The sequence below is a fragment of the Nyctereutes procyonoides genome, unplaced genomic scaffold, assembly GCF_905146905.1.
Source record: "Nyctereutes procyonoides isolate TBG_1078 unplaced genomic scaffold, NYPRO_anot_genome, whole genome shotgun sequence".
Lineage (NCBI taxonomy): Eukaryota > Metazoa > Chordata > Mammalia > Carnivora > Canidae > Nyctereutes > Nyctereutes procyonoides.
The window spans coordinates 24,756,414-24,888,545 of NW_026575048.1; the positions used below are offsets into that span (position 1 = coordinate 24,756,414).

General features: G+C 44.1%; 1 protein-coding gene across 1 annotated transcript; it reads right to left on the reverse strand.

The window, feature by feature from the left end:
- Positions 1 to 13,512: 13,512 nt before the first annotated feature.
- XDH (xanthine dehydrogenase) lies at positions 13,513 to 73,817 on the reverse strand. The gene is made up of 36 exons (XM_055327107.1): positions 73,702 to 73,817; positions 67,275 to 67,332; positions 64,236 to 64,332; positions 62,997 to 63,105; positions 59,490 to 59,616; positions 58,490 to 58,551; positions 54,762 to 54,830; positions 54,352 to 54,441; positions 53,161 to 53,302; positions 50,679 to 50,771; positions 49,917 to 50,068; positions 48,869 to 48,962; positions 47,218 to 47,327; positions 44,896 to 45,080; positions 43,333 to 43,507; positions 41,732 to 41,815; positions 39,909 to 40,078; positions 37,777 to 37,900; positions 35,765 to 35,884; positions 35,211 to 35,307; positions 34,572 to 34,696; positions 33,662 to 33,795; positions 33,156 to 33,243; positions 31,918 to 32,004; positions 27,819 to 28,010; positions 27,479 to 27,624; positions 26,632 to 26,713; positions 25,991 to 26,086; positions 24,643 to 24,771; positions 23,910 to 23,984; positions 22,383 to 22,435; positions 20,574 to 20,688; positions 19,725 to 19,790; positions 17,895 to 18,083; positions 16,434 to 16,607; positions 13,513 to 14,816 (listed from the first exon to the last, which is right to left on the reverse strand). Exons 1-36 carry the CDS (start codon positions 73,741 to 73,743, stop codon positions 14,766 to 14,768), a joined length of 4,002 nt encoding a protein of 1,333 aa, XP_055183082.1. The 5' UTR covers positions 73,744 to 73,817; the 3' UTR covers positions 13,513 to 14,765.
- Positions 73,818 to 132,132: the final 58,315 nt, after the last annotated feature.

The window sequence follows — 132,132 nt, forward strand, 5'->3', positions numbered from 1 at the left end:
GCTGTGCAGTGTGTGGTTTCAGAGGGTCATGCATTCTTTTCGGCAGAGGGGACTAGACCCTATTCCCTGGGTCTCCAGAGCTGGGCAGTGCTAGCTGGAAATAATGATTGTGTTTTATTGTTTATATGTCACTCTTCCTTCTCCAGGCTGCCATGGAACTATTAAATGGTCTGAGTCAGAATTAGGCCTGAGCCTTCCAGGAAGCTTTGCTTACTCAGCCCCTGCCCGCAGCAACTTACTTCACCTTTTGTCCAGCAGGGTCATCAGGTCATTCGTGCACCCTTCTGGCCTGCCCCTGTACCTCTTCTCATCAACAAACATTAAGGAGAAGCGAGAGCTGCTCTGCCCTTGTTCTTGAAGCAAGCCCTTTTGCTTAGGAAGCAAAGCCCTTTGGAAAGCTGGTGTTTCTGCCAATGATGTTTACAAAGCAGGTGAGTGGAGGAGGCTTCTGGCTGAGAGCCTGGGGTAGGTACTGCTCTAGCAATGTCAGCTGAGCGTCCTCAGGCTTGTCACCTCTAATATGAGGGTGTTTTACCTGATGAACTCTTTGATATTTTCTAGATCCTATTTTAAATGCTTTTCCAAGTACCTCAGCACTATCCAATAGAAGTTTCTGCAATGGTGGGAAAGCTCACTAAAGCTTTGCTGTCTGATAGTGGCAGCCAGTGGCCCCACGTGGCCACTGGGCATGTGAAATGTGCCTAGGGCAGGCAAGCCACATTATTTCATTTATTTTAATGAATTAAACTTTATTATTAAAAACTATTAAAATTATTATTGTTATAATTATTTTTATTAATTTAAATGTAAGCAGCCACATAGCTTTCTAAGCTACCATATTAGAAAACACAGATCTAGGAAGCCAGATTCTACCTTTAAAACCATGGGTTGGGTCAAATTCTGTCTGAAAATTATACCACAAATCCACTCAGTTCTCTCATTTCCATTTTCTACCTTAAGCTGAACCACTAACATTGCTTTGTCCTTGGTTTCTTTTCTCTCACTTTCACCCCCTATAATACTTTTGCCCCAACCCAGAGAAAACTTCTTAAGACATAAAGAATAGGTAAATAAAATATTTTTTTAAAAAAAGACATAAAATTGGCCAAGGTATTCCTCTTCTCAAAAACCTCAACATCCCCATTGCAGTAAACCTGAAAATCCACCTGAGGCCTGCAGGTGCTCGTACTCTGAATGCCACTCCCTTCTGGCCTCACCTGGCTCTTCATTGTACCTAACACTTTAGGTTTCTGGAAGCTGCCAAACCCTTATTGAGCTCAGGTGCTTTGCATAAACTTTCCCTTGGTTATAGAGCTGTGCAGTTCAATACAATGACCACTGGATACACGTGGCTCTCTGCTTATCTATATTTAAGTTAATAAAAATTAAATAGAAATTCAGTTCCCTGGTCACACTAGACACTTTTAAAGTGCTCCATAGGGATCCCTGGGTGGCGCAGCGGTTTGGCGCCTGCCTTTGGCCCAGGGCGCGATCCTGGAGACCCGGGATAGAATCCCACGTCGGGCTCCCGGTGCATGGAGCCTGCTTCTCCCTCTGCCTATGTCTCTGCCTCTCTCTCTCTGTGTGTGACTATCATTAATAAATTTTAAAAAATTAAAAAAAAAGTGCTCCATAGTCACAGGTGGCTTGAGGCTACATGTTGGATTGCACAAATATGAAATATTTCCATGCTCATAGAAAGTTCCTTTGGATAGTGCAGTTCTAGAACATTCGTCCCCACACTCCAGCTAGACTAATTCCTACCCATCTTTCAAGTCTCAGCTCAAATATCACATTCTCACAGAGGCCTTTTCTAGTCCTTCAGTCTAAATGAAGAGAACTCCTGCTGTCTTTCTTATAAAGCTTGCAATTTTCCTTTCACATTCTTACAACGAAAAAGAATGCAAAGTCACAATTATGCACATGGTTGCCTATTGTGTGTATTTTCTATCAAAGTCTCAGAAAAGGACACCGGGGTTGCTCAGCGGCTGAGTGTCCGCCTTCGGCTCAGGGCATGATTCCAGGTCCAGGGATCAAGTCCCACATCGAGCTCCCTGTGAGGAGCCTACTTCTTCCTCTGCCTGTGTCTCTGCCTCTCTCTCTCTCTCTCTCTCATGAATAAATAAATAAAATCTTTTTTAAAAAAAGTCTCAGAAAACATCCTTTTTGTTTATCAGTCCCCTACCCTTATCTCAGCTCTTCACACTTAGTAGAAGCTCATTCATGCTGGGTGAATGAATGAAATACTGAATAAATGCTGAATAGAGTGGTTGCCTATCATTACTTGCCTGACAAAGCACTAGGTAAGGAGCAAAAGGTCAGGAACTATATGAACCTGGGATGAAATCCTGACTCCATATGTATTTTGGCCAATTGGTTAATCTTTCCAAGCACCATCTCCCCACTGGTAAAAGGGTATGCTAGTGCCCAGCTCACAGCACAGAAGTGAGCAGTGAATGAGGTAGGTAACTGATGCCATGTATTTCTTTTCCTGTACTACTTCCTCTATGTCTTTCCAGCCTTTTCCATGGTCCTCTCCCCCTCTCACTGCCTCTCTGGCCTTGACTTCTAAGTCTCTTGTCCCTCAGCCCCACCCTTACCAGGAGGCCTTTAATTCTCTCCAAGCTGCCGCCACTCATTGATCACAACATTCCTCCCACAGAGGGAGCCTACTTTGTTTGGGTCCTTCCTCACTGCCTTCCCCACCTTTGGCTATATGAACCACCCAGAATTCTTGAAAGCACCCACCCATCCTGGAGACACTCTCAGAATATCAGGTGCATACAGCACCTGGCCCACAGTGATACCACAATCTTTTCTGGGGCATTTGCAATAAATTCCTATTTTTGGACCACCTACATCAGCATCCCTTTTTAATTTTAAACAAATTAAACAAGTGTTTGTTTAAAATGAAGATCCGTAGGTCCCAATCCTGACTCATCTGATCTCTGCAAGGGGGGCCCTGGAAGCTGCATTTTCATTAACTATCTCAGGCAACTCTATTGCTCAAGGCCAAGGCTTGGCAGTGTAGAATATTTAGTCCCCTGGAGTGCTGGGAGGGTTCTTCTACATCACTCAAAGGTCCTCCCTTTAATCTGTATAAAATTTCATTTTACATCAGAAGATTACTTAGCAAATACCTACCTGGTAAAGTTATTACTGAATTACTAGTATTTGGGACTTGTTAACTCATGTTAAAATTTATTAAGGTTTACAGTGGACCCCAACTCACTGTTCTCCCAAGGAAGAAGGCAGCCATGCAGTATGAGGTCATCCTGTGGACTGCGTGAGGCACAGGCCCAAAAAAGTCACCACAAGTCCCCAGTGAGTCTAGAATGACTTACTGCAACCAGAGGACTATCTTGAGCTGGTCATGATTTTAAATTACTGCTCTTCTTGGTCTTTGATAATAACTTACAGTTAGCTCCTCTTTGTTTATTAACTTATTATGGGTTGCATGGGGAGCCCTCTAGTTTGTAGGGGTGCAGATTGATAATCGACGCAAGCGTGGCCTACACATACATTCTCAGGAGCTAGACGTTAAGACATGCAACCTGCTGTTCAAATATAAGTAATCTTAAAGCTAAAGCAGATGTGTATTTATATAATCTCTCCAAAATTTACTTTAGATTAATATTTTATTGTTGTAACCAGGTTCATTTTGCACGCAGCAGTATAAAGGGTAGGGCTGGCTGGCTGCAGGCAGAGTCACATGACCAGCACTCTGCTGCACACAGCTACATGGCTCCTTTTTATCTGCTTTGCACGCCAGGCCACCTCCTCTTGTCAGAACCGCCAGGTCCCTGGGCCTCTCCCTCACCCCCCTGCAGTCCACTTTCCCCAGTACCCACCCCCAGAAAAGTACAGCGTGGCAATCCTAGGTGGGAGTTTCTCTGGCTCTCAGAAATAGCAGTTAGAAGCATTTACCCCAGGCCCTATCTTCTTTCCCCTCTTCATGGAGGGGGGCCCCTTGACTTCTTCCCCACCCTGCAGAGGAATTACAGAGCACAACAGCAGCCTGATATCCCTGGAAAAGTTTCAGGAATGACTCCCACATGTTGACCCTCTGTCCTTTGTCAGACACCACGCTGGGCTGTTATATACAGGTTCTGAAACCCTTACCACAGCAGCAGCCTGCAAGGCGGGGCTATGTCTCCTTCATGCAGATGAGGGCTGAGGGTCAGAGCCCACTAAACTGAACTTCTCACCGGAGATCCCCTGGCTCAGATCCTGAGGAGATCAGCCCCTGACAGCGCCCCCCCCCCCCCCGCCCCCACCCCCCATGCCTTCCTTCCTGTTTCTACTCTACCTTATCTCATTTATGTTAACCTGCACAAAAATAGCAAGATCCTGCTGGTTTGCAAATGTCAAACACTTAAAATTTTTGTTAAATACTGAGGCTCATTTATATACAGTGAATGCATAGCTGATTTGCAACACTCCCTGAGTTTTGATAGATGCATAACGCATACCCCATTTAACATACAGAGTGTCTCCTCACCCCAGAAGGATCCCTGTGCTCTCTCCCAGTCAATCCCTACTCCCCCACCCAGAGGAACTCATTTAGTTTTCAGATCTTCCATTTTGTTCAGGCAGCTGGAAGCAAGGGAAGAGAAAACAGAGTAGCAGGAGCTGGACAAAGCCAGGGAAGCACAAATATTGTCACCGTCCTAGCTACAGCCCGCAGCAATGGTATGTCCATCCACCTTCAGCCTAGTGAAACAACATACTTTTGCTGTGTACTTTCCTTTTCTTCCAAAGGAAACAACTGCCAAGAGACATCCTGGGAAGCTCAGGCACGTCTCCCTTGGTCTTCTGCTCACCAGGGCTCAGAGCCAGCCACACCCTTGGGGCTCTTCCATGGTCCTCCCTAGCCCTTAGCTGCTGCCCTGAAGCCCCTCCTCATGCCACAGCTCCAGGGTCCCCAGCAGAGCCCTCTCCGGTGTAGCTGGAGCAAGTTAACAACAAACAGCACTCCTGGGGACAGGCGAGAGGCAGGGATGAAGAAACTGCCCATGCACCCTAACAGCTGGGACTGCACCCAGGCCCCCCTCTGCATTCCTGCTGAGGGTCTGATGACATCCTGTTCAGCATGTCTGTACAAACAAGCCTTGTGTTCATCTCAGAGTTGTTTATGTTAATAGAACAACTTGGGACCCAGCCAAATGTCAACATCGGGGACTCGTTAAATAAACCACGGTGCCACCCATACAATAGAAAACCACCTAGCCATTCAAGATGACATCGAGGGAGACTATGAACAGACCTGGAAAGCTGGGTGCATATATTGCTAACTTTTAAAGGCATCTCACAAAACAACATAGCATTAACAGTTCTGTTTGAGTGCTCTGGTGACTGGTGCTTATCACATTCTCTTCTGATTTGCCCGCGCTTTGTGCAATGGATAGGTAATAATACATAAAAGTTACTTACTGAAGGTACCTGGCTTTTATGCTGTTAAATCGTGAGGACCAAAACATATGCAGGAAGCCTAGAAATGCCTAGACAGCAATTTCAGCCGCAGGGCTGAGGGGATGGCCCTGCACTCCCCATGCCCTTGGGGCAGGAGCCTGTGGCTGCCGGGCTCCCATTCAGAAGATCTTACTCTTGCACACACATTTCTCATCATTTGGAAGAAACTGGCCCGTTTACGCCCAAGGAAAGCCAGCTGTTCTCACTGCTCCTTGCACGTGAGCTCCTGCCTCCACGGTTTGTCCTTGCCATTCTCTGGGCCTGAGGAGCCCTCTGGCATGGCCCCAACGTAGGTAAACTCTACCCATCGGTGCTAGGTGGGTAACGGCTCTCCCCAGATATCCACCCCCTAACCCCTAGACCCTGTAAGTACGTGACCTCTTTTGGCAAAAGGGAGTCTGCAGATGCAGTGCAGGTTACAGACCTGGAAATCGAGAGACTAGACTGGTTGCTCCAGGTGGACTCAATATAATCACAGGTGCCCTGAAAAGCAGAGAACTTGCTCCAGCTGGGATCAGAAGAGATGTGGCAAAGGAAGTCAGAAAAATCCAAAGCATCAGAGGGACTCACCTCCCACTGCTGGATGAGGCCACACATAAAGCATAAAGGGGAGTGTGGTGGCCTCTAGGAGGAAAGACAGGCCCCCGTCTGATGGCCAGAAGGGAAAAGGGACCTTGGTCCTGTCACCACAAGGAACGAAACAATTCGAACAAGCTTGGAGGCAGATTCATCTCCAGAGCTTCCAGAAAGAAATGCAGCCCTGCCAACACCCTGATTTTGACCTTGTGAAACCAAGCAAAGGATCTAGTAGAGCCACACTGTACTCACACCCCAGGCCTATAGAACTGTGGGACACTAACTCTCAGCAGCTTTCAAATAGGCGATAAGGTATTACTGACTCTAGTCCCATGCTGTACCTTGCAAGGTGTCATTTTAATGTATGAAACTTGTGGTAATTTGTTAGGGCCACATTGGAAAGCTAACACACCATCCTTCAGCACCAGTACAAATGCCACCTTCTCTGATTTCTCCATCCAAGCATTCTGCTCCTAAGTTTCTTCAGCCTTGATTATGGTCCACCTGTATCAGGGGTATTTTTCTCCTGCCAGACTGTGCTATGCAGGGCAGTATCTGAGGCCTCCTCACCTTTATTTTCCTTCCAGGGCAGAGCACATTCCTCATATGTAGTCAGTGTTAAGTTTTTGCCGGAAGGATGTCTCATGACCTATATGGGTGGTTATTGTTTAGTAAAATGAATTGCTGTGGCAATGGGCCCTAGAAATATTTGCAAATATACAAAGGAGTAGCTGATTGATGATGGCAAGTGACAGCATTAAGAAAAACCAGAATGTGCAGAAGTACGCTATGCTAATTTTTGGATGCTTGGAATCTGAGCGCTCTGGCAGTTGGCTCTAAGATGCAAATCTGTACACAAAATAAACAGGATTGAAAGTTAGGATCAAAAATGTTTCAGTATATAACCTCTTAAAACATTCGACTTCTGGCAACATGAGGCTTTAATTAAATGAATGTTCTTCTGCTTCAAATGGATACAAATGTTGTAAAAAAAAAAAAAAAAGTAAAATAATGTAACACCCAGCTGAGCTCAAAGGAAAGAAAGGGAAACCCCCACTTTCCAGAAAAGAAGAGGGCACTCAAAGTCAGGATGTCAAGAACAAGAGCTCCCAGAAGAGCTCTCATCCCCACTGATGCAACTACTACCGGTGAGGGAGCCTCTGTTACCCTTGGTCTCTGACCCCCACCAACATCCTTTGATGCCAGCGTAGGAATGAAAAAGTGAGTGAATCTCCAATATCATGTATTAAAAGTTTCTCCATACCTACGCAATGGAATACCTTGAAATAAAATATCTTAACAGCAGAAGGGAAGCCAGGGAGACAGAAGATACCCTACCTGCAAGGGAATGGCTGTTGGGCTGTCACCAGAAAGCGATGGTCCTAGGACTGGGAGAAACAGCCGCCACCTACACTTCGATACCCAGAGGAGCCATCACTGGAGGAAGAAGGTAAAATAAAGATGTTTTGAAAAAAGACTAATTGACCATTCACAAACTCTGAGTGGAATACTGCTAATAGGGGGTGTTTCTGAAAGAAGGACATTGAACCCAGAAGGAAGAAGTGGGTTATAAAGGCAGGGAAGAGAAAAACAAAGGTAAACATATGAGCATTACTAAATGCTCAACTGCACAAGAATCACACTGCTAATGACTCACACGAGTGTTAAAACCAGGTGAAATGTTGGTGCTCAGTGATAGAAGCATGGTGGAAGAGAGATTGGAATGAATGCATTCCGAGGTTCTTCCACTGTGGTGACAGCACGTAAATATTAAATAAATGCAGGCTTTGCTAAATACAGTGGGCAGGTGAAAAATGTACCAATTACCTTTAAAAGAGTAGAAATAAAATGCAGAACTGCCAAACTAGCAGAGAGAAGAGGGAAGGAAGGGAAGAAAATGCTTGAAGCCAATGGAAGACAGTGAGAAAAAAAGAACATGGTCAGGAGAGAAACACCAAATGGTGTTGTTTGTAATCATGAAAGCTTGGAAATAGCATGAACATCCCTCAGCAGAGGGATGAAAAAATACATTTTGACAAGTACATTTAAGAAAACATAATGTAACCCATAAATGACTGAACCAGATCAAATGGGCCAAGATGGTTACATACCCAAAGGGTAATGTTGAGGGGCACCTGGGTGGCTCAGTGAGCTAAGCCAGCCAACTCTCGATTTCAGCTCAGGCCATAATCTCAGGGTCCTGAGATCGAGCCCCGTGTGGGGTTCTGCAGTGGGTGCGGAGTCTGCTTGGGATTCTCTCTCTCTGTGTGTCTTGCTCTGCCCCTCCTCCCACCCACATGTGCATGCACACACGCACTCTCTCTCTCTCTGGAAAAAGTGGGGGAAGGTAATGTAATGTTGAATGGAAACTCGAGCTGAGGGACTCCTGGGTGGCTCAGCGGTTGAGCATCTGCCTTTGGTTCAGGGCGTGATCCCAGTTCAGGGATCGAGTCCTACATCGGGCTCCCCGTGAGGAGTCTGCTTCTCCTTCTGTCTGTGTCTCTGCCTCTCTCTGTGTGTCTCATGAATAAATAAATAAAATCTTTGAAAAAAAAAAGAAACTCGAGCTGGGAAAGGTTATCCCCATATGATATCACGGACATAGTTTTTTTCAAAGGAAACTTTTTATTGAAGAAAAATATACATATATAAAAGTGTACAAATCATAATGAACAGTTCGATGAGTTCTCAAAAAGTGGCAGGCCCTTGTAATCAGCACCCAGATTAAGAACTAGCACATTACCAGGCAGCCCAGAAAGACCTCCTCACTCTCCTCCAGGTACTATGCCTCTCCAGAGATAACTACTACTGCAACCCCAAACCCCATAGGTTAGTTTTGCCTAGTTTTGAACTTACATACATGGGATCCTACACACAAAAAATGTGTACTCACTTTGTGCCTGGCCTCTTTCATTCCGTGTTGTGTGTGTGAGCTGCATGGTTACTGAAGCATGGAGCTACAGCTTACTCACTCTGGCCTGTGCCCAGGTTCCATCGCATGAATATGCCACAATTAATTTACATCTCTATTAGTGATCTACCCCTGGAGTTTTTCAGTTTGGGTCTTAACAAGCAGTGCTGCCATGATGAATCTTGGACTTTTCTTTGGGTGCATATGCACACACACTTCTCTTGGGTATGTGCTCAGCAATCGCTGGGCCAGAGAGTATATGCATGCCTTCCGCTTTAGCAAAGACTCCCAAATAGTTCTCCAAAGTGGTTTTACCAATTTACTTCCCTAACATTATATGAGAGTTCCAGTTACTCTGCATCTTATTTATACTTGAGTTTTTAGTGTTTTAAATGTGAGCTATTCTGGTGACTTATGGGTATGAATTTTAAAACGCACTCGTGCACGAGTACATACATTGCTTGTGGATATATGAATATATATATATATATATATATATATATATATATATATATATACAGTAAAAATATAAAAACATGAATGGGGAGAATAGACACAAACCTTAGGACACAGATTACCTCAAGGCAGAGAGGAAAGCCGGAGGGTGGGAGATACACTGGAGGGTTTCAACTCTACTTGTAACATTAATATTTAAACATGGGAAACAAATGTGGGCAAGCAAACATTTTTAGAATTGGGTGGGAAGTATATATTTGTCTTTGATTTTTCTCTGTATTACTTATGTTTGAGATGCACTATAATTAATTTTTTTATTTAAGAAAGAAATTCCTTAAAAATAGACCATAGGAAAGGAAACAAATTCACAGTGTATCTGGTTATAAAATACAACACTTGAAACTCAACTAATAGATCAGACATTGCCTTTCTGGATATACATGTATAGGTTATATGATATAGATATAAATATGACAGATATGTATGATACAGATATCTATATTTTGCAGGGTGGGCAATCCCTCACAGAGTGGATACGTCCATTTAGAAATAAGAACTTCTTGGTATGTTCTTGCACTAGGAGGTTTCTGTTCACCATGCCTCCATTCCATTCGTTCCATTTCACACACTTGCTACACAGAACTGAAGCTATAATGTAGAGAGTCAGCAAGGTCAGTAGAAAGAACAAGTTGGGCTTTAATTTCACCACTGCCACGTCCAGAGTCCCCAGTCACTTCTCCGATATACAGATGGTTGGATAGACCAGGGTTTCTCATCTCTAGCAATGTTGACTTATGGGGCTAAATAATTCTTTGCTTCAGGGGGCTGCCCTGTACCTTGCAGGATGTTAGTGGCATCCTTGGACTCTACCCACCAGGTGCCAGGAGTCACCACCCCTTCCCTAGCTGTGACAACCAAAGAGGTTCCCCAGACATTGCCAAATGTCCCCTTGAGGGAAAAACCACTCCCATGTGAGGACCACTGAGCTAGGTCCTTTGGAGTTGTCCCTTCTGGCTCTCAGATGTTTTTGCTTTAGGTATACCATCAGAGCAATGCGTGCCACTTTCTCAGAGCCCAGGTAAATGTTAACATGTAAGGAATCAACAATGGCAAGTCACACAGCCTCCCACACACAGTCACTTTTGTGTGGGACTCATTTGCTAGCTTGGGAAAAGAGGAGGATTCAATGGAACAGTAGAGGAAATTGATGATCCTTTGACCAGAGGACATTTTTATGATAATGGGGCAAGTGGCCCTGGATAATGATTGAGGCTCGAGGTACAGTTAAGATCAACCAAGCAACTGTTATGGTTTGGGTCTTTGAGTGGTCTTCTTGAAACCCCCCTCCAATGGCCTGACTGGGGAGAATTCCCACCCCACTCCCACCCCACTCCCGCCCCCACCCCCATAATACAATCTGTCTCCCTTTCTCTCTCTCTCCCTTGCTCTCTCTCTTTGGCAGGGAGGGTATATAGCTTGCTATATTCAAAGAAGTCCTCACTCTCCAATTTCTCAAACTCCATTTCAACCCTTTATTTTCTTGAGGTAGATGATGAGCTAAAGATGGCAGTTTCCAGCCACACCCTCTACAAATCTCGCATAGATGACTTAGCATCTCACTCTGGAATGAGGGGATGTTTTCCACTTACTGTTTTGTTGCAATTGGTGGAGCTTAAGAAAGAATCCCGTTTTATGATCCTGCTCCAGAAGCTGAGTCATATGCTACCCCCTTGCCACAGTGTTTGCCTTGGGCCCAGAGACCTCCATATCTCCTTCTCAACCAGTATAACTAAATGTCTATCAGAGCCCCCAGCAACCTGACTCAATTGCATAAGAGCAGGCCCATGTGGCCAGCAGAGGTCTGATTTAGAGTCTGCACCAGGAGTTGGGCACCCCTGTCTTAAGCCTGTCCATCTCACTGAAGGGCTATGGGACCCTGAACAAGTCAGTGACCCTCTCTGGGCTTAGGTTTCTCAGCTCTCAAACAAAGAGCTTGAGCTCGATGGTCCCCATGCTCTAGAATGCTGAGTTGGTCTGGGGGAATGTGCAAGGCCAGGGCTGGGCCAGTGCAAGGGCAAAGCCGGACATTTCCACTCCCATCCGTGGGCTGCTTTGTTCGGGTGACAAGATTGTCACAAGATTTGTCTCCTGCCTTAGGGACATGAACTCCTGCCGTTCAGGATAAAGATGAAACAAAAGGGCAGGCCCCTGGGCCTAGGGGGCCCCAGAGTGATGTCAAGCCTCAGCCAAGGAAGCTACAGGTTCCAAATAGCCTTATCCCAGGATCTAAAATAGGCAGCAAATGGCTTCCAAGCTCTCCCTCAACTAAAGATAAAAATATCATGGGCTCAGGGATGTTCCCAGTCATAAATCAATAAGCAAAAACTATTTCTGTCCTCATTCTTTGCCTTGGGTTTCTCCTACGCCCTCCATCCATCCTGCCCTCCCCATCCTGGCCTTGCAGTCACCTCAGCTCTGGAGTAGGGTGATGTTCCTCAGCTGCCTTCAGAACATTTGAGCAGCTTGGCCACGCCAACACTAGAACCCAACACCGCCTACAGGTGAATAGCTAAGCATCCAGGGTGCCTCCCACAACCTCTGGAAGCCTGCTTAGCCTGAGCCCACTTTGTCAGGCTGATCAGCTCCTTGTCTACACCAGGCTTCCTGGCTGCGAGGCCTGGGTGGTTCTCGGGGAGTAAACACCCCCAGCTGACAAAATCCTCTGTGAGCTACAGGTAGGGCTTCTCCTTCATGGAGCTGCAGAGATTAAATCTATACCTCATAGGGCCACTGGGAGGATTAAATGAGACCCTGTAGGTAAAGATCTCCGTGTGGCACCTGGCAAGTTACAGACACTCAGAAAAGAAGACTTGCCTTCCCTCTCCCCCCCACTAGCCATTGATCAAGAGCTCAGGCTGGGGATCCCTGGGTGGCGCAGCGGTTTGGCGCCTGCCTTTGGCCCAGGGCGCGATCCTGGAGACCCGGGATCAAATCCCACGTCGGTCTCCTGGTGCATGGAGCCTGCTTCTCCCTCTGCCTGTGTCTCTGCTTCTCTCTCTCTCTCTGTGTGTGACTATCATAAATAAATTTAAAAAAAAAAAAGAGCTCAGGCTGCCATGGCTGATCCACACCCACATCATCTGAGGGTTCTTTCTAGATTTTGTCATTCTGAAACCCTAAGTCAGCTTTAAGTCCAGCTTGTGAAAATACTCTGTCTACACTGAGATCCTCCGTCAGCTCCCTGGTAACTAACCCCGGATGGATGCAGTGCTCTGGGCGGGCTGGGTTTGGTCTCATGTCCAGTCTTCCACCGCCCTCTGCAGGTTGCAGTGGGATACTGCAGGCAGGGTTGGCCGCATGGGTCTGCAGGGCTCGGAAGACCAAGCACCCTCCCATCAGACACTCCAGTTTACGGATTAACAGGGCAGGGCAAGGCCAGGTGCCTGAGAGAAGGAGACCTCAGCACCACACAGTGGTTTATGGCTCACAAAGCACTTGCTTGTTGGATTTTCATAACCATTCTGCATTTTCTCTGTTCCTAAGCTCAGAAGAGAATTCATGGTCATTCAGCCCTTGCAAGCTTGCAGATGACAGTGGACAGATCTCAGTCTTAGGCTATTGTCCTAATGTCCTAGAACATTCCAGAAAGTCAGTGAAATGGACGTGCAAGGATCTCCATGTAAATATCATTTCAATTTCTAATGTCCTTTACTCTTAATGTGCTGTAAAACAGCTGCCGTATCTAGAATACTGTAAGGAAGGGAATTTTGTAAGAAAGTGTGGGGGGGCCCCTGGTGGCTCAGTTGGTTAAGCATCAACTCTTGATTTGGGCTCAGGTCATGATCTCAGGGTTGTGAGATCAAGCCCCATTTAGGGCTCTGTGCTGGGTGTGGAGCCTGCTTACCATCTTTCTCCCTCTCCCTCTGTCCCTCCCCCACCAAAAGAGTGTGTGTGTGTGTGTGTGTGTGTGTGTGTGTGTGTGTGTGTGTGTGTGTTTGGTATATGTGTTCTCTAGAAATGAAGGCTGGCTAAGACATGGCAGATATTAGCATTTGGGGAGATTATGATGATTAATAAGCATTTCTCATAGGCCAACAAGCTGACCATTTAATTTATTAGTGGCATCAAGCACCAGGCTCAAGTGCATAGCTTCCACCATTCTCCTTCCACGGTCAGAACCATGGCCCCATCTGGCAGAAAGCTGGGTGTTTGAAGCAGTGAAGGCACATGACTGACACATCACCCACACCACACCACACAGCGATGAAGTCACCGGTTGGAGCAGCTAGAGGGATGTTTGCTCCTCTCCTGTTCTCTTTACCAACCTCAGGAACTTGGGAGAATCTAAGCAGGATTCACTAAGCCCAGATATCACATCACAGTAAGGGAGCCAAGTCTCTGATAGCTGCAGATCCCTTATATAACTGGAGTTTTCAGGTCATATATTTATAGACTTTTAGAGCTGGAGAAGGCCTTAGAGATTATTCCAGTCCAATCCTTTCATCCTGCAGTAAAATAAAGCACAGAAAAGAGAAGTGACAGACCAAGGTCACGCAGATAGAGACACAGCTGAGATGAGAACCCAGGCTCCTTGACTATGATTCCCCTGGCTCATCTTGATTTTTGTAGCATGATTTCTAAATGGAAATTATTGTGGCTTCAAATGAAGATTTTTCAACCTGATTTTTTTTTTAATGTACAAAGGGGAAGAGAAAGAAACCGAGCACGTTGTAGGTGCTCAATAATTGGGTTGGTTGGCTTTTGATGATGTGGAATAATTTACTTTCTGCCACTTAACATGATCAGATTCAATTAACCTTGAATTTGTTTCATTGTTTATTTTCCTCAATGACCCAGTGGTGGGTAGAGGTCTGAATCTCACCCCACTGTCCCGCTGCAAATTTGAGTATGGATTTGAGGTTATATTATGACAATCATTGGTTTGAAGGAAAAGCTTTCTGAAAAAGGCACACGGATTTAGAATTTAAGCTTCCGGAGGTTTGTGGGCATCCTCTTAGAACCTGAGGTTCTACAGCCTGTCCTGTGAGTTGGGACATAGCACAAGAACTTCTTAAACCTATTTCAAAAACATGATTAAAACGACATAAAAAGATTCTAATTGCCTATTAGCCACATGGGCCTGACAGTTCTGAATTTCCTTATCGTTAAGTTTGCAAATCATATTTGTGATCAAAATCTTCCAATGCATTCAGTGTTCTTCCAAACACCAATCTGATGAATCAAGCATCATCATCCCACAACTTGTATAGACTCATGCTCTGCAGGGTGGGTTCCATGCTCCATGGAAGCTCCGATGTAGCATAAGAAGACTCTGCTGGGGGCTTTCTCTTCAGACCCTCACCGACCAGGGCTTACAGTTTTCTGGTATGCCAGTGACACACTAGGAAGGAACAGCAAAAACTCAACGCCAGGGTCTTCCCGCAGCACAGGACATGTTGCCCCCTCTGATGCACATGCCACCTCCCACCAACTGCCAACCACCATTCCAAGATCAAACACTCCTCTGTAGTCTCGGCTGTTGGGAGCTCCCCCCAGGGCAGGACCCTTTAATTTCATAGTCATTCATTTATTATTGATCAGCACTTTCCATGTGGTAGACACTCTAGTGGGCTCTGAAGATACAGGGATGGTACTCAGTCCTTAAAAGCATGATTGGTTCATAGAATCAGCTACTTACACAAACCAACTTCAGGGATTTTAAATCACTGGTGTGTTGTAACAGAGCAAAAGGGCTTGGATGAGAATCTGTGCTTTAGGTCTAGAGACCAAGAAGGTCTCTTTAAATCAATGAGTTCTGCATTGGACCATTTGCAAGGAGCTAATTTGCAACCTCTGTAAGTTTATGGGGAGCCATGTAGCACCTCACCTCCCAGGGAATGGAGTTTGGGGAACTGTCAGCATCGTGGCCACGTTGGAAGGTTCTGGGCTGTGGGAAAGCTGCTGCAGATCTCGAGCATCCTCACTGCCTGGAAGCTCCACGCATAGTCTGGTGGTTCTTACCCCATAGATAAAGCTATTGGCAGATGAGGGTGGCCAACTCCTAAGTTGACCCATCGGCCTCCCTCAACCTCAGTGCTGAGGCCTGGGATGGCAAATATGCCTGCTCTAGAGGCTCTCCTGTACCCTCCCCGTACATGGGTCCATGAGTACCCTTTTCACCTCTAAACCCAAACCCCCAAAGGCCTATCAAATCTCCTATCAAATACCTAAGAGGAGATCCAACTTGAGTTATCAGGAAGAACCCAGTTCTTCTAACTCAACAGAGGCTGCTGCTATTGCAAAGACAGCGGGAGAGTCTATGTGCGCAGTGCCCAGTTCAGCTCAACTCAGAGGCAACAGTGGAGGAAACTGTCCTTCCATGGTCTTCTTTTGCCAGGCGTTGTCCACTACAAGCATCTTATAGGGACTTCCCACAATGAAACCAAGGACCACGGAATCCCTGCTACCTTCTGCTACGTACACTGAGGTAGTAACCAGTTATCCTATAATACGATCATCTGGTTTCCTGAAAGACTTCCAAGTCTTCATGGGACCCACGTGTGCCAGGATCAGCATGGCACATAGTAATCACAGAACAAATGTGGTTCATCTAATTGATTAATTAACTCTCTTTCGGTTTCTGTCTCCATAGTACTCACACTGTGACTTTCACAAAGACGAGACTCAAACCTGCCAGTGATGGACACTAAAGATAAAATTCTTGGGGGCTTCTATCCATCATCCTCATCTTCATGGAAAACAATGAAATCTGGGATAATAGCTATGCACCAAAGAGCCAGCTTCCCTCTAAGAAGACCCAGCTATAAGCTGCAGCTTGAAGGGGATTTCTTGCTGTTTTCTAGCAAGTTGGAGGGAGTGCCTCAATGGCAGGAGGAAGGCAGCATGGACCCAAGGCTGCACAGTGGAGAGAGCCTGGTATTTCCCTGCCCTCTCTGCCATGCTCAGACCTCTGCCTCGGCCTCCCCCAGACGGAGAGGGTGCTCGAGGAGTCTCATACCAGTGTGGTGAACTCGTCCACGCAGGCATTGCGGATCTTTTCTGGGGTGGCAGGGCTGTCTAGCCGGAAAAGCTTCGTTTTACAATCTGAGTTCCTAGCACGAGCTGCACGGATGGCGTCCTTGATGGCAAAGAAGACAGAGGCTGCCAGGAAGAGGGGCGGCTCCCCGACGGCCTGGGTGGACAGAGCACAGGACAGGGAATCAGGCAAAGGGATCCCAGCCCCCACACCTGCAGGGCTGGTGCTGCTGGGAACCCCAGCCGCCACCAGTGGGCTGTACCCAGTAAGGCTGGGAGGGTGCTCAAAGTTCTTCAGGGACTGAGAACATCAACCTACTAAATGGTCGAACCTCATTGGCATATTTCTTTTAACTCTCACTCCGTGATTTTCTGTGATGACACCATGCAAATAAAATGCACCATTACCAGTTGTATTAAATAATTATATTTAATGGACAAAAATGTCTGACATGAATTTTTACCCTTTCCTCACAGTTACGAGGCTAGAGGAGTCATCTTGCTGCCACTCTGACAACAACATTTACGGGTACCATAATAATATTTACAGGCACCATAATTACACTTACAGCATTGTCTAGAATATAGGCATCATGACAAGCAGGAATCAAACATTTTCTAGCAGAGGTGGTTTTGTCCCCCAGAGCACAGATCAGAAACTGCCTGTATCAAAATCACTAGGGACACTTGTTTAAAAAAATGTGTATTTTATTCCAGACCTACTGGATCCAAATTTCTAGGGATGGGCCCCCCAGAACTGCATTTTTATCATGAGTCCGCGGTGATCCCGAGGCACGCTAAAGCATGAGAGTTGATGGCAGGGATCACAGAGTGTCTAGACCCAACCACAGTAAAGTAAACCATGAGATGAGTAAATGGGTATGTTTCACTGGTCACAAGTGGTCGCCTGTCTTCCTTCTTAGATCTAGGACTATATCAGTCAGCTTACTTGATATTCACCATTTTTTCATACTTGTTGGGGACAGCGAGGAAATAGAGGATGGCTATAATGCTTCAGGCATACAGATCAAGTTTAAGGTCAGATATCAGCCCCTGAAGGAGGCAAAGGGTTTACCCCGAGATGTTGTCTCATGTGCCATGAATGGGGGCTATTCTCATGGGAACTCAGGGAGGAGGTTGTATCCACGGGATTATCTTTAGGATCAAGCATCAAGATGCCCACCTGAGACCCCGATGTAGGTCAGGATTGGATTAAGGAATTCCTCTGAGTGCCCCCAAGGGGATAGCTTTGACCACACACAGGTGGTGTCATCCCAGTTTTCTTGTTCTCAGGCGGGGGCTGCCTACCCCTCCGCCATCCTCACCAAAACCAGTGTCAAGCAAGCTCTCTTGTCCTTCCAGACGAACCCCATGCAGACCCATGGCGGCGGGTGGCTGGAGCCACTCCTTAGCACTCCCACAGTGCAGACCCGGGCAGCGGTACCTTGGACGCATAGATGGCCTTCTTGTTGGGGCAGTCGCGGAGCAGGGACACTCTGAACTCAGTGGGGATGTTGCCAAATGCAGGGATCTTATAGGTGCTGGGGCCACGGGTCTGCAGGCTCCCCTCTGGGGAGTAGTGCAGCTCCTCCAGGGTGAAGAGGCCAAGGCCCTGCACAAATGCTCCTTCCACCTGTGGGGCAGACAGAGACCGTGGTCACTCTGCTTTCCCCCTCCCCAAGGACAGACACTGCTTCCCACATCGGGCACTAGGCCTCACCTGGTGTGGACCTGGAAAGAAGCTGAAAACAGCCCTCCCCAGCCTACCTGGCTCCTGCCCAGCCTGGGATCATCTATCTGGGCCTTCACCAGGCGTTGGTATAGGCAGAGCAAAGGCATTAACACTGAAGGTTAGATTTAGAACTCGTCAGCAATTCCAGAAGGGTCACACCATGGTAGGCATAATTTTTCATTAAAAGCTGCTGCAGGGCAGCCCGGGTGGCTCAGAGGTTTAGTGCTGTCTTTGGCCCAGGGTGTGATCCTGGAGACCCAGGGTCGAGTCCCACATCGGGATCCCCTCATGGAGCCTGCTTCTCCCTCTGCCTGTGTTTCTGCCTCTCTCTCTCTCTCTCTCTCTCTCTCTCTCTCTCTCATGAATAAATAAATAAAATCTAAAAAAAAAAAAAAAAGCAGCTGCAGCAGGTGGAGATGTTCGCTCCATGTTGCCACTAGGGAAACGGCAGCTCCGAGCTGAGAAGCAAGCTCCCAGGCTAACGGTGGCTGAGGGTCCCTCGGGGGCCCACGCACCTCCTGTGTGCTAAGTGGGACCACGCACTCGCAGGCAGCCACATGAGATGGGAGGGATTTCTTGGATAGCAGATTCAGGTTTTTAGAACTCCCAGCCCTGCCTGCCCCCTGGGAGTAGGAGCACCCCCCACACAGGGCACCTGCCACGCTCCACCGGCCCACGCTCCACCGGCCCACGCTCCACTGCCATTCCCCAGCCTCCCTGCTCACCATGGACCCCGGGTGCCCCACTGCCCAACAAGTGTGTTCTCAGGACCAGGTGCCATCATCTCTGTCTGGGGCGCCCGGCGCAGTGCTTGTCTCTAGGCGGCGCTCCTCCAATGGTTGTTCAGTGAATTGATAATGCACACAGTGACTAAGGACTACGTTTCCGCATACTCACTAATTGTCCATTTTTGAGAAATACACCTGCTGTTTTCTACCAGAGCTCAGTACTTCAGTTCTTGGTGCCCACCTCTGTCTCCTGTTCCACCAATCCTACCCAACACTCCTATATTTTCCAAAAGTGATTTTCTTCAAGCCACCCCTGTATTCCTCTTGCTTGAACCCATGTCTTTTGCCCTAGTGACCCCAGCATTCCATGCTTGACAAGGTTTACTTCCTAGAGGACAAAATGCGTCCTGGTGGAAGAAGAAGGAAGAGGGAGAAAGTCCTTTAGCCTCAGATGCCACTGCCTACACACCAATCCCAAACTCAATCTCCATTCCACAGGGTGCCCCTTCTCAATCTGTATGCGCTTTTGGGTGTGTGGGTGTGTGTGTACACCCAGTGTCTTCACCATTCATCATCTTGTTCTCTGAGGTCATGAGTGTCCTTTCCAGAATCTACGTTAATGTGTCTTCTGCCTTGAGAGTTGGGGATGCTCCCCTCTATCTAACTCCTGCTGAGGGAGACTCACATGGTACCAGGTTGTTCAGACCTGCTTTAAGATGACATTAGATAAAATGCATTGGCTGGTGACCCTAGGAAAGAAAGGGACATACTTGTGGCCAAGTCCATCACTACCCTAGTCACCCATGAGCCTTACCTGTCCAATATCAATGGCAGGGTTCAGACTGGAACCAACATCCATGACAATGTCGGTACGGAGGTTCTACAGTAGGTGGGGACAATAAAAAGCAGTGTGAGAAGAAAGGAATGTGTGGGATGATAGATGGGTGTCGGTGACCCTTATATTATTGTGTCAACGCAAATAGCACTTTCAGAAGCAGAGTGCCCCAGGCATGCTCCAGCAGGGTGTTGAAAGCACTGCCAGCTGGCACTGGCATCGTCAATGCTGAGGCGTGAGGTTGGGGCAGCTAGGCAGGGGATGGCAGAGGCTAGGCCTTCCCGATTATCAGAGGTAACTGTGCACACATCCACGGATGATTGGGAAGGTTGGTTCCCAGGTCCCTGGACTCTGAGCCTGTGTCTGGGTAGATCATGTAAGAAAGGAGGTAACAAGCTATGTTCCAAGGGCTGATTCCAGCCTGAGCCCCGTTTTTGTAGGACCTATGTGCTAATGATGGTGTTTGCATTTTGAAATGACTGACAAAAATAAAAGGAATGTGGTGTGACACATGAAAATTATATGAAATTTACAGTCAGTGTGCACAAACCACATCGTAGGGAAACACAGCCGTGCCCATTTATTTGCATACGTCTGTGGCTGTTTTCCTGCTACAGTGATAGGGGCAGAGTAGTTGAGACAGAGTCTTTGGGGCCCTGAAAGCCTCAAATATTTGCTTACTAGTCCTTTATAGGAAGTTTTCCAGCAATGATGTCAGACATTATTTTCCCAGCCAGAAAGTGTCTCTATCGGTTCTTGGCGTTTGCAATTCACTTGTTTCTCCTCTCTTTCCCCTAACTTGGTATGAAGGCTTCGCAAACTTCTTACTTTGTGATCCCCGGTTAAGCAATCGATCTCCACTTCAGAGCAAGCCACCCCATAGGAGAAGTAGTGGAAGGGATTCCCCGAGTTAGTCTCAAAGCTGTAGCCAAGGTTGGGTGTCCTGGGGGAGAGAAAAGAAAACACAGCGGATGTATTAAGATGAGCACCCTCCCCATTCCCAATCTCTCCCTCTCTCTCCCCCCCCTTCTCTCTCATGTGTGCACATGCAGCTTGACCCACAAAATCCTAAGACTCCAAGGGGGTTTATTTTTTCATTCAGCTGTTCTTTATAAAGTCCAGGTGTTTTTTAATATTTTGAACCTGTTAATGAAATCCAGGTGTTCTAGAGCATTCTGCTTCACGTCTGCTCAATTTTTCCCATGGACCTTATGTGCGTCATTCTATGCAGCCGAGCGGCATATAGTATCAGTGTGCTGGCCTTGACATGGTAAAAACAGGGGACACGTTTGCCCAAGCTCACAAAGGACACGAAGGACACATTCCAAAGGATCTGCGGAACTAGAATTCAGGGTCTCAGAACCAGAGATCCTGCCCATGTTGCCTCCTGGGCTGCTCACCTTTCTCCAGGTGAGAGCTGAGGTCAGCATCCCATGCCAGCCTGGGTGCATCTCTAACCACTGGCCTACATTACTCCTTGGCTAGTGGCCCCTTCCCAGTCTCAAGATATGATCTGACAAAAGTGTTATCGATAACTGCTCTCTTATACTTTGTTCTTCTTCAATCCTGAGTATCTTCTACAATTCCAACTTCACATGAGTCATACGTGTGTGCGTGTGCATATTCTAGCACCTGGAACTTGTAGTCCTCCACACCTATGTTTTTCTATGCATGACACAGAAATAACATGAGCTGATGGGATCAGAATCTGCATAAACACAAAACCAGCACAGAGCTGAGGGAAAAGTCTCCTCCCGCGAGAACCCGCCACCTTCTTGGATCTCTGATTTTACCATCTTCGCTTGGGTGTTCTTTTATATTACCCAGTTTTATCAACTCTGAAAGTGAAACAAGAACATCTGAGAAAATCTGTACTTGTGTGTGTTGGTGCAGGTTGAGTATCACATAATCCGGGAAGCATTGGCAAAACATTATTTGGCCTAAAATACATATTGAACTATTTCTCCAAACCTATTGATCTGTGAAATAAAAGATCCTAGTTGAACTTCCCAGAGAAAGCTAGAACATTATGGGTGATCGTAAATATAATCACGTTCTTTTTACAGCCTCTGAATCACATGGGCAAGGTCCCTAGTTCTTCGCGCTGCTACTGAATTTCTAAGCAGCAGAAGGGACATCTCACTTTAAGCTCCCCTGAATTCTGCATTTTGTAACAAGACCACGTGCTCTAAATCCTCCTGTCCTCCTTTCAAGGGAAAGCCTCCATGAAGAAATCCAGTAACACACATGGTAACTCTGCACACCAGACACCCCTGGTTCTAGGAGAATCCCAAGGGGGGGGGGCTGGTGATGATCCCACTATGTTATTAATGAGGAAATAGGCCCAGAGAGAATCCCTGATTTCTCCCAAGTAGAATAGTACACTTCAAGACCAGAACTAGAACACAGGTCTTCTGATATGGTGGCTCATGTTTTTGCTTCCTTGGCACACAGACGGTGATGCTGGGTATTTTAGGGCATCTTTAAAGTGAAATTAGCAGAAGTCCATTGAAGAGATAAGAGTTTTGATGGAACTTCTCTCTCCTGACCAAAGGCTGAGAGCATTCGGTGCTGAGGGGACTTCAGAGGTTGGGATGACAACACATGGTGAGGTGGTGAGACCAGCACTGTACTTACCTATAAAACCCAGTCGCAGACAAGCTCACTGTGTTCTCGTAGGCGTCTATGACCTGAAGAGAGGAGACAGACAACAGGAAGGGCTTGGCATGGTTTCCAGAATCCCTGATGCAGCACTAAAATTTCATGAATTCACCTTCCTCATCTGGAAGCTGACTGTTTGTACCAGTGGCTCGGCTCCCACTTCCACAGCTTGCCTCACACGATCATTGCATGAGATGACCGCACTCTACTCTCACCTGGGCTAGGTCCCCACACTGAAAGCCTGGGTCCTAGGGCAGCCTCTTAACTGGTCTTCACCCTTCTATTAGCCTCCCCACCCCACCGGGGAGCCCAGCCCACCACAAAGAGCGTCCTAACGTGCCATACTGCCCACATCACTCCCCTACTCTAGAGCTTTTGATGACTCCCCATCGTCTCCAGAGCACATGCCTGACATTCAGGATCCCAGTGTTCTCTCCAGCTTCAAGCTGCACACAATCATGGCCATGCCAGCCAAACTCAGCTGTCAACTCCGTCCCAGCCCTTCCATGTCCCCACACCTCTACACTGTCATTCATGCAGTTCCTCCACTGCATCTGCCCAAATCCTTTTCTACCCTCAACGATCAGCTCAAGCTTGCCTCTCTGTGTCCCCATGCTGAAATATAAACTACCAAAATCAACCTAGATTCGTGTGGTATTTACATGTGCAGTATCTGCAAGCGTGGGAAGGAAAGGTCAGTCACATGAGGCACAGTAAGTGAGGAGGTCTGAGAGAACTGGCTTATTTTCTTTAAGTCTATTGAGGGAAACTTATACTCTCCAACTGGGTCACATGTGGGCTCACTCTGTATGTCACCACTGTGCCCACATTTCCTACCCTAACTCTGGGAGATGGTAAAACTAGGCTGCCACAGAGATATCTGCTTGTACAAAGAGATGCAGCCTCCCACCAGAGAGAGACAACCTTGTGGCTTCCCTCCAAGGGTTCCTGACACACCGGCCTCCAAACCAGAAACCAGAGAACTGGAATCATTCTTGTTACGAGTGCTTGCTTGTCACTTCTAAAACCACAGGAATGATACAAACTCTGGGTAACGTCTTTCTCTACACTTCTTCACAGATGGAGCCTCAATGGACCCAGACTCCAGGGCTAGAGGGGAAAGTGCTGTTAGGGGCAGCCTTCTGACACCAGGAGGTTTGAAGAAAACCAGGCTCATCAAGATTGAGGACAAGTGGAGTGAGGAACCAGGCCAGAGGCAGCCCACCTTTTGAAGTTCAGGACAGCCAATTCCCCATTTCCCACAAGGCGGTTAAGATCCTGTATCAAAATTTTCTCTCAAGGGTCTTCCCTCAACTATGAAAACCACAGAGAAGGGAGCCCAGCAAGGTAGAGAATTTCCTTGGCCTGTGAAACCATACAGACCCCCACAGCTTCTCTGCCTATGTGACTAGATCATGACCCTATTCCTGCTGCAGTAGGGACAGAGAGCCTGCCTTCAAGGTCTCTCATTTCCGAAAGCAACTTGAATCACCTCAGACTTACCCAATCTTCCCAGGAGCCACTAGGATTCTTTTTCTTGAAGGGCTCCAGTCTTTTCAGGATGGTCTTACAAGCTTCCTAAAAACACATCCACCACATAGTGGACATATTAGTCTTCTGCATTTCTTGGCCCAGGTGAAACCCCAAGGGCCTTGGCAAGGCTACCTCCAAGTAATGCTATGCCCAAGGTGCCACTCTTAGAGCCTTGCCACCCTCTCTGGAATGATGGAGAGCCAGGGTGGAAGCCACAGGACCCTGCCAAAGGAACCAGCATTGGCCCTTGCTGGGAGAGCACCCAATTCTCTGAAATATTTGAGTGATCCCAAAGGAGGTGACTTTTCCCAGCAAACTCCTTTGTTAATTACATCCCCCCACTTCAAAAGAGAAACAAGCAGGTCTGACCTGGCCACCTCCCAAGTCGAATTCCAACCTCAGTCCATAGTCTTGTGACCAGTTCTAACACTGAGGAGGATGTCTTTCCAGAATGTCTCTTGTAACCCTCCAAATTTCCTCCCCCTCCTACACTCATCCTTCTTGGCTTCGATGGAAGCCATTATGGCTCTTAGGCCTCTCTTTCAGCTTGGTGTCAGGAGGAACAGCATTCTCCTGGGTAAGAGAGCCAAAGGCATGGTCACAAATAGCCTACAAGGACCCTTCCAGCTCCTGTCCCAGAAGGCCATCTGGGCCCAAAGCCCTGGGCTGGCCATCAGCTCTGCTGGCTGCCCAGTCTCCTTACATAGACAGCCTGTCCATTGATGTCAGCGCTGACGGAGGCGGCCGTGGGAGAGGTGTTGGGCACAGTGTTCGTGCTTGTCTCACTGATGTAAATCTTAGAGGTAGGGATTTTCAGAGCTCTGCTGGCCACCTGGGAAAAGAGACAACATCACCCTCTCAGGGAGGGGTTAGCATGGGACTTGGCTGCCTTCTACCCCCAGGACACATTCAGGGCTACTGTTAAAGGCAACAAAATAATTTTATGAACTATAATCCTTTTGAGACTGAGATGTTCTCATACCTGTCTCAATCTGAAGCAGAACTTCATGGAGTGATTTTGTCAGATAAAACAAAAATTCATAAACCTAAGGGTGACTAACAGTACTTTTTAAAGGTAACCTTGGCTTTTTGGCCAGTCCGTGAGCCAAGCAGGGACTCTAATCCAGTTCCAGTACCTTAGCTCCACTGAGTGGGGAAAGCTGACTACCTTTACAGACACAACATACCCACTTATACACTGTTGGGGAAGGTCATCTAAAGATGTGACCACCAGCTGACCCGTGAGCTGGACTTGAGGATCAGAGGCTCACCACTTCCCTGTCCTTGAAATGTGGGTTCTGCTTGCTTTTCCTGCTCCCAAAGGCTGCTCCAAGGACACGGCCTCCAAGGATGATGATGTAGGGTTGAGAACACCTGTACAGTACCTTGACTAAACCCAATTAAGGCCTCTCTCTATGTATGCTTTTAAGACTCAGTGGGCAAGGGCAGGGATCCATCCATCTTGTCAGCACTCAAGGCCAGCCTCTTATGTAAGTTCCATTTGCTTATTAAAACTGTGACCTACGGGACACCTGGGTGGCTCAGCAGTTGAATATCTGTCTTTGGCTCAGGTCATGATCCCGGATTCTGGGATCGAATCCTGCATCAGGCTCCCTCTGCCTGTGTCTCTGCCTCTCTGTCCCTCATGAGTAAATAAATAAAATCTTTAAAAAAAAAAATGTGGCCCACCAATCCAGGCTTCTTTTTTCTGTCTCCCCACTGCCCTCTGAGTACAGAGGCCAGTTTCAGATCATACCTGGGAGGCTCCCCAGGAGCTTGCAAACCAACACAATCACAGAGCCCTAGAATGTTGGTAACGGAAGTGACCTCAGTGGCCACCCAGCCAACGCCTTTGCACAGATTAGGAAATAGAGACCAAGAGGAAAGAAGATTTGCCAAAGGCCACATGTAAATGGGCAGCAGAGCCAGGACCAGAGCTGAGGCCAGCTTCTGCTTTTGCTTCTTCTCTGTGCTCCTGCTCGGTTTCTCACATCATCCCTGACCCAGACGCCTCGGTCCCAGAGAGGGCTCCCAGCCTCCAGGTTGCTCACCTGGACCATCTTGGTGTGTAGGCCTTGGCCCATCTCAGTGCCCCCATGGGTCAGCAGCACAGAGCCATCTGTGTACACATGAATCAGGGCTCCTGCCTAAGGGAAGAGAAGGATACACAAAATTCAGTAAATCCTAACTCATCTTGAAGCTTGGGACCAACAGTGCCAGAGCCCAGGAGAAAGAGAACCAGCAGCACTGTTCTGGATAGAAATCTTACACTACAACTAAAGCAGTGTAAATGTCATGATGTAATGATGCAGCCCCTCAACAGCTGGAGAAATTTTTCCTATTTCTCTTGGTGTGCCTCCCATCCTCAGAGGGAAGGAGGTCAAATGTCTTTGTGTCCACTCTATGGATGAAGCAATAGGATCAGAAAGGCAGAGTAGCATTTGTAGCCCTGTAACCCAGAAGGGTAAGAAGTAGAAGTTGATCCCAGACCTCTGAGTCCCATGCTGCCCTTACTGACCTGTGCCATTCTGGACAAACAGGGATATGCAAGTTCAACTTCATTTAAACAGCCGAGAGCCCCTCCACACAGCTCTGCTACCAGTGACAGTGGCCCTTCCCTTGCAATGCTGCACACAGAGGGGAAATGGGGCCCCAGCCCAGTGGAGAGGGCAAAATTACACAAGGCATTTACCTGATTCAGAAAAGAAAGAGTGAAGCTTATTCCAAACTTGGTAGGAATTATACACAATCCTCTCTTCTTCCAATAATTCTCCCTGGAGAAAAAAGGAAGCTTCTCATAGAACCTTCTCCATCACGTTTGTGTCAGCCCACACAGTTTCAGACAACATCTTTGCAAAATTGGAACAAGGCATCCTTGGAGCTGCCCACACAGTACTTATCATACCTCAAGTTGGGTAAGCCAAATGAGAAAGGTGGGATTTGGGTTCTGAGTCCTTCTGCACAGTTGAAGCAGGGCCCACTCCTGGACTTGAAAGTATCATCACTTCCCCCAGTGTGGAGTTTAGATGGGGTCAGGGTTCCCTGGTGATCTTGGACTCTAACTGTCCCAGGGACAAACTGTGGCTCAGTGATGATCATGGTAACACCTTCTCTGCGCTTTCTATTTGGTTTCCTGGGTAACTCAGTGAGGAAACAGAGCGAGTGTAACTATCCTCACTTTGAAACTGAGGCCCAAGTTGATGGAGTGATGGCAAGATCACATTTAGAGACTCATGTTAGAGGCAGATGTATACCTGTGGGGTTCTGAGTCCTGGACCCATGTGCCCCTAAGGTGGATGGATGTGTAAACACAAACCATACTGATGATGCTGAGGGCAGGCTGTAAGCCCATCTGCCCCCAGGCTCAACACCATTTCAGTATCTTAAAGAGATGCTTACGAAAGGGGGAAAAAACTCAGCATCTTCATGAGGTACCCGTTAAATTATTAGCCTGGTATTCTGAGTTCAGCAAAGAGGCTATAGAATAGGAGACCCGAGAGAGCACCAGGACATCGTACTCCTCCCCTCCCGGTGCTTACTCATTGAACTTGTCAACCTCACTCTTCCGGGCGTGATACTGAGAGCTTGCTAGGCATTCCTCCCAGCACCTGGACAAGGTGAACCCCTCAAGCTTCTGGTTGAAGTGTGTCAGGTCCCCTTCCTTATACATGTTTTTCCTCCGCACCTTTGCAAGGAGAGAAACACTGAAGACTTGCTGGTGACATGGACAAGGGGGCACAGCCCCAAGTTTAGCTTCCGACCCCCTCAACAGCACCTGCCTCTCCTCTGCCCCCATGGGAGATGTCCAAGACACAAAGCCACGATCCCCTCAAGGTAGGTTAACCCACTCTGACCCGTGCCACCAGACTCCCGGCTTACTTCCTCTGCAGGCAGCCCACAGGTCATCGCGACTTCACTCATCCAATACTCAGCAATGAGCATCCCCTGGGGCCCCCCAAAGCCCCGGAAGGCCGTGTTGGAGGGCAGGTTGGTCTTGCAGAGCCGCCCAGTGCCCCGGATATTGGGTATTTTATAGCAGTTGTCCATGTGGAATAGGGCTCGTTCCATTATCTGGAGCAGAAGAAATCAAAATGGGAGACAAAACTGGCAGAGTTCATTGGCGACAAAGGGATTTCAAGGGCTGTACCCTCTGTGTCTTTCCCAGCCCTGTTGGGCCCATGTTACTTCTTCCCAGGTGCTGCAGCACAGGACTCCTTACTGGGCTCCCTGCCTCTGTGTCTCTCCACCCTCCAACCTATGCCTCAAACAAAAATATAAGGTCATTTCAGGCCAACCACTTGCTTAAAAACGGCACTTAACTCTCTTTGGAGTAAAGTCCATATATCTTTCAGCATAGAATTCAAGACTCCTTAGGACCTTCCCCCCATAAGTTTCTTTATCCTCTTTTTTGACTATATGTTCCTCTTACCTGATATGCCCCTCCTCAGCTTACCCACCTACTAACTACCATCTTCATTCAGCTCCTCCCTGGGGAAACCCTTGCCTCTTAAAAAAATAATAATAATAGGTGATTTTATGGATTAATTTTAAAGTACTTTGTATTCTCATTAGAGTTTTATAGTAAACAGTTTCAAGAGTCAAATACTTCTGAAAGGTTGTGTTGTGCAAAATAGCAACTCCCACTTTCCTTCCTTCTACTCCACTTAGAGTTCCCATAGCTCATTCTTTATCAGTGCTTTATATTAACTTTCATATCTCTAAATAAGGTCTTACACTGAAACTTCTCGATGTTTTTAGTTATAGACTCTTATATTGTTTTCTTGTTACAAAAAAGGGGATTTCATTCCCACCTAACCCCCTTTCCCCCAAAACACATCAACTTCCTGTCCCCCATCCTCCCTGTATAATTATATTTTAATCTGATCAGCAGTCAGTTTGATATCATCCTGTAAACATACTGACAGCTAAACCACATAGTTATACTTGATTGCTTCTCTTTTTTTTAAGATTTTATTTATTTATTTATTTATTTATTTATTTATTTATTTATTTATTTGAGACAGAGCATGAGCAGGGGGGAGAGGTAGAGGGAGAGGGAGAAGCAGACTCTTCTCTGAGTAGGGAGCCCAATGTGGGGGTTGATCCCAGGACCCTGGAGGATCATGACTTGAGCTGAAGACAGATGTTTAACTGATTGAGCCACCCAGGCACCCCAACTTCTCTCTTTCTTGATAATATCCCCCCACCACCACTGGAGCTAATAATTATCTTTACTTTTTCATTTTCTTAGTTTTCTATGCAATTATTACTAAGTCAACTTAAGTTTTCCCTAGTGCTAGAAATCTGCTCTCAATATGTTTGAACACTTTAGACTTTCTAGCAGCCTCATCTTTTGAAGAAATTGTTTCTACAGCCTTCTGGACTACTCCAATTTCAACTGGCAGTTCAGCTGTCACCTGGGGATCTTCCCCTCACATTATCCCAGATTCTCTGCCTCTCTACATTGAATCTCCCCTTCCTGAAACCCATGTCTTCCCATTTCCTACTCTCATTTTCTTGGAGTACATCCTCGAATATCTTCTCAACAAAAAAGAAAAGAGTATATAGAAAGAATATTTTTGAGACTTGCATGCCCGAAAAGTCTTTCTTGAACTCTCATCCTTGATTAATAATTCAGCTGTATATAGGATTTTAGGTTGGAAATAGGTTTTCCAGTTTCCCTCAGCAAAATCCCTGAAGGCATTTTACTGGCACATCCTAGCTCTCCAGTATTGACAAATCTAATCAATGTCTCTCCAGTTCTTGGAAATAGTTCTGTTTTTCTCCTTCCCGAATATTGTAAAATCTTCTTTATCCCCACATTTCTCAAGTTTGTGGTGATGTAACTTAGCATAGATCTATATTCTTTGTTGTGCTGGTTATTGGATGGGTGGGCTCTTTTAATCTCGAAATGTATGCCCATCCATTTGAGGGGATTTCCTGAGTCATTTCTTGAGAGTTTCCTCCTCTCTCTTGTTTCCATTCTTTCTCTCTGAAACCTTGAGTATTTGGATCTCCTGGACAAGTCCTTGAATTTTGTTGTATTTTCTCTACTATTTTTCTATATTTTTTTTTCTTTACTTGGGGAGATTTGCTCAAGTTTCTTCCAACTTTCCTGCTTTCAGAGTTTTAATTCACCAGAGTTCATTGTTATTCTCCTACTGTTCCATTTTTATGGCATCCTCTTCCTTCTTGAAGGTATAATAACTCATCTCTCTGATGAGATCAGTAGCAGCTTTTATTTGTTTGTTTGCTTTTGGGTTTGGTTTACTTCACTGTGTAGTCTCTCTCTCCCACAGGTTGCTTTTTGTCTTTGATTATTTCAGTCTTAGCCTAGATGCTTTTAGTATGTCTCAATTAATTCCATTTTCGCTTTCCCTTAGCACTCTATCAACTTGTACTTCTATTTCATTTTGTCTTTTATTATCTGTCTCCCCCCACCACACCATGAACTTCCTGAGGGCAGAAACAATGCCATATATTCTTTATGTTGCCATCCAAGGCACTCAATAAATGGTTGCTGGATTGAATTTAAAAGCTTCTAAGATCTTTGGGGACAAGCACTGCGTCTTTTTCAACCTGATTTTTCCTACAACACCAAGAGGCATGTGTTGCAAATGCTGAGAATGCTAAATGTGTTTCTGTTTTTGAGAGATCTAAAGTGTGAAGTTTTCTTTCTTTCTTTTTTATTTAAATACTACAAGTTGACTAATTGAATTTGAAGTGTGAAGTTTTCTAATTGAGCCAGTTAACCCTTAGCAAAGAGGAGTGGCTGGCTTGGTGGGGGGAGGAGAGGAGGTGAGGATATGATTCATAGGGACTTCTGTTTTCCCTGAAATGTTTGACTTATTTTTACAGGAAGAATCTATGTGTGTGTAACTAGTATGGTCATAGAATTTAGATTTTAAAAAATTATAGAAAGCAGTACCACAAAGGTAACTGTTAATTCTTAAAATTAACAAAAATTCATGTCTACATAAGACTCATAGGAGAATGTTCACAGTAGCATTATCCATAAAAGCTAAACACTGAAAACAACTCAGATTTCCATTAGATTTCCATCGAGTGGTGAGTGGAAAACAAAATATGGTCTATCCATATGATGAAATATTCTCAAAAGAAAAGAATGAAGGACTAATGCATACCATAACATGGATGAACCTAAAAACATTATTCTGAGGAAAAAAATGCCAGACACAAAAGATTACATAGTATATGAGTCTATTTATATGAATCAACTACAAGAGAAGATCTATAAACACAGAAAATAGACTGGTGGGTGTCTGGGCCTGGAGAGGGTATGTAAGAACAGGAGCTGCTATAAGAGATCTCTTTAGGATGATGGAAATGTTTGAAAAATAGATCATGATAATAGTTGCAGGACTCTAAATTTACTAAAAATGATTAAATTATATGCTTCAAATGGGTGAATTTCATGGTGTGTAAACTATACTTCAATGAAACTGTTAACTAAAAAAAGAAGAAATTCAATTCCTTACTTAGAATTCAAACATCACAAAAATGTGTTATATAGCAAATGACGGTGAGTGTGCCCCTTTGTCCTAACCAATCACTGTTTGGTGTATGTTTTTTTGGAATTTTCATATATATATATATATATATATATATATATATATATACACACACACACACACACACATACATATGTATATATTACAGAGGTATATGTTAATTTTACATACACATACACGCACTGTCACCATACTATGCATAAAGTTTTATAACTAATTTGCTTGCCTGACAAAGTATCTTGAAAAAGCAGGAAGAGTTTCCAATCAAGAAAGTAATTTGATTATCTTTGTGCTTTAGAAGTAAGCCAAGAGTGGAGAACCTAAAAGTGAGGATCAATAGGGAGGCTACCACAATGGTAACAGGCAGGAATAGAGGGTGGCCTGGGCCAGGCTGGCCTCCCAGTTACTCCACCCGCCCCTGGGAGGCAGAGGCACATCCTACTTACACTCTGGGAGAGATCCAGGGTATTCCCAGCATTGCTGTAGTGCTCCACCTCCAGAGCCACCACCTTCCCAGTCTTCATGAAGCCAACCTGATGAGAAGGGGAGGGGTTTCTCAACAGTGCCCTTCCTCTGGAAACCCTTAGTCATCCCTGCCCACTTGTGCTACTTCGAGAAAGCAGAAAGAACCAGACATCACAGCATGAAAGCAAGGTCATTGGGGTTTAACAGGTGAAGCAGAGAGGAGCTAACATCTCTCCAGTGATGTTCCATGGCTCCTCAATCTTGGACACACCTTCTCCCCACACTCCTCCTTCCCTCTACCTACTCCTGGTTTCTGGTTCTGTGAGAGGGAGTGAGGAAGCAGAGAGGGGAGGGCAGGCAGAGAAACTGAGAAAGATACTGGGGACCCTCACGGCTTTGGGCCGGCAGACAAATTACACCCCACACAAGCATGAACGTGCTTTCACATTTTTCACATCCCTGACCCTATGCAGCCATCAGTACAAACCTTTAAAGGCCAGGCCATCCCATAAGTGAGGAACTGGGACTCAGGAGACCTAGTTACTTTCTGTGGACACTCAAGAATTTCAGAATAAGGAAAATATGATCCCTTTGGGAGCGTACAATCATGAAACAAAATCAGACAATGTCAAAGGGGAGATGTTAAAGGCCAGCCCATGGAGAGATGGGCTCCCAGACTGGGATCTAGCAGGTTACACTGTGTTTAGAGGGACAGGGACCCAAAAAGGGACCATCCCACGGAGGAACTGGCAGTGACCAGCCATCCGTGGTCTGGCGGAGCAGGTACCCACACTACAGGCCCTGGGCAGTTTTATTTCTCATTGAAAATCACTTAATCACTAAGCAGTCATTCTGATTTTTACATCAGGCAGTGTATACATTCACATTAGGCCATTCTGTAGGGATTTACCCAGGGCTGCTGAAAAGTCACACATCTCTCACAGTTGGATAAAGACCAAGGATGGACCAGAGCAAATTCTCAAAAGGCATAAATGCCACACTGGGACATCCCTTGGGAGGTGGCCGGCCAGCATCACCCCTCTATGTTGCTGTTGGCTGATTTGAATTTTTCTCATTACTATTTCTTTTTTGAACTTCTACGGGTAGTCACGAAAAATGTTGAGAATACATCCCAGGATCCTTAGATCTTCATCCCCAGCTTTCTTGATGAGATGGCACTGTCCCTCCCATCCCCAACATAGTTCCCAACATCTAGAACCTTGTATTTGGCTAAGAAGGGATGTCTGCCACCAGTTATCAGCATGTCCTCATCACGATCCAGCATGCAGCGCACAGGGCGGCCAGTCCTGAGGGAGGCATCAGAGGGTTAGAACACTGGGAGCCTCTGCAACAGCCCAGTCCTGTCAGTCTCAGGGATGAAAACAGCACTGGAGACTTCTCTTTCCACCTGGCACTGGAGCGGGTCTGCTCCACCTCCAGCTGTCTAGGAACCGTGCTGGACAAGCCAGGGACTATAAGGCTATGAGATGCATCCTTGCCCTCAGGGCCCTCACAGCCAGATAAGGGAAACAAGACAGGATCCATGCATGGAACACAAAGAGACAGGTGGTGTTACCCTCAACCCAATGGCTAAGAGTTCTAAAAACAGAAGGCTGTGAAAATGCAAAGCAGGGGGAATCTACCTCTAAAAGGGGGAAATCTGGAAAGCCTTCCTAGTAGCAGCAGCCTTATTCTCCTTCCCCGGAGCTGGCAGGGAGGACTCACTTGTATGCAGCCAGGGCTACTACCGTGGACACCAGGGTGCTCCGGGTCTCTTTCCCTCCAAAGCCTCCTCCCATTCTCTTCACTCGGACCAAAATCCGGTTTATTGGAACCCCCAACATGTTTGCCACGAAGGTCTGTGGACAAAAGAAAAATTACTTGCCCTGAATGCATCACTGGGACTTACTTCAGGCCTGAGCTGTCCCGCCGGACATCTATGAACCTAATTACTGCTGTGAATATTGAGATTGTCCTTGATTTCAGAAGTGCCCCCACCACCTCCCCAGGCAGCCCTTGAGCTGAGGGTCCTGGGAGCCAGCACTCATTAGTCACCGCAGACTGAATTCACTTGTCTTTAACCAGTGGGGGGAGTGGCTGGCCACAGCATACTCTCAGAGCCAAAGTTCATTCCATCTAGCCAGGAACCGTTGAGTTGTGAGGGGAGGATCAGTCACCCAAAACGCTGCCCTCCACTGTTGCATTACCAGAAGTACAGAAACAGGAAATATTTGAGCTGCCACAAATAATGTAGTGGTCTCTATGGCTACCACTTAAGCCCATACCCTTGTTTTACAGAGGAGGAGCCAGAGATTCGATATGACTTGACCAAGGCCATATATCACTGGAATGATAAAAGCCAACACTTACCAGGCCCAATGCAAGTAGTAACACCTAATCAGTACACCCTACCAGGCCCATCTTGCAGATGAGGAAAACCAAGGAAGGCAAGGTAATAACTCAGTGACACCAGCTTGTTGGTTGACAGGGTCTGGTTCCAGGTCCACGACCCTCAAATCCCCTCCTCCCCAGTCCAGATCACCCTCTTCCCATACCCCACACTGCCACACGTGCTCTGCCAGACACTCCCCAAGTGCCCTCCCCCGGCCCTGTAGCTGACCCACGGGACACCTACCTGGGTCTTCATGGTGTTCTGTGTAGACGCAAAGAGCTCCAACTCCCCTTCCTCACCTTTCGGGACGGCGATGGTGCAGTGAGTCTCCAGGTAGAAGTGCTCTTGCCCACCTATGTACACTTCGCCTGGGGAGGCAATAAGATGCCCACATTGATCCCAAGTTTGCTTAAGGAGAGCACACCCACCATGTACCAGGGACCATGTAGGAAATAATTCCAAAAGGGGTCTAGTTGGCAGCCCTGCACCACATGGGAGCTGTGGGCCTAACTCCACTGTGTGGAGGTGGGGGGAGGAAGGGTGGTGGGGGAGAGTCCTGGCTGCAGATGGGTGAGGACAGCCTACAGGCCTACAGGGGGCAGCCAGGATCTGTGGCCACTACCTTCTCTGATAGTCTTCCAAATTCTACATACTACCAGCTCCTGAGAATCGCTTAGGTCTATCTAGCCTAGAGGCAGGAGGGCAGAGATGAAAATGGCAGATGGTCTTTCCCTGCCGTCTACTGTTTTGTTACAAACATCAGAAGGACGCTTCTTCCAGTAAATATTCACTCCCCTGCTCCAGGACCCAAGGTCCAGCCCTTGAATTTAATTTGTAACCCAGGGCCAGTCCATATCTGGGACTGCACGGTGCTGGCTATACCTGAAACAACGTTGTCTGCTTCTGAAAACCCCTTCATGAGTTCTCCCTTCTCGATCTTCAGCTCAGACCCATAAAAGGAATTGTTTTTTATAGCATCCTGAGGACCAGAAAGAAGCTTCAGTGACTGGACTTTCAGAGGAGAAGGAAGGTTGTTTCCAAACCGGGAAGAGAAACTGCTGGAACTCCCTCTCTCTTCTCACACAGATATCGCTACTAATGCCTTATAGACTTAAAGTAAGCTTGTGTGTGACCCCAGGGGTTGCATTCCTCCACGTCCTCAGAGATAGGTGGACAGCTTTGGATCTTGAGGAAAAGTAGAGTCCCTCAAGGAACCAATGGGAGCTGGCACTGGGAAGGAGGAACCCAGTTTGGCCACTAATGAACAGACTCTGATATCATGATGAGGACATACAGTTTCAGAAGACTACCCAAACCTGGGGCTGGAAGAGATGTAAAATTTCATCTATTGCTGGAATCCTCCCTAAAGGATCCCAGTAAAGGTGCCTCCAGGGACGAGTGGCTCACCCCTCTTCATGCAGCTCTTTCTCAGTTACCTCAATTGTAATAATGGCTGGAAGTTCTTCATAGGTGATTTTCACCCCCTGAGCAGCTCTCTGTGCATGTTCTGGAGTGTCGGTGACCACAGCACCAATGATGTGCCCAATACAAGTCACCTGGGAACAGACCCAGACAGTTAATGAACATAACATTCTCTTCACAAAACAAATTATTTTGGATTGTTCAAAAGGCAAAGGAAGTCCAGGCCCCCATAGTTTTCTTAAGGTACATTTCAGGAATGCCCTGGGGTCTTTTCATGTCTTTGTACTACTATTTGGGATTATGTGCTTCTTCATGTGTTTAGAATCAGTGGAACTGGAATAGGACTTGGAGATTACTAGTATCAGAACGGCAAACTCACTTCATCTCAGAGACCAATTCTGCTGATTCACTACTGGCAGATTGTGGAGAAGTCGCCCAGGGTGGAATGTGGTGATTGACATGTTAGCCATGTCTGCCGTGAGCAACAGAATGAGAGGCATGGCAGCATGAAGTCTATCTATTGATTCTGATCAACTCCAACACCCTTGTTCTTCAGGTGAAGAGATGTAGACCCAGAAGGTAAGATCACAATCTAGCCTTGGTGTATTGCTAGACCACGACTAAATCTTAGCCCCCACTTCCAGCTTCATTTCCTTCTACCACTCCCTTTTGCCTTCTGTCTCCAGATTTACACCAAAAGCTTCTTGAAGGCAGCAATCATGTCTTATACTCCATTTAGATGCCCAGGAGCAGTAGTTCTCAAAGCCTGGTTCTTAGTCTTGATGACCCATACACCAGTTTTTTGTTGGATTTATAGAATAGAGATTGTCATTATCTCATTATTTAATGATTCAGGTCCTTCACAGGTCATTTTCTTCCAACATCCCCCAAAACATAAACAAAAAAAATTGTCCAATTCATCATGTTGGAATACAAGGTTTCGGGCAGCCCAGGTGGCTCAGCAGTTTAGCGCCACCTTCAGCCCAGGGCATGATCCTGGAGACCCAGGATCGAGTCCCACATCGGGCTCCCTGCATGGAAGCCTGTTTCTCCCTCTGCCTGTGTCTGTTCCTCTGTGTGTGTGTGTGTGTGTGTGTGTGTGTCTCATGAATAAATAAATAAAATCTTTAAAAAATAATTTTAAAAAAGGAATACAAGGTTTCTGAAAAGAAAACTCCACACAGTCTCTGATGGTTATCTCTTGAGGATGCTGTCAAGTTGTTGACTTAATTGAGTAGTGCTGTGGTGATTACACCTGCTAGCAGCAGTCTTAGAGGCTCTTGAAGTTTTTAAATGCAATTTGTTCTTCTGTCAAATAGAGTTCTTGTATCTCCATGGTTATAGCTTTGGATTCTCTCCTTCACTTATACATTAATAATAAAGTGAATCTGCCCTTCAGCAACCCTAGTCTTCTCCAATTTGCATTTGATTTGTATTGGAATTGTAAAATGACTGCCTGAGGACTATCCTATAAGTGTATGGATTTTTGTAGCCACCATCTTGAGTGTTTGGAAAGTTTTGTGTGTGTGTATGCAGGAGATTTCCATACATGGTTGAAATCGATAGATGAACTTTTGTATAAGTGAATTATCAATACACATAGTGATGATATTGTGATTTCTATTCTAGTTAGTTTGTTTGCCATATTTTTATTTTCTTTAAAAAGGATCTTGAAAAAAAATAAAAAATAAAAAGGATCTTGATATTATACCCTTAAGAACCTAATTGGTAGTTCAAAAACAATCACCTGTTTTGTTTTAATGCCACTCTGGCCAGGCATCATCCTACTATGTGCAATTAGCAACCGTCAGTTAAATAGACAAGTAAACACTAAGTGAAAGTTTAAAGTGCCACCAGACAGACTTTGTCCCTTTACAGATTGTCCTTCACCCTGGCCAATCAGATGATGACCACAGTATGTGCAAATGTGGAATCCTTTCAAGATTAGGATTTAGACGCATGAGCACAAATTAAAACTTGACTGCTCATTCCACTAACTTCATATCTTAAAAAAGCCAAGACGTACCTCATCCTCTGCAAAGATTGTTTCATCCCCAAAAATTCCAGTTTTATTACTCCCAGGAACATCATTAAAAGAGAGAAAGCAAACGAACCCTGGCACCTTCTCAGCTTCTGAAGTATCTATGGACCTGCAAGAATGAGCACAGTGAGGGGTCCAGGCAGGAAACCAAAGCAGAAGACCCATCACCCCACTGGATACCTGTCCTCAATTGAATTCCTCCCTTCTCCACCTTCTATTATATTCTATCCTATCCCATATCCTATATTCTATCCTATTCTATCCTGTTCTGCAAACGCTAGTTAAATGCTTACCCTGTGAAGGTCACCATGCTGAGTGCTGCGGGGAGGATGGAAGATGAACAGGACAGCCCCCCTCCCCCCCATGGAGCCTCTACTAGGGAACCAAATCACAGTGAGTAGCATTTACTCTTGAAAGCTTCTGCTCACCACTGATCAAATGACCCTGAATATCGTCACACAGCCAAATTCTTCTCCCCACCTTCGTGTAGCTATCCCAGGGCAGCAGGGCACCCCAGCCATCAGCAGGCCTGGGAGGAAGAACACCTGGAGCCTGTGTCACTGTACTTCTAACTGGCCCAGGCCCCCATGGGGAAATTAGCACAGAGGCACCTCAGAGAATAGTATAGAAACTACTCTGCACACCAACCAACTTCCAAACAGGCAATCCGAATCAGAGCTCCAGAGAGTCATTGTCATTGTTCTCAGTTTACATTTGGGAAACTCAGCTAGAGAAAATTGAGTGGCTTTTCCAAAGTCACCTAGCCAGAGAGCAGCATAGCTGGGGTTAGGCCCGAAGCGAGGTTAGCAAAAGCCCAAGCCAGGTGCACGTCTGCTGTATCTCATTCCCTTCCAAGTGCATGCAGCCAGAAAAGCCCGGATCATTGCATTTACTACAAACCCCCATACCCATCCTCCTACACCCATTCATATATCCCTCAGATGGAGCAAAGTTTTCTGAATGTAGACAATGGGTATCATGGTCAGCGTGCTCAGTATGGGTTCAAGACAAGGACAAAGACAAATGAATTTACCCTATAGCTGGCAACTGTATTCTCTTAAACTTTTTTCCCCCACAGAACTGGAAGAGTTTACTTATCTGTTAGGTTTTGTCTCTGTCCATGTTACCATTCCCAGAGCCTGTATCCAGGTGGCTAAGAGCAGCAGAGGAAACACCAATGAAGAGGAGACTGGATTCCCTAATGCATGCAGCCCAAGGGAGAGTTTCTCTGCTCAGCAGGCCATGTGTCTAACGCCCACCAGCAAATCACATTCAGCCTCTGACCTGAACATCCAGAGGCAGTACAGCCCAGGGCTAATGCTGCCTGGCTTCAAACCCCGGCTTTGCTGCAAACTCTGGCTTTGCCAACTCTGTGACCTGGAGCAAGTAACTGACCATGCTTCTGCCTATTTCCTCATCTGGAACATGGAGATAACAGGACCCGCCTATAGGGTTGCTGAGAGGAGTAAATGTGCCAATATATGTAAAATGCTTTAAACCAGGCTGCTGCAAATATTAAGTGCCATATGAGTGTTGATTATTATTATTATTATTATTATTATTATTATTATTGAGGTGGCAATTCTTGTCATTTGGTTTCTCCAAGTTCAACAAACAAGTATGAGCCACTCTTCTCTCCTAGGTCCTTTGTAGACTCTATCACTGATCCTTATGCAAACATCCTATTATGAACAAGGGAACTGAGAGCTTACATATGCAGGCCAAGGTCCCAGTTGCAAAGCACAGAGGCAGGGACACAATCTCAGGTCCATCAGACTCTCCTCCCCTTCGTACTGACTCAAGTTCTCCTGAAATTTTGCACCAAAGTTTAGCCCAATTATCAAAGTTCAGATCTAACCCACTCCTGTTAAAAGCTCCTCCCTGCTTTTCAGACCAAGCATAATCTCCTGGTTCAGCACTCCAAGGCTTTCCTTATCTGGCCCCTATCTATACCTCCAACGTCACCCCCTCACCATCCCAGGAATCACTGAGCCCCTAACATCCCAGGGTCCTCTCCCATGTGATTTTAAGACAAGTCCTCGTGTTTCTCTCTAGACCAGAAGGCCCCAGAGGAGCCTCCCAGAGCCCTCCTTCCTGAGTATATTTACGACACTCACTTGATCTTGGCATGGGCCCGGGTACTGGTGACCAGTCGGAGGGACAGCTCATTCTCGTAGCGAGGGATGTCGTCACAGTACACAGCCTCCCCGGAGGCCTGCATGGCCGCAGCCAGGTGGGGCAGGGGCCGGCCCACCATGTCCTCTTCAGACTGACCCTCAGGCACCTCCTGAAACAATGTGGTCACCAGTCAAGCTGAGCTGCAGAGGACACTTTTTCCCTACAGGCCCAAGGAAAGTGCAAGAGCTTCAGGCCGAAGCAAACCTGAGGAAGGATGGGGGGGGGGGCAGGGGGCCAGGAGGGACACAGGGCAAAGTTACAGAAAGGCAGATAAGAAGTCTTTGAGAAGGGTGCCATAGTATCATTATACAGAGGAACAAAAAATAAATTACTACAGAGGAACCTCTATGTCCATTCACTGGGGGTTGAGTAAAAACATTATGCTCTATGCGTACAATGCAATAGCACACAACTGTTAAGACATCCTTTAGAAGAATTTTAATGAAAAGGAAAGAATACTCGTGTTAAATATAGAAACAGGACATAAAACATTGTGTGTGTCTATGAGCATTTGAATTCTGTAGGGAAAACATACATTTTATAAACGTAGTATATACATGTCCATATATGCATAGGAAAAACTGGAAAGAAATAAAGAAGAATATGATTTTTCTCTTGGAGGTGGAATCTTTTTGTTTTCTTCTTCATGTCTTTCTGTACTTTCCAAATGTTGTAAAAAGTTTTTTTTTTTATGATAGTCACACAGAGAGAGAGAGAGAGAGAGAGGCAGAGACACAGGCAGAGGGAGAAGCAGGCTCCATGCCCCGGGAGCCCGACGTGGGATTCGATCCTGGGTCTCCAGGATCACGCCCTGGGCCAAAGGCAGGCTCTAAACCACTGCGCCACCCAGGGATCCCCCTAAAAAGTATTTATAATAAAACTCTGTTTAAGAGTTGTTCCAAGTAATAATAATAATGGCCAATATTGTATTGAATGTTTAATATATGCCAGGAGCTATCTAGCTATTTACTTGTACGAACACATTTAGTCCTCAGAGCCATCCTATGAAACAGGTGCCATCATTATGCACACTGGCAGATGGGCATAATTAACTTGTCCAAAAGGCACAGAGAGGAAGTGACCTGTCCAAGGTTATAGTTATGACACAGCAGAGATTGGATTCCAATCCTGGAGGTCAGACCCCAGAGTTCATACTTGGGACCACCATACTCTAGCCAGGGGCCACAGATAATGGCCTGTGGGTCAAACGTGGCCCACTGGCTGCTTTTATAAATAAAGTTTTATTGGTACACACATTCATTTATGTATTGCCTCTAGCTGTTTTCATGCTACCATGACATAGTTGAGGAGTTGCAACAGAGACTGTATGGCCTACAAAACCCAAAATGTTTATGGGAGAAGCTGAGCCTTGACCTAGTGCTTCCCAAAAAGTTGCCATTGATAGAAAGTTGTTGTTTTGTTTGTTTTGTTTTGTTTACATGGTCAAGAGAACTCCTGGCTTTTCACAACAGCCCCAAGAGGCACCAGAAAAGACAAAATGGAAAAAAAAAATTTTTCTTTTTCTTTAAGGAGCAGATGAAGATGAGAGTAATCCCAAGAGAGAAATTTGAGTAAAGAAGAGAGAAAATAGCTTCATTGACATTAATATGATTCCCACTTTCTTCACTGGATATTTATGCAGAGCACTAAGGAGCTTTGAGCACCTATACAGAACTCAAGTTGGTCACTCACCAAAAGGTCAGCATCATCTGATATGACCTACAGGGGCTGGTGATATTAGCCATACATTCTGTATACTCACTTGGAAGAGCTGGACGTTGGCTGGAGGGTCTTTGTGAAAGAGTAAGGTGGCACTGGCATAGGTGGGGTCCAGCTTCCCACACTTCTGTGGAGGCAAGAGAACCATGGTGATCGTGACTATTTCTACCACTGATCCCACCCTTGATTGTCCCCAAAGGGTAGAAGTTACAACTATTCCCCATCTCCCCATTTTACATTCCTTTGAGTTCTGGCTGGCTCTATCTTAACATCAGCATGCAGGCTTGGGAGCTCAGTAGTTAATAACAGCCTCAGCAACTCCCCCAACCCTGCAGCCTGCATGGTGAATGGTTTGTACTTCCTCCAACACACCAAATGGTTTCCCTCCCTCCTGCATTTATGCACACTGCTCTTTCTCCCCCAGCCTTGCTGAAAAAGTCTTCTTCCTCCTCATTTCTGTGGGAAATATGGTATGGGAAACATGCACAATATAATCTCAACAGAATGAAGGGGGACATAAAACACAGCATAAACACAGCATGACCTCGAATCTGTTTAGAATGTGATATGTTCCAGATCAAAAGCTAGGAGGATGACAGGTCTGTAGATAGGTGGATGGAAGGACAGACAGAGAGAGAGAAAACAGAATGACAGACAGATGGACAGATAAATGTAGGGAAAAGGTCAGAGAAATAAGCAAAAATAGTAGCAGTAGTTTTCTGGGGGATCTGAGAGAAGAGTACATTTAATTTCAAAAAAGTTAATTTAAAAAGTTTTTAATTTCTCCATTCAAAAATGTTTCATTTTTTTTTTATTTTCAATTTTAATTTTTATCACATTTCCGGGGTTTTTAAGTTTTCCACAGTAAGTTTATTGCTTTTGTAACCAGAAGAAAATAAGTATTATGAATGTTTTTCAAAGAGGGATTTCAGTCAGCTGTCCCCACATCTGTGGAGCCTTCCCCTCTTTGCGCTACCCATATCATCTTCTCAGTTGTCACTCTAGCCTGGCCTTTATTGACGAGGTTCCCTGCCACACAAGGCTTCCCCTTAGTGCCTGGCGCAGTGTTCTGTATAAAGGTACAAAATAAACACTTGGCGAACCAATGTGGGGAGATGGATTCCCGCTCAGCCATACCCCCTCCAGAACATGCACCCTCACAGTGACCACTGGGCCCCCGGCTGTAGCAGCCCCACCTCCCAATGTCGTTTCACATTCTACCTTCCCTTCTCACTCCACATTCCCATTCTAACTACAAAACCACAGTTGCCTCAGCCAGCCTCTGGAAGGGTCATCTGGTCTACCCATGCCTTGTGCAGATTTTTCCAGCCAAGAGTTCAAGACAGTTGTGACCTTTTCGAGTTCTTAGGTAAAATAATGACTGCCAGGACCAGAATCTATGTCACTGATGCCCAGCCCAGTGCTCTGCCTCGTAGCCACCCTGTTGGCTCCCATTTCCATTTGGCTCCCTGGGCCATGAGTCCTTGGTCCTCTCTTCTCTACCATCAGATGTTGTAAGGGAGGAGCAAATTGATCACCTGGTCCACAGGTGAGTCCTCCTCACTCAGACTGGTTCCTTAAATCCCCAAACAAGAGTCCTGCACAGAGTCTGTATTTTGCCACCATCCCCACCCCCATACTCACATCTTCTAAGTTCCCTCTCTCCAATTTCTGAAGCACTGTCAGGTAGAATTTGAAGAAGAAGCTGAGGGTGAGGGTCCGCCGAAAGTCTACCATGCCGCCAGGGGCATCGGGGGACAGCTTCAGCTCCTCTGCCAGGCCTGCACACACATTCTGCAGCAGATCCTCATTCCAGAAACTGCCAGAGAACAAGTGAGAGAGTGTTCCTATCTGGACCTCAGAATCATTTGTGTGGGCTGCTATGTACAAGGTGACAGTTGTCTGAACCTTGGTTCCAGATTTGGCTCAGATACTTAGAGTTTTGTAATTTTGGGCCAGTTACTTGCCTGAGCCTCAAGCATCCTCATTTTAAAAAAGAGATTCAATAATTTTTTTAAAATACCACCAAAATAATAGTAAAATCTATTGAGTCCTTATCATATATACTGGGCAAAATCCTAAGTGCTTTATATGAAACATTACTTTTCATTTCAATTTAAGTGTACCGGAAAATTTTTAGACACATTTTACCAATGAGAAAACTGAGGCATGAGAAGGTTAAGTAACTTGACTCATATAACCCAGTAGGTAAGTGTTGGAGCCAGGAATCGGAACCAAGGAACCAAACTCCAAAGGTAAGCTTTATTTATCCATATGGTCATCGTAAGGATTACAGAGGATAGTGCCAGTGAAGTGGGTGGTAAAACTGCTGCCCTATCCTAACAGTAGTAATAGTAGCCATAGTAGCCATAGTAGCCACATAGCAGTAGTAGTGGCAGGAGTAGCAACAGCAATAGTAGTAGAGGTAATACTAGCAGCAGCAGGAACAGTAGTAGTGGTAGTAGTAGAAGCAACAGTAATAGTAGTAGCAAATGCAGAAATAATAGAAGTAGTAAAAAAAAAAAGAAGTAGTAGTAGAACAAGGAGAAGTAGCAGTAGTAGTAGCAACAGCACCAGTAATATGTTTCATGGTAGAAGTAGTGGCAGCAGCAGTGATACTATTAGTTTAGCAATAGTAATAGCAATAGTGGCAACCGTAGTAATAGCAATAGTAATAGCATTAACAGTAGCAGCAACAGTAATGCTATTAGTAGTAATATTAGGAGTAGCACCAGTAAAAGTAGTAGCAGTAATAATAGTATTAGTAGTACAAGAGACTGCAGTAATAGTACCAATAGTGATAGTAGGGTTAGCCACAGTGGTAATATTAGAGTAGTGATGGTAGTAGGAAAAGCAGGAGTGATGGCATCAGGAATGGTAGTAAGAGTACTGGCAGTAACAATAGGAGTAGCGCTAGCTGTACTAATTGTAGTGGAAGCAGCAGCACTAATAGGAATAGTAACCGTAGTTATGGCTGTTGTAGTAGCGGTAACAGCAGTAGTGATAGTAGCAACAGTAGTAGCAATGGTAACGCCAGTGCAGCAACAGTGATGCTATTAGTAGTAACCATGCTACTAGGAGCAGTAGTAAATGGAGCAGGGGTGGTAACAGTGGTCACAGCAATAGGCATCGCAGTAGTAGCAGCAACAGTAGGACAACTAGGAGTCATAGCAGCTGTGGCGGTTTTATTTTGCTGGTGGCTCTTACTTTTCCACCTGCTTCCGTGTGGTCTTGAGAGCTGAGATGGTTCTGTCATCCATTCCGCCATAGCAAAGGGCCAGCTCCTTTACCTGTGTGGTTCCTGGATGGAACAGGACTCTCATGCCGCTGGTCACCTTGGCTATGTCATCTTCCCTCCGAGAGGCCTGCTTGAATGCTGAGAAAAACTCACCCTAAAAAATAATCAAGGGGTTCTTGTTTCCCATCTTGTTTGGCAAGGACTGCAGATGGCAACACTGCAGCATTGGGGACACAAGGAGAGATAAAGGGACAAGGCCATCGCAAACCCGGAAGGGGCTGGAGGGAGGAATCAAAGATCCAAGCAGAACCAAGACATTCTCAGGAGGAGTTCCACATAACATTCCCAGAAGCTGGGAAGGGTTGGGATTTCTCCCTGGTAGTCAGGAAAATTGAAAGTCTAGGACAAAGGAGAACGGGGTGCTCTCAACCAACAGGTAGGAAAAGGAAAGACGTTTTCTCAAAGGCTCCTCAGAGACCCCCAGCCTCCCCATCTTCCCATCCCAATGCCCAGCCTCTGAACCACACAGCATCTGAGCCACCCAGCCTCTGTGGGGCTGTGCCAAAACCTCCGCTTTTGGCACAGCCCCAAAGCGGCCTGACTGCCTCTCACGCAGCCAGAGGGTGTCTGAAGCACACCTTCAGCTGGCCACCTGCACACATGCTCTCTCTAACTTATCCCTCCCACTGGCCTATTGGCTACAGTTAGAAACCTTGCTTCCTGAAAGAATGAGTCACCCTAGGAAACAATAGCTATGTTGGTGCTTTGCACATCCATTCCCCCTGGGTTTAAGCCAGGCCCTCTCAATAGGAGGGGAGCATGAGTTGCTTTCCAGGTGAGAACCATCTGATAGCAAGCCCATTCTGTGCCAAGTTCTGCTCGAGGTCTGAACTCACCACAAATTCTAATTAACATCAAAGGCAGAAGTTTAAGGGAAAATTTACTGGAGAAAGCACAATGAGGCCCATTGTGGAAGTCCAGCATGGCCACAGGCTTCTGTTCCAAGAAGCCACAGAGACTTTTCTCAACCATAAAGCTACTCTAGATCCCTGATGTCAAACAGGTCCTAGGACAGTGAGTCCAGAGTTTGAACTTGGTTCTGGAACAGAGGTTCCAGCTGCTCACTTCCAGGACCGTGCCAGTCCACGGTGACATTTCTGTTGGGGTACCGTGAAATGTCAGTGTCAGATTGGCAGCTGTTCTTTTTCAAGAAATCCTTCCTAATTCTGGGTATAAAAATCTCCTTTCTTTTATGAAGTGTTTTTGTGAATGTCTCTATCTGGCAAAATAAAAACTGGACGGTGCTATCTGTTTTCTCATCCTTCCCCAACTCATAATTAAATAAAAGAAAAAGATACTGATCCGTGAAATACAAAAACTCTGGGAATCACTGCTCAAAATGGTCTATAAGGACAAGCTAGGAAGTCATGAAGAAACCACCTTGGGGACATAATGGCCTTACTTTCATTAGCATTCTCATTAAGGAGGCCAAAATTAGCAAGGGCAAACATGCCTTGTAACACTCACTCGAGCACTAGCTAGGGTGAGACCCATAATACTCTCTATTCAGGCTGGTTTCACGGCCTTGCACAGATCACTTTTCTATGAGGTCCATTACAGAATGTGTGGCTGCCGAGGGAGGAGAGAATCACACAGATGAAGACACCACAGTCCCCAAGGAACAACAGCAAGGCAGCCAGAAGTGCCCAGACCTGCCTCAACAGGGCAGAAAAACTGCCCATGAAGCAGAAATTCAACTAAGCCAACCCAGAGCAAGGTCAGTAAATAAACACCTCATCAGCATGAGAGGTCCTGAATCAGCTTCTTCACTCAGCAGTCAAACCCCTGTCTCCTCTGACCTGGGGCAGGAGTGCTCCACAGCTGGACGTGTTTCTGAAATCGTGTTCTAGCTGCCAGCTGGAGCTCCCCACTGGCTCCTAGACATCTCCTGGGAATCTGATGAATTCTCGATTTCGATCTTCACAATAACCTCCACAGTGGGTCACATTGTGCCCATTTTATAGAAGAGGAAATTGAGGTTCAGAAAGTGGAACCGACATGCCCAAGATCGCATGTCTAGCTGTCGGTTTCACAGTCCAAGCCATGCCCTATGCCCCCCTACCCTGAAACTCCTCACTGTCCAAAGAGAAATATGGTTGGTTAAAGGCAATGTTCAGAGACAATGTTAAAGTTGAGAGATGCTTTAAAGGTTGGTCGCCAGGGCAGACTGGTCTCTTTGTCTGGTGCCTAGCCCCGGTAAGAGTGATTCGGGATACAACTGAACATCTCACCTCCCTGCTGTAGGGGATCTCGATGGAAAGCAGGATCTCCTCCGGGGCTAGTAGGGTCTTCCTGTAGCCAGGGAAGAAGGTGTGGTCCATCCGAACTGTTCTCTTGATGCCTTACAAAGCCAGATGCAGAGAGGCCAGTGTGAGAAGGCAGAGAACAATCTACTAGTGAATTCCCCACCCTGGTCTCTGGTGCCCACAGAGGGAGTTGCTGGCACATTGGGGCCAAGGTCTTCTATCCAAAGTCCTTACTCAGTGGTGTGCTGGTACATGTTTAACAACTGATTATGTGTGGGCAGGGGGAAGCCCTGAGCTGTGGTATTTGCTAGCTTCTACAGTACCAACACTCTTGCTATAGCCGATTTCAAGCTACCAGGTGACATCAGTGAACATGAAGTTGGAAAGAAGGTAGCAAAGAGTTGACACAGCAGGCCTACCATCTCCTGAAAAACCTGCTTATCAGTTGGCTGTGGGCTGTCCTCCGAGAATGTGGATTTCAGCAGAGTTCCCACCATTCTCCAGTAGGAATGACTCACTGTGTCTAAACTGTTCATATAAACGCAGGTTTATGCTGAACACTTGCCTTCCTTTTGAATGTCTGGGCTTTTGGCTCGTGCCAGGCAGAGCTATGTGACCACCCCCAATAAAGCCCTAAGTGCTCAGTCTCTAAAGAGTTTCCCTGGAAGACTGTACTTCACATGCCTGATTATGATGTAACTTGTTTTTGAGGGAATTAAGGGTGTCCTGTGTGACTCCATCGGAAAAAGGCTCTGGAAGCTTATGCCTGGCTTCCTTCAGCCTATGCCCTATGTCCCTCTTCACTTGGCTGATTTTGCTTTGTATCCTCCCACTTATAAGTCATAGCCATGAGTACAATGATATGTTGAGTCCTCTGAGTCCTCCCTGACCTCCCATGAGTCATCAAACCTGGGGGTGGTCTCGGGGACCCTCAGACAAGGAAGATGCACAGCAACATACTGTGATATAGCATTTCCACTCTATAGCTATAATGGATGGGAATAACCTTAAGAGCATGGGCAATAGTAAAATAGACTAAAATAATAGACAAAGTGATGAATTTTTACTATTTATTACCTTTCTTTTTAATGTCATTTATTCTACTGTAATTTTATATAATTCAATTGTTAATTATGGCCATGTTTAACAAACAATCAGACTCCCTAAAAATCCAGGCTGTGGCGAGCCTGTGCATTCCAGCTCTAGCACACCAGTGGGTAAGGCATCTGCACAACAGAGGCTGTTGTGAATTCTTTTTTGTTTGTTTGTTTGTTTGTTTGTTTATTCATGAGACACGCAGAGAGAGGCAGAGACCCAGGCAGAGAGAGAAGCAGGCTCCAGGCAGGGAGCCTGATGTGGGACTCAATCCTGGGACCCAGGATCACACCCTGGGCCAAAGGCAGGAGCTTAACTGCTAAGCCACCTAGGCATCCCTTGTTGTGAATTCTTAATAAAGACATGGTCCAACTCTCCTGGCCTCCAACCTGGGTATATCTCCCTTGCAGTTTCCAGGGATCCAAACCTTAGGACAGCCAGGTTATTGAACTTTGGGTTCTGTCTCTCCAGAAAGTGACCTATCTTATGATACTTCCCCACACAGTCCTCCTTCTCGACTTCTGCATGATGTAGCTCTCACCTCTGGACACGATGGTCAGCTTGGCCTCACTGGCCATGAACACAGGATTGAGGTCAGAGATGGGGCTGGCGTTGATGATGTTCCCTCCAATGGACTAGAACAAACAGAAAGTGTGTGAGAGCCCAGCCCACCCAGGAAAACCTTGCTCTCACAGCTGGCTCCTGACCATGGGCATGTGGGTGACATCTGCTGAAGGCACAAGACTAGCACCACTCAGGCATCCACGACAATGTTTGAGACCCAAACACTTGGGATTGGATTTCAGCTCTGAAATGTACCAGTTGATGACCTGGGTCAGCTCCTTTAAATTTATTCAATTTCGCCCCAACTTTTTCTAAAAGAGTTGAGGTGGTTTTTTCTGCGATGCACGCAAGTGTTTCCTGGAAGTAGATTCCAGCCAAGCTGGGGAACTCAGTGGAGCTTTCTGAGCTTCTGTCTCCTTGTCCACAATCAGAGGTGATAGGGGCTTAGGCTAGGGTGAAGGAATGGGATTGGGCTTTTAGCTTTGGGTTTTGTTCTTATGGAAAACAACAACAAAATAGAAGAGAAGGGGTGGCTTTCCACTCAACGCCATCAGCTGCCTTGAGCCTCCAATGGCCCCCGGTGTGAGAACATCGTTAGCAAACAGGGAGCCTGGGAACTAGTCTGAAGTTTGGTTGTGAACAGTCAATGGCTGGACCCCTCTTTCCTCTCGGACAGGGGCAGTCTCCCTCTGGTTCTCCTCTCAACCCTGAAAGGCAGTCCCCCCTCCCGATTTGGCTTCTCCCTAACTAAAATCTCATCCACTTGCTGATAGCCAGCCAGAGTGACCCACAGGCCACCTTCATCAGAAGCACCTTCGGGGCTCCAGCCCAGCCCTACTGAGTCAGAATCTCTGAGAGTGGGGCCCAAGAATCAGCATTTTCACAAGCACCCCAGGCAGTTCTAAGCACCAAAGTTCAAGGCCCGCTGGGTCTTCGTCAGAGACCAGACCAGCCCCCACCCCACCCCCACCTTGTGACAAAGGCCTCATATCTTGAGCTTTGGGGACCCCTGAACAGGGACTCACCGCCACAGACTTGACCTGTTTCCCAGCAAACCAGCGCAACTGCTCCAGGACACCTTTGAACACCTCTGTTTTGTAGGCAGGAAGTTTGTTAACGGCATCGTGCAGTGTCTTTTCCACAGCGCTCAAGGGGCAAGCAGCTCCAAAGGAGATACCTGGAAACACAAGCTCAGAATAACAGTGGATCCCTTCCCAGCTCAGAAGACACTTTCATACACAGCTCCTAGGACACTCTACTGGTCTCTGCGTGAGGCTGAACCAGATTTCACGTCTTTACATGGATGAGGAAATGAAGGCCCAGAGAGGTTAAATGACTTGCCCAATGCCACAAGGCTAATTATAAGAGCCAAGACTCAACCACAGGTCTCTTGATGCTACAACCAGAATGCATTTCTCTCTAAACCAGTGGTTCTCAACTCAATAAAATCAGATATCTGAGGGTGAAGTCCTGGCTTTTTTTAAGAAGCACCCAAGACCTCTGAGCACTGACCCCCGCCCCATGAGTGATTCTAATGTGTAGCCAGGACTGAGAATGACCACTGAAAATCTCACAGCCCCCCCTGCCCACTGGCACCCTACCATGGATGCTCAGGGGAGGAAGGCAATGAAGGGTGCCCCTTCTCTCCATACAGGGTGACTCCAGAAGAAGCAGGGAGCAGTGAGAGTCAAAGGAGTGGCTTTCCTGGCACCTCCTATGCCCCCATATGACACATTCCTGGCATCCCAGCCCCTCCCTCCCTGGGCTCAAGGCAAACGTCTCCTTACCCTCCAGTCCGTGCTCCACTGCATTCAGCTCAGGGATCCAGGCTGGGCAGACAATCATAGGAAACAGCCTGTTCTTGAACTTCATCTCAATGCCTCAAGAGAAACGAGAAACCTGAAGTCAGAGGCTCCTACCAGAACAGGCCTCAGCACTCTTCCCACCACTCACACAGGATGTAGGACATATTCGCAATGGCATCATGCTCTGTGAGGGTCTCGGCATTGGCAGGTGCAGGAGACAAGATGTGGGGGTTCAGTACGGTTTGCACACTATTGGCCTGAAAACTGTGTCTTCCTCTCCCTCCTGAGAAAAAAACCCTATGGGAATTCAAATGAGATAAACTTTTTTTTTTTTTTTGCTCACAAAAGCTTCATTTTCTTCATCTAGCTTCCTAACTCTGTGTTTGTGCTCTGACACCTTTACTACAATTGCTGCGCTTCAATAAGCAAAGCACACTTGATTGTGTCAAAAACACACTCAGTGCACGTGGAATCACATTAGGCTCCACTAATGTGTTTTTTTTTCGTTTCAAATGAGATGAACCTGAATTAACATGTGTGTGTGGGGAGGGGGCGGGCGTGGAGGGGATCACATATGAAGGCACAGCATACTAAAATATGTCAGGAACCCATCTAAATACTTTACATATTTTAACTTATTCTAGCCTTACAATAGCCTTGTGAGATACTGTGACTTTCCATTGCTACATGAAGAAGCTAAGGCTTAGGAAGATTAGGTTCTTGCCCAAATTACACAGTTAAGAATAGGCATGTTTCAGTTCATGAGCAATTCTTAGAGTCGGAATATAATAGTAATAAAACAGGAAAGTCCAACACTCAGACAAAAAGGAAAATTGTCTAAGGAAGAAATCATCAAACCTGCCTCCTCGGTCCCCAACATCTGCCTGAGGCCTTCAAGAGCGTGGCTTGCGGGACCACACATCTGTACCTGATTTCTATTCTGAGCCAGTCAAGTTAGAAAGCTCTGCGAACAGACTCACCTCTGTTCCTCAGACCCAGTTAGCTCTGCACCCTCCGAACCCTTCCCACAGAGCTCCAGATGGGAAGGTTCAAAAAGAAAAGTCTGTGCCTCCTCTCCACCCTCTTGTGTGCTGACTAGAGTCTCTGACGGGTGGTCCAGGTTTTGAGGAGTCTGGCCTGTTTGAATATTGGCTCCCAGGACAAAGAATGCAGGTAGAAGGCATATGGGGCCCATCTTGACAAGTCTCTCTACGTCTAGCTTCCCGCCAACCCCCTGCCCTGGCAGTCAGTGGTTATCCTGTTGGGTGTACTTGTATAAGGAAGAAGGGGTGAGGCAGATGCAGTGGTCTCAAGGAATTATTTCTAACTTGAAGCTTATACATTTGTTGTGGATTCCCTTCTATTAGAATCTGATTGGGTCCAGGATGTTAGGCGACCCCATGGCAAGGAACATGTCTTAGGTCAAAGGAGCTCGAAAATTCTTCCAGCCAGTCATTGTCTGCTTTAACTCATGCTTCCCTGGACCCTAGGGCCATAACTACACAGGCCGTCAGGGTCACATCACTTGAGGCACATCTCATAGGCCACCCTGCCAGCCCCTCTGTGTCACATTACTACCGTTGGGGTCTCTGTCCTGCATCTGTGTTCACAAGGGCAGGGCCTACTCTGTACTTCTGCCAGCTTGAAGCCAAGGCAGGGCCTCTCCTCTGTGTCTACAGATCCAATACGAATTCAGGGCCCAGAGGGTTCCTTCCAGAACCAGAGCCAGGAGACTCCCACAGGACTGCTGTGGCTGCTTAAAAGCATGTCCAGCCCCCTCACCCCCAAACCAGAGGTCTTCTAAGGCAGACCTTGGCTATGCCGTGATTCTTTCCTCAGAGCCTCCCTGGGCTTAGGACCCAGCAAAGTGGAAATGGGACAGGCCAGCTCCAGAAGTGGATGGAGATTAGCAGGGACCCAAGCACCTCTGCTTCTGTCCCTCTAAGGAGTGGGGTGGAGAGCTACACAACCTGAGTTACCCTGACCTATTTGCATATTGTGAGCCTCATGTCCCAGGAGGTGGCACCAACAGGGAGGTGGCCACAGTTATGGGCAACGCAGACACAATCACATTTGGACACCTCTCCTTGGCCTTTACCATGTCACCCCAGAAAAAGGGAGGGGGAAGAGAATGATATTTGTGGAACCCCTAACATCTGTCAGGCATCAGCCTAACATGTGACCCACATCACTCCATCTTCACTCAGACTGAGAGATGCTCAGGGGAAGGAACAGTGACAATTGATCCCATAGTCCCTGGCACATCGCTGGCCCTCTATGTGTTTATGCAGAGCAGTCAGCAAGGATGTCATCCAGTCCTGAGAACGACCCTTTAAGGAGGTATTATCACCCCCATATAGGAAATGGGGAAGGAGAAGCAAGTATTTTGAGGACATGGGGCCAAGGAGGGGTTGCTCCAGGCAGACTGGCCCCAGGCAGGCGGCACGGCTACCCTGGCTCTTACCAATCTCCGTGTTCCCCACCACCAGCTTGGCCTCGGGGTGCTGGGCTTTGAGGTCCAGCAGCTCCTTCAGGGTGGAAGCCTGGATCCAGGTCACTCGCTCGCCTTTAAAACACAGCTGCTTCTGAGGAACATCTTTCAGCCTCTGGAAAATATAGTTTCTTACCGCACTGTCCCCTTCTCACTGCCATTCCCTGATATATTTAAGCCTGCAGTGGGATCAACTCTTCTACCGATTTGTTTGATACTGAATTAAGAATGATGATATAGGTCCAGGGAGAAGGAAGGGGAATGTCCTGTATTGAGGCAGGGAGTGTGTTGCAGCTCTTACATAGGTTATCTCACTTTGTCTTTAGGGGACCAGGAGATTATGGGAGCTTCACCTGCCACAAGGCGACCAGAACCATCCTGACCAAAAGCCCGGGTTCTGTGCAGTGTCCCTCACTATCTCCCGGAGGTGTAGTGGATGGGGTGTGGGAGGAGGCCGAGGTGTGACAAAGGGGTATCAGGAGGGATTACAACAGAGGGCCGGTTCTAGTGTGTGAGGGGTGCTGTGGGGCTGGGAGAAAAAAAAAAACAGATCAAACTGATAGTTTTTGCAAGGTGCACAATCCAGAGAAAGATATGCCGGTGGCCAGCTGCAAAGCCCTTCTTTCTGGCCCATTGGACTCACTAGGTGTCTTCGTGTGCACAACACCCCCTGGCATCTGCCCTTGAGAACCCGCAGAGGGGCTCGATTCTTTCCTTGCCACAAATGTTGGAGCAAAGAAGCAGAATCGCCACAGTGAGAGGGTGAGTGTGAGAGTGTTCCTAAAACAGACCAGCAAGCCATGGATTGAACCCTTTGAGTACAGCTTTCTTCGTTTGTTAAATAAGTGGACTGCTTGCAGAGAAGAGAATGGGTTGCTTGGGAATTTATGCATTCAATTTAGCCAAGAGGTCGGCAGATGTTTCTGGAGCACCTGTTACTCTACGAGATGTGCCGGACGCTCTCTGTGCTCAGGGCACCATGTGTGGGAGAAGTGTAAGTCTCTTTGGGAGTGTGTGACAGAGGGACCTTTCCTCTGGGTGTCAGAGAAAGGAAGGAAGACCTAACAGACCAGGACACAAAGGTCCCCATTGGTATGAAATAAAGTGGGTCTCCAGAGGCTCATGGCGCAGACTTCGTTGGGCCTCTCTCTGGGCACCACCTACCAGCAGCTCTGGAGGGAAGATGGGCTCCTGGGTGGGGTCCAGTGGCATGAACTCTTCTGGGTTGAACAAAGATGGCGAGAGAATGACCCGCTGGAAAAGGGAACATGAGGGTGATATCCTATCTCCTCCTTTAAAATGTCCTGTGGGACCTACCCAGCCCCTTGTCCAAGCAAGCTTGTTTGCAGCCCTCAGCCACTTGGTGGAGGGCCCAGAAGTTCCTGGAAAGGCAGGAACACAGAGTTCTTGCCAGAAGACCCAGGGCTAATGTGCATATTCACCGCCCCGCCCCCCAATTCCGGGCATAACTATTTCCTCTTCCAGCCACACTGTTCAGAGTTTGAAGAGAATCCATCGCCTCCTTTGATCTGTGACCAGCCCCCAGGCTTCCAGGGAGAGGAGGGCCCACTTACTGAGCAGTCTTTCTTCTGGTTCAGGCAGCAGTTGGGGTTGTCCCTGCTCCCTCCACAGCACCCACCATCCTAGAGAGATGACAAATATTCACACAAAAAATACTTGAAAAGAGTTTTCACAGAAGCTAAAAAGAACCTGGATCACTAATATCCAATGGCATCTGGCTCTGCTACTATCTCGGCATCAAAAGGAACAGCAGATGGCTGCTCCCCATCCCACCCACCTCTGCAGGGACGGAAGTCCTCCCTCTGCTTTAACCACTTTCCCTTTCTTGGTTCATGGAAACTAAGCAACTCATGAATAAACAGATAGGATCTCTCCTGGAAGTAGCAGGAAAATTTAATTTGACAAAATTTCTCTCTAGGGGCATCTAGGTGACTTAGTTGGTTAAGCCATGGACTCTTGGTTCCAGCTCAGGTCAGGATCTAAGGTTCTGGACTGTGCACTGGATGTGGAGCCTGCTTAGGATTCTCTCTCTCTCTACCCCTCCCAACCCCATTCATGCTCTCTCTCTCTCTCTCTAAAAAAAAAGAAAATCTCTCTATAAAGCTAAGTCCTATTTTATCAAAACATATCTTAATGGCCATTTTCCCCCTTTAAGGCTTCCTCCTTAGGAATACTCTGTGAGACAAATCCCCATTGGTGTTTTTGGCCCTCTGCTCCTGCATCATCAAGTTCTATGCAGCCTGGCTGGGCGCCTTCGAGGCTCTGGTCTGTGTGCGGCTCCTTCCAAGCAGGTCCAAACCAGTGCTAGCTTCAGAGATGTGTCCAGGCAGCGTGCCAGATAACCCCACCATTAGGCATTAGGCCCTTCCTGCCAAAAAGCTAAACGCTCCTCCCTCCTCACTGTGACCCTGTCTGTGCTAAAGGTACAGGTCCAATGACCCATCATCCCTGGGGAATGAACTTGCTCAGGACCCCTCAGGGTGCCCGGGGGCACAGTATGGAGTGGAGTTCAGATGGCCGCCTCCCAGAACCGACGTATTGAGGGTGGGAATGGGATGTGTTCACCTAAGTGATCTGTCCAAAGAAGGCAGGAGTCCCAGCTGAGCAGCTGGAAGACATTCCAGAATCGTGGAGTGATGCTGAGAGGCAAAGGTGGGAGAAACTCCCAGGCACAGCTCCAAGCACAAGTCCAAGCAGCCTGTTCCTACAAAAGCAGGTCTGGGGCAGTCCCTCCGCACATGAATCACAGGAGACACATTTCCCAAAGGATGAGTCACACCTCGACTAGGGTGCCCAGGAAAGCCTTCGAAGGGCCTGGAGGCTGAATGTGCGGCCTTTGAGAATCTGAAAGCACCGTCAGCTGTGTCACCAGGAGAGAAGCCTCCCCGCCTCAGCCCCCTGCACGCGCTGTCCTGTGTGCAGACCCCAGGCCCTCCTGCGCTCACAGCCTTGCCACTGGCTCTCAGAGCTCTCCCTTTTGGACCTTCCCACCACTTCTCCTCTGTATTTAGACAAAAAGGGAGAAAGAAATAAAGTTCTTCTAGTGTCTCTTATCTTTCTTCCTGGAGACGGGTGATGCAATGCGGGAGGAATCACCAGACCCCACCTGAAATGAGGGAACCTGTGTACAGCAAGCCATCAGCCTCACTCACCCAGTCCTTGTGGGGAGGGACATATTTCACAGATGTACATTTTCCAGATAAAGTGTCAGCACAGTCTTCCTTAGGTCTTTTTTCTTGAGAATTCATGGACATGGCCATGACATAAATTACTGTGATGTACAATAATGTGGTACTGCCCTCAGTGTCTAGTGAGGTTGAATAAGGCTGGTGTTTTCCAAGGACAGATTTCTCCTTTCCTCAGTGGGCTGGACTTGTGATAACTTTTTTAAAATATTTTATTTATTAATTTGACAAAAAGAGCGTGCACACAAGCAGGAGAGAGAGAGAGGGAGGGAGAGGCAGGCTCCCCACGGAGCCTCCCCATGGAGACCAACGTGAGGCTCGATCCCAGGACCCTGAGATCATGACCTGAGCAGAAGGCAGATGCTAAACTGACTGAGCCACCAGATGAACCTGCTTGTGCTAATTTTTACAGTACCTCCATGTCTTTTTTGCTGCTAGATGGACATCATCATTTCTTGCTGTGAACAGTGTGCCTCCTTCTAGCAAACCGTCCTCACTTTCCTAATGTGTGTTCTGGGCATGCGAATGAACTAAGCAGGTTCGTTAAAATTGTGTGCAAAGTCAGAGTTCAGAGGCTCTAAAAAAGGCCTTGGTGGGGAGGGGTCTCCAATGAGTGATGTGCATGAGCTTATAAACACACTCTGTGTGCCAGTCATTTTGGAAGCTCTGCTCTGCTCACACTGCCTGGCAGCTGGATCAAGGGAATCAGGACCATTTCAATGATGATAAAACTTCAACCCTGGGAAGGAACACACCATGGACTACACTCGAAAGCCCTTCTCTTTCCAGAAAAAAAGTAAGGCCGGTAAAACTGTATCTCTTTGAGAAGCCTCTTCAGAAATAAATTCATGGACAAGATTAATCCTTGGTTCTTGGGGAAGCCTGAGCAATTTATGAAGATCAAATAGTGAGTAATGGAAGAAACATACCAGCATCATAATTTATAGTTGCCATGTATTTAGTATTTAAGACATGCCAGACATTGTTCTAAGGGCTTTTACAAGAAGTACTTTCCACAAATGCTGTAAGAATTATTATAGGTATTATTATAATTTTATGATATTATTATAATAACATGTTTTCTTATAATTATATATGTACTATTATAACATTATAATATTGTAGGTATTCTAATAATCCCCATTTTAGAAACAAGGAAATCTGCCCAAGGTCATGCATCAGCTAAGTGAAAAGATGGGATTTGAACCCAGGTCTGCAGACTCCAAGTCGGTGCTTTCAGTCATTTTCACTGAAATCCACACTTCATTCCTCATCCTTTGTCATCAAACCACATTCAGCAGAGTGTGCTGCTTTCCCTCCCTGGAGACCCCACCCCCTTCTTTACCCTCTGTGCCATTGGGATACAATACCCCTTTTCATAATATAGCGACCCTAAAGGTCAGTGAAAGGCACAGGGTCTGTGACTCCCCCACTCAACCCAGCATCAAACTGCAAAGAGACGGTTTGATTGAAGTCAGGAGCAGCTTGACCCAGCTGGGGAAATCAGGTAAAATCTGAGGAGATAAGCCAAGAAGGGAGAGGCCAGCACTCTGTCCTCCCTGCCAGTTGGCAGGTGTGTGTCTGGGGTTCTGGAATCAGTGCCCGCACAGCCCGACTATGGCTTCTCCCTCAGAGGTATACAAACACTGCCAGGATGCACAAACTGTCTGGACATCTAATTAGCAGTTTCATGAGCCCTACAGAGCACCAACTGCAGACAGCAGCTGGGAGAGGACAGGAGGAGAGGCTCAGGTGCTGGGGGACTAGGTTGTTCTTTAATACCAGGCTCAGCACCTGGGCCCGAGGAGCGCTGTCAGACCTGAGTGCCCTCGAGGAAGTGAGCTGTTGGACAGCATGCTTCTTCCTGGAGCCAGCCTTCTGGAAGGAGAGTCCTGGGGCTATTGATGAGAACCTTCTGAATGAGAATGGCAGAGTGCCGTGCCCGTGCCAGGTATCCACAGCGGGACGAGCTGCCAGCTGGCCACCCTGTCTTTTTCCTCTCTCTTCCAGAAGCCCTTGGCATCCCTCTCAACTGTGATTCCTGAGTGTTGCTGCTTTAGGAGCAAGTCCGCTGCTGTCCCCGGGCCCCCTCTTACCTTGGCGAAGGTCCGGAAGCCCTGGAGGATGGGTCTGTAGCCCGTGCAGCGGCACAGGTTTCCTGTGGGCCAAGGGGGGGGAAAGCTGCATTATGAGTGCAAGTCCCAGGGCGGGGGGGGGGGGGGGGGCGGTGTGTGACTTAGCTCCCGGCTCAGTGAGATGCTCAGTTTACTTAATCTGTTTCCTCTGCCTGGAACACCCTGTCCTCTTCCTTGTATTCCTGACCTCAAACCATCAATCACTTCTCCCAGAAGGCCTTCCTAGACGGCCCAGACTGAACCAGGTGCCTTTTCTGAGCACCCACATGGTGCCTAGTCATTGCCTTATCAGTAACCTTATCAAACTACATTATTAACTCTCTTCCCAGAGTGCAAACTCCTTGGGGGTAGAGACTGTCTTTCATCCCCTGGGGCATCCCTGTGTCCCCTGTACCTTGTATAGCACTTCACATCACTTCACATGATAGGACTCGATACACTGATTGAATAAATGATGAATTGAAATGGTGAATGGATGGGGAGTCTTCTCTGTTCAATTCAGAGGAACAGACACCTTGTCCAGGCTCCCAGGCCCACTCACAGAAGGCAAAGTGGGAAGCCAGTTCCTGCCCAAGGTTCAGAATCATGATGTGGCCTTTGCAGAATCCTGCTCTAGTACAAGCTGAGAAGAAAGGGAGCCAAAAGACTACCCTCTGTGGATTTCCCAAATGATCTCCTCCTGTACCAGCCACCCAGTGCCACCCCATCCCAGCGCAGGAGGACACCCTCAGGAAGAAAAACACTACTGCAGGAGACCCCAGAAGGTCTCCAAACCACGCAAATGTTCTTCAGACCCAGAGAGTGCTCAACTCCAGCAGACCTGAGCCAGCACGTTGGGGCCTGAGCCTTTCCTCCAAAGGACAATTCCTCAACCTCCTAACCCATCCTTGGCTTCCACTCTGGCCCTCCCCTAACCTCCACAAAGCCCATTTGCTATTCCCCATCCTAGGCTGTGGCCTACCTTGGAAGGCATTCTCGATCTCCTCAATGGTGGGCTCAGGCTGGTTCCGGAGTAGCGTGTACATGCTCATGACGATGCCAGGGGTACAGAACCCACACTGGGAGCCATGGCTTTTGGCAATTCTCTCCTAAAAGAGACAGACAACACAGAGGTACATGTTGGTAGAGCCTCTCTCAGGCTCCCTAGATGACCCAGCAGAAGCCGGTCCATGTCAACAGATCGTATGGGGGAGCAGTCGGTGCACAAAATCAGTCCTAGTCCCAGCTGTGGCCTTGGCCAGGTCACCAAGCTTCTCCAGAGCCAGAGGTTCCTCACCTGTGTGATGACGACCACTCTAGCTAGCACTTATCTCTGGAGCTGTGGTGAGGATTTAATAAGATAATTTACATAAAACTCTTAACATTATTACACCCAGCACATAGTAGATGATCAACCAATGTTAGTTATTCATAGGATAGTCTCTTCAAAGAATAGTGACCTTTAGGGGGATCCCTGGGTGGCGCAGCGGTTTGGTGCCTGCCTTTGGCCCAGGGCGCGATCCTGGAGACCCGGGATCGAATCCCACGTCAGGCTCCCGGTGCATGGAGCCTGCTTCTCCCTCTGCCTATGTCTTTGCCTCTCTCTCTCTCTGTCTCTCTGTGTGACTATCATAAATAAATAAAAATTAAAAAAAAAAAAAAAAAAGAATAGTGACCTTTAGAACCAGAAGGGCTTCTCACTCTCCATTCTCTGCACTGAAAACAGGAGGAAGCAGGCCCAGAGATTTGAGAGATTTAGCCAAGAACACACATGGTGAATGCAAGAGCCGTGTCATGTTCTTTTAATACACTAGCCTGTAATCCAGCTCAACTAGCATTTACAAAGAACCAAATGAATGCATTTTTTTCCAAACTAGAACATTGCTACATACTTAAGGGAAGGAAAAGCATGGAGTCCATAAGAGTTTGGAAATGTGCCATATAGAATTTTCTATATGCATTGAATGTCACAGAATTTTCACTCGAACTCTGCAAGATTTTTAGTGTAAGGAGATTCTTCGTGTCCGTATTATTATTATGTCTCTTGGGAGTTTCTCCTGGTACTTAAGTAAAATTGCTAAAGTACTGTATTTCCAGTGCCTAGCATATACATTCATCCATTTATATATATTTACTGAGAACTTGTTATGTGCCAAGCATAGTAAGGGCACTGTAGATAGAGCGATGAAGAAGAGAGACGAGGCCCCCAGTCTTGTGAAGTTGTAGGGAAAATCCTGACAAAAGAAACAGGTAAAGGTCAATGCTATGTAGAGATTTAATACAGGCTGGCAGTGGCTGAGTGACCAGGGGCTACTTGCAGTGCTCAGAAACAGCCACTCTGAAGAAGTGACTTTTAGGTTGAATTTAATAACATGACTTAGATCAGGGAAGAGTGTATATGACCTCATTACATTTGTTAAGAATCACTCTGGGGGCACCTGGGTCGCATCTGATTCTTGATTTCTACTCAGGTCGTGATCTCAGGGTCATGGGATTGAGCCCTGCACTGGGCTCTGTGCTGAGCATTGAGCCTGCCTAAGATTCTCTCTCTCTCTCTCCATCTACCTCTGCTTCCTCTGCTCCTGTCCTGCTCTCTCTCTCTCTCTCACTCTCTTTGTCCCTGATTTTCTCTCTCCCTCTCTATCTCTGCCTCTGTCCTGTTCTTTCCCTGTCTCTCTAAAAAAGGAAAGAAAAGAAAACAATTACTCTAGCTGTGGGCAGGGAATGAATAGGTTACAGGGGACACAAGTAGAAACAGGGACCAGGACACAGTGGTCCTGGCCAGACAGCATGGTGGCTCAGACCAAACAGTAACAGGGGAAGGAGAATGAAAACTTTATAGGGTTTGGAAGTAAAGTGGATGCCACTTCTGGATGGATTGGGTGTGGGGCAGGATCCATCAAGAATCAAAGGTGACCCCTGGGTTTTTATCTTGAGCAATTGGGTGGATGCTTTTACCATTGACTCAGATGGAAGAAGACTGGGGAAGAAAGGGCAAAAATAGGGTCTGTGAAGTTTGAGATTATACATCTATACAGGGATGTCAAGTAGGCAATTGGAAATATGAATATAACCTCTAAGGAGAGGTCAAAGCTGAGGATACAAAGAGGAGTGCCGTTGGCCCTAGATAGTACTGAACTTGCCTGGGTAGAGGGTGCAGATGGAGCGGGGAAGAAGCCAGGCCCGAGCCTGCAGGGCACTGCAGCAATTAGGCAAGCCTAAAGCCAGCAGCCGGCACCAGCTTGTAGGTGGGAGGAACATGAGCAAAGCCTAGTGTCATAGGAACCACAAGAAAACAACAACAACAACAACAATGCACAAGGAGAAGTGGAATCTGGTTCCACAACTCACCTGGAGCCAAAATAAGTTCATGGGAAATGAGAATCTGTACCATTGGAAAGGGAGAGTTTTAGTGAGTTATTCACATATGATCCCTGTGCTTAAACTGTTCTTTCATCTGCTTGTTTCAAAGAAAATTACAAGCCCGAATTAACCCTCTCACATTCCCGGCAGGTTGGGCAAGTTTAGCAATTTCCCCTTTTGCTGCCTAAAAGAAGCCCTAGGGGTGAAGCATCAAGCGCTCTGACGTCACGAGGCTCGCTGAAGCCGCCCCTCCACCCCCAGGAGTACAACCAGCTTGCTCAGCCCAAGGCGCCGCCCGCATCCACATAAGGTGCCCCAGGAAGGCATGATCTGAGCAAGAGGTCTCCTCGTGTGGCCAACGGGCCGGCCTCTGGCACCTTCTGTGACTGTAACGTCCGGAAGAAGGCGTCCTGCCTCAATTTCCCCATACGAAGAGCATTGGAAACCATGGCCCTTCCTTCCCACAGTACTCTGATCCTGTTTGCTGCCATGCTCCTAAGCATCCTGAGCATCCTGATGCTCTCCACAAAACCTCCCAGACTACTGTAAACTCCGTTCCTATACCGTCAGAATAAAAGCTTTGGTCAGACCCTCCTACCCCTCTCTATTCTCTTGTTAAGCCCTCGGGGTTAATGAGGTTAGAGACCTAGCTGCCCTCACCTGTGTCACCTGCAGGTGGCGCCAGAGAAGAGCAATGGAATTACCATTGGAGGGAGCAGGGAGTAGGGGGGCTTTTTAATCCAGAGCACAGAGGATCTGGAATCTTGAATCTGCCACCGCGGAGGTTTCCAAGGCACACACGGGGTGTGTGGGGTGGGGGTGCTGGGTGAGGCGGCCCCTGGCCCCCCTCCTTCCAGGTCCAGCAGAGCCGGACTGCCCTGGCCACCAGAGCTGGAGGCCTCCTGGCTCCCCGCAGGATCGTGCCTTGTCTCACCCACCCCGGCCGCAGGAGGGAGCTTCAAGCTTGGGGCCTCGTCTTTCTGCCCCACAGTCCCCAGAGGAGAGGAGGAGGAGGTGAGGGACATGGCTGGGCCACACTGCGTCCTGCCCAGACAGTACACTCAGTCTCACAGCCCAAAAAAGTAAGTCTGCCGCCCTGACATGAGCCTCCCTTGCCTCCAATTACCTGCACAGGATGCAGCCTGGATTTGGTGCTTCCTATTCCTTCCACGGTCGTCACGGCAACATGATGCAAAGAGCAGATGGGGGCCAGGCAGGCATTGGCAGAAAAGTGGCTGGAGCCCTGGATTAAGGTCATTCCATTGTCCACTCAGGCCCTCGGAGACTTTGAGATGCATTGTGTTACATTCTGGTCTCTTCCATGGGTGTCCTCTCCTCTCTACCCAGGACTCTGGGCTAGTCACAAAGGAAACTCCCCCACCCCCACCCCATTGAGGCACAAGCCCCTACAGAGTCTCTGAGCTGGAACACGAGGACCAAGGTCACCACCAGCCGCCTCATACTCAGCCCAATCCTGGAGGCTGAGTCAAGAGGAAATTTCTGGCAGGTTCCAGGCCCAGTTCTTGCTCATCTCTCTGCAGGGCCCTTCCTTAGCCTCTTCAGTTTCAGAACCTCCAGTCACTTTTGTTTCTCTGCTCTCACCTCCTTGCCTTCCATCCTCTGTGGGGGAAAGAGGAGGGAATATGAGACATCAGCCCCCTTAAACAGAGCTTCCTGATGTCCATTTGTCCATTCACCATTCATCCATTTATACAAGCAACATCAGTTCCTGAGGGCCAATCATATGCCAGGCACTCTGCTAAGGGCTGAGGAAATAAAGGTAAGATGTTCTTCAATAGCCCATGATCAACCCAGGAAAATGTGTGAAGCAAGGGCGAAGATGTGACTTAAACCGCTTATGGTGTTTCAGGAGGGCTGAGGACTGGTACTCTGGGACCAGCACAGATGAGGAGTACCTCATCCATTCTTGGGAGGTCAAGGAAGGCTTCCCGGAGGAGGTGATATTTTGTGCAGTCCTAAAAGGCTATCACAAGTTAGCCTGGTAGAGAATTCCTAGAAGAAAGGACATTCAAGACTTGGGCAACAGCTTATACGAGACCAGGAAATGAGTAAGCAGAGAGTGTCAGTAGTTCATAATTGTTCCTGCAAGGATGGAGTGCTGAGTCCATGGAGAGAGACAACTGGAGAGGAAAGATGAGCCATACCTTGAAGGGCCCCAAGCACTAAGCACTTTAACCCACAGGCAGTGGAGATTAATTGAAGGATTTCATGGGATTGGAAATGAGTCTAGATCTTAGAAAGTTCACATGTGCATGTACACACACACACACACACACACACACTCACAACCTGACCCCTGCATCACAGTCCTTGCATGGACAATCAGCCAGTAGGCAAAGGATACACGATCTTGTTCTGGAAACGATCATACTTGGAAAGCATCACGGTACAAGCCCCACAGCCCCCTTCTCCACAGCCCAGCTTGGTCCCACTCAGCCGCACTGGATGGTCGAGAGTTAAGGAATATGAATTCACAGAAGAGTCTTTGCTGGGCTGCTGGGAAGTATGTGAGCAGAGCTCTAAGTATAGAGACATCTATTTTTTTAAAAGATTTTATTTATTCACAAGAGACATAGGCAGAGGGAGAAGCAGACTCCCTGTGGGGAGCCTGATGTGGGACTCGATCCCAGGACCCCAGGACCATGCCCTGAGCTGAAAGCAGACGCTCAACCACTGAGCCACCCAGGCATCCCTATAGAGCTATCTATGGCCAGTCACAGGCTCAAGCCCCTCAACCTGGGGAGGCAACAGACCCACACGGCCCCCTCATCGAGAAAGTCTGCACTGTACCCCTGAAGGCAAAGAATGGAACCATCTTCCCTGCACAGTTGAGGAAAGGCATCAGGGTCCCATCAGACAGCACCCAAGTATTCCCCAGGACTGGAGCCCTATTGCTCTCCAATCCTGGAGATTTTTCTTAGCATCAAGGTCTTCTTGGCAGGGTCTTATAGGCTCCCCACCCTGTGGTCACACTGGGCAGGTGAACCAGGCATCTCAAAGGCTGAGCATGTGGGGCAGCCCTCACCTCAACCCGGCTGGGTGTGCAATGAAGCCACTTAGGCCAGACAGAGACATTGATCCATTCTGGGACTACTGAGTCCTGACTTGTCACCTTGGACCTTTTGGATTGATGATGCCCAGGAACCAAAATCAGGGTTGGACCATGAGCTTCTGAACATCCACCCATAGGATATGTGAACAAAAATTAAAATGAAGATAATCTTGAAGGTCGGGGACAAGTATTGGAGCCATCGCTTACATATACTTGCAGAAACAGTCTGATAACTTTAAGTCTGTGAATGTGCCTATCAGTAATAGGCTTATTCTAGAGAACAGCCCTGACGGTGGTCCCTTTCCATGAGATACATGTTCTCCCTCGCTGCGTTTCCCACAGGCTGCAGGCCTCTGAGCCATCTAGCTATCTACCAAAGTTGGAGGTCATTATCACTAGTCACTTCCCTCATCTGCAAAATGAAATTAAAATTCATCACAAATTATTCTAGGTAGCCATTAATGGTTTGATTATTCAGTCATTTGAGAAATGTTTATGTTTTACCTTTAATACGCTGGAATTAGCCTCTTTAAACAATGATATAGCATCTTATACTTGAAAAATACTTATACCCATGTGCCCATTTGATCTTCACAATAATTTCATGAGCAGGTGTGGCAGGAGCTCCGATTTCCCCTACAGATTAAAACAAAACAAAGCAAACTGAGGCCCAGGGGTTAACATGAGCCCTGCAAGGCAACAGTCACTCAGGTCACCTTGTGTTAGGGCCCAAGCACAGTCATCTGACTCCAGATGTGGGGGGTCCTCTTCACCATGTGGCTGTATCTTTTAAAATACATCTGGGAAGAGCTCTCCATATCCTGAGTTATTCTTCTCGCTCATCCAAATATCTGCAGTTAGCAGCAGTTCAGACAACCTGGAGGCACATGGAGACAAAGGATAGTAGCCCAAAGTCTAGCAAAAGCTTCTAGCCTGAGGATCTTTTTGGAAGCCAGTGTAGAAGTCAAGACTGGGGTTTTGTTTTGCTTTCCCACAACTCTCAGAAATGAACTCTTGGCACAAACAGCAAAAAGCCACTTAATCTTCATTTACCTGAAAACTTTCAGTTTCAGATTTCATTTGAAACTTGACCTTTAAACTAGCAATTGCTACAATCACAAACATGTGAGGCTCTCAGGCCTTCAAAACTTCATTAGAAAATGAATGTTGGTGCCAACAATCTCTGAGAATGCGCCTCTTTTCTCAGACCCCTCAGGTAGAGGGGCTGGAAGTAGAATCCTGTGTATTCTCCTGATCCTACTGAGTGATTCCACTTCTGCAACAGCCACCAGGTTCGTGTGTCATGAAACTCCAGATCTGCCCTCTCTAGATAGAAAACCCAAGACAAAATACACCAGAGCCAGATACTATCTGATAAGAGGTGAGTGAACCAAAGGTAAGGCTGTGGATTTCAGGCTTGTTTCTATGGGTACTGATACAATCGTCTGCTGTCCTAAAATATGTCACTTGAATGAGCCACTGGATATCCCTGTCTCTGGGAGTGAGAGGAGTTTGTTGACAGAGGTCAGGATGAGCATCATCCCAACAACCGACCCTGAAGAGTTTCCAGTGTGTGTGGAAGGTTAAGAGCATGGCTCTAGGCTTTAGTCTGGGCTTTGCCAGCATTTGCCGGGAATGCATGAGCAAGAAACAGGTCCCTCCTCATGTGTCAGCTTCACTTCCTCCTCTGTCAAAGGAATTGCTGTGGGGGTCAATAAGATTACCCATGAAAATCACCTTGAACTCCACCTACACATAGTAAATGCTCAGGCATCCCCAGTCCCTTGTCTCCCAGTGCCTGCCATCTCCACAACAGATGATACCTCTGCACAGTTCCCCAGCTCAGGCATCCTTTCCCCAACAACGCTCCTTCCTCTAACATTCCTTCCATCTTCACAGAACTGGAAAGATTCCCCAGGAAGCCACTGTGGATCATCATAGATCTGCTGAGGAAGGCCCACTCCTCCTGAGGGGAACAGCCACAGAGTTTAGCAGGGCTGATGAAGGCCTTTCACAGCCACTCATTTTACAGGTCCAGGATTAAACCTTGGCGTTACTAGAGTCCTACCCGGAAGAGATCTTAAGAAACATCAAAAATAATCCTCTCATTTGATGGTTGATAATTTTATACCTGGAGAGCTCAAATGGCTTCCCAGGGTCACACAGCTGCTGAGTGCCAGAGCTACAACTACAACACAGGTGTCCAGAGCCCTACTGCAAGGCTCTGTCCTCCACACTTCACAGCATCCAACCAGTCACTAGCCAACGACAAAGGGTCTGGAGAATGAATCCCCCCTGACCCTTCCAAACCCTCATCTAAAGTCAGGATACATTTTCTTCTCAGGTAGGCCAAAAGGGTTGTTTCTGGATCTGCATTTTTCTCCACCACCTATAAGAACAAAAAAGAAAAATATATCATAAGTATGCTTAGCCATTGTCTCACCCCAAAATCTGTGAAGTTAATAGGGATGTGCTCAATAGATCAGGAAAATGAAAATGTTATTCTTGATGATTCCATACGAACAAACATCATAACTACAAGCCAAACTGTGAGCATGCTGATATTTCCCAATCCTAAAATTCTGCATGAATGCTTAGCTCTGGATCCATCTCAGAAGGCTCTGGTGTTGCATCTGGCGTGTTGGCTGACCCAGGTTGAGCGCCCTTCAAATCGAACATGTCAGCTCACTTCAAGGTGCTGGATCACACCACAGATAGCTAAACATGGCAGTAGGCAGATCTCTGGCTGTGCCTCCTGCATGTACATTCTCAGTGATTAGAGGGCCAGTCTGTTAGCCTGGGCTTACAGCAGAGTGTATGTGTTGGGCTATCAGAGCCAACAACATAACACATGCCTCCTCTATGTCAGGCATAGAGGAGAAATCTCAACCCACAAATGGTATATTCAAGAAGATGGAAGGGTTGTTTACAAAGTGAGGTGCCAGTGTCCGATGCAAATAGTCAAAGGAAATCCACGAAAAACTCTTTCACTACTCAGACTCATCCTACATTGTGAAGGGTAATAGGGTTAGGGTGACTGGGATGGTTAAGGAGAGAGAATATATTACAAGAGTTTCTTTGGAGCAAACAGCACTATGAGTATTACGTCTTCCTAAGGTTGAGGAGAGGTATGTGCCTCACACCTCAAACTTGTTGAGGGGGCTTCCATAGCCCTACAGGTGAAGCTAACATACATCCTCTGTAGGACAGGAGATATGGTGGTCTGGCTAGAGAAAGGCTTACCAGAGAAGCTGAAGAAGAAATGGTACTATTTGGATTGGTGTGTACTCCCAAAGTCCACACTATGGAGTGTTGGCTCTAGACCTGGTGTAGGCAATGTGAGAGAGCAAACTGGCATGGAGGTGTTTAAATCTCCCCCAGACACTGACTATGGAAAGTTTGGGACCTCCAACAGAGTCTGTGTGGAGTGGACTTCCCAACACTAGAGGATGAGGAAAAGCAGTCTGCCAGAGAAAAGCATTCCCCCTGTCATGAGACTTGCAATTGAATGTTCCCAGTGGCGGGAAGCCATCTTACACCGGCACTGATTAAATGAGAACTTTCTTGCTAACTCCACCTCTGTATCCTGAATTGAGACTGTGTATGAAAACTTAGATGTGACCACAGGATTTTTTGTTCATAAAGCAATCTAGAAAGTCATGAAACCACCAGAATTTGCCCCTTGAAGAAAGTTTTCAGGAAAGTAGAAAATCAAATGGAGTTTCCTTTCATGATTACACCCCACAAGTCCAGTTTGTTCCAAGTCTCGGTTACAAAGCTCACACAGGAAGTTACTTCTTTTCTCTTGGAGAAGTCATAAATTGCACAAATAAAGATCCCTATCACTTTGCTTGCAAATGACAGGAAGAGTCTCTTAACTTACTACCTTCCCCCTAAGCTATTGCTTCTTCTTTCTTCCAGCTCAGCTTTCATCACATCAGTCCCTTGCTCTGTGCCTTCGGTGACTTCCCACATATTCCAGGTAACATCCAGGTTCCTTAGGCTGTCTTCATTTTCAGCCTTTTCTCCTAGATCTCTGCGAACCTGGTCTTCACACTCCAGAGAAAATACAACATGTGCCTCTAACTCTGTGCCTTTGGCCATTCCGTTCCTCTTCCACCTGCATCTTGACTTAGAAGACCCCAAACGCTTCCCTGGCAAAGGTTTTTTATATCACCTCAGCCAGGAGTGGTCTAACCTTCCTTGCATTCGTAGAGAGAATGGCTGTGCCACTCTCACAGCACAGCTGCAGGGTTGCCCCGGGCAACTCCGTGGTACCCTCTCTGAACAGGACACCACAATGGATATTCCAAAGGACAGATGCTTTGTGGGTATATGAGCTGAGGAAATACTGGGTTCAGCAGATTGTTCCGATAAAACTTAAAGATCAAAATAAATACTAGCTCTAATAGATTTTAACCCACTAAATAAGATTAAGACTTATGAGTCCAGGGATCCCTGGGTGGCGCAGCGGCTTGACGCCTGCCTTTGGCCCAGGGCGCGATCCTGGAGACCCGGGATCGAATCCCACATCGGGCTCCCGGTGCATGGAGCCTGCTTCTCCCTCTGCCTGTGTCTCTGCCTCTCTCTCTCTCTCACTGTGTGCCTATCATGAATAAAAAAAAAAAAATCACGTATATTTAAAAAAAAAAAAGACTTATGAGTCCAAAGTGATAACTAATAAATAAACAAATTGGAAAGAAGGGAAAGTTCTTCTAGGAATGACAACTAATGAATACAGTTAACCATCTTGCAATCAGTATAATAATTGATCCAGTCAAGAATCATCAATGGGTGCTAAAACTAGCAGGTGAAAGTTTAATGATCAAGATACATAGACTCAAAGTATCTTCTCACAGATTATTTATTAACTATAAAAGTTAAAAAAGTAATCTTACAGTGGAGAAAACTGATGGATACCACTTTAACCAAGTGATCCAAGTTCACGTTGGGGAAATAATGTGAATAATGGGGAAAATAATTTCCCCTCTAAATAATGGGGAAACTGACATCTTGTGTCTCCCAATGTAACGCATGGAGAAACATTTATCACTTCTCTGGCATTCGTGCCCCAAATGCAGATTCTGAATCCAGTTATAAGAAAGCATGACACAAACTCAAAATGAGAGATATTCTAAGAAATAATGGCCCATTCTCCTCATAAACATCAATGGCACAAAAGACAAGGTAAGTTAAAGAGCCGTTCGAGCTTTCAGGAAATTTAAGAAATATGGCAATTGACTGTATGACCCTGGGTCCTGTGGACTGGCTTAGGGGAAAAGTTATAAATGATATTATTGGGGAAATTGGAATATGTTGCAGAAGGGCTATAGATTAGATAATAGTATTACATCAACACTGGATTTCCTGACTTTTATAGGGACTGGTTCTATAAGAATACTCTCACTCTTCATTTAAGGGGTAAGAGGGCATGACATTGGAAATTTACCCTCAAATGGTTGGGAAAGAAAATTTTATATTTTATGTATCCACTTCTATTAACTATATACGTAAATAAATATAAAAAATTATTTAGGTACTTATATACATCTGTGTATCTACATATATATATCTGTAAACATATCCATATATATCAAATATATGCATGTATCACATAAATACCTGTGTGTGTGTGTATATGTGTGTGTGTGTGTGTACAGGGAGAGAAAATGAGAGATAATGATAAAGCAAATGTGGCAAAATGGGAACAGTTGGTGAATGTGAGTAGTCTTGTGAGTATTTTTTTGTATTCTTCTTGCAACTTTTTTGTACATTTAAAATAATTTCAAAAAAAATAAAATAAAATAAAATTTCAAAATGCAAAAATGTTTAAAAAATAAATTTCTTCAGTAGAGGATTTCTAAGGGCTTTTAATACTCGTGCCTTCATTCTGTCCTCATTAAATTGGGCACCTGCTATGTGCCTACATTGTACTAAGTAGTTTAAGAATATCTGAAAAGAGAGGGTGCCTGGGTGGCTCAGTTGGTTAAGACTCATGATTTCAGTTCAGGTCATGATCTCATGGGTCATGGGATGGAGCCCCATGTCACCTTTCATGCTCCACAGGAAGTCTGGGGAAATTCTCTCCTCTGCCCCTCCCCCCACTTGCAAGTGTGCACATTTTCTCCCTCCTCTCCCTCTCTCTCTAAAATAAATAAATCTTCTTTAGAAAGATTTAGAGAGAGAGGAGTATCTGAAAAGAGCATTTCAAGAGATTAGTTTTCTGTGAAATACATTTTGCAATTTATTACTTTGCCTAATTATAATCTATCTCTTTAACTGGTCCATAAGGTCTCGAATGGCAGATGCCTGGCCTCTTCTTTAGAGATCATATTCATCCAATGCATACGACCCCACAGGCACAGGCCTGGGAGGAGCTCATAAATGTGAGTGAGCCCAAGCCACTGTGAGGCTCTCTGTAGCTGCCACCTGCTTCTGTGAGGATCAACCCTGGACACCTTTAGCTGCACCCTGCACACCAAGTCTGCCAGACTCCTCCAGGTGCTGCGATCTTCACTAAACAGAGAGCGACTGCTGAGAAACTCTAGACTGCTGCCCACCCAAATGACTGTCACTACAATAATACCAAAATCCTGGGCAGCTCTTTCTTTCCCTCCAACTTTGACTCTAAAACAGAAAACATGGAAATGATAATCATCAAGGCCCATCACCACCACAGAAGGCCCCTGAGGTATTTGATCGGTGGCATTTTATACCCTCTCCAGGACCCCAGGTGGTGGAGACAGAGTCCTAGACTGCCTGAAATTGGAAGAATAATAGGCTTACATTGCAGAGTGAGTCACCCACTCCAACAGCTTCTTTGGTAACTTATCCGCACAATATCCAGTAACAAAAGATCTACATCTAGTAAGATCTTAGAAATAGAAATGGAAACAAACTTACTCACAGCTGCCTTGATCTGGGAATTCCTGCTTGGTCTTGTTTGCAAAGCACAGCTTTTACTTTATCACTCCTTGACTGCCTCTCCACCTTTCTAGTAGTTTCTCAAGAGGCCACAGGTTTATAAATTACAAACATGAGTATGCATCACAGAAATCGACAATAGTAAAAGCTTCCAGAGATAGTAGGGTCTGATATGATGATACCATCTAAAAATTTTAAATTGCTTTCCCTAAAGTGGGACTAAAATTCAGGGAGAAACAGCTTTGCCAAGCCAGATTTACCTTGAAACATTCCCATTCAGGTCCAGGGCATCACAGCACGCCATCCCTAAGGAAGAGCAGAACCTTGTCCTGTCACACACGAATTGATGGCATGATAAATAATAGAATCTTAGAGTAAAATGTGGCCTTCGAAGTCACTGAATCCAGCTTCTCACTCAATGTAAAAATTGCTTAGAAAAATTCCACAGAAGATGTTTTGTATGAGTAACACTTCTAGAAAGTCAACTCAACTGTTTCTTGAATCCCTCCAATGCAATCACTGGATGCACAACAAAGTTGTTGGCAAAGTTGGATGCAAAAGTCTCACGACCGTCAGTCAACAGAGAAACTTTGCCTTACCTCTTGGTTTGCTACCAGATGCCAATCCTGAAAAGACGTTGGCATGGAGAAACACACCGAATCTGGAAGAACATGGCTGACCTTATCCTCAGTGCCTCCCAGTGGCACCACTCACACTGAATCCAATGATCTTCAGAGCACTGATGTGCCATGGCTCATGGAATTCCCTTTGCCAGTCACCCAGACACATCCTGACAATTTAAGCCCTGGATGCCCCATGAAACACATTTTAGCCCTTGAAAATTACCTCAAACATTGTCCAATTTCTCAACTCAAAAGTGCCAATAGAGCAAAACAAAACTACCCTTCTTTGGGGGCCCTTTGTCACATTCATCGCTCACACTGTTCACATGGCCATTTATAAGGTGCAACTATGGCTATCCTTTTACTGTCCCTCTCATTCCCTACTAGGGAACTGGAGCAGACAGGAGCACCCCAGCAATGGTATAGGGAGGGGGCTGGGGACGATGCAATGTGTTTGCACGCTCCCTCCCTGAACCTGCTGTGAAATTTGCAAAGATTCACACCCTTGCAGTGCCCAGAGGACTGGTACCCAAGTCTGAAGTCCCTCTCTGCTCCACCCACCTCCCCACCCCCGTTTCCCCTCATACTGATAAAGTTCATCCAAGTAGGCAGTTTTTATCACAGTAAGAAACTTGAAATATTTATATGCAGTACCAAGTGCAGGGAGGGGGAGGAACATGTCCCTTATGGAAAAAAAAAATGTGGCTTGCCACACATGCCAGTAAATGTCCTCACACAAGTTAGCTGTCACATTTACCATGAAGTACCAAAATCAAAGGCTATGTCCATCTTATATTTTCTTGCTGGCAAGAAAACAAGTTCCTGTTCCTTCTCTCAGGAAAGAGGGTGATGAAAGCCTGGATTAAACACACAGAAATAGAGGTGTGGGGGGGTGACTTCCAATCTCACGGAGGAACCTATGCCCCATCTCAGCTTTGAGCTAGTGTCTCTGCTGCTGAAGATGGTGTGGACTCGAATCCCTCTGCTCACCTGCCTCCCCAAGCTCCTCTGCCCCCTTTGCGTCTTGACTGTGTTCCAGCTCTAAGCAGGTTTTCTTTCCTCAGTGTTACCCAAAAGGCACCCACACTTTGAAGGGAGAGAGAGAGAGGAGAGGGGAAGGAGTGAGAGAGGATCTGAAAGAGAGAGAATAGAAGGACACACCTCTCTCCCGGGGAGCAGAGAAGCCGGACCAAAGCCCAGCTCTTTCTCACCTTTTTGCCGTTCACGAAGAAAACCAACTCGTCAGCTGTCATTGTTGCCGGTCAGGTCCCTGAATCCAGGTGTCTCACTCCCCAAGAGGCACTAACACGTATTGCTGCTCAGCAACTTGAAAAATACACTTCCCAATGAAGTGAAACTTGGCCGGCCAATGGAAAGAGAGCAGCCTAGAGCTTCAGGGCACAGAGAGTTCTTGGCAAAAGCCACCAGTTTACATAATCAAGAAAAATGCAAACAATCATACATAGGAAGGCACACTCCCAACATCTGTCACAAAGAACACAGAGGAAAGGCCCAGACAGATCCCAGCCAGGGGATGACCTGTGTGGTCTTCAGCACCACCCTCAGGGAACCTGCTTTGTCGCCCCCCTGCCCAAGGCAGAGAAGGAGGAAGGGCTGTGGGCAGAGCCACAGCAAGAGAAATGATTCACACCTTTGCCCTCTCCACTTGTCATTTTGCCATTCAGGCTTACAGCAACCCACCCCTTACACGGATGCCTCATTCACACACAGCTGAGACGAAAACAGAGGTCCCCAGCCCTGGAGCCCAGTGACCCAGAACCAAAACCTGGCCATTTGACCTCAGCATTGCTGTTTTCAGGACACAGTGGCTTTCATCCTGTAAATGGGCGTATGAATGGCCCCAAGAGCAGAAGCTGGACAAACAATATATTTTCATAGTATTTTGTAAGTTTGCCAAGAACCAAAATCTTTATTACTATTGCAAATGTATTATTGATGACACAACAAAAATTATGCTGTTAACAAACCAATTTTTGATATTTTTCTTTTGCTTGTTTCTCTCAGGAAAAGGCCCTTGATAAGTTATCAGAGTAACTCATGAGAATATTTCTAATTGTCAAATAAATTAAAACACCCACCCACACCTTACGGGCCCAGGCCAAGTCAACCCGGAGCTGCAAACCTTCCCCCTTCCAGTATCCTTTCCCTCCTGGTGTAAACACACACACACACACTGCCCACCTGGGCAGCGCTGTGAGCTTTGTGTGCCCAGCTGTGCCTCCCCACTTGCACATACATGCACACACACACACACACACACACACACACACATTCCGTCTTGTACTCTTTAGTCTTAGAACAACCCATGTGGCTACTCAGCCAGCCTCTCTGCAGTGGGTCACTTCCCCCAGGCCCCTGACAGTCTACTTGGCAAAAGAAGGAGTCTTAGGCAGATGTACTTGGATAGCACCAGCTTAGCGAAACCACAGACTGCCCAGACATTGTCAACACCATGCCCCCCTCCCTCCATACACTTTATTTAAGCAGGAGATGAGATCTCACTTGTAGGATCACCAAGCGTCCCTGTCTGGTCCCAACTCTCCTGGTTGAAGCACGGAAATCATGACAAATCTCTCAGTCTAGGGCAATGGGGGATGGTTGGTCACCATAAAACAATGGTTCTTAACTGGTCACCATAAAACAATGGTTCTTAACTGGGGGATTGGGTAGAGTAGATATTCCCATGTCTATAGGTTTCATGGTCATGACTAAGAGCTGCTACTGGCATCTAGTAGATAAGAGGCCAGGGATGCTACTAAACCCCCCAAAAAGGACAGGACAGCGCCCCACAACAAAGAATCATCTGGTCTTAAAATGTCAATAGAGCCAAGATTGAGAAACCCCACTCTAAAAGGAAGAGGGAAGAAGGAGGCAGAGAGAGGAAGAGAGGGGTTGGATCTGGGCAATGTTTCATAATAGGTCAGTGCTCCCTAACTGCACTCACTTCTCTGTGGTGGAGAGACTTTTCCTCTATCCACTGATCCACCCAGTTTTGCAAGCCCTCTACTGCCACCCTCCTCTCCCTCACCCCAACTAGACTCTGGCCAAAGTCCCAGGAAACACTGATGTCCAGGTGGAGGGCTGAGGAAAGAGCTTGGGACGTGGGGGGTTAGATAGTCTGGCTTAAATCATAGCTCTGGTACTACTGTGAGACCTTTGACAAAAATCACTCTCTTGGCTTCAATCTTATCTATGAAATGAAGTTGAATGCCTACTTTGTAAGAGTCCTATCTGGTAAGAATGAAAGGAGACATAGTATAGGCAGCTGAACTTCAGCCTCTTTCTCTTATCTGGAGGTGAAATTCCTCTCTGTTATTGTGAAGCATTAAAAAAAAAAAGTGAAATATTTAATAAGGGTTTATATATTGTTCAGAAATTATATCTGTGATAACTGTAGTAACCAGTTTATTTCTATAATATTGAGATTTGGCTAAACATTGACTTCGTATGATTACTCATTATTTGACAAAATATTGGTGACCATTTCCTTCTCTGTACTTTTAAAAAATGTTACAAATTAAAAGAAAACAGTCTAAAATAAGCATTTTCCCCCAAGCTAAAGACCTCCTGTAGATGCTTTCAATATTGAGATGAATTCACAAATTTGGGTTGAATTAATGGGATTTCGTGGTTTGGGGATAGGGCAAGTCTAACCTACATTATATTAACTTACCCTGTTTTTCCTAAGCAATGCCTTGGTTTATAATAGGCACTGTATTGGTGTATGAGGTCTTAAATCCGAAGAAAAGCCAAATAGGCCCAGAGGACTCCTGGACAGAAGCTTCTTCCCTCCTGGAACAATGCTTGCAGAAAATTCCTGGGATAACACTCACAGGAAATTCCTGGAACACTTGCAGGAAATTGCTAGAGCTAAGAATGAAAAGATAGCAGAGAACAGAGTCTTTATTTCTGGAACAGTGAACTCCCTTGGGGTCAAGCACTCCTGGAGGAAAAACAATTCAGGAGAACTTTTGGAATGTTCTCCAGAGGCCTGGTCAAGGCCCGGTGACAGCAGTCGAGCCTTTCCTGCTTTGGAGCTCATGTTTTGGTGAGCAGCACACGTCCTGGCAGCTTCTGGTACGTCCTGGCAGTTCCTGACAGATCCTGCAGAAGACTCCTGCCAGCTCTGAACCGGCTTTGGCTGCAGTGCTCTCGGGGGCTCCTTCCCTTGCTTTACATCTGAATTTGCATTTTTACCTGTACCCCACAGCATTTTCTGTTCATTTTCTTCACTCACAAAAAAGTTTCACTTAAAAAGGAAAAAAATCACTTTTCTTTCAGAATATTCCATGACTCATTTTTTGGTGTTTTTTGTTTTCTGCTAAGTTTGTTATTGTTTTTTTGTTTTTTTCCTAGGCTTAGTTTCTCTCCTACAAAGGTCCATGCTGGATAAAAGATTTTGCTGTGTTCTCAGAGCATCACTGCGTGGCACCTCTCTTCCCTTGTTCTCCCAGACATCTAGATTATTAACCAGCCCTAATCATAGTTCTTGACACCTGAGTAGCATAATATGATTTCATTTGATCTTTTAACAGCCCTGCAAGATGGGCAGGGAAGTAATTATTATCTTCCCTCTCTAGACAAAGAAAATGGGGGTCAAAGAGGTTGACTTGCCAACAATGTCACAGCACATTAGCCTCCTACCCACTCCCTAGCAGAGAAATCATCTATTTGATGGTTCTTCACTAACTGTGGAGCATAAACCCAGGATTGTCAGCATAGCATTCATGGCCCTTCTCAGTCCAGCTAAAATCCAGTCTTTCTTCCATGCCTGGATGGTGAGCCCTGGACCAAGAGCAAAACTGTGTTTACTGCTTTATCCCTGGTGCCTAGCATAGTGCCAGGTCTGCAAGAAGGATTAATAAATGCTTACTGGATTGAGCCCACAGTGCAAGGAAAGAGTTGAATTTTCAGAAATCTCTAAGCTCCTTTTTCTTGACTCATCAGATTTTTTTTCGTATTGTTAACATGATATTACATTGGTTTCAGGTGTACAATATAGTGATTCAACAACTCCAAATATTATGCTGTGCTTTCACAAGTGTTGCTACCATCTGTCACTGTGCAACACTATTACAATATCTTCAGCTGTGTTCCCTGTGCTGTGCCTTCCATCCCTGTTGTGCCCAAGATTGCGAATCCAAGAAACCACCAAGGAGCCGACACGATGCAAACACATGAGGGCTTATTTACAAACTCAAGCTTGGGTCCAAGTATACCCAACACAGTGGAGCAGGGACTTGGACCCCGAGGTGGGTTTCAGCTTAGTTTTATGGGCTGGTCTAGGGGACCTCCAGAAGGGGTGGAGCAATTCCTCAAATTCTGTTTACATTCTGATATGGGGCTTTCAAGGGCATTGAGCTCTGCTCTCATTCTGATAGGGAACTTTCTGCCATGGGCATTGAGCTCTGTTCTCATTCTGATATGGGGCTTTCTAGGGCGTTAAGCTGTAAACTGTTTTTTCCCTGTAACTGAAGGAATGTAAATTTCAGCTCTTATTCACAGGGGCCTGGGATGGCTGTACTTGGGCTAACGCTGAACTTAAAGTGGAATGGCCTTAATTTCCTCGTCATCCACAATCCCCCTAACTGACTCATTCCATAACTAGAAGCCTGTATCTCCCACTCCCCTTCACTCATTCTGCTGTCCCCCTACCACCCTCCCCTCTGGCAACCATCAGTGCTCTGTATCTGTAGATCTGATTCTTGCTTATTAGTTTGTTTTTTTCGTTTGTTTTTTAGATTCCACATGTAAGTGAAATCATATATTTGTACTTCCCAATCTGACTTATTTCACTTAGCATAATAGCTCCTGACTTTTTTTTTTTTTAAGATTTTATTTATGAGAGAGAGTGAGCAAGCATGAAAGCATGAGTGGGAAAGAAGGGCAGACAGAGAGGGAGGAGTAGGCTTCCCGATGAGCAGGGAGCCCAATGAGGGACTCGATCCCAGGACCCTCATATCAAAAACAGAACTTTTTCCCATCATTCCATGTATTATTAGCAACATTTAATTCCTTCATCAGCTCCTTTCCAACTAACCTTCTTTCATTGATATTAGGTAACCACCATGAGGAACCAGGTTCCTCAGCAACAAGTAATCCTTTATTACTATGGAAGAAACCAACGCTTGTATTCTATACACATCTAGGAAGGATCCTTCTAGAATTAAGAAGCTGATATTATTGAAAAAGAGACACAGAATCAAAACTAAAAGCATCTGAATTTCAGCCTGGGTCAGTTACTACACGCATACAAGAGCTCAAGGAATAGAAAGAGCCCAGGAGCAGTTTAAACCCACTTTATCTGTCTGCATCTATTATGCTTTTGACAATGTCTTTTGTACTCAATAAACTCCATAACCCTGGAGACCTTTGTGGTGATGACAATGTGTGCCCCTTAGAACACAAAGTAAGTTCTCTCTTTCTAATTCAAGGTGCTCCAGCACAATTCAGGAAAGAGAGTCCTTACTTCTGGCTCATACAAAGGGTCAACTCACATTTACTCTGTAGACAGTAGCCTAACAAGTAGCCACTGAGGAAGGTTATTTTCACAATTTGTTTGCACCCTCTATGCCTCTCACCTGACTTTTTTTCATATTATCATCTGAAATACTAACATAGTCACTTAACATGTTTATTACTGCACCCATTCTCTCCGTACCCAACAGAATGTAAGTATGGCACACATGTCTACTGTTTCACAAAATATTCATACCCTCCTCCTCTAATGAAGAGTTTCTGCTGGGAGGTCACTGCTCAGCCAAGAGCACCATTTCCTATCCTCTTAGAGGTGAGGAAGCCCTATGACTGAGTTCTGATAATATAATGTAGGTGAATGTGATGTTCACAATATCCAGGCTCCCATTCTGTCTGTCCCACTGTCTGATCATTAATGTCAATGCCCAGGGTGACCTTGGAAGCCACACACTGAAGATGGCACAGCCTCCCATCAGCCCAAGTACTTAAAAAAGAACAATGATCTGAGTGCTCCCTTCTCCTACCCTCATAGCTGTTGGGAAGGAAGATTTTTTCCCTCTGTCCTTCAAAGTGCTTCTAGATGGTCCAAGAATTAAATTGATAAGAGACAGATAAATAGGAGAAAAAAACAAACAAAAAACCCCCCAATGTCTCTTTGCCTCCGGGTACATACAGGGAGGGTACCTTTCACGGGGATGAATTATTTTCTGCTTTCTGGAGACAAAAGATGGGATCAAGGGTGCAGTCAGGTTCTTCTTGAACTGGTTGTTTCTTAAATAACTTCAATTTAAAATAATCAGTACGCCAAAGTGGTTCATTTTAGGGCAGACTGCCCTTGGCCCCCACATTGTCTATGTGACCTTACAGGAACAAGAAATAAATCTGTGTGTGCTTACCACTGCAATTTCTGGGTTCGTCTGTTACAGCACCCGTTATTACATGCGCTAATACAGTAAGTTCCCCAAGGGCAGAGATGTCTATCTGTTTTTTTCAGTGTAAAACATTACATGAACATGATAGACACAGTATTTACTAAAAAAAAAAAAAAATACTTGTTGAATAATGAATGAAGAACAAACGCATAAATGTCAGCAACGCCAGAACCTAGTTTTAATTAAAGGCAAGAAAGCATGGCTTAAATGTCTGATTTGGTCCGCTTGCAAAGCTGCATGTACAAATGATGCCACCGAGAACTATGGGTTCCTGAATGGAAGATCTGTCATGCCCGAGTCCTGTTTAAGTGGACTTAAGTGTCCTCATCCTCAGAACCTGTTTTAAAAATGAGCTTCAGAGCAACTTCTACACCGGGCAATAGTCACATATCCATTCATTTGTCACTTTTAACAGGACTCTGCCATCTACTAGGCACTGTACTGAGCATTGATATTAACTACAGGGTCAGAGAGGCCTAAAAGGTACTTCATGTACCTTCTAGAGAATCCAGGATTCCTGAGCCAGCGTTGCAGTCCCAGAACTCACCCTACCTCCTAAATATCAGCACTCCCCAGAGCAGAGATGCAGAAATCAGACTTATATATTGATATTTTCAAAGTTGTTATCATTGAAAACTTGAGAGCTTCCTTCAGCCCTCCCAGGGCCCTCACAGTTGTCTCTGGGAAGTCATCTCAGGGTACAGGCTCTACGGGGGAGATCACCTGCTGTTCCCATTCTAAATTTGTCCTTGAACCAGAATGCTCTGCAGGAACATAGTGTTGCTAATCCTGTTATTTGCTTTTTCTTTTAAAAAGGAAGGAATTCCTTCTCTTCTGGGGGAAAAATAAAAGATCCCATTAAACCACTGTTAATACCCTGAGGCATACATACAACCCCAAAATGAAACATCTCCAGAGTATTCAGGGCCAGAAGGCAAGCTAGCCACCTCAGACTTGTTCTCTAGAAGTTCAGGTTCCTGATGCTCAGGGAGAGGATGTGGAAACCCGAATGGCCTTCCACATAGAGGCATCCATCCCTCACTATGGTCTGGTCCCTGCCTGGACAAGGCTGTCCGCTGCTGATGGCACCTACCTTTCTTGCATCGTAATTCTGGAAGTGGCCTACCCTTCTCTCCAGAGCCACAAAGACCAATTGATCTGAGGTTTAATATTTGAGATCTTAGCCATCCATGAGTAATGCCCAAGTTTCAGGACCTAACATTTGCCATTTTTCTGAAGCCATGGGTTCAAATCTCATGAGCTCACAGCACCCCCGAGCACTTCTCACTTAGTGATCTCAGGGGCTGCTTATATTGTTAGCTTTGCTTTTGTGTATTTTACAGCAATGGGGGAAATTAAAACATCACATCTCCTTACTGATTTAACAACTCAAAGATCATTTAGGAGAATATATGGCTCTTGCTATAAATGCTGCTATAAAGGCCTCCAGTTCTGAGGCTATTCTACTGGCCAAGGCTAAATCATTTCCACAATGAGAGACATTTTAAAGAGGGCAAAGATTTATGAGGACGCAAATATGTGTCAGGTCCTGGGCTATCATTCTATATGGATCTCATTTGCTTTCTACAATACCCCCATGACATAGATATAATTTCTTGTTTTCTATATGAGGAAGCTTTCTGGGCTCAGGGGGGTTAAGTAACTCACATGTCTGGTAAGGGGGAACCAGGATTTGAACCAAGTCCCTCTGAGTCTACAGTCTTCTGATGGCAATAGAGAGCAGAGCCTAGGCTTTCCTAGCTTGACACCTCCCCCAAAATGGTTCTTTTACCCTTTACAGGGTTTGGAGGTAGGGGAGAAACTGCTTCCTTAATAAAGTACTCACTTCACACTGAGGAAGAACCAGCAGTGAGCAATAATCTTAAGAGAATTAGGGCAGCAGAGGATAAAGCAGCAGGAGTCCGGCATCCCTGGGGCTGAGGCGAGTGGCCTTTCTACTGAAAAAAACACACAGAGATGGTTTAGAGCTGTTTTCGCTCTTACAGTCCATATAAAGTGCTCCAAGGACCAAGAACAGCCAGTAAACAGAAATCAGGCATCTGACTACAACAGCACTGGGACATTCTGGATTCCCAAATAAAATGTAGTCGGCAACAAAGTATAGGGAGAGAGAAGAACCAGAGTGTGGGAAGTGAATCTGATCTCAGCTGTCATCCATCTAACACTTTGACCCAGAAAAGGGCCCAGGTCCCAGCCCCATCTGCCAGGAGGAGCAAGATGAGATGGAACCCGTGCACTTCTGCCACCGGTCCCCACAGACTCCCAGGCCCGGGGTGTGCAGAGACAGGTGAAGGCAGGAACACTGGTGCAGGCTGCACCCCAGCAAGTGGGTTTGGCTCCTTTTCTCTCTGGAGAACCAGAGGGATTGCTAGACTTAAGAACCTATGGGCCTGAGGGGTCATATATAGGGACTAAAATGTTTCCCTCCGTGTTCCAGGAAGTTACCGAGCCTATCATCATAGACTCAAGACATAGTGGATGAGGAGGAGGACAGAGGACCCAAAAGGAGGGAGAGTAGGAGAGGATTACAAGGATGGGGGGCAGACAATCGTAAGCATGGTTGCCTTGGGGACACTCCATGGCCTCTTGGCAGATGTCCAATTCCTGTGATTCTTGGCTGCCTCCTCTTACCAGTCGAGTAGTCAGAGAAGAATAGGTCACAGTCCTTAGAGACCTGGAATGGGCAATTGTTGGGACTCAATCACTCAGTGTTTTCCCTATACTAAATGTTCTCTAGTCTTCACTTCTATCTTCTTATCACCATTATTCTGAGAATCTCATGTAGAAGTAAGAACTGGCGTGAAAAGAATCTCGTGAATTCTACAGCCCCAACAGCCCCAACAGCCCCATCGATGATGCCAGTGAAGCAGCAGCTTCAGGAAATTCATGAAATACCTTGCTGGGAGCTAAATATGAGTGCTTTCCTGCTGGGTCTGTGAGCAGAGCTTGAGAACTTGTCCTCCCACCACTACACACACACACACACACACACACACACACACACACATACATAAATATATAAAATGTATGAATATAAAAATCTTTGTATATATAAATATAAAATTATATATACACATACATATTAAAATCTTTTTCCTAGACAAAATTTTGCAAGCCTCCTCATGCCTTTGTTATGAACAGACAGAAGTCCCACTCCACTGGTCTAGAGATTTTTGGCAACCAAGCATTGAATTGAGATGAGGCCACAGAAAGTCCAGTAGGAGACAAGAAGCTCAGGTGACAGCCTCAGGATCTTCTCCTCTCTCTGACATTTTTTCACAAGACCCTTCCCATCTGTAAAATTCCACAGACCCTCCTAGTTCTGAGAATGCTTGGGATAATGATGCTGGGACTTTTTTAGTGGCTGGGGGGGAGGACCTTGTTTCCAAAGACAAAGCTTACCCAAGTGTGCCATGACTCTTTTTATTCAAGTCCTCTGAGCCTCGCCCATCTCTGAGCAAGTTGTCCCTTGTTGTAAGACACTCCCATTTCTTGCCTAAGATCAGTGCAGTCCAGGAGAAGAAATTATTATCAGGTGATGGAAGCACTCTCATTTGTTATGCTTTTTATTTGCATACATAACTGTTCAGGCCAGTATTTCCTACAGTGGATGATCCTTGCATTGTCATCTTCTCTTTAGCATTTCACATTGTGAAATATTCACAATTTTTTTGTAGCATTACAAAATATGTTGTCAGTCTGAGACTCTCTTAAAAGATCTCTTGGTGGATGGAGATACCAGGAAGTTTCTTGTTGGCAAGGTCTGGTGCTCCCACAAACTCTACCTGGTAACTGATGGCAGGACTCACCGAGGATAGAAGATGGCTCATCTTGGCCCCACCTCGAGGCCAGGTGAGAGATGGCCCTGTCCTAGAGCTGCCCCTCAGAGAGCTCTGCTCTGGCCTCCTGGTGCTTCTATTCCTCCACACTGGGTGAGAAGTCCTTTGGGCCTAAGGAAAGTAAGCACTCATAGCTTGCATCACTCCCCTCTACAGCATGCCCCAAATATCCAGGTTTCTGTCCAACTGGCTCCCAATTCACATCCAAGACTCAGCCTCACCATTTCCCTTGGCCTAGCCCTCCAAAGGAAAGCCATGGTCCTGGTAGACTTGCCCCTTGGCTCCTAGGATATGCCACCAAGACTCACCTAGGCCCAGCTTACCTAACAGCCTTATTTCCAGCCACCTGACCCATACAATCCATTTGTGGCCACAACAGGCTACTCTCTGCTCCCTGAACTCATCACCAAACTTCAGTGCCTTTGCCCACATCATTCTCTCAGCCTAGGCCTTCCTTTCCCCACCCCCTAGTAAATCCTTTAAAGTTCAGCTTAGATGCAGCCAGTTCCTCCAGGCCCAGAGCCTCAGACTCACAGCCACATCTGGGACAATTCACTGTTTCCTCATCTGTTTTTGGATGCCTACCTCTGTCATGGCATATAACACAGAAATCGAATCTTGCTTATTTTGTATCCGCAGGGACACATGGTAGGGATCCATAAATATTTGCTCAGTGACCTCTGCATGGCTGGGGGAAGCAGGAGGAAAGGCATTCATTCTACCCACATGGTTTGCCAGAGTCTGTTTCCTTCCCACCCAGAAGAGAAAGCCATTCTGATCTCATGTTTATTTGTATCATTACTCTTCTCCTCTTCTCTTCCTTTTCATTGTGATTGTCACCGTCCACTATGGTTTGTACAGTATTTTGCTTCTTTTATACATCACTTTATGGTATCCTCAGAATACATGATATCATAAGGCCCATTTTCACCTGAAGAAATTTCATTTCCATATGAAACACAACTTTTGTTTTCACCTGAGATTGAGCGAGCAACAGTTTGAACTTGAAACCCAGCTTCTAATTCCAGAGTCAGTGCACCTTCTACTCTCCTGGATCCTTGAGATGATGACTTGAGTGCCCATGATGTCCTCATTACCGAGAAGATCAGTAGATCTTGGGAACTGACCAGGTCAGAGATCTAGTCAACACTGGATTTGGACAAAAAAGGAAGAGTTAGGGCAGAAACCCTTCACATCCATAAAACAAAACCACCACCAACAACAACCACCAACAATGAAAATTTAGATACTGGGATTAAGTAAACCCCAGTTACCAGAAATGCTGGTTTAAGTGAAGTAATATTTTCCAGAAAACTACAGGTAATATGGGAATCACTCATGGTTTAGAGCTCTGCTATTGCTGAGTGCTCTCTCATGAGCAACATTTCAAAAGGTTTTGAAATGAACGTTTATTAAAGGGATGGAAGTAGTCCAGAAATGGGTGACTAAACACTATAAGGGTGAGAGAGGAACAAATAGGAGAACTGGTCTGGCAGAGGATAGGGAAGGAATCCAGGAAGTGACTCAAAGAAAGCCAACTCTGGGCAGAGGGAGGGTGAGCTGGGCACAGCCACCCACTCCTGTAGTTTCCAGCAGCACAATGCCAACCTAACTACACCAAGCCAGGTAGGTCAGTTCTGGCAGAAAGGGGTAACATCATGGGCTTATCTGTTCCCACTCCAGAAAAAGTCCTGGAAAGCGGAGACAATCTCCTCTCATCTTTCTTCTGGAAAGGAGTAGCTGCTCTCCTGGCTGCTAGAGCACGACCTCCTTTTCCCTCCAGAAGATTTCCCAGGCTCCCATGTGCCCCCTCAGGAAGCAAATGCTCCCACACTCAAGTCCCTTTCTGCTTGGACATGGGTGGGGAAGCTCTTCCTCACTCTCACAATGTGTAGGAAGTGGCATGATGCTGTACCAGCCTTTGTAGAATGAGATAAGGAATAAGATAATGCCCAGCTTCTGTCAGTAAGGCCAGCTTTCCAGGGTATAAGAATAGGGTATAAGAAGCAGATATCAACTCAAAGAAGCAGTAATTGGCATGACCTGAATTAAAGAGTCCAACTCTGCACCTGTTTTCACACGCCTCATACCTGCCTTATCCCTCAGCAAGGACCTGGAGATTCAGCCCTTTCCTACCAAGCATCCATGGAGAGGAAGGGAATCATCTAGGAAGTACAAATCAAAACCACAATGAGATACCACCTCACACCAGTGAGAATGGGGAAAATTAACAAAGCAGGAAACCACAAATGTTGGAGAAGATGTGGAGAAAGGGGAACCCTCCTGCACTGTTGGTGGGAATGTGAACTGGTGCAGCCACTCTGGAAAACTGTGTGGAGGTTCCTCAAAGAGTTAAAAATAGACCTGCCCTATGACCCAGCAATTGCACTGCTGGGGATTTACCCCAAAGATACAGATGCAATGAAACGCCGGGACACCTGCACCCCGATGTTCATAGCAGCAATGTCCACAATAGCCAAACTGTGGAAGGAGCCTCAGTGTCCATCGAAAGATGAATGGATAAAGAAGATGTGGTTTATGTATACAATGGAATATTCCTCAGCCATTAGAAACGACTAATACCCACCATTAGCTTCAACGTGAATGGAACTGGAGGGTATTATGCTGAGTGAAGTAAGTCAATTAGAGGACAGACATTATATGGTCTCATTCATTTGGGGAATATAAAAAATAGTGAGAGGGAATGAAGGGGAAAGGAGAAAAAATGAGTGGGAAATATCAGAGAGGGAGACAGAACATGAGAGACTCCTAACTCTGGGAAACAAACTAGGGGTGGTGGAAGGGGAGGTGGGCAGGGGGTGGAGGTGACTGGGTGACGGGCACTGAGGGGGGCACTTGATGGGATGAGCACTGGGTGTTATTCTATATGTTGGCAAATTGAACACCAATAAAAAATAAATTTATAAATTAAAAAAAAAAAAAAGAAAGGAAGGGAATCATGGAGGAGGAGGACTGGAAGCTTTGTTGCTGAATACCCAGCACAGACAGGTTATTCAAATTCCCACCAAGAACTTTCCGGAAGCCTGAGTGACTGCAGGCCCTGAAACACCTGGCAGAGCCACCACATAGCAATTAGTCACCCCTAAGAGCTGCAGATCAACTTCAGAACAGACGTGGAAGCAGCAAGTGGAGCAATGGGTGTCTCTGTCTGAGCTGCAGGTGCCTGCGGATGCCCCAGCATATCCCCCTAGTTATGATGTGTCCTCCAACAAAAGAAGTCCACAGTTAGTTCTGGAAAGCATTCTGGGGAGACATCTCACAGCTGGCCTTCTCCTCTGGAGCACCCTACTGTGCTCACATGGCCACTAGGCAATGCCTCAAACATCTGAAGCATCCCTGAAAGGACTGTCCTGGGCTGGGAGTTCTGAATTCCCAGTGTCGCATGTAAGCCCATCACTGCTCATGCTAGAATCAACCAACAGAAGTAGAGGAAGGTTTTGCTATTTTGATTCTCAAAGCTTGACCCCTGGTTTTTTCTATTACACTTCTAGGAACTAATTTTTATCACATAGTAACTCCTTCCAGGAGATTGAAAATACCCTTTAACACCAGGCCAGTAAGAAGAGCTTCAAAGGGAAGAGATTCTAGGGATGAGATTTAGAGAAGGAAACATTAAGAGCATAGTAGTGGTATATGCAGCATCTCTAACATACAGTGAGGGAGAGACAGAGAGACTGAGAGACAGAGCAGAATTCAAATATTTGTGTTCAAATTGCAGGCTCTCCATGCACACTCTCCACTCAAGGGCAAGATCCCTATACTCTCTAAGCCAGAGTCACCATCTGCCTAAAGGAGATCATATTTTCCTTACCTGGTGGTTATAAGGAAATAATCTCATTTCTCAGGAAATGTCTCTTCAACCAGAAGTTGGAGCTTGGCACTATTTCATAGGGTATTTTTTTAAGATTTTATGTATTTATTCATGAGAGACACGGAGAGAGAGTCAGAGACATAGGCAGAGGGAGAAGCAGGCTCCATGGAGGAAGCCCAATGTGGGACTCAATCCCAGGACTCGGGGATCATGCCCTGAGCCAAAGGCAGATGCTCAACTGCTGAGCCACCCAGGCGTCCCTCATAGGGTATTTTAGCCACTTTCCCAAGAACCTCCTGGTCAGAGGCAGCTATCAATAAACCAGTGACATCAGGTAAGTGCTTCCTAGGAGAAAGGCCCTGAGTCCCACACTGAGGCACACCATTGACCCCCAGCAGACAGGGACAGAGCAGGGACTCCTCCTGGAGTTTGCCTTGGGCCATACTACCTTAGTAAGTACACAAAGATCCTTCACCTAGCTGGTGGGGAACCAAACAGAAATGATACTAAGGGGTCTCTGACATCTAGGACTTCCTTGTAGCCAGGTCCTAGCCCAAAAAATGCAAAGGCAGCAGTAAGAATTTGGATGAGAATCAAGGCACCTTTGTATCAGGCACAGATATTCTTCCAGGAAATTTCAGTTTCTCTCTCTTTACCAAGTCATACATAATCTAATCTTTACATTTTGTTCCTGATTCATTCCTGCTCCACTGCATTTGGACCTGAAGGCATGACTTCTGAAGCCTGGAGGAACATGACCAAGCTAAACTCTCTCGGAAGTGATGCATGTCACTTCTGTTCATACTCAGTCAGCTGAAGCTGTCACACTAGCCACATCTAACTTCAGGGAAGTGAGTCTCCCAGGCAGCTGAGATTGGGTTAAACTGTGGCCACAATCAATTCCCCAAATCTCAGTGGTTTACAGGCAATTTATTTCTTGCTCATGTGACATGCTCCCTGAAGATCACCTAAGTCCCTGGGGCCTATGCTAAAGGAGCAGCCCTTACATCAGACATTGCCATTCTCATGAGATATGGAAAAGAAAGTTTGTGGATTGATGCCGTGGCTCTAATGCTTCTCAGAAGTGGCACACCGCCCTTCCACTCAGGCCAAAGTGAATCCCATGGCCTATATCTGATATCAGAGAAATATAATCCTTCAAACAGAGAGGCAACACAGATCAGATGAGGAAGCCAGATGAGGAAGCCAAAGGGTCGGGAGGTATAATCATCTCATCACACAGAGGCGCACAAGACATCAGGAGCCGTAACCTAATCTAACACAGTAGGGAAAATACAAGCTTACCTATAACTCAACAGTGGAGGAGAATGGAATATTACTGAATATCAGAAATATCCATCATTAGTGGCATGATAAATATAAATACAGAGGGCTGTAAACTAGCACTTTGTAGGAGGGAATGATATATCTTGCCTGTATTAGGGATTAGGGGACAAGGAATAATTACAGAAAAACAGACAATTGAAACCAGTCCAGGGATGGAAAAATTATCATTATTTATATTATAAACAATAAATTCATTCAGCAAATATTTATGGAGTGTCTGCTATGGGTTAGGAACTGTAATTACTGATACACAGTGGCGGACAAAACAAGTGTGGTCTCTACCTTCATGAATATTAAACATCTTTGGAGAAAACTGGCATTAAGTGAACACACACACAAATAAACACATATTTACAAGTTGGGCTGTTACAGTAGAAAATACCGGGCTGTCAAGAGACAAAAAAACAGACAGAAGGTGATATTGGAACTAAATGTACTGACTTGGAGGTAGCTGGGCAAAGAATGGTGGAGAGAATGTCCCATGCTGAGTGAACAGGTTGTACAAACTCCCTGAAATAGGAGAGACTGGTTACTCTAGGTACTAGATGTGAAGTGGGAAATCAGTATAGTGAATAAGTGAAAACACATTTCAGGAGGAGTTTGGCAAGAAAAGGTACATTATGTGGGGCTTTGAGGCCACACAAGGGGTTTAGGTTGTGGGATTTTTTAAAATGATTTTTAATTATTTATTTGAGAGAGAGAGCACAAGCAGGGGCAGAGGGAGAGGGAAAAGCAGACCCTGTGCTGAGCAGGGACCACCGCCCTTGATGTGGGGCTCGATCCCAGGACCCTGAGACCATGACCTGAGCTGAAGGCATATACTTAACTGACTGAGCCACTCAGGCATCCCTTAGGTTTTAAGTGAAATACACCATGGAGGTGGCAGTTTATGGGTGAGTGGGAGACATTATCCTATACTCATTTATCTAATCATTCTGGCTGCTACATGGGGAATGGATTAAAGGACGGCAAAAAGTGAAGCAGGAAGACCAATTGGTAGTTAGGCAGGAGTCAGACAAGAGGTGATGGTGGCCTGGGTTAGATCTATGAAGAAGGATATAGACATGTCAGTAATAATTTCAAGACATGTTTTAAGGACAAAATACATAGGAGTTTGTGATGAATTAGAATATGTGTTGGGGGAGGGGGGCAAAAGGAGAAGGTAGCAGGAAATATGGAGCTAGAGTTCTGCTTCAGTGCAGTTTACCCAAATGTGGAAAACTGATGAAGAGGTGGAAATGGGGAAATTAGTTGTTTACTTAAGGCATATTCATGTGGAGCCTTCTGTGAGCCATCCAAGTCAGAAACACCAAATAAGTCATTGAATACAAGAGTCTGGGGACCAGAAGAAAGAGCGAGGTTACAGATAATCATTTAAGGGTCATAATATGTAAAATATGAATACACAGGATGAGGATTTAAGGGGAGAAGAAGAGGGCCGTGGACTGCTCCCTGAGGAACTCAAGTGTCAGAATTCAGACAGGGGAGGAAGTATGGGGGTGTTGGCAAAGGTGTCTGAGAAGACCAATCAAAGGAGTGTGTGTCATTGAAGCCAAGAGAAGAAGCTTAGCATTTCAGGGAAAAAGGTGGTGGTTGATAGCCATAGAAAGTTCCAGTAAAAAAAGGAAGGAGAAATCACCACTGGCTTTGGCAGCATGAAGGTCAGTTTCTAAGGAGTGGAGAGGGCAGAAGCAAAACTGAATACACTGAAGAAAGAATAAAACATGAGGATGTGATGCAGACAACTCTTAGAAGGGCAGCTACATAGGGAAGCACGAGTCATGCCAATAGCTGGAGGAGAGCAGAACAACAAGAATAGGTATACAAATGTTTGAATTTTTATTGGATGGATCCAGCAGAGAATGAAGGGTTAAAAAGAGCAAGGGCAGAAACCCTAACAAAAAAGCAAATAATAGGGTAGGATCTGAGGGTGCCAATGGGGAGCCTGGCTTTTAAAAAGACTGGGAGAAGTGGACACTTCCTCTCAGACACAGGAGAGAAGGAAAGTGGTGTGGTAATGCCACCAGGTGTTTGGGTTTGGTAGTGGGAAGACTTGGATTACGTGCTATTTGGGTTTTCTTAAAAAAATACTATGAGCAAAGTGTTTAGCAAGGAGGAACACAGTATGGAATGAGTGCAGCTAGAAACCAGAGAATAGTCCTTGAGGAGAGCGAAATAAGCTTATGTCAGCAGTGAGGCTGGAAGTCACAAGCTTAGAATAAGATTGGTCATCACAGAACTAGAGTCACATCAGTCTACTCGACTGTGGGATTTTGGCCCAGAGACGCTCAGCTGCATGCAGGTAGGCACAGAACAAGCAGCGGCCTGCTTTATGCGGGGTTGAGCTGCAACGGGCAAAGGGAATAGAAGGAAAAGAGGCAAAAGAGCTGAGGTTGTCTACAAGGAAGCAATAATAATATTGCAAACTTTATCCTGGATAGAGGGAAGTGAAGAAATAGGAGCTGATCAATACAGAAGAAATGGCGAGGCCATCGAAGTGGAGAGCTTGACAAGGTCAAGGAGAACATAATCCCAGAGTAGGATGTTTGAATTTGTGATTTAGGAATTGGTGCAATTTCTGGTGGTTACCATGCAATAGAGTCCTTTCTTTATTTTTATTTTTATTTTTTTTTAAGAGAGAGAGAGCATGCGTGAGGGGGTTGGTGGGCAGAGGGCAGAGAGGGAGAGAGAATCTTAAGCAGGCTCCACATCCAGCCACTGAGCTCAATCTCATGACCCTGAGACCACGACTTGAGCTGAAATCAAGAGCCAGATGCTTAACCTACTGACCCACGCAGGCGACCCTGATAAATTTTTAAATTTTGTTTCAGTGTAATTTATTGATTTTTTTGTTGTTGTTAATGAATTTTGTTCCATTTACGAAAACTCTGCCCACTCCAAGGTCACAGAACTATTGTTTTCTTATAGAAGCTTTCTGATTTTTGCTTTTGTGTTTCTGTATATGATGTATATTAAATTAATTTGGGGGCCTGCTATGAGCTAGGGCTGGGGTTCATTTTTTCCATATAGTAATCTGGTTATTTCAGCACCTTTTGTAAAATAACTCATATTCCATTGAATTCGTTTGGCAACTTGTTAAAAATCAATTAACCGTACATGTGTGGGCCTATTTCTGGATTTTCTATTCTTTCCATTTATCTCTTTGTCTGTTCTTATGCCCATGCCACTTTATCTTAATTATGCTAGTTTTATAATATCTTAAAGTTAGGAAGCAAAAACTGTTCTTTTTCTAGATTGCTTTGGCTATTCTAAGTGCTTTTTCTATTTTTATGTAAGTGTTAAAACCAGCTTATCAATTTCTACAAAAAAAAATCTACTGAGATTTTGTTTGAGGTTATATTTCTATAGAACAATTTGGAGAGGATTCACATCTTAACGATGTTGAGGCTTTGGACCATGAACATGGCATATCTCCCCATTTACTTAGATTTTTAATTTCTCCTCACAATACTGTATGTCTAGGTAGAGGACTTGAATGTCTTTCGTTAAATTTATTCCTAAGTATTTTATATTTTTGATGTTACTATAATTGGTAACGCTCTTAAAATTTCATTTTCCAATGTCTCATTACTGATACATAGAGGCAATTTTGTATTATGACCTTATATCCTATGACATTGGTAAATTCACTTGTTCTAGTATCTTTTGTTTGTCTGAGGATAGAGCGTTTTAATTATTCACCTCAATATTTATGCCTTTCATTTCTCTTCTTTAATTTTTGCCTTATTACATTGATTCTTATCTCTAGAACAATGTTGAATAGCAGGGGCGAGAGTAGACATCCTGCCTTGCTCCTATTCTTAGGGAGATAAGAGTCAGTTTTTATATCTGTCTTACTTCTCCTACTTAACAGTAAGATCATCCAGAGCAGGAATCATGACTTATCCATAGTCGTGTCTACACCATGCTTGACATAGAAAAGTTTCTGGCATGTAAGAAGAATTTAATAAACATTTATTGATATATTACCTGAATGACGGATGGTGGAAATGCCTCAGGACCTCTGTTTTGAATCCGGGCACATTTAGTGCTGATCTCTTAAAATGAAGTGGCAGCTTATAGACAGCCACTGATAAAAAAAATTTTTTTTTTTTTAAAAAAAGAGTTAATAGCTTAATATTGTGAGTTTTATGCAAATATCTTGTTAGAATATCTAGATACATCCTGGGTAAAGTGATCATTTTGACCAGGAGGCAAAGTAAGACACATTGTATTGAGGCAGGATCCTTGAACCCAATGTTCCAGAAAGAATTCTTGAGACATTTTATGGTGCCAAAAGGTGTTTTTATTATTGCATGGGGACAGGACCCATGGGCAGAAAAAGCTGTCCCTGTGACTGATTATATGGGGTTTTCTATCCTATGGAGGTGAATGTGACATTAGGGACAAGGAAATTGAGTCTATAGGCTCCTGGAGACCTGATTATTATTAAGATTGTGTTTTTCTTATAAATCATTAAGATGGTGACAAACTATAGTGGAGTTTCATATCCTACATGACTTTGATCTTTATTAGCTGACCATTTGTTTTTCCCCTGCCTTTGTTCTTAGGCAGCTACCAGTGCCTGAAGAATGTTATCTATCATATGTATATAGATATATAGTAGGGACAGGGGGTCTGCAGGGTGTCAGGTGCGTTTTGCCCTCCACTCTCATCAGCATTACTCTGACTCTGAAATTCTAAGCACACAAAGAACTGTTGAAAGTAGTCAGAATGTTCAGGTTCACCAACTGTGAGCCCCAAATATGCAAAAAAGAATAAAAACTGGAAAACTAGAATTTGTGGGAGAATAGATTCATCCATCTTACACTTATCCACTAAGTACTGTTATCAGAGTGTTATTATGTTGTGCCCAAGACCGCGAATCCAAGAAACCACCAAGGAGCCGACACGGATGCAAGCACACGAGGGTTTATTTACAAGCTCGAGCTTGGGTCCAAGTGTACCCAACACAGCGGAGCAGGGACTTGGACCCCGAGGTGGGTTTCAGCTTAGTTTTATGGGCTGGTCTAGGGGACCTCCAGAAGGGGTGGAGCAATTCCTCAAGTTCTGTTTACATTTTTATATGGGGCCTTCAAGGACATTGAGCTCTGTTCTTATTCTAATAGGGGCTTCCTGCCCTTGGCTTGGGCTCTGTTTTTATTCTAATATGGGGCTTTCTAGGACGTTAAGCTGTAAGCTGTTTTCTTCCTGTAACTGAAGTAAAGTAAAGTTCAGCTCTTATTCACAGGGGCCTGGGATGGCTGTACTTGTGCTAACGCTGAACTTAAAGTGGAATGGCCTTAATTTTGTCGGCCTCCACAATTAAAGCTTTGTCATCAGGTTCAGCAGCAACTGTTGATTCAAAACTTTTGGCAAAATATTAAGTAATAATAAGGTCTATCAATTATTGAGAACTTACGCCAAACACTGTGCTAAGAGACAAAATACCTTATGTCATGTCATCTACCTACACCTGGTAGTAGGCATTGCACCCATTTTACACATGAGTAGATTGAGATTAAATTACTGTTCCCAAACACACAGCTCCTCAGTGCTAGAGGCAAGACTCAAAACAGATTCTAAATCCATAATATGTGAACTCTACCTCCAAATCCCATGCCATGGTGAGGGGGCATCCTGGCCACTCTTCTCCAGACTGCCCTGGAAACTGGGCTCTGAGTAATGAGATCAAGGATCACACCAGTGTGTCACTACTGTCATCCAAAATCTAGACTAGTGCCTCACATTAAATTGGCATTCAGCCAAATTTTATAAGTGAAATGACATGCTTTCCTTGTGAATCCCAATCATGACCATGATAATTGTCTGTTTCACTTCTTAGTAATTGAAATTTCTTAAAAAAGATTTTATTTATTTATTCATGAGAGACACACACACACACAGAGAGAGAGAGAGAGAGGCAGGACACAGGCAGAGGGAGAAGCAGGCTCCACAAAGGGAGCCCGACATGAGACTCGATCCTGGATCTCCAGGATCACACCCTGGGCTGCAGGTGACGCTAAACCACTGAGCTACCCGGGCCGTCCTGAAATTTCTTTTTTATTGAAAAAATCTACTCTAATGCTGAATTCACCCATTTCTCCTGGGAATTCCAGGTAGCTTATCAATTTTTGTTTTATGTTATGAAACTCTGTTGAAGCAGCTTTCTAGAAATTTAAGCATTTTAAAAGCTCTCTAGAGGCCACTTTACTCTTGAAGATGCTTTTTGTCTTACAGTCTGTTTTGTTGTTATTGGGGTTTTTTTGAACTTAATATCTTGTCTCCAGTCTCCTTTTGTTTAAGATTTGTGGGCTTTATCTTTTTCTATCCTTTTTACTTTTAACCTTCCTGTATCTTTAAGTTTGGGGCTTATCTTTTGTAAAAAGCACATGGCTGAATTTTGTGTTACTGTTTCAAAACCATTCTAAGTCTTTTTTAGCTAGTATATTTAAGGTATTTACACTTGATTAATTGTGTAAATATTTGGGTTTGTTCCTACCATTTTACTTTGTGCTTTCTTTTGTATATTTTTCCTCCATTTTTTTTTTTTTTTTAATATTCTGTTTCTGGCCTGTTTGTTTTCTTATTCCATTTCTTCCTCTTTTCTGGTTTGAAAGTTTTATACTCCATTTCAATGCTTTTAATGGTTGTCCTCAAATGTTGCCATTGATAGGTGTTTTTAAAACTCTGCCTTCTTTAACTTTTAAATGTTCTCTTTCAAAATAGCTGAACTTCCACCTTTTCTAAGAACTGTCTGTCAAAAGCCTAGCAATAAAAGTAGCAGGAGAACAACAGAACTGTTAAGAAAATTGTTCCTTAAGTGTGAAATACACTGTATGCAAATTGCAGATACTTATAAAACAGGAACTATCAAGACTTCAAAACCTTCATAAGGTAAAGATAGAAAAAAAAAAAACCTTCATAAGGTAAAGATAGAAATGTTGATTTACCAAGAAAAAAAAGAAATTTACTCCCTTTATCTGGAAAAAAAAAAGTGCTTTGTAAAACGGAAAGAATTTTTGCAATCTAACCCAAGATCCTTTATTTAGAGACGGTGAATATGAATTCCAGAATGTAGAAATAATTTACCCAAGATGTCCATTCGTGGGCCTAAGATACACGGTGAAATAATTTCTTTTTCTGCAGCGTTCCTGGATGGAGATGCAGGAGAAAATCCAAGCCTGAAATAAAAACTAAGAAAACAAGATTTTTTTCTTACATTAGCCTCTTCACCCAAGTAGGAGTAATAGGTCACTTACAACCCTGAGTCAGGGTAAAGGGAAGCCTCTGGCAGATAAAAAAAGGCAACCTGAGGACCTACTGCCACCTGACTGATTTTTATTTGCAAGTCAGAGGTCTGCAATCTAGGTGCCTGCTGCCAGGGTGGCAGTGGTGCCCTCCATTATCAACAAAATCCAAATGACTTGTTCTCAGGAAGAGAGGTCAGAGGACCTGTCTATACACTGAGAGCTTTTAATTTATGGCCTCTTTATTGAACTAACAAAACACGTATTAATCTCTAGTTGTTAATCATAAAGGTTATTAGATATATCTAGAAATTTCACTTCCAAAGTCCGTGAAGAAAACTAGCTATTGCTTTCTAGACACATCTCCTATACAGATGGGAGGAAGATTAAAATAGTGCTTTCCAAACCAGTATTTTGCAGACTATCAGTTCTAAAAGGTGTTTAAGGGGGTCTCTGAGAAAAGGTGTTTTAGGATCAAATACACATGTGAAATGCTGGATTAAACAAAGCTTAATAATTTTCAATGCAGGCCTTATCAGAGACTCTACAGTGCTTAGCATGCTTTATGTACAGAGGGTTTTCAAAGCTGATTTGAACAACAGAATCTTCTCTCACAAGTGCTTTCATGGAACATATGTTGAAAACCATGCTTTAAAGAACTGCAAACTTTTGCAAACAGCACAGTATCTTTTTCATTAAGCTTTTTTTTTTTTTTTTAAGATTTTCCTTATTTATTCATGAAAGAGAAAGAGAGAAAGGCAGAGGGAGAGGGAGAAGCAGACTCCTCATGGAGCAGGGAGCCCAGTGAGGGACTCAGTCCCAGGACCCTGGAATCATGACCTGAGCCAAAGGCAGATGCTTAGCCACTGAGCCACCCAGGTGCCCCTCACTAAGCTTTTCTTGTTACTGTGGAAAATACACATAACATAAAACTTACCATCTTCACTATTTTTAGCTGCATAGTTGAGTGGCATTAAGTACATTCATGTTTTTGTGCAATCATTTCCACCATCCATTCACAGAACTCTTTTCATCTGGCAAAACTAAAACTGTGGACCCATCAAACAGCTCCCCATGCCTCACCCCCCAGCCCTAGCAACTGCCATTTCTGTCTCTGTGAAGTTGACTAGTCTAAGAGCCTCATATAAGTAGGATTGTGTAGTATGTTTGTGACTGGCTTATTTCACTTAGCATAATGTCTTCAAGGTTCATCTGTGTTGTAGCATGTGGCCAACTTTCCCTCCTTTACAAAGCCAAACCGTATTCCATTGTTCCATTGTATGCATATACCACCCCCGCTGTTGACAGACACTTGGGTTGCAACCTCTGGGCTGCCCTGAATAATCTCGCCATGACTCAGGAAGATTTATTTACCATACATTTTGTCTGATTCTATTCATGCAGTTGAAAAAAATTAGTGCAAAACTATCTTTTTCACCCACAAAATTCTTCCTGATGAATTAGGACTTGGGGCTCTGACTAAGGCTCTTAAAAGCCATAGAAAACCCGCTGACAAAATTTCTTCTAGGAACTCTGTCCGGCTCTTTCAGGGGGAGCCTTTGGCAGCCACATAGAACCTTCCAGAGAGCACACATGGCTGTCTCACTATCCCTACTCCCCTGTTCCACTTGGTCCTCTTCCACAACAAGAAACTGCCATGATGCGGGGCTTCAACCCCAGGTGGAAAGTCCTCAGAAGCCTCCTGTGGGCACCAGGCAGCCAGCTGTGTGACTTCACCCTGAGGATTTGGGGTTTTTCCTAGTTGGAAGAAGATATTCTTTCATCAAGTATTTAAAACCCTGCAATTAGCTTCTTTAGTGGGATAGAATTTTATTGCTCTCCATCAAAGCTCTTTTAAGACCTTAAAGAACGAAGAGGAGGTGCCAAGTACTTTTTAAAGTCAGAGAAGCATGAATTGGCACGATTTCCTGTCATGGGGGGAGAAAGTACAGGGCTGCTTTTAGGAAATAGAGGAAACTACATTGCCCAGTCAGACAACCCACTGTGGGAGTGAAGGAATCTAAGAAATATTGAGGGGAGGAAAGCTTCCCTCTCCAGCTTCTGGGAAGTTAAATAAGCACTTTCCAAGAGGCAAAGGGAATATTCAGAAGTTAAAGTGTCTGTTCCAAATGCAGGACACAAGGGTCTAATTGACTGTCTTGTTCTTGTCACCCTCCTTTGCTGTAAGCCCAACTGTGCGGCTCCGGCTGCCCTGATCCTGGGGGCCCCATGCTCTCCAGCCCATCCAGCTGGCACTCTTTTGAGATTTAAGTAAAAGTGGGTTGAGCTTGATCCTGCATAGAAGAGCACTCGGCACTCTCCTACCATTGCTGTTGCTAGGAATCCTTAAAGACTTGATTTCTCCTGGTCTTTGCTTGACCCATCTCCTCATCTCACAGAAGTCCTGCACTCTGTGACATCTTCCTTCCTGCAGCTTTTTTCTTCTCCATTTTGCAACCATCCAAACCTGGAGATCAGTCGCTTTCCCTTGTTTTTCCCAAGCACCACGATATAGGTAGTTGTGAAGAAGAGGGTTTTGTTGAAGATCTTAGGACACTGGCAGAGGGCTCAGAGCCCCCACAAATTCCCCAAGATTGTACACAAAACTTTTCACCTGTCTCCACTTCTCAGCCATGTGCATCTTGCTAGGTCTTCTTCCTCAACACACCTTCTCTCTTTTCCTTAGATTATTCCTTGTGTCTTTGGTAGAAGGAGGATGATGGAGGGGATGGGGGATGTCCTTGCCTTGTCCTTTCTGAGGTTGCCTTTGGACACTCAAAATTCTGCTTTCTTTATTTGTGCAGAATGGTTAGCCTTCTTTGATTGATGCCAGGCAATCTAGGAAATTCTCCAAGAACTACTACTTCATGTAAAATAAATCAATTGCACATTGAGCTGTTTTGCTAAATGTAGTCCATTCAGTAAGAGCCAGAGTTTACTCTTCATCATTAATAATAAGCCTACTTTTCCTGATAAGAGCTGATCTTTGTTCAAATGTTGCACACTCTTCTAAAGATAGTGAGGGTTGGACAGAAATTAGCACAAAGTCCTGGGTAAGTCTCTTGCTGGTAGATTGCCTAGGCAGTTGTAATCTAGGTTCACGATGCAATTTCCACCTTGTCTGCCTGCACCTCTGTGTCTTATCTCTGTGCCAACACTTCCCAAATTGCTCTTATAAGCCCAATGACAGGGACATTTGGGTGGCTCAATGGTTGAGTGTCTGCCTTTGGCTCAGGTTGTGATCCCGGGGTCCTGGGATCGAGTCCCACATCAGGCACCCTGTGGGAAGCCTGTTTCTCCCTCTGCCTATGTCTCTGTCTCTCTCTGTGTGTCATAAATAAATAAATAAATAAATAAATAAATAACTTCTTTTAAAAAAGAAGAAGAAGCCCAGTGACATTTTTCCAACAAGCATAGACTATAAGGGCTGCTGATTTGGGTCCCTCCCCTGTCCCTAAGGCAAGTTTAAGATGCCAGAGAAAGTGCTAATATTTATTATCCACTTATGGCAATTGGATTGGCTTCAAAAAGATATGCAGTGCCAACAACCAAGTGGGAAATTGCAAAAAGAAATTCTATTCTTTTGTTACAGGCTATAGATTTAAAATCCTGTGGGGTAATTTCTTTTCTTTTCATTATTTTATTTATTTATTCATGAGAGACACAGATTGAGAGGCAGAAACATAGGCAGAGGTCACAAGCAGGCTTCCTGTGGGGATCCTGATGCGGTGGGTGCTGCGCTCGATCCTGTTCCAGGAGAATTTCGGCTCTACTTGTCAACAGTGACCTTGTGGTTTTAGGGTGTGACCAGGCCAGGCAAATTCTGAGAGCCTCCAGTGCTGAGAAGATGGCAGAGCTGTCCCTGCCCTCCCTTCTCCTTTCCAAATGCTAAGTGTGCATGTCTGCTGAATCTTTAAAACATTTATTTCTGTGGATGCTCTACCTGCTGGGGAATGTTTGATGAGGAGCAAGATATTTGCATGGTCTCAAAATCCTTTCCCACAAATTATTTCCTAATTACAATGGAAAAAAATAAACAACTTTACAACAGAGAAACCTGGTGGACACCACCTTAAACCAGTGATCAAATGAAACATCAGTGACACTGGACAAACCAGCATCCTGTGCCTCCTGACACAATGCACCAAGAAGGACACAACATCATTTCAGTGGTATTCTCAGCAGAAATGCCTCATCTGACTATAAGCATAAGGACACAACAGACAAACCCAAACTGAGAGATGTCCTTCAAAACAACTGGTCTGTGCCCTTCAAATATGTCAAGGTCATGAAAGACAAAGAAAGGCTGAGGAGCGAATCTAAATTAAAGGAGACTAAGGAGGCAGTTCAACTACACGCAACCTGTGATCCTAGATCAGATCCTGGGATGGGAGAAAAAAGCAGCCATAATCTGACATTATCAGGACAACTGGCATGAATGAATATGGATTGTGGATGATATCAATGTTAAATTTGCTGATTTGGATCATTGTACTGGGAAAGTGCAAAAAAGAGAATATCCTTGTTCTTAGGAAACTCACATTGAAATATTTAAGAGTAAAAGCACATGATATGAACAGCATACTCTCGAATGGTTCAGAAAAATAATAATTTGGGGGGGAGGGGAGAAAACAAAGGGAACAATTGTTAAAAGGAAAAGCGTATTCCAGCTGTGATCTTTTCTGTTTGGTTTCAGTTTTGGTTTTGGTGTGCCTACTTTGCAGGTTTCCTGAGCACATATTTAATCTGCCTGTTTCAGTAATCTATCCAGGTGTCTGCCAGCAGCACCAGACTGGTCTTCTGCCCCTTCCAACCTAGAACATGGTGTGGCTTTGTCAGTGCTGGGATTAGAGTGAGGCAAATGAGGCACTCCACCTGGGCACATTTAATACTATGGTGCCAAACAACAACACCAAAAAAACAAAACCTCAGCAATTGACATTAAAACTACTTGAGTGCAATATCTTAAAATTAATCCCAAATGATGAACAAAATATGAAAAATTTAAATAATGACAATCCAATAGTGCCATGCTGAGGCATAATTTTTAATAGCAAGTTTTCTCCAGAAGTAGATTTTGGAGATGCTATTGATGACTTTGCTTCCATCAAAGTCAGGCAAATAAAATTGTAATATGTTCTTTTGGGAAATATAAGTAAAATATTTAAACTTAATGTGAGTTTTAGTGTTCTTGCTTATGAATTTTTTTTAGCATTCCTTCAACTTCTTTAATGTTCTAGAAAAAACTACTTTAAAAGATAGGTAAAAACATATTTGTGGGGTGCACATTTTTCCTTGGGCCCCTGGCACTGATATGGCTCAGTCTGGTGCTGGCTTTGGTTAATAAGGAAGGATGTAACTCAGCTTTGGCCCTCAGGTCCTGGGGATGGTGGAGATAGAAACAGCTCAGTGGACTTCAGAAGCTGTGGCTGTGCTTCTTCACCCAGCCCTGAGTGAAACTGGAGGATAGGAAGACAGAGTAAAAACCACAGAGTAACAGAATGGATAGGTAAGACACCTGTAGAGATGGAGTAGGTGCTTCCAGGAGGCCAATGGTCCGTGATGGGAAGTGAGAAGCTGGCAAGATTAGGTTTCACACTGATGAGAAAATCAATTTAACATGGTAGGCAGCAAGTAAAACAGGGCCACACCATCTAGTCTGGGTCTGGTTTCCTGCCAGATATAGGTGGTGTGTTACCTTCCAAACAAGTCACTCGTTTTCTTTTTAAATGCCTGACTCTGCATTGGTTTAGTCTAAGCAGCTTTGTCTCCCCACCCTTTCTCTGTCACTTTCCTTTCTTACAAATTCCCACCACACCCAGATTCCTTCTCTTCTCTCATGATAATCCTTCTCCAGCCTCCTCCGTACCTCCATTCTTTGTTCTATCTGTAGAAAAATGCCAATAAAGCGGGGGCCAATGAATGCTGCCACTGTGCAGCCTTAATAAAAATGCCAGTAAGTTGGATCTTTATGCTTAATTCTTTAAACAAGCCTTGCCAAGCTCAAAGTTTAGAAAAGCATCTGCATGGAAATGGCAGGCAGAGACTGATGTGTAAATATAAATCCCCAGACTTGGAGTTAAAAAAAAAAAAATCTTATTTGCAAAACCTCTGCAGAAAGGCAGATGGTGAGTATTTATCCACTTATGGCATTGACTACCACACCCTTAACACATCAGTGTTTCCTTCCTTAAGATCAATGATAAAGCTGGGGTGCCCACTCTTACCACTCCTGTTCAACATAGTACTAAACATCCTGCTAAAGTAATCAGGCATGAAAAAGAAATAAAAGTATCAGAATTGGAAAGGAAGAAGCAAAACTGTCTGTATTTGCAGATGACATGATTTATGTATGAAAATCCTAAAGACTCAACCAAAAAACTGTTAGATCTGAGTGCCTGGGTGGATCATTTGGTTAAGTGTCCAACTCTTGATTTTAGGCCAAATCATGTCATGAGATTGAGCCCCACAATAGGCTCCATGCTGATTGTGGAACCTGCTTAGGATTCTTTCTCCTTTTGCCCCTCTTCCTGCCTCATGCTTAAGAGCATATGCTCTAAAAAAAAAAAAAAAAAAAAGAGCATATGCGCTCTCTCTCTTTCTCAAAAACAAAACAAAACAAAAACAAAACCTGTTAGATCTAATCTATGAATTCAGTAAAGTTGCAGGATACAAAATTAACATAAAAATCAGTAGCATTTCTGTACATTAACAAGTTTTCTGAAAAAGAAATAAAGAAATCAATCAAAAACAATAAAATACTTAGGAATAAATTTAAGGAGATGAAAGATTTCTATTCTGAAAATTACAAGATACTGATGAAAGAAATCGAAAAAGATACAAATAAATGGAAAGGTCTTCCATGCTTATAGATTAAAAGAATTAATATTGTTAAAATATCAATACTACCAAAAGCCATCTGTAGATTCAGTGTAATCCCTATCAAGATTCCAATAGCATTTCTACAGAAGTGGGAAAAAAAACACTCCTAAAATTTATATAAAATTTTGAAAGACCCTGAATAGCCAAAGAAATCTTAAAAAAAAAAAAAAAGGAAAAAATCAGGAGGTATCACATTTCCTGATTTCAAGCTGTCCTATAAAGCTATAGTCACCAAAACAGTATAGTACTGGCATAAACATAGACAAATAGACCAATAGCAGAGAATTGAGAGCCTAAAAAGAACCCAAGCCTATGCAGTCAGCTAATATTTGAAAAGGGAGCCAAGAATACTCAAAGGAGAAAAAGTTTCTTCAATAAATCGTTCTGGAAAAAAAATAAATAAAAATAAATCGTTCTGGGATAATTGAATATTCACATGTAAAAGAATGAAACTGGACCCATATCTTATACCATTCACAAAAGTTAGTTCACAATGTATTAAAGACTTAAATATAACACCTGAAATCATGAAAAACTCCTAGAAGAAAACATAGTAACAAAGCTCCTTGACATGGGTCTTAGTAAAGATTTTTTTGGACATGACACTTAAAGCACAAGCAACAAAATAAAAAATAAACACGTTAAACTTCATCCAGCTAAAAAGCTTTCATATAGCAAAAGAAATCGTCAACAAAGTGAAAAGACAATTTTTGGAATGGGAAAGTTTATTTGTAAATCATATAGCTAATAAGGAGTTTATATCCAAAACATACGAAGAACTCTTACAACTCAATAGCAATAATAATAATAATAATAATAATAATAATAATGACCCATTTAAAAATGGGCAATGGAACTGAATAGATTATTTCTCTAAAGAAGAGATATGAAAAGCCGATGGATACATGAAAAGGTGCTCAACATCACTAATCCTCAGGGAAATGCAAATTAAAACCACAATGAGATCTCACCTCACACGGCCTAGGATGGCCATCATCAAAAAGACAAGAGATAACAAATGCTGGTGAGGATGTGGAGAAAAAGGAACCAACCCTTGTGCACTTTTGCTGGGATTGTAAATTGGTGCAGCCATCATGGAAAACAGTATGGAGGATGTTCAAAAAATTAAAGAGCTACCATATGACTCAGTAATTCTACTTCTGGGAATATGTCCAAAGAAAATGAAAACATTAACTTGAAAAGATATCTGAATCCCCTGTCCCATGTTCATAGCAACATTACTTATAACAGCCAAAATATAGAAAAAAAAAAACTCTACGTGTCCATCGATGGTTGGATGGATGAAGAAGTTGTGATATATATTTATATATAAAAGTTGCTAAGAGAATAAATTCTGAGAGTTCTCATCACAAGGAAAACACTGTTTTCCTTTTTTTTTTTCATTTCTTTTTATTGTATTTATATGAGAAGATGGATGTTAGCTGAGCCTACTGTGGTAAGCAATTTACTATATGGTATTCCCCCTTTATCTGCAATTTTCACTCTCATCTTCTAGAGAGCTCCTTACCACTCAGCACCCCCCAGCCCCTGTCTGGGAAACTCTTCCTGGACCTCAGCCCCCCGTCCATGTCACTGAGCTTTGTACTTACCTGCATCACTGTATGTACTGTTCTACACTCAGGTGTCTGTGTGTCTGTTTCTTCCACTAAACTGTATGCCAGGGCGAGAGAGGACTATGACTTATGTCCTCAGCACTGGGCAGAGTAAACACTTAGTACAGGGGCCCCCTTCATCCACAGTTTCTCTTTCCCTGGTTTCAGTTGTTCGCAGTCTGGAGACAGATGATCCTCCTTCTGACATACAATCGAGAGGTAAATAATAGTCCAACTTTAGGTCTCAACGCCTGTGTTACTGGGCTCACTTCATCTCCTCACATAGGCATTTTATCATCTCACATCATCACAAGAAGTAGGGTGAGGGGCACCTAGGTGGTTGAGTGTCTGCCTTCAATCAACTCAGGTCGAGATCCCAGGATCCCAGGATCCAGTCCCATATGGGGCTCCCCAGAGGGAGCCTGCTTCCCCCTCTGCCTATGTCTCTGCCTCTCTCTGTCTCTCATGAATAAATAAATAAATAATTAATAAAATTTTAAAAAAAGAAGTAGGGTGAGTACAGGACAGTAAGATATTTTGAGAGAGGGATCCCTGGGTGGCGCAGCGGTTTGGCGCCTGCCTTTGGCCCAGGGCGCGATCCTGGAGACCCGGGATCGAATCCCACATCGGGCTCCCGGTGCATGGAGCCTGCTTCTCCCTCTGCCTGTGTCTCTGCGTCTCTCTCTCTCTCTCTCTCTGTGACTATCATAAATAAATAAAAATTAAAAAAAAAAGATATTTTGAGGGAGAGAGAGGCCACATTCACCTAATTTCTATTATAGTATATGTCATCATTGTTCTCTTTTATTATTATATTACTGTTATTACTATACAGTAATAATATTATTATAATCTTTTCTTGCCTAATTTGTAAATTAAGTTTTATCATAGGTATATATGTATAGGAAACAATATAGCATATATAGGGTTCAGTACTATCCCCAGTTTCAGACATCACTGGAGGTCTTGAAACATACCCTCCCTGGATAAGGGGGACTACTGTTGATGTAACTCAAATCATCATGCTGTACACCTTAACCTTACACACTGATGTATGTCAATTATGTCTCAATAAAACTAGAAAAAAGAGTCAAAGTCTTTTTCCAGGAGAATAAAGTGGTGGAGATCTATATAAGAGTGAAAGTGACTGTCTAGCAGAATAAAACACTTATGGACTCAGCATTGAGTGAGATTCTTTTTTTTTTTTTAATTTAATTAATTTATTTATTTTTATTGGAGTTCAATTTGCCAACATTTAGCATAATACCCAGTGCTCATCCCGCCAAGTGCTCCCCTCAGTGCCCATCACCCAGTCACCCCAACCCCCTACCCACCTCCCTTTCTCCTACCCTTTGTTCATTTCCCAGAGTTAGGTGTCTCTCATGTTTTGTCACCCTCACTGATATTTTCAGTCACTTTCTCCCCTTTCCCTTTATTCCCTTTCACTAATTTTTATATTCCCCAAATGAATGAGACCATATAAAGTTTGTCCTTTTCCAATTGACTTATTTCAATTGAGTGAGATTCTATCTTTAAAACTGCCTGGGGGGCAGCCCCGGTGGCACAGCGGTTTGGCGCCGCCTGCAGCCTGGGGTGTGATCCTGGAGATCCGGGATCGAGTCCCACATCGGGCTCCCTGCCTGGAGCCTGCTTCTCCCTCTGCCTGTGTCTCTGCCTCTCTCTCTGTGTCTATGAATAAATAAATAAAATCTTAAAAAAAAAAATAAAAAAAAAATAAAACTGCCTGGGACTGTCCTGGGCAAATTGGAATGTGAGATCACACTATGCACACACCACATATAAGTGCATCAGCTATTCTGACTCATTTACCAACAAACCCATAGGATTGACAGATTTGAATCAGGCTGAGAGTAAGAAAAACCTCTGCAATTAGTCCAATTAGTAAAAGCTGCTCAGCCACTTGGGCCTTATAATCCTGAAGATCCCATGATGCTCAGTGTCTATAGCAGATAAGGACACTGCATGGACTCTCTGGCAAGCCTCAGTAGTGACAGAGACCCCTAAGGTTTTGGAGCAAAGCCATGTCCCCCTCTTCAAATGTCTATTCTCCTTTGATAAACAGCTTTTGCCTTACTACCAAGCCCTGGCTGACACTGAAAGCCAGAACGTGGAGCCTGAGGTACAATTCAAACACAGTTGCCCATTACAAGCTAGGTATTATCTGAATTCCAGTTTACAGCACTGGCCATGTGCAGCAGCATGCCAAATTGAGTAGAAATGGTTCTGAAGCGTAAATAAGTTGGATGAACAGGTCGCTCAGTCTCCCATGACACCTACTCCAGCTATTTTGCTGCTATCATTGGATTCACCTCTAATTAAGTTTGCAAAAATGCACAGTCATTCTCCAAGACTCTGCTCCCTCCCAGCCAGACCAACAGGAAGTTAAGTGAGGATGTAGAAGGAATCACTGTCCCTAGACCTTTCAAGTCTTTGGCTGTAGCACTATTGCAATTCACTCAGGCATTGGTAGGAGATGAAATCCCAGCAACTTCTGCTTGGATCTTCCTATCTTAACAGCCCTTGGTCCATAAGTCAGAGAGCCAACATGGTGATTTTGCCAGTTTCCAGTGGGTCTATTCCAGTCATGCATTCAGGAACTTGGGAGAGAACCCAAGGGAAATTCAGACTTGCTAAACCCACTGTAAAATGGCTTTAAGTCCATATTCTACGGATTCCATAAGCCTCAATTCTCAGAGACTCTGGATGCATTGCAGGTCCCCAGGAATTGACACTAATTCTGATTTACTAACTGTAATTCCTAAAGATACTGTTATTTCTCTTTCTTCAATTCACTGTCATCCTGATTTATGGATGCAGGTCCTTTGGGGAAAATTTCAGAGGAACATTTCCACTATGTATTTGTGACAGTGCCATAGCTCCTTCTTCACAGAGACTCAGTCTCTCCTTCATTCAAGAGGGCTCCAGGTCAATGTATTTGCTACTTTAGTTGGCTGCCCATCCACCAGTCCCAAGGACACTGATCACATAGCCACAGAGTCGTAACATTCAGATTGCTGTCCCGCCTCTACTGACCATTTCAGGAACTGGGCCATGTTGTCACAGACACTTAAATGCTGCCGGCTTGGTCTCAGCCACTCTGAGGGTGCATAGTAATGGTGGTATCTTTCACCTTCATCCCCAGCTAGCAAGAGACAGACAGTACAGAGCATTACAAAATTATGGTGTCTCACTCACCAATGCATTTTTTTTCAGTGCTTTAGGATCACTTGGGAATATAGTGGAAGTGGGGAGAGTCGCACCTGAAAAGTTCATTCCAACCTTCATCTCCCTAAGTCTTTGGATTACTTCTTTCCCATTATACCAAGGAAGTTACAGCACCTCAGTTTCATTGAATTAGGCCACTGCTGAGTCTAGGCTTCAGTCAACTAAACAAGCAAATGGATAGTAACCACACCAGCTGCTCAAGATGCAGAGATTTCAAAATCTCTGGCAATTGCACCTACATCAATAAATGCAGTTCGACCCAACATGATGTACCATTATCATTCTTGGTAATAAATGCTCTATCGGTGAAGATTTAGTCAGAAAAACTGAAATTGCCTTAGCTATTTTCAGCACAAAGGGATTTAATATAGGAGATATTGTTTAAAACTGTTAAAAAGACTAGAGGACCAAAGTGGGAAGAAGAGACAGGTACTGTTACCTAGAGATCAATCTTGCAAGAAGTCACTACCCTCTGTATCTACTTGGGCACCATAACAAAGAGAGTGACTGCCACCATCAAAAGGAGTGCTCATAAAAAAAAAAAAAAAAGAGTGCTCATGGCAGCTGGGATTGGGGTGATAGCATGGAAGAAGAGGCATTTGCTTGATGAATTGGATGTGGGGTATAAGAGAAAGCTGCGGATGGCTCCAAGATGGCTGTGGGGCGATTCTTAACCCTAAGGCCAGAATGGCCCTTGATTCATGAATCTCTCTTCTCTCTCCACACTCACTCCCATAGCCTAACCTCATGGATTTAAACACTATACATTTCTATATAGACCTCCAGCCCTGATATCTAACTCATATATAATATTCTCAGACTTGTACATCCAATTGTCTTCCCAAAATTTTCACTTAAATGACTAACAGATTTTTCAAAGTTATTATATACCAAACTGGAATTAATTCTTTCTATATCTTTTCAAAAATCCTTCTGATGTTTTGTTTTGTTTTTTAAGATTTATTTATTTATGAGAGAGAGAGAACACAAGCAGGGAGGAAAGGCAAAGGGAGTGGAAGAAGCAGACTCTCCCTGAGCAGGGGGCCTGACATGGGGCTTGATCCCAGGACCCCAGGATCATGACCTGAGACAACGGCAGACTCTCAACCAAATGAGCCAGCCAGGAGCTCTGCTTTGGATATTTTTATTGATGCCTCCCATCACAGTTTCAAGCCATTTCTCAAGCCAAATAAACACCGTGGTGTCATCCTTGATTTTGCTTCTTTGTCTCACACCTGACATCCAACCCATCAGCCAGAAATTAGCTCTACTTTCGAAAGACAATATAAGTCCAACCACTCCTCATTCTTTCCACCCTACCATTCTGGTTCTTGCCACCACCCTACCTTACCTAAGCCACCACCCTAATCCCTGGCTGATTGGCTTTGTTCTATATTTGGGCCCATATTGTCTATTGTCCACAAAGCAAGCAAAGCCATTCTTTTCTTTTTTTAAGACTTATTTGTTTATTTGAGAGAGAAAGAGAGCACAAGTGGGAAGGGCAGAGAGAGGGCAAGAGAATCTCGAGCAGACTCTTAGCTGAGCACAGAGCCCAACATGGAGCTTGATATGACCTGAGTCAAAACCAAGAGTCAGACACTAAATCAACTACCTAGGCGCTCTGCAGAGCCATTCTTTTAACATCTAAGTCAAATCATGTCTGTCCACTTCCTATTCCTCAATGAATAAAACATACCGCCTTTTTCATCACTCACTAAATCACCAGGCTAAATCCATCATCAGGCTGAATCAAGGAACCACAAAATCCTTTCAAATACTCGCAAACCAGCAAGAGATAAGCCTAGGCCTTTAAGAGATTTGCTAGATCTCTTCAGAGTTTGTATTTGATTCTTAATCTTTAAAAGTAGTACCTCTCAGCCCACTACCCTCACTCCAACCCCTCAAGCCCTACACCTCCCTGGCACCAATTTCCCAAGAAATCCCTAAAGTGAACAGGTCATAATCCATCAAACCTGTTTTTTCTCACTTTTCCTTATTCCCCAGGTGGTAGTGGAAAGAACATGGGTCTGGGAGGTAGCCCACCAGTCATTCAGCATCTTATATCTTTCATCCATAGTATGGACATAATACCTATTTCTTAGGGCTATATGACAGTAAATAGGATAAAATATACAAAATGCCTGGTTATAGTCTGTTCTCAATAAATGTTTCCTTTCCCTCTCCCGTACCCCAGTATCTGCTTACTTTTCCTTTCTTCTTCTTTTATCCCATTTTCTTATTTAATCAAGAGTTGATTTTGTACTCATTCAGCCAAAGGAGATCCTGCCAAAATAAAATGGAAATTGAAGCAAATGGCCAAGTTTTGACACTCTTGTGAGCAAACTCAAGTTTTCCCTACTTTTAATGCTGGGAAATAAGATTTTGAGGTTAAAACAGCAAATAGTACCATTTAGGACTAACTTAGTTTTTTGGCTTCACTTGACTTGAAGAAAACAGATTTTACTCCCCGAACTGTCCAGAGTGAATTACTGTAAGAGTGACCAGTTTCTCCTGTTGCCAGAAGTAATAATATCTCAGAAACAGGGTGGCTCAGACAGGGGAATTCAATGCGGAACTGAACTCATTCAATAGGATACTTAAATTTCATTGCTTGTAGAGAAACCCTATTGTGTTGAAATATGAATGTATTTGGCTCACACCATATTTTTATCTATAAAATATAGCTTAGTATAGAGAAAAAGAAAAAAATTATATATAGACCTTTTGAAAGTACCCTAGTTTTAAAATGTACTCCCTCATTTTATGAAAGAAACGTGGAAAGCAGTACATAAACTTTTGTAAGGAGATGAAGACCCCTGAAAAAATTAGATCTTTATATGTGGAAAAATATAGTCATAAATCCAACCAGCCAGCTTCTGGCAGACAAGGTAATTTGTGGCCTAGCTTTAGCAGAGCAGAGCCCTGATTACACCTGCAAAATGTTAACAGGGAACTGAAACACTGAACAAACCATCTAGCTATTTTTCTTTGTTTATAATTGTCCCTACGTGTTATTCATCTCTGATTTAATAATATAGTAAAATTTTTGTTTGGAGTTTTCAAAAACATCATTTTCTGTTTCATTTATAAAGAAGCAATTGTTCAGACTCAGGTATATGTCCTTGGTATCCAGTTACATGGAGCTGAGGCTACCAAACCCCGTGTTTGCAAAGTCTGGTACCAACCCTTACCTGGAGGCACAGCTCAGGAAGGAGCTGAATCTGCAAGAAAGGTAGGTGACGACTCAGCTTCCAGGAAACTTGACTCTACCTGACTGGAATAATTCTGTGGTGTAGAAAAGTAACACCTACCTCCTCCAAACCTGATGACCTGGAGAGCTTTAAGCAGAAATAATCCACCCACTGAAATAAATGTGTGTGACCAAGAGCGAAAAAAGTCATGGAGCAAACTTGGGTGACTTGATCATTGAGCTGGGGTGGGCCCTTTCATAGTCTTTGGACCAAATGTGCTCTAACTTCTCTTTCTAAATGCTGTATAAATACAAGCAAATCAGGCAGCTTATTTGCCATGTGTTTACAATTAACAACAGCAGGGGTGAAAAGGAGCTACTGCAGATACTAAAAAGGAACCAGTCTTCTCTCACAGGGAAATTGACTTCATTTCCCTTTATTTCGAGGTTGAGGTGGAGCAATGTAAAGCTCACATTTCCCATACTATTGCAATAGTATCTATATTTTTGTACCGGCAATGAATAATTCTGCAACATTCAAAGAAAAGCACCAGCATGTTTCCAGACAATTCTATAACACATTGCTACAAGTCTGTACAGCAATTAAAAGAGAGAGAGCAAAGAAAAGAAAGCAAGCACTTCAGGGACTTTCTTGGAGATCAATAGGCAGCAGTGGGGACCATGGCAAACCACATGGCAGATTGGATGCACATGCCTAGAATAAGCAGGGTAACGCCATTCAGCTCCCATTTAGTGTTGTCATATAAAATGTCAGGTTTCAAGAAGAGATGATAATCTGTTTTTTAAAAAATTTTTCACTCATTGTAGATACGATCTAGTTTAAACAAGCAAAATATTCCTGGTGCTTCATAGTTTGCCACTTCCAATTAGGCCAAACATTCTGACATTGCTGAGACTCCTGATGTTGGGGAACAGGTGCGGTCCCAGACCTGTCACTGACGTGGTGACCACAGGAAGACAAGGTATGAAAAGGGCACCGTGAGTTCAGCTTAGAACGACTGGCTTTGGGGAAGGCAATCAGGGACCTGAAGGCATTCTCCTGGGGAGTATACTCATACCTAGAAGGCAAACTAAAGAGGAGGGGAGACAGAATTATCAGCCCAAGAAGTAGGAGGAAAACCAAGAGGGGGACGTCACAAATGCCAAGAGAGAAGATGAGGTTAAGGAGGGAGCAGTCAGGTGGAGTGAAGTGCTACCCTGAGTCAAAATCTTTGACCTCATATCTTAGTTTGGGCTGCCATAATGAAACTACCATAGTCGGTGGTTTAAACGACAAAAATGTATTTCTCACAGTTCTGGAGACTGAGAAATCTTAAGATCAAGGGTAGCCCATTCAGTTCCTGGTGAGGACCCTCTTCCTGGTTACGTCTTCATATGATGGAGGCAGAGAGAGAGAGAGAGAGAGATGAAGTTCTCTAATGTCTCTTCTTATCCCATCATAAGTGCTCCACCTTCATGACCTAATCACCTCACAAAGGACCCATCTCCTAATCCCATCACAGTGGGCATTAGGGTTTCAACATTTGGGAAGAAGTAAAGGGAAGGACACAAACATGCAGTCCATAACACTTGGTGAGGACAGGAACGTGTCTGCTGGATTTGGCCATTCAGAAGTGCTCAGTGGTGACCGTGGTGAACAATGTGAACAGACTGAAGATCAATCCAACTGACCCTACCTGCTGCTATTCACACCCTGTGTGGTCCCTCTCACATCATGCCAAGGTTGGTTTGTGACAGATAACATATGATGGAGGTGATGGTGTGCACTTCTGAGTTTGAGCTATAGAGGACTGTGGCTCCTTCTTAGGAGCATTCTCTCTCTCTTTCTCTCTCCAGTCTCTTGCTCCAGGAGAAGCAAGCTTCCATGTTGTGAGAAGCCCCATGGAGAAGGCTCACAGGGTGAGAACAGAAGCCTCGGAAAGACAGCCAGAAAGATCCAAGGCCTGCCAATACCATGTGAGGGAATGTAGAAGTCTCCTCCAGTCTCCGTGAAACCTTAAGATGACTATAGCTCTCTTGGCAGCTTGTGAGAAAAGCAAACTTGTGAGAAATCCTGAGCCAGAACCATCCAGCCACGTCCAAAGTCCTGATTCCTGTAAGATAGCAAATATTTGGTGTTGTAAACTGTTATGTATTTAAGTAATTTCCTACACAGCAATAGAGAACACTGGGAGAAACATTTTGGTGGAGGCATGAGGTAGCATCCAAGACACAGTAGGCTAAATAGTGGTTTAGACAAAGGAAAATGGAAAGGGGAAAGGCAGATGAACTCTTTCAAGAACTTGAACGTAAGGAAAGGATGGGTGATTGACAAAAATAGCAAGGATTTGGCATCAGGAAAAAGTTTGATGATTTTTATACTTTAATGGGAGAGGCTTGATCATGTTTTTATTTTGAGAAGGAAAAACCAATAGAGAAGAAGAGTTTGGATGATAAAGATCATGGGGGGGGGCGATGAGGATGCATCAGTGTTTTCGTGGAGGTAGAGGAAAGGGGACACATTCTCCTAGCGACAGGAGGACAGTGAGGGCACAGAGAACTGAGGCCAGGAGAGGGAAGACGTGGGACATCTTAATGGCCCTGCCATGTTTGACTCTACCTCTTGCTGGTTCTAGACCACTGCTAAAAAAATATGCCATATCTAAGTTGCCTAGCCTTTCCAGGTTCCAAAAATTTTATATGCTCCCAAGTCTCCACCCAAGGAGAAAACTAGGGGCCCTAATATCAAACTGTAAGAAAGGAATAAACTCACAATATGAACAGTTTCTGCTCTGTTCTAGGTATGTTATTTCATATCATCAGAGCTAGAAGTGTCTAAGAGTGTAGGAGACCCACTGTTTTGGAATGATTGGATACTGATGATAGAAGAATCCTCTCCAGACCATAATGAAGTCATTCCATAAAAGGAATGGGTGCATTATTCCAATCTCACCAGTTTAGGTTTTATGACAATTCTTTCCTTCTCTCATGCTTGTGTTCACCTTTTTTCTTTCACCTGGTGTGTTCTTCATCCTGTCCTGTGTGCAGGCTTTGCATGATCGCTCCTAACCAGTTCAAGACTTCCTTGTTTGTTTCCTAATGCTGGCCCGTTTGACATCTCTTCCTCTGATTCTTGTAGCATTTTCTTTGAACGTTGTGTTTTTGTGCCTTGTACCTCCTATTCGTTCTTTGCATACTTAAAAGAGTGCCCCAGTTATGCTATCACACTTCTTTATGACTCAGAGACTATGCCACACGCACCTGAATACACTGTATGTAAAATGCTTCTAACATGATCCTTGACACATAGTAGGTTCTTTACGGTTTGCCTTCCCTATTCACTGGATGGAAAGGTTAATGTCCAGGTGGCTAAATGGACTAACCAAGGAAGGAGGGAACTCTGGCAAACCTATCTGTCCTCAGAGCACCCCAATAAGAATGCTGTATACTTTAGGGATATCTTTCCTCATTTTTTCATATCTGTTGGAAATACTTGAGACGATCCCATTGAAGATCATTTTCAACTCTGATAGCTAGCTGTTATTCACCGGGATCTGGTTTAAGGACATCCTGATAATAAATACCCAGTATCTCTGCAGTCCCAACTCTTGGTTGCAGAGGCCCCTATGGTATTGAATTTTCCACTTCAAACCTGTCAAAATGAGGGGAAGCCCCCCAGATCAACTACTGCAGAAGCTGTGAGAATCCAGTAGAGTTCTGGGAAGGCTTTCTTACTCATCACAGAATTAGTTTTCACAGCTTCTCTGTGAGATCAGTTGGGCAAGTGTTGGTGCCATCGTGCAGTAAAGTTTTGATTAAATTTTATCCTGCCAAAACATATATGTTCACTGTTAGTGAACATTTGCTTTTCTCGGGAACATTGTCAGGCATGCTTGCGGTTTTTATTTTATTTGAGCAGTGTTCCTCTTCCCTTGGCTTTGAAGTAGGGACAAAAGCAGGAAGTACACGGGGGGTCTGAGGTATAAAGGAAGGGAATGGAAGTCCACACTAATGTACATAAGCCTGCAGTTTATAGAATGTCGGCTCTGCCAAACACTTGACGGGTTGTCACTGTGACCCTCATCACAGCCCCATGAGACAAATATCGTGATCCTTATTTCACAGACATGAAAATAAAAACTTACAGACATCACCTAAGCTTACACAGCTAAAAAAAGCAGCCAGGTTAGGATTTCATCCCTCTCCAAAGCTTTAGCTATTGCCATTACACCAGGCTGCAGTTCCAGCTGGTGGGAGTGAATAGAACCTTCCCTGTACTTTTATTAATTTGCAACAGTAGCACCAAGTTTTTGAAACTTAAACTTTTTAAAAACTCTCTCACACAGTGTATTTTTTTCATTTACTTGTTATGGTGAATTACTTCTGACATAGAGAAAACTATAGGAAATAATAACACGTGATATATGTAGGTGTCCACTGGCAAACTTAACAAATCCTGACAATTTGCCATTTTGCTCCCAATATCTTGTTTAAAACACACGAATCATACAGTTGAAGTCTCTAGTATAACTTCCTAGTCTCATTTCCCTCCTTCCATTCCCAGAGACATTATTCTGAGACTGCTTTGTATCATGCCTGTGTTTTTGTTTTGTTTTGTTTTGTTTGTTTTTTAAGATTTATTTATTATTTGAGAGACAGAGAAAGAGAGGAGGGACAGAGGGAAAGGGAGAGAATCCTCAAGCAGGCTCCCCACTGAACACGAAGCCCAACGTGGGGCTCGATCCCAGGACCCTGGGATCATGACCTGAGCCGAAGGCAGCTGCTTAACCGATTGAGCCACCCAGGTGCCCCCCAAAAAATCTTTCTAGTTAACTGTAAATTAACAGTTAAAATTATTTACATAAGTTAATAAAAAATGTAAATGTATGAGTTCTTTTCTTCACTAATAAGTGTGGTATAATGAATAGTTTTTAATCTTCCTTTAATTGGTTTTTCAGACTTTAAGTCATTAGGATTATTAATTCATTGAGGATTGTGAATACAATTGTATAAATAGTAGGGGATTGAGTTAAACCTGTGCTGACTGCAAGGTAAAATAATATTCTTTGCTTCTGCTTACTGTATGAGGAAATGAAGACCTAAGAGCCTGATGTCATTGAAAAGTAAGTGCTAGAAAATCTGGACAAAATAGAACACAACTGCCTGACGCTCTGGAGACAAAAAAGCAGGCAGGATTTGGAGGAGCATTGAAATCTGCACAAGGAAGCTTCTGTTTCTTGTGGCTTTCCTCTGAAAGCAGGAACTTGAAGATGGATCAATAGAAAAAGTAAATGATCTGAATGACAGGAAACAAACAAACAAACAAACAGAGCTCCAGGGATATATGAAACCATTCCAAAAGGTCTAATGTGTGTAAATGTAATTAAAGATGGAGAAGAGAAAGAGACAAGGACAGAAAAAGTATCTCAAGAAATAATGGCCAAAAGCTTCCAATTGGTTACTGAGTTAAATTTATAGATTCCATAGTTTCATGAACCCCAAACAGAATAAGCTGAAAGTAAATCATACCTTGGCCACCATACTTAAAGGTAAAGGGACAATCAGGGAATCATTCTTTCTGAGAAAATGGCCCATTACTTTCCACAACTATTTGAATGATTACAAATTCTCATCAGAAACCAAGGAGGCAGCATACCATGAGATATCTTTAAAGCACTGAAAGGGGGGAACAAAACGTGTTAACTTAGAATTTTGTATCCCCCAAAAATATCTTCCATGGATGAAAGCAAAATAAAGGTATTTTCAAATAATGGAAAATTAAGGGTATGGGTTGCCACCACACTTGGCTCTGCAAGAAATGTTACAGTGAGTTCTTTAGGCTGAAGGGAAAGAGCAGCACAAGGAAATTCAGAAATGAGTCAGTACAAAGATTTATATACTAGATTGTTTGGAGGGAGGAGGGTGGTTTGTTTTTTCTTTATTCTTTTTTTTTTTTTGAGTCTGTATATTTTGTTCTATTCTTTTAAATGGCAAATATTCTAGGAAGTTATGATGTTCTGATGTTCATCAGGTTTCCATGGCTTCGCACATGTTGTCCTTTCTGCCTGGAATGATCTTAACCAATCTGTTCACCTAGAAAACTTCTGTACCTCTTTTCAATTTTATCTTGAAATGTATGATATCATTAATGACGCCTTCTGTGGTGCAGTCAGCTAAGCTTTAGTGTTCCTCTTCATATGCTCACACTGCATACATAATGTGAACCCCAGTAAGAAATGAAATTGTTGTTCACGGCTTTTTGTTTGCTTATCCCTTCCCAACTAGATTGTAGGCTTTTAGAGGAAAGAGAATGATGCATAGGATGTACTAGGTTCCTACTTATTCCTACTTAATGAACGAGCATAACAAACAGCTAAGCCTAACATTTAAGGCAAACAAAAAGTGTTCATGTATCTTTTCTCTCCCCTTTATTAAAAAAAAGAAAGACATACATAGGAATGGTTTATACATATGTGTATATACAGATTCTGTATAGTTTGTATATGTATTTAAATTCTGTATATATGTGGTTAAAATTATATATGATATATAAGTATATAATCTTAATTTTTAAATGATTTTTTAAAGTATTTACATATGCAGTAGTTAAAAATTTACCTTATGATTACCACATGCCAAAATTAACATTTTGAGAAGTGAAAAGATGATTTGTTAAAGGTGCAGAAATACAGCAAAATCTAAGTATTATATATATATTTTTAAGATTTTATTTATTTATTTATGAGAGACACAGAGAGAAAGAAAGGCAGAGACATAGGCAGAGGGAGAAGCAGGCTCCATACAGGGAGCCTGATTGATGCAGAGCTTGATCCCTGGACCCTGAATCAAGACTTGAGCCGAAGACAGTCGCTCAACCACTGAGCCACTCAGGTGCCCCTAAGTATTATATTTTCTTATCTTTTTTTTTTTTTGTCACAAGCATACTCTTTAATAAAACTGTTTCTTCTCTTAATTTCTTTCTAATGCTATTTAAAGACAAACTTATAACATTGTCTTATAGAGTTTGCTAATATGTAGATGTAATACATGTGACAACTACAACATAAAGCATGGTGGGGGCATAAATGGATGGACTTATATTATTGCAAGGATTATATATGTGTAAAGGCATGTAGAATTAACTTCAAGTTATTAACTCTAAGAATAACTGTAAGACTCTGAAAAACTAAGTATATATATATATAATAATTCTTTTTTTATATTATAATTCTTAAGACTAAAAATATAACACAAATTAGTATCACCAAAAATCCAATAGATAACATTAAAATGGAATTCTAGGGGGGAGGGGCAAGATGGCGGAAGAGCAGGGTCCCCAAATCACCTGTCCCCACCAAATTACCTAGATAACCTTCAAACCATCCTGGAAATTTACGAATTCGGCCTGAGATGTAAAGAGAGACCAGCTGGAACGCTACAGTGAGAAGAGTCCGCGCTTCTATCCAGGTAGGAAGACGGGGAAAAAGAAATAAAGGAACAAAAGGCCTCGGAGGGGGAGGGGCCCCGCGAGGAGCCGGGCTGAGGCCGGGGCGAGTGTCCCCAGGACAGGAGAGCCCCGTCCCGTCCCGTCCCGGAGGAGCAGGAGCTGCACCAACCTTCCCGGGCGGAAAGGGGCTCGCAGGGAGGTGGAACAGGACACAGGAGGGCGGGGATGCCCTCGGGCTCCCGGGGACACTAACAGACACCTGCGCCCCGGGAGAGTGCGCCGAGCTCCCTAAGGGCTGCAGCGCGCACGGCGGGGCCGGAGCAGCTCGGAGGGGCTCGGGCAGCGGCTCCGCAGAGGGGGCTGCGGGGCGGGAGCGCGAATCCAACAGCGCAGGCCCCGGAGCACAGGGCGCCGGGACACAGCCCAGGATCCGGCCTCCCCCGGGACAGGCAGAGGCCGGGAGGGCCCAGGACAGCAAGGACGCTCCTGCCCCGAGCTGAGCAGATCAGCGGCCCCGCCCCGGAGCCTCCAGGCCCTGCAGACGGAGAACCGGAGAACCGAGAGCCCCGAGCCCCGTAGTTCCTGCGGAGGCTGAATCCAGGCTTCCAGAGTTGCCATAGCAACTGCGGCTGATCCTCCTGGGGCCCCACGGGGTAAACAACCCCCGCTGAGCCCGGCAGCAGGCAGGCGCAGAGCAGCTCCCCCAAGTGCTAACACCTGAAAATCAGCACAGCAGGCCCCTCCCCCAGAAGACCAGCTGGACGGACCAGTGATACTCCCCCGTGTTCCAATACAACTTGTTTTTGGCCACTCTGCACTGAGCAAAATGACTAGAAGGAAAACCTCAACTCAAAAGAAAGAATCAGAAACAGCCCTCTCTCCCACAGAGTTACAAAATCTGGATTACACTTCAATGTCAGAAAGCCAATTCAGAAGCACTATTCTACAGCTACTGGTGGCTCTAGAAAAAAGCATTAAAGACTCACGAGACTTCATGACTGCAGAATTTAGATCCAATCAGGCAGAAATTAAAAATCAATTGAATGAGATGCAATCCAAACTAGAAGTCCTAACGACGAGGGTTAACGAGGTGGAAGAACGAGTGAGTGACATAGAAGACAAGTTAATGGCAAAGAGGGAAACTGAGGAAAAAAGAGACAATCAATTAAGGGACCATGAAGACAGATTAAGGCAAATAAATGACAGTCTAAGGAAGAAAAACCTACGTTTAATTGGGGTTCCCGAGGGCGCCGAAAGGGACAGAGGGCCAGAATATGTATTTGAACAAATCCTAGCTGAAAACTTTCCCAATCTGGGAAGGGAAACAGGCATTCAGATCCAGGAAATAGAGAGATCCCCCCCTAAAATCAATAAAAACCGTTCAACACCTCGACATTTAATAGTGAAGCTTGCAAATTCCAAAGATAAAGAGAAGATCCTTAAAGCAGCAAGAGACAAGAAGTCCCTGACTTTCATGGGGAGGAATATTAGGGTAACAGCAGACCTCTCCACAGAGACCTGGCAGGCCAGAAAGGGCTGGCAGGATATATTCAGGGTCCTAAATGAGAAGAACATGCAACCAAGAATACTTTATCCAGCAAGGCTCTCATTCAAAATGGAAGGAGAGATAAAGAGCTTCCAAGACAGGCAGGAACTGAAAGAATATGTGACCTCCAAACCAGCTCTGCAAGAAATTTTAAGGGGGACTCTTAAAACTCCCCTTTAAGAAGAAGTTCAGTGGAACAATCCACAAAAACAAGGACTAAATAGATATCATGATGACACTAAACTCATATCTGTCAATAGTAACTCTGAACGTGAATGGGCTTAATGACCCCATCAAAAGGCGCAGGGTTTCAGACTGGATAAAAAAGCAGGACCCATCTATTTGCTGTCTACAAGAGACTCATTTTAGACAGAAGGACACCTACAACCTGAAAATAAAAGGTTGGAGAACCATTTACCATTCAAATAGAGACTTAGAACAAATTATTTTAAGATTTGTGTGGAATCAGAAAAGACCCCAAACAGCCAGGGGAATTTTAAAAAAGAAAACCATATCTGGGGGCATCACAATGCCAGATTTCAGGTTGTACTACAAAGCTGTGTTCATCAAGACAGTGTGGTACTGGCACAAAAACAGACATATAGATCAATGGAACAGAACAGAGAACCCAGAAGTGGACCCTGAACTTTATGGTCAACTAATATACGATAAAGGAGGAAAGACGATCCACTGGAAGAAAGACAGTCTCTTCAATAAATGGTGCTGGGAAAATTGCACATCCACATGCAGAAGAATGAAACTGGACCACTCTCTTGCACCATACACAAAGAGAAACTCAAAATAGATGAAAGATCTAAATGTGAGACAAGATTCCATCAAAATCCCAGAGGAGAACTCAGGCAACACCCTTTTTGAACTTGGCCACAGTAACCGGAGAAGGACAAACAGTGTATGTTCTCATTCTTTTGGGGAATATGAATAATAGTGAAAGGGAATATAAGGGAAGGGAGAAGAAATGTGTGAGAAATATCAGAAAGGGACACAGAACATAAAGACTTCTAACTCTGGGAAATGAACTAGGGGTGGTGGAGGGGGAGGAGGGCGGGGGGTGGGGGTGAATGGGTGACGGGCACTGAGGGGGACACTTGACGGGATGAGCACTGGGTGTTATTCTGTATGTTGGTAAATTGAACACCAATAAAAATTAATTTATAAAAAATAAAAAATAAAAAAAAATAAATAAAATAAAATGGAATTCTAAAATATATAGAATATAAATAATTCAGAAAAAGACAGGAAAAAAGACAATAAATGAATAGTGAACAGAGGGAACAAATTAAGTGATAAATTAGTAGACCTAAATCTAATCATATTAATAATATTAAATATTAATGGACTAAACATGCCAAAAATGATCAAAATAATTTTTTAAAGCCAAGATTAAACTTATGTTGTCTATAAGAGACATATTTTTGTAACAAAATGTAGCTTTATTTATCATATAGTCATATTTAAACATAAAGACTGAAACATAAAGATTGAAAGTAAATACATGGATAAATACAGATCATATAAATAGCACAAGATGACTACAATGGATATATTAATATCAGATAAAACAGACTCTCAGATAAAAAGTAGAATTTTGCCAAGAATAAAAGAGGCATTTCATAATGTAATGTTATCTATTGATTTTTAGCTCAATCAAGAGACTATGATAATCAAATATATATTATATATTACAATCAAATATATATTAATACTATACAATATATTAATAATGCAATTATTATATATCAATAATACTATATAATATATTCGGTATATTTGGTATATATCTTACGTATAATATTTATATATACTTTATATGATATATTAGTAATATTATAATTAATAATTATATATTAATAATAATGTACATGTACTAGTATAGTATATTAATAATATATTAAGTATATTATATAATATATTTATATATACTATATATATATATCTAAGAACCTCAAAAGAAGAGGAAATTGTTAGAATTAAAACAGAAATGGAGGGTCATCTGGGTGGCTCAGTGGTTGAGCATCTGCCTTCAGTTCAGGTGGTGATCCTGGGGTCCTACGATCAAGTCCTGCATCGGGTTCCCCACTGGGAGCCTGCTTCCTCCTCTGCCTATGTCTCTGCCTCTTTCTCTGTGTCTCTCTTGGATAAATAAATAAAGTCTTAAAAAAAATAAAAATATAGGGATACCTGGGTGGCTCAGCAGTTGAGTGCCTGCTTTGGGCCCAGATGGTGATCCTGGAGTCCTAGGATCAAGTTCCACATCAGGCTCCCCTCAGGGAGCCTGCTTCTCTCTCTGCCTGTGTCTCTGCCTCTCTTTCTGTGTCTCTCATGAATAAATAAATAAAATCTTAAAAAGATAAAAATAAATAAAAATATAAATAAAACAAATGGATATAATACATAATCCTACTACATAATCATAGTAGGAGGAGTTAACATTCATTTTTCAGAAATTGATGGAACAAGAACAACTAGATTTTTAAAAAGTAAAAAAATAGAGAATCTGCTATTAATCACCCCTAATTTCTATGTGTAAATCATTATAACCAACAATGGTAAGATATACATTCTCTTCAAGTGCTCATGGATCTTTCATAAGCAAAGACTATATGTTAGGTTATAGCAACAGTTTCAATAAATTTAAAAGGATTCAATCCATACAAAGTATGTTCTCTTACCACAATGGAATCAAATTAGAAACCAATAACAGAAAGAAATCTAGAAATTTTCTAAATATTCATACCCAAAGAGTCAACCTTAACTCATATCTCACATTTTACAAAAAAATAAAATAAAATAAATAATAATAATAATAATAACTCATGATGGATTGTAGACCAAAACTAAAAAACATAAAGCTATAAAAATATCTGTCTAAAAGAAAACATAGAGAAAAAAAGTCTTTGTAACCTTGGTTTAAGTTCTTTAGTATACCAGTATACCATATGCCAGAAGTATGCTCCATAAATCAAATCTATCAAAGCTAAAATTTTTTATCTATTAAAGGCACTTTAAAAAGGATAAAAAGACAAGCCACAAACTGTGAGAAAGTATTTTCAATACATATATTTGACAAACATTTGTATTCTAAATATATAAATAACTCTCAAAACTAACTCTCAAGCTAGAACAACCCAAATTCTTCTAAATGCAAACGATTCAACAACTTCACCAATTAAGAATACAGATGACAAGCATATGAAAAGATACCACCATTAGTCATTAAGAAAATGCAATTATAAAAACATTTTAAAAATTACTATTATATACCTATTAGAATTGGTTTCTTTAACAATATCAAGTGCTGGTGAAGATGCAGAACTGGAACTTGTAATATGTTGTTGTAAAATGATGTAGCCACTCTGAAAAAAACCAGTTTGGCAGTTTCTTATAAACACCTGCAGAGCATAATCCAGCACCCCACTCTTATGTATTTACCCAAGGGAAATGAAACTTATGTTCACACATAAATCTGTACACAACTGTTTATAGCTGCTTTATTTATAATTGTCAAAAACTAGAAACAGCCTAAATATCTGTCAGTGTGTGAAATGGTAAATAAAATGTGATGTACTCAGCAAATTTAATGCAATTACTTGGCAATAATAAGGAATGGAGTGATCACACAAATGTATCCCAGGACTGTTATGCTGAACCCCATACAATAGAATACGTCTGTATGATTCCATTTAGGTAAAATGCAAACTAACCCACAGTGAAAAAAAGGCCTATCAATGATTGTCTGTGATGAGGAGTGGAGGGAAGAATGCACTGCAAAGAAGCATAAGGAATCTTCTGGGAATGAGGCAATATTCTGTATCTTGATTGGTGGGCTGGTTTCACAGGTATATGTAACTGTCAAACTTACAGAATTTACGCTTAAAATAGATACAGTTTATTGGAAATAAATTATTTACCAAAGTTGATATGGAAAAGACATCTCTAATAGTCATTTTACCTTCTTGTATTGTTCTTCTTTCTCCTAAAAATGAATAACACATAAAAAATTTTGTCTAGTAAAGTGATTTGCATAATCAAGTCACTAATATACTAATATACTAATATATCTTTCTAGAGTCTCTTCTCATCTATCACAGTTTTCCCATCTTTTTTTCTTCACCAGCTTCCTTGAGCTCAAGTAGCATACGTGTTCTGGAGCACTAATCCCACTTCTCTAGACAGAAGTTCTGTAGCTAAATTCTTTTTCCCAGAATTTGGTGCTCAGAATGATTTTGTTTTCCCTTGAATTGAACTAAGCTTCTTCGATTCTGCATTTTTCCATCTACTCATAACCAGGTGTTACTGGTTCAGTTTCAGAGCTCAGTGCAACTGAATTACGGATGCCTGGGGAGATCCTATTCCAATTCTTATATAGAAGCCAGATTGGCTCAGAAAAACTTGTCAACCAGGAATAGTGTCTTCAATGCCTAACTCTCAGAGTCCACAAACTCAGACGGGGGCTTGGAGAACACTAGTCCAGTCCCTGGCTTCCATTCCACCTGACCCTCAGCACCAAGGCATCTTCCAGCCTTTTCTTGAACACTCCGATGATGAGGAGCTCACAGCCAGGTTTATTGTCTTCCTTATGATTAATCAAGTCTCTCTCCTTAAAGTTTATTCCTTGTTTCCTTTCTGGCCTTTCTCCCCACTTTCTTGGGTGCCCAGAGTTCTCATCTCACCTTCCAATTGCCCAGAGCCCCTTCTGCACAACTCGGCAGTTCCCAGCAGAGGGCACTCCAAGCACTGCTCGTTACCTCCTCCGCAGACTCTGCCTCTGCTTCCATTTCTTTATCCTCTGCCCTGTGACAAGGTGTCAGCCCAACTCATCCCTGCCAAGAGATACTTAGTTGTCATTTCAGATTACTTAGTGCTTTAAACCCAAGAAAAAGTAGACAGATACCTAAAAGTAGAATTGCTGGATTATATGGTAACCCTATATTTTAACATTTCCAGGACTGCCAAACTGTTTTCCAAAGGCATTGCACCATTTTATACTCCCACTAACAATGTATGGGGTTCTGATTTCTTCCTATCCTCCTCAACCCTTGTGATTGTCTGTCTTTTTAAATTGTAGCTATTCTGGTAAGTGTGAAATGGTATCTTTTTTTTTTTTTTTTGTTTTACCAAGAAATCTTACAGGTACTATATTTATTCATTTCAGAAAACAGATGTCAACTTAAATATTGTTACTTGAGTAGTAAATTGTTAAATAGACAACCAGTCAGAGTTGCAGCTTTTCTAAAATCGTTCTATTTTACAGTCTCTAGTGTGGGTATTTTAAGATTCCTATGTTTACATAACACTTGTTTTTTTGGGGGGGGGGTTATGAAGCAATTATTTTTATTGTTTTTTTAAATTTTTTATTGGAGTTCAATTTGCCAACATTTAGCATAACACCCAGTGCTCATCTCGCCAAGTGCCCCCCTAAGTGCCCATCACCCAGTCACCCTAACCCCCCCCCCACACCTCCCCTTCCACTACCCCCTGTTCATTTCCCAGAGTTAGGTGTCTCTCATGTTTTGCCACCCTCACTGATAAGTGAAATGATATCTTATTGTGGGGTTTTTTTATTATTATTCATAGAGACACACACACAGAGAGAGAGAGAGAGAGAGGCAGAGGGAGCAGCAGGCTCCATGCAGGAAGCCTGACGTGGGACTTGATTCCGGGTCTCCAGGATCATGCCCTGAGCTGACGGCAGCGCTAAACCACTGCGCCGCCGGGGTTGCCCTTATTGTGGTTTTGATTTGCATTTCCCTGATGATTAATGATGTTGAACATACTTTATGTCCTTATTCATTTCTATGCCTCCTGTGAAGAAATGTCTATTCAAATCTTTTATCCCTTTTTAATAGGGTTATTTATTTATTAAGTTGTAAGCGTTCTTTATATATTCTGGATAAAAGTCCCTTATCAGATATATGATTTGCAAATATTTCTTCTCAGTCTGTTGGTTTACTTTCTTGGTGGTGTCCTTTGAAGTAAAAGTTTTTGATTTGGATAAAATCCCACTTGCCAATCTTCTCTTTTATTGCTTGTGCTTTGGGTGGCATATCTAAGAAATCATTGCCTCGCCCAACATCATAAAGATTATTCCTATGTTTGTTTCTATACCTTTTTATATTTTCGCTCTTACATTTACCTTCATAATTCACTTTGACTTAATTTTTTTTTGTTTATTGTTTGAGATAGGGGTTCAAGTCCATGCTCCTGCATGTGGATATCCAGTTGTTTCAATATAGATTTGTTGAATGAATGAAAGAAAAGTTTGATATGACTTGTCCTTAGAAATCACCAAGCTTCTAGGTTTTTACTATAGTTCTTATAGGCTAAGGGAAAATAATGAATCTAGTAAACTGGTGCCAGATGGAACAAATCTCCCTAACATATTTCTAGGGCTTTTAGAATGAAGAAGAGAGTGCATGAGAACTATTGACAAGATGTGATGGCACTTCAGCCACCTTAGGCTCTGCTGATAATTCTGCTAGTAGCCAAATTGGGAATGGAAAGGGTTAGAGTATTTATAGCACCTGTGAATTTGGGAAGACAAATGCCTTGTTTATGGGGGGAAAGTAGACCTCAGCTCAGTTGAGAAGACCAGATAAAGATTACATGGAGCCCCTAGAGTCCAAATGACTACTATATATAAGACAACAGGCCTTATTTTCATCCTTAAAATTTTCTATCCCAATTTTTCAATTAAATATATGGGGAATTTTATCCATCTTTTTTTAAAAAGGATTTTATTTGTTTATTCATGAGAGACACAGAGAGAGAGAGGCAGAGACATAGACAGAGGGAGAAGCAGGATCCCTGAGGGGACCCCAGTGCGGGACTCAATCCCAGGGCCCAGGGATCATAACCTGAGCCAAAGGCAGATCTCAACCACTGAGCCCCCCAGGTGCCCTGGGATATTTATCCATCTTTAAAATTCATCCCTAGTTTCATTACGGCCATAAGGAGGACCTAGTCTGTGTGCATTTTCTGTGAATGCTTCCCAGACTCTTCTAGATAACTCTGCCCTCATTATTCCATCTACCCTGGCTTTCCCAAATCCTCAACTCTGTCCTCCAACTCACTGAGACCATCAGCCTCTGTTTGGATTTCCCTTCCCTGTGCTGTGGCTTGGAAGCTTTTTTTAATCAATAATCAATAATCAAGGAAATTGTGGGCTCACCTTGTTTGTTTCCCTTTGCTCAGTAACCACTGTCATGCACTATCTATTGTTCAACATTTGAACATTGTTTCATATATTTTTCTAGTATTTTAGTTATAAATACAGTCCTGATCATTTGTGGATGTCCTGTGTCACAAATTTCAACATGTCATATTTTTCATTTTCATTTTTTTCTTTTCTTTCTCATTTTCATTTTTATTCAGAATATTCTTTTTTTAAGATTTTATTTTTAAAGTAATTTCTACACCCAACATGGGGCTCAAACTCACAACTCTGAGATCAAGAGTTACATGCTCTATGGACTGAGCTAACAAGGCATTGCTGATTGGCATTGCTGATTCAAAACTTTTAATTTATTGTGCAATTTCTCCTTTGACATATAGGTTATTTGAAAGAGTATGGATAATGTCCACAGAGAGTTGTGTTGAAATTTGACTGCAATTATGGATTTACTTCTCCCTCCAGTTATATAAGTTTTTGCCTATATATTTTGAAGCTGTTATTTGATGCATACAAGTTTAGGCTTGTCTTTTTAATAAATTGGTTTCTTTATCATGATGCAACATCTTTCTTTGTCACTTATAATATTCCTTGCTCTAAAGCCCAAATGTCCATGGATAGATGAATGGATAAAGAACATGGTGTGTGTGTGTATGTGTGTGTGTGTGTGTGTGTGTGTGTGTGTGGAACATTATTCAGCCATTAAAAAAAGAATAAAATCTTGCCATTTGCACATGTATGGATCTAGAGGGTATAATGCTAAGTGAAATACATCAATCAGATAAAGACAAATACCATATGATTTCACTCGTATGTGGAATTTTAAGAAATAAAACAAAAAACAAGGAAAGAAAGAGATAAAGTAAAAAAAAAAATAGAAGAGAACAAACTAATGGTTACCAGAGTGGAAGGATAGGTGAAATAGATTAAGGAGATTAAAAGTGCACTTATCATGAGCACAAAGTCTTGTATAGAACTGTTGAATCACCATACTGTACACCTGAAAGTAATAAAACACTGTAAAGTATGCTAGAATTAAATTTTTACAATATTTTATTTAAATTCAATTTGCAAACATTTAGTCTTGGCCAACACCCAGTGTTCATCTTGTCAAGTGCCCTCCTTAGTTTTAAATTTTTAAAAAAATACATTCCTTTCTCTAAAATCTATTTGATCTGATATTAAAATAGCCACTCCAGATTTATTTTAATTAATGTTTTCAGAGTATATATTTTTCCATCCACTTACTTTTAACCTGAATATTTGTATTTCTAGCAGGTTTCTTGTATCTGGTATATAGTTGGACCTTGCTTTTTTATCTAGTCTGAAAATTTCTACCTTTTAATTGGAATGTTTATACCATTTACATTTCATGTAATTACTGATATGATTAAGTTTAAATTTACCATCTCACTGTTTTCTACTTTCTCCATCTGTTTTATGTTCATTTTTTTTTCTGCTTTCCCTACATTATTTTGGAATAATGTTTTCCTTTTCCACTATTAGTTTATTACCTACTATCTCTTTTTTGAGTCGTTGCTCCAGAGTCTATACATCTTTAACTTAACACAGTTTACATTCAGATTTATACCTCTCTATACATAGTATAGGAATCTTACATTAATGAATGCATTAAGTGCATTAATGAATCAAATTAATGAAATTTAATTGATTTGATAACATTTGCTTTCTAGTCAATGCTGAAAAAAAGTGCATCTTCATAAGGAAGGATCCTTTCTTTGGGGCCTCTAGAGTAAAGGAAAACAAAGACCATAGGGCACCTGGGTGGCTCAGTCGGTTAAGCATCTACCTGCACCTCAGGATATGATCTCAGGATCCTGGGATGGAGCCCTGCCCTCCATCCAGCTCACTACTCAGCAGGGGGGTCTGTTCAGTCCTCTCCCTCTCCTTCTGACCCTCCCCTCTCTCTCTCAAATAAATAAATAAAATCTTTTTTTTTTTTTTTTAAAAAAGGGAAAACAAAGATGATAAAAAGGGCAAAACCTCTGGGTGCTTACTCCTCTGGAGGCTCTCATCTCCCTACTGGCCTCACCGAACTTGAATGCAGCCACACACTTCTCAGAACAATTCCTTCACCTCTTTCTCACAAGTGTCACTGCTGCTCAGACTTAAAACCATCTTTATGAGGTGAGTGGACAGAAATACAACTAAATTCTTTACTGTGAGGCACAACCATATGGCTTGTGTTTAAAGTAACTCAGCATCTTTCCTTGTGAAAAAGGAACTCTAAGAAGAGCTTATTCTCTCTTCCAGGGGGATTCTTTCCCTGGGAGGATAAAGAAGGGATCTGACTTATGCGGAGGGAAGACAAGGGAAGGGAAAGAAGCTCCCTATCAGGAGAGGCCTGCTCTTCCAAGGCCCTTTTCCTGACCTCATTGCTACCCTTCAACTGCCTCCAGCCCTGCTTCTGCATAACTCCCCGCCCTCCTCTACCTCTCTGTTCTCCCTCTGCTCCCAGCCAGCCTGCCATATGGGACAAGTCTTGGATATCCCTCACTTAGCCTCTGTCTACATTGAGCAAAGCCAAACCCTGAAGCCACGGAGGTTGGGACAAAAGGAACTGAGGTTAGTACATATTTAACCTTCTTCAACAATGTATTTCACTCATCCAAATCTTAAGCTGTGGTTGGTGAGAAAAAATGAGACACAGTACAAATAACATGGAACCTTTTAAGATCACAGCTTAATGGACTTATAGAGAGAATGAGCAAATCTCTTACTCAGAAATTAAATCCACTCAGTGGCTATTAAATCATCCAAGCACCCACATTACCATCTGGCACCATGCCTCTTTCTTTTATCATGGGATAGTATAGATGCTATAAAACAATCAGCAGCCTTTTCTAGAAGGTTTTGCTTAACATTTATTGCTACCCTCGCCTATTTGCCATGCCTGGACCTCAGCCCACAGTCTATTAGAGAATCAAAAGGCCAGGCAAGAAAGGAAATAACTTTTCATGAGTCCATTCCTTCATGTGCCAAGAACTTTATCCTTTGATTCTTGGTGAGATTACCATAAGGTTACCACAAAAAGTCATGACAGTTATTGGAAAACTGCAAGGCAGTAAAATCATAGGTTTATTTATTTGTTCCTGAAAGGGTTAGACCACCTAAATCACTATTTAATTGCAAATTTTGCATCAGAGGTCTTTTTTTTCCTTTTCAAATTCAGGACAGCCAATGATCCTTAGGAAGACAAACGTTGGGGGTCAGGGGAATTTGTGACTTGAAACTTTTTTCAGATTGAACACAAATGCCATCTGTTCTACACCACGATCTTTACTACACCTTCATTTTATGAAATAGGTTCGTGATAAGGCATAGCCCGATCCTCTCCAGAGTGGAGTGCAGATTCCACAAAATGGATGTGACAATCTGTACATTCCTGAATCACTGCACCCCTCTGAAGCTCTGGCTAATTTTCTCCTGCCTGAGTTCCTCAGAAATCTAAATGGCAGTTCTTAAAGGGCAAAAATCACGTCTGACTCAATGATATCCTCCCACCCATTACCATTTTCCATATTTTAAATAATAAATGATTGCAGTGTGAATGAGTGTGTTCAGGCATTAAATTCACACCCATTTATGTAGGTTGTGCTGGGTCTGTCTTATAAAAGCCTGCCATGCCCTAAGAAGAAAGACTGACTTCTGATCCTTAAAGGGACAAGAGAGGATGACCGCTCTGATCAGCTATATGACCCTGGGAAGCATTTTAATACTACAGGTCTCAGTGTCTCCATCTCTTACGTGAAGGGGTGGGACTAGTGGATGTCTTAGATGTGCTTCGGCTCTTTAATTCTGAAAACAGAACACTACAACGTCTTCTACAAGGTCAGTAGGAAAACATCCTTCCGTGACAGTTTCAGCAAGAGCGAGATCGACTATCTATTTAGCTAAGCCACCATCATATTTTATCCCCTGGTTTCAAAACCCACTCCACAGAAACCTAAATTAACCATATTTTTGTAGCACTCTAGTTTTAGGAAAAAGGGGAAATACATTTAGGGATGAGCACAGCTTCCCTTTTATTGTATTCAATCTGCATACATATTCTAGCCCTAGACAGAGAAAATTGGTTGAAAGAAATGGTCCTAAAGCACTGAGAATACTTCAGCTATCAAGGGGAGAGTTAAGATTATGTGAAATTATGATTATGTGAAGTTGATTCCACACTATGTTTAAATTAAGAAGGTCCACATTCAGGGCACCTTGCTGGCTCATTTGGTAGAGCATGGTAGCCTTAATCTTGAGGTTGTGAGTTTGAGCCCCACCTTGGGTATAGAGATTACTAAAACATAATTTATTTTTATTTTTATTTTTTTTCATAAATTTTTTTTAAAGTTCATAATCATGTTAACTTGAAATGACAATTTCCAAATATATAAATTAACTTGTTACATCAGAGTTGGCCTAAAAGTTCTAGAGAGCATTCTCTTATGCCCCCTACCCCCCCAAAAAAAGTATGCTGAATGGCAGTTTTGCCCAGAGATTGTTTTTTTTTAAATAAATTTTTATTTATTTATGATAGTCACACACACAGAGAGAGAGAGAGGCAGAGACACAGGCAGAGGGAGAAGCAGGCTCCATGCACCGGGAGCCCGACGTGGGATTTGATCCCAGGTCTTCAGGATGGCGCCCTGGGCCAAAGGTAGACGCTAAACTGCTGTGCCACCCAGGGATCCCTTGCCCAGAGATTGTACCTACTGGGAAAAAAAGGAGCTGCCATTCATTGAGCACTTTTCACATTTCAAGGACTGGCCCAACTGTTCCATATAATAGTAAAATAAAG

Coding starts and splice junctions, on each gene's coding strand:
- XDH (XM_055327107.1), bottom strand. CDS start 73,743: ATGACAGCTGACGAGTTGGTTTTCTTCGTGAACGGCAAAAAG. Junction 54,831..58,489: donor GCTTCCGGACCTTCGCCAAG/GTAAGAGGGGGC, acceptor TCATCTCTCTAG/GATGGTGGGTGCTGTGGAGG. Junction 19,791..20,573: donor GCTTAACCGGGGATCACAAA/GTAAGAAGTTTG, acceptor CACCTACTGTAG/AACCTCCGTACCGACATTGT.